Raw genomic sequence first — 110,976 nt, 5'->3', positions numbered from 1 at the left:
AAAACGTGTGAAATCGAACATTTGTTGTGCAATCACCTTGCAAATATCAAAGAAACGGTATGAAATTTTGAATATAGATTAACCAATCTGATTGGTTTTATTGAACCAATCGTGGAGTACAAAAATTGACCAATGACAAATTGACCTGTGTACAGAAATAACCAATCAAGTTGTCTTAATTTTGCTGAATTATGCAAGAGCCTACAGGCTTTAAAACAGAGCCGTCTGCGACCGTTTTTCTCAGGTAAGTGAGTTCTTTCTTTAGGTAGGATCAAGGTATGTATAATTAATTTTTAAATAGAAGTAGACCCCGTGGCCCCACTGTTAGCTAAGAATCTCTGTCCCCGTATCTGGAAACACGGCTCACTGCTTGTCTAACTGTGTTTTGCTTTTCGTTTCTAGGGAGCTACTAATAATTTTTTTTGTGTTTTTCAGACAAAGACGATCGTAGTTTAGTTTCAGTATCCAACCCTAAGAAGCCACCCCATATCCATGCCGTCAGTTAAACCCCAGCCAGCAATTGCCTTCATGCTAATTGTGATGCTTCATAGGAACAACTCACCATATTTTTCGTTTCAGCTACAGAGTTAGTGGGTTGTGGGTTGTTGGATGTTGTGTCGTCGGTTGTGTGTGTGTTGTGTTGTGTTGTACTGTCTTGTCCTCTACGTTTCGTATTGTCTGCCAGTCGGTTTGGGAGAAGCCCTGTAGCTCTCTCTTTTTCCTGGCCACACAAAGAACACATTTTGCGGATACTCCTTTTAGGAGTTCATGGGTTCGAATCCCATGAATGTGTCAATTTTGCGCTGATATCTAATGTGGTCCGTCTCAAATACAAAAGCACAACATCCAACGGACAATCTGCATCCTTTCATCACACCAACTACAAGTGTTGTCCTCATACAACAGAATGGAACTTCCAACGGAGCAAAGAGTAACCAATACCCAAGATGAAGTTCTTGTACCTTCTCAAACAGGACAGAATGCGGCACTTGTTAATGAAGTATTCTCGATGTTTAAGGGATCCTCTCAGTTTGACGTCCGATCAGAGGATATTTCAAAGTGGTAAGCTCATTTAAACTTGTGATTACTCTGCGAATACTTCACCCATTTTAATAAATGAGACCACTAAACTCATTGCTGTCGGTCGTAAACGGCGCACACAGATAATTTCGGTTTTATCTGGAAGTGTTTTATCAATTCAACTAGAAATTGTATTATCTTAAAGAAAAAACATTTACCTATTTGTATAACTTTAGTTCATTTCAAAAGCTTTCCTATAAGCCAAGATATTTATTGCAGAACTTGTACTTTTTAAATTGAATGTTAGAGAAGCAAAAATACGCAAAGCCTTCCAAAAATCTCGCCTAAAAACCTCCAAATATTTGTAGCTTACATTGGGATCAATATTTTCATATATTTTACTCGAAATACAGTTGCTTTGGCGATTTGTAGTGATATTTCCAACAAATGTGTTTACAAACGGAAACCCGAAAATGGGCATATAATTATCACCATTATTAGCAAAATTTGACAATTATGACCTCTAGGGACAATTTTAACCAGAAATCGATTTCTGGGCTTATTTTACCCCCACGGGGTAGGCAACATTACGTTTTTGACACCTCTAACCTCACGCGACAACCACTTGTGCATGCGGCTTAGCAACGCCTCGCTATACACATAACAAATAAAAAATCTATATTTTTCGAGTTTTTCTGCCAATCCTGACTTAAATCCTATCAGAAAAGATAACTAATGCCTTTACAGTTTATATGTAACGGTTAAAAGACGACAGGATAAAAATAACGAAGAAAATAACGAAATTCCAAAGGCGAGTTATATTTCCATTTTGTAATCCTGTGTAATTTGATATGATTTTTAGAGCTGCACTGCAGTGTCAGGTTAACAGCAATATTGATTAATTTCTTGATTAGAAATTTTCGAGCTATATTTTGGTGGTATTTTTGTGCTTTTTAAATTAAACGGATTAATTTCAACATTAAAAAACCAAGATGATTTCATGATATCTGGTGATGGAAGCATGACAGCATGGGTCATAGCGCTAAGTATTATGCGTACACAATATTTCACTGGTGTTATAAAAATAGATTTTTTTTCTCCCTTTCCTATTATGTAATTGCATTTACCATATATATGTAACTGTCAGGGGTTGGGGGTATTATGTGAATATGAAAGAAAACAACCTGCATTTTGTTCTGTATATTCTTGTGTTATAGAAGTCAAAAATACATGCTGTTACTATACTGTATAGGCCCTTGTGATTCATATACAATTATAGTTTCAATTGTGTGATAGTTATGTTCTTGTAATCTCAATTGTAGATTCTATGGCATATAGAGTCGAATTGGTACGGCAAAATATCTTTGAGAATTGAAGTTTATGGCGGTTCTTCAGGTATGTTCTGGCAATTCACTGAAATACTATTTGTTCGCTAAGGAATGTTGTCCCATGGTAGCGGTACGCATGAACCTGGGATATCACAATGCTGATAGCCTCACAACCCTGGACAATAATATAATAATTTACTTGTTCCTTGTGTTTCAATTTTAGATCAAATAAAATATGGCAACCCAGAAGTTGCTAACAATTATTACCTTTCTCTTATCACTGACTACACCTCCATCCATCGCTGTGCCATACATGGATTTGATGGACTGACATACCAAGCAAGGTAAATATTGCAGGCTACATGGTATATGTTCAGTTTTTATTATGTCATATTAGGACTGTTGGACATTATTTATTTATTCAGTAATTCCCCTATATGGGAATGTGATAAAATTCGATGTTAACCCCCAAGTAAAGATTTCACAAAATCAATGGAAATAACGCTGTACCTCGACTGGTTTCAATTCTGGAGGAGCCGTGTATAGCAAAATTATATGCATTATCATTTCATTTTTGTTGATGATTGTTCGATGGTGTTTTCGTGCCAGAAGATAATTGATACTAATTATTGGCCCACGTACTGAAGACACATAACATCCCAGATAATAGCAACAAGTGTTGGGAATGCGGATAAGTCGACAGGACATGGTCGCTTAAATGAGGCAGCTTCCTGGTCTGGGAAAAATAACCAGGACCAAATGCATTCGGCAAGAAAGATGTTTGTCGGAGCGATTTCACTCAAAGTCGTCGTGATTATAATTAGTGGGTGAAGACCTATTCTGTGTCCTGTAGTTCCGACGGGCAAAAATTCGATCATTACAAAATAAATGGACTAGTCAGGGTTAGCTGGATTAATAAGCAAGGCTTCTATAGATTACCCTGTCACGTTATATGCATCACATCATTACGATGCGGTCATATATAACTTTTAATGTGTGATTAAGATTAATTGTTTAACAAATTATTCATTTCATTAGAGACTCGCCGGTGGAAAATGTCCTATCACCAACTGTAACCGCGCTTTACATCCGCATTCATCCAAAGACATGGTATGCAACATATCTTTGAGAATTGAAGTTTATAGCTGTTTTTCAGGTATGTTCTAGCAATTCACTGAAATACTATTTGTTCACTAAGGAATGAGAAATGACTGAGAGATCCATCTGACTAAAATATATAGCGAAAATTTTTCAATAAGTGGCTTATGTAAGAGCGAGTTTTTGATTTAGAAATAAATTCTTTACACCCTACCAGCGGGTTTGTCAGGTTTTTTACTAACTTAGGTGCATTGGAATACAAGTAAAAATAAGGCGTGTTTTAAAAGTTATACCTGGACGAGGAATCCAGCATATCATTATGAGGAACAAAGCTATTATAGCGGTATATACTCAGGGCTATCACAATCAAGTTTAGTGTTATCGCTTTATTTCAATGTTTGCTGCACGGTCGGATTCTCACAATTAAAAGAAAATCAAGCGAAAAGTTTCACACGTACAAAAGTATAGGTATGGAACTGGGGCCGGTTGTTCGAAAGATGGATAACTTATCCAACGGATAAGTCCTATCCAACGGATAAATCTGGATAGTTATCCATTGGATAAAAACGCGTTGCAGGAAGCGTGGATAGTGAAGTGGATAGCTATCCAATAGATAAGTTAAAATTTACCAGAAGAAAACAGGATTATTCTGAAATTTCGTACCACAACGTCAGCTGTTGCTAAGCATTTACAACATTGAATTCATAATCATTACGAATTCTCGAGTATAGTTACTGAATGGAAAAGACTTGAACAAGTGATTTGCTCGAACTTTGCACTTCACATCATAGTGATTTTTTTAATTAAACACATTGCAATTTTATTCCTTGACCTTGCAACGCTTTGCCTTTCGGTCCCATAGCAAATTTAGAAACACTGTTTTAATGTTCGTGAATGAAATTACTTAGATATTAGCAAGTTTCCTTGGAATAGGTTGAATCTTTCTTTGCATATTCGCGTTTATAAACTGATTAGAAGCGTATAGTAAATTTACCACCTGTTAAATGCGAGGATGTCCAAAAAATCGCCGGTCGAACGGAATGTGTAGGCAACGTGAAACGCTGCTGCGACAAATTGCACTTCGAAAACATTTTTAATATATAGTGAATACAATCATGATGTGTATTAGTTTGTTGAAACACAGTAAGAGGAATATTGCATTTTTGTCATATTTTATATAAATGTTTACAGTGTTACCTTGTATCTTTGAATTTATCCACTGGATAGTGGATTTAAACCACCTCCGGACCTTGGATAAATTTATCCGGTAGATAGCGATTTTTATCCTCTGGTTAAAGTTATACAAGCTTCGTGCAACCCAAATCACACGCTGGATAAAACTTATCCGTTGGATAGTGAGTTATCCGTTGGATAGCGACTTATCCACCTTTCGAACAACCGGCCCCTGTTCTTTTATTTATCGGAATAACTAGTGATGTGATCTTACATGAAGCATTTTCAGTCATGCTGCTAAACTGTCGTGCTGGCTTCGTTACTGAGTATTTTATTTGCTCGCAGAGCCTCGTCTGCCGAACGTGACCGTCGGCCAGTCTTCACCATGTATGGTGACAGTTATTTTCTGCCTTTTAACTTGCCGACATGCAATGTTTCATTGCACGGTGAGTTTTCAACTTTACTGAAGGCGCTACTATACAATATGCAATTTTCCTTACAACTTGCAATGCAATTATAATTCCGAAGGATGTTAATTTGTAAAGAGTGTTCGAAATACTAAGGAAACGTTAGCAGATCGTAATAGATGTTCGTATTTGACAACTTTAGATGCCTCAGGAGTAGAATGGTTTTGCAATTTGCAAGGAAAGTTGCGTAGTGTAACAGCGCCTTGAGATTGTTTCGGAAAACTGGTTAAATTTCGATGTAACTTGCAAACATGTAATGTTTCATTGCAATTGCGAGTTGAAAATAAGGGTCATTGGACGGAAGAACGGGACAAGTATCGTAGTTTTCAACATACCTTTTATAAGGGCGGAGACATTGATCTTCCATCCACGGTCGGTTTTATCATTTTTTCTGCTTTTTCTATCATTTCTTTATCCTACAAAAGACAAAAAAAACTTGTTAAATCGTGGATCAATCTAACACTTTTAAAAGCTTTCTCTCCTAACTGAACTAATTTTATTTCATACCGTATAGTTCTATCAGTTCTAAATTGTCCTTCATGGAGGTCCAGTAGGGGTCATCCCGTATTGATGCAGTGTTACTACAGGAGGAAACCTGAACTAAACTGACTTTATTTATGCTGGATAGCTGTATCAGTTCTAAACTTCAACCAAACTAATTCTAACAATTCGAAAAAGCTGGGACTTCAGACGAAAAAGGTCAGCCGATTTTGAAAAATCTTAGATGCGGGGTGTTATAAGGCGGTTAGTAATTTCATCATCACCTTCATCCAAGGATGTTCCAGAGCTTCTGAAACCGTGATGCATTTTCTGTGACCAACAGTAAGCAGTTTTGTTATAAGATCCTTAGCTTCACTGCTAACATTCTTCCAGAGGTTGTTCGGAAATTTATACGACCCTTTTTTGACTTGTTTCTCCAATGGGTTATTTGCCTGCTTTGAAAATAAAGAAGATCCGGAAAGTCTAAAAGACGTTAACTTTTCATTGACGTACTCCAATTTTGAAATGAGGTTAAGCTACCTCCAGCTTCATTACAAATCGTGTTCACTACGTGAATTTGAGTAAACTGAAGTATATGGCATACCAAACATATAGTATAACTCCCAGGCTCCAGCAGTCACACGATTTCTTGTAGGATCGTTAGGGCGTGCTTACCTTCCAATCCCTGTTAGTGATGCCATTTTCATGTAAATGCTAAAAATACGAAACAGTATGAATAAAGTTAGTTTAGTTCAGGCTCCTGCAGTAACACTGGATCAATAACAGATGATCCTTAGCTTGGTGTCATTAAAAGCTCCAAACTCTTCGTGATATTTTCCATAAACTTTAGTCATCGCCTGTGAATGAAATATTCCAATTTGTTTAATTCATTCTTCGAAGGCTACACATGGCTACATTCCCGCTAAACGACATCCTCACCTGAAGGCACATTGCTTTCATAGTTGGTTTAGTTGTCAATAGGAATCAGTGATACAGATCGTTAGACAACTCGAGCCTGAAAACAAAATAGAAAAGTCGATCGAATCTTGAATGGTTTCATCCATGATTCTATACTTCTCTACTACATTCTGCAGGACAAATAACATTGCGTGAACTGTGCAGCAATATAGAGAATAGGGGGAAGCCAGACAGAAAAGCACATGGAAAGTAGTTTGAATATTTGCAAACCCTGATATATAAATGTCGTGGACTCACACATTTGTTATCGGCGTCTCCTCGTCGTTTTGTTCCAACAAGACTCTCAAATAATAGTCACCTGATAGCAGAGATACGTTACTGAGTTTGATTCCTATCGAGGAATAAGGGGGGGACGCTTTATGAAGAACTGTTAAAAAGCTAGAGCAGTTAGGCTTATCACTAACCTATTTCAGTTCATCAGCTAAACATTCATACAGGACTTCAAACTAAAGGTGATTCCAAAAGACAACGTAGTTTCCACTCAGATCTTTTTCCATTGCAAATGCGTGCAAATCAGATTCGAGTGCCCCAGAAGTTCCTCTCGCGTCTGTCACATTGAAAACATAAGAAATTGTTTCATACTCTTTTACGAGAACAGTTTAGAGAAAGAAGTCAGGACTATTGAATTTGTCTTGTTATACTCATAGCGACAGGAAACCCTCCATTACATTTCCATATCCTATATTTTCAACGGAAACTAACCTTAACTTCGAGACTCACCTTGTAATTCCAAATCAGGTTGTACGCTGTCAGATCTTGACTGAATCTGTAAAAAGATCCGCTTAAATATCATTGTTTTTTCATCTTTCAAACGACTAGAACATTTTCCCATTTTCTTAATATGAACACTTACTTGTAAAAAAACTGGATTTAAATTCTCACATCTTTCCTGGATTTGAATCCTATTTTTGTCCTCCAATGCGAGAGATATCCTTCAAGTTGATTCCTCAACGTTCCCCTCGTTTTTCCAGAGCTCTAAGACACAAGTATAGCACGTGAAATAACAGGCTTATACGTACATGCAAGCATGCATTATGAAATTTTGGAACACGATTGTTGATTTAAAACGTACTTCTGCAAGCTTTACATTGTCACGAATTGATAAACGATCTTCTTCAGTCTCTGGTGGCTGAAGGAAAGATAAAAACTTTCCAACAAAATTGTTTCTTTACAAAAAGGTTTTACACTTCTGAATGAATTACCATTTAATTATTTCGTCAGTGGGGCAGTTGGCACAGTTTAAGGATGAATGATGGAGTTTAGTTACCAAAGCAGTTGATATCACTTAGTCATGAACACGATTGTTTAGTCAGAATCACCTCAATGGGTTTATGTAAATAATGGCCCTCGCAAAAAAGTTTTCAAAGATTTCTTACTTCGTCAGGGCTTTCAAGGTGACAGAGCAAACCAGCAGGCTGTGAAAATCGTATTCAAATTTATTACATAATTGTTTATGAACCAAAAATTATGAACAGGAAATCTCGCATTTAAACTTTCTTGTATATTTTAGACATTAAAAACTATAACTACTTTAATACGAACATTATTCTCGCAAGTAATGCCATTGCTGTTGGATGATGCTATGCCAACAATAATGATTATAAATTACTTATGGAGTATGCTTGTTAGTCTCAATTGAACTATTTACAGATGGCTAGTATATAGAGGATTATGAAATCACAAGTTTTAAGATGAATCTGAGAATGTTGCTAAAATACAACTCAGGTCCTGCGGATGGAATAGAGGCTATACCTCTGCAACAATTTGTTAATTTATCACACTAATTCGCACCTGTTCAATAGCGAACGTCTATCAGTGCTTTGCGTAAACATGGCCATGCGTAAGCGTTTTGGTAGAGCGCCCTCGGCAAGCGCCAGAACTTGTATTTTTGCCGCGGTTTCTTCATCAGCTTCCTAAAGTGAAGTTCTAACTAAATATTAACAGATGATTTTAGGCACTTCACACGATGCAGGAATATTCTTGAGGTTTTAAAGGGTCTTAATTTCGAGTGGTATTATACGCACTTCAAATTCAAGCAGGGAACAGTTGATGGAAAAATGAGTCAACTGTACGTCCTCAGTGACAAGAGCATTGCACCGGCATCGCAAAAGCGTAGGTTCGATTCCTGCCGGAGGATCTATAGTTCACTCATTTTTCCGTCATCTGTTCCTGGCTTGATTTGAAGTGTGTATAATACCTCTCAAAATTAAGACCCTTTAAAACCTCTTAAATATCAACTGAACTAATATGTACATTCATCACGGCTAAAAAAATGCAGAGCGTTATAAATGACGTTCGTCAAAGGCAGAAAATTCTCAATGGATGAATGAATGAATAAAACGTACCTCGATTATCGCCTTCAGAACCATGCCAGCACCTTTCACAATTGTTGTCGACGGATGCTGAAATTGTTGAGGAACGAATTCAAAACCACGATTGGTAAGAACCATTAGCGGGGCAATAGTAAGACATACATAAGCGAAGAAATGGTAAAATTGGTACTATTATTTAGTTTTGTCGTAAACCTACCTGGAACAATCGATAAATGCAATGACCCATTTCTAGACAAACAAATAACAGACTTCATGAGTTGCTCCTATGCATGGGTCAAGCTAGTGGACGTGGTAAACTTCACCAAAAAGGTAAAGAGAGAAAGGCTATTTAATCAACTCTCAACCTCAGTCAAAGAGCCATAAACTACCAAGAAGACAAGTTGAATGAAAAGCTCCTGAAATTTCTTTGTAGCATACCTGCAACTTTCTCCAGTAATTTCCCAAACTGTTCATCATCTGTTGTCTCACTAAGAGGAATATGCAATAGTCGATTTATTGTAACAGACTACATGAGTTGATTCAAAATATTGGAAGCACACCTTACTATTAGTTTAACATGAATGTCCAACTTCACCCCCGTATTATTTTAATATATTGCAAAGCAACTAGAACAAACCTGTAAGGAGGACACAGAGCAAACGTCAGAAAATCAAGCAATCCACTTATAACTAAAACCCCAGTAGAACGAATATAGAAAAGTTTTCATGGTTAATCTATTTCTTGTGTTTAGTTAGAAAGGTAGTTCAAATTAGAAAGGCAGTTGCTACGAATCACTTGCTGGGTTTTGCAAGGGAATTTCTCTTCCAAAACAAAGCTATATACATACAAGAGGGATGGAAAAATAAAATGCAAGGGTTCAGCATAGATTATAGGCAACCAACACCGCACATCTTACAACATTTATCGTGAGAATTTCCAACAAACTGCTTAGAAATTTTTCAGAGGATAACAAGAGCTTTTGTTTATCTGTTCTTGTCGAATGTCATAGTTATCGTGCGTTGGCTATATAAAAAAACAGAATCGGTTTCGATAAAATTGGATCCTGTTAACATTCAGATTTCAAAGTTGGCTGAGTTTATGTGGATTGCAAGTTAAAGGGTAACACTAATGACAGTGACAGATTTGGCAACATATTACCAGGAAATTCATCGTTAAAGTGTTGGCGCTTTCCTTTATACGGAAAAAAACGGCCAGACCGGTCCTATTGTTGATCTCGGTACAGACAGATTACTGGTATTTTAGAGTGTTTCAAGAACTCTGCGTTCAAGTATATCGTTACTTGCATCTGTCTAGCTCGGAAATTTCGCAACTATATTCTTAACGAAATACTCTATTTTAAATTTAAATATGACCGGTCTGACCATTTTGGCCGCTTAAAGGAAAGCCCTCTCTTTACCTGCATCAGAGCACACAGCATGTCGACAGCGGCGTGAGTCGCGGCTTCATTATTCCTCTTCAAAGCTTTCACAGTTTTCACACCAACCTTCTCATAGAAGCTGTAAAAACAAAACAGAAACACGGTCTAGAGAAAGTGAGCTGGTTGAGTAAACAGCGTGTGTTATGGTTAAAGATAAAACTTTTCTCACCTAGTGAGCGTTGTGAAACCTGCTTTGGATCCAACCTAATGTCTCAAAGCGTGAAACAGTGCTTCGAGATCTTTATCTGATATTTTGTTTTGGTCTCCTGCAAATAGACGAGGCATTTTAACTATTTTATGTATATAATGAACACCTGTGAAGGTAATAGCAGTCAGAATATGTATATTTTAGGGTTGAACACTAAATATATTTATTGGCAAAGATATACCTTCGTGAGCAATGAGCATTGTGATGGCATTAATGATAAGTCTTTCTTTATTCTCCGGGAAAAGTCCTTAAAAAATATTTAAAATCGTTTGAAATATATATTGGAGTTTAAAAGACTTAATATTCCAGCCGTACTTCTGGCGAGAAAATTTCAAATCTACCATTTCATGGATTCGGACCCAGTCAACTCAGCAACCAGAGTTACCGCAGCGTAGTCCCTAGGCTTCTTAACGTTCCTTATACGCGGCGAGGCGGGATCTGAGAGGCCTAGAACAAAATGTTTTGTATTTTGGCTAAAGTGGGGACTTTTTGTCCCCAGTTTCTGTATTGAGGTCAGTTTACGATCCACGACGCGGTTAACTGTCCTTGTTCGACGTCGCTAGTCAAATATTTGCTTGAAATAACCTACGGGATATTAATTATACTGTCAGGACTTCGAAATATTCATACAAACGTTTCAATGTCATTTGCTGTCGACGCTATCGACTATCAAGTAAACTCGAGTCCGTACGTACATGGTTATGATTATAATAAGCTTCAATCTGCCAATTTAAATTATTCTCGCTTCCTTTGTAACGATTATTGTTGTAAAGCTAGGTCAACTAATGCATACTAAAATATGCAGAAAACTAACGTGCGTATGAAAAACACGTGAGTGGAAAACAGCCTTAATCCAGATTTTGACAGAACATTAAAACTCAGTAAAAATGCAATAATATTCTTTACACAGGATTTTGTCTGCAGAAAAGTACAAAATAAGAAATTGTCAACTTACGTCTTTGGTGACTGCATGAAGTAGACCGCTGTAGGAAATATTGCAGTTAAATCTCTACACATCTTCGGTTAAATTTCCTGCAAGGAACCAGTAATAAGACAATATAAGCTTTTGGAGATGTTTCAAAAATTTAAAGTGAAATAAAAAGAGAAATATTTCACCTGGAGACGCAGCGAGGAATTTTAAATGACTGCTTTCTACTTCTTCGTCAACAACGTTATACAATGAACCCCAACGATAACCTTAAAAAATATATCATCTTAAAAAATAATCTAATTTTTCTTTTGCTGTATGTGATGTATTGGACTGAATAATAGGAATACCTGACAAGAAGTGTAATTGTTTGTGTGTTATATAAGATCCCATACGTCAGGAGGAGAATGAAATGAGGGTATTACGGCAATCATAGCAGTGCGAGATTTTCATCAGGAAAATTTTGACCATTATTTCGCTCAATCATCTATGAAAAAGCGTACAGTACCGTCTCTTCGTTGGGGTCGTTTTTACACAAACATCTCCATTTCCACTGCCTCTAACCCCGTGTAGCTAACCAGCCAATAATATGTCCCTAGATTGAGTGAAATACAAACATTCAGAACAAGAAATATTTTATATAGCTTCATACAAAATCTGCTTTTTTAAACTACCTGTCGGAAGACGAGTAATTTCTTAGCTGACCGCTTGTGTATTCCAGCCCGAACAACTGAGGATGGTCTCGATAGCTAATTATTAAAAATATCTGACAGAAAAAGAAGTTTTATAACTATGATAAACTATAATACACAAGTCTTAACCAAACGGTATATTCTGGAAAGTAACTGCAAAAATAAAACTATTTTAAGTCGGCTGGATACTTTTTTGCAATTGGACATGTTCAAAATGGAAAAGTGAAATAAAAAAGATGATAAAAGCAGTAAACTTGAATCCAGGTCAGAAGACATGGAGTGTTTGGAGTGTTTGGAGTGTTTGGAGTGTTTGGAGTGTTTGGAGTGTTTGGAGTGTTTGGAGTGTTTGGAGTGTTTGGAGTGTTTGGAGTGTTTGGAGTGTTTGTTTTTTTTTCTTTTAAGGTCTGAGATGAACAATTACTGGAACTGACATGGAATGTCGCATGACTTACTGAGCTAAGGGGATGAAGGCTGACGATGTTGAACATATATTATAGTAATAATAGTTTATAGTTTATTATATATTATAGTAATAGAGTTGATGTTCGCGGGCATGTTCCTCGCGGAACACATTTTAACCCTCGCTACGCTCGGGCTAAAATGAGTTCGAAGTCGGGCCAAAAACACATTTATGACCGCGAACATCAACTCTATTGTTATATTATTATCATTATAACATACACATGAGTATATACAAAATTAGTAAAATACAATAATTAGTAAATACAATAATTAGTAAATACAAAATTAGTAAAATACAATAATTAGTAAATAGATTTGAATAAATATAGTTCACCTGGTGCAAGGCATATTTTAATGATAACTCCAAGCTTATACTTTCTGGATAATTTAATACATTCTATAGGGTTTAATGATCAATATAGGGATAAGTATCATAAAATTGTTTGGCTGTTGGGGTGTATAAACTATCAAAACTACAAAATTATATCCTGTCAAAATTTCGAATTTCTAAAATAATGCCGGGTTTATGGTCATTTGAATTTGCTTGCTACTTTTATAATACGCAAAAAAGTAGACGGTAGACACTGATTTTAAGTTCAAATTTATAATATTTCGAAAATATATTATGCATTATTAATTATATAACATACCTTGAATAAATTTGAAGTTTTACATGATTCAAGAACATTTTCATTTGTATACCGAACTGTTTCGCCTTTGGATTTGATTCCGTTCATTAGTCAAAGTACACTTCAAGATGTTGGGCTTCCCTTCAAAATTGTCGAGGCCAGGGATATGACGGTGCTAGTGCTGTGTCCAGCCAGGTAAAAGGTATTTCTGTTATAATATTAGAGAAAAACCCGAAGGCTTGCATGTTCATTACTCCAGTCATCGTTTAAACCTTATTGTTGCCAAAGCGTGTTCAATTCTTCCAGTGAAAAATATGTTGAGTCAGGCACAAAATATCGCCAGCTTTTTTATCAGTTTCCCTATCCGCTCACAGTATCTAAGTAAAAAGATGAAAGAGTTTGGTTTAACCCGTAACAAGCTCGCAAAGCCTTCCACGACACGATGGGTAGAACGAATAAGATCCCGCGATGGTTGTTTGGATGCATTCAAAGTTATCTACGAAACACTCAATTTTATGCAGTTTGGAGGATCGCAGGAAGGGCCATTTCCTAGATTAGCTAGTGACGCACAGTCTCATTTTCGCAACGTGGAGAAATTTGAATTTATGGCTGCTCTCATTATCACCCAACATGTTCTGGATCATACTTTGTCATTGACGGTCCAATTAAAGAAGAAAAAAAAATCGATATTGCGGAATCAATAAAACAGATTAATCTTTTAAAGGATGAAATGGCAAAACTACGTGCCTCTGTAGATTTATTCCACAATGAATACTACGACAAGCTGTTGGAATTAGCTAATAACCTCGACGTGGCTGAGTGTTTTCCCCGGGTATGTAAAGCTCAAACAAAATGTGATAATCATCGTACCAGTACAGCAGGTGGTTACAACAGATTAACAGTAACCATTAAGAGTCGTGCATAGGCCGTGATAACGAAACATTCTGAGCTCATCAATGAACAATTGTAAAGGTTTTATTGTAACTCATAGGAAAACCTAAGGATATATTTTGTAAAATCTATTATATTACGAGTGTCTTTCCCTAAGTCTACCGACCCCTGAATTCCCCACGCTATCGTCACCCTGTAATAAATAAGTAACGTTGCAAGTCCTCACCTTCAACCACAAGGATTAAATTACGTAATTCGAAGTGCAAAATTGAGATTACCGGTTTCTGAGTTTACCGGTTTATAATGCTCAGTATTTAATAATCCGTAAGACCAATTTATCATTATTATTACTTGACTTACGGATTCATTAAGTTTATCCTCGTCTTAACTCAAAAAAGTTTTCAAAGGACTTGCATCCAGAAGGGATTTACCAGGAACAGGCTAAAATTAAACAGATGTTGAGATTAATGCACGATGATGATTCGTGATCTTAAAATTGCTACCTTTTGAAACTCTTCACGAGTTAATAAGCCTTGACTGTTCCCTGTGAAAGAAAAATTGGTAAATATAGTCATATTAATATATATTTCCTCCATATTGCAAAGGTAATTTCGCTTGCCTTCAGTTTCTTCCTTGTGTAAAACAGTGTCTTTGGAACCTGGTACGACATCAATCTGAAACGATTGTAAAATGAAAAAGCTAGTCTAAATCAAAGATCTCTTTCTTTTCTGCTTCCCCTGCCAGTCATGTTAGTAGCAATGTAAGGGATGGATAGTGAATGTTCTTGCACGAAATAAATTTCATGCAAAGCGAGTTTGAAGAGAAATTCTTACCATAAAAGCGCTTGGTCCATATCTCGGACTACGACTCAAATATCGAGTTCGTTGAACAAATGCCGAACCAAGATTCAACTTTTGACCGGAATCTTGTAATAAAATCGACGAGGGTGAAGATCTGCCGTGTTCTGTAAGCAGCATCTTTTGTTCTGCGCTGTCTAAAATGCAGGCAGATAATTTGTTCATTTCGTAAATGCGCGAACAATGGCCGATCTGTTTTAACATTACAAACCTGACTCCTTGAGTTCGGTTTCTTCATTTCAACATCATCCCGGGTATCTTCAATATTAGTTTCCTCATCTTCTCTACACGATGCGAGGCGATCTTTGACAAGATCTACAATCAATGTACGCTGTCTGTGCTCTTGCTAAGAAGTTCTGTTGTAGTTTCAAGGCGTTGTCTGGCTCCTTCTTTAATGAGTTCGGCCGATAAATCATCTGAAATACAACAATATCAATTTGACATTCCGCCAACGGAATGCCCAACCGAAACATTGAACAGGTTTGACCCATCGTTGACAAGTTGTGGGCGAAAACATTCAGAGCACAATTTGACTGAGAAAATAAATGGGCTTACCAAAGAGTTGTTTTGGAATTAAACTTTCATAAATCTCAGTCTTTCCCACCGCTGGTCGTCACAAGATGTTTGAGTCACAAGATTTCTGTACTGAGCATACGGTACCAGTGGCCTTTAAATCGCGGGTAAGAAGGTCAGATGCTTTGGTATCGAATTTTGTGTTTGGCACCTGGCTAGAATCATCTGCACGAGTTTTTCTATCAGTTGAAAAGCCTGGAAATGACAAATACGTTCCTAAGAGCTTTCACTAGAAGAATATTAAAACTTGGTCGCTCTTGCAAATATATCTATTGAAAATTCAGCAAGCAATCCCCGTGGCAATAGAATGACATGTGGACTTACTTTCGTAATAAATGGCACGAATTGTTTTCTTAACAATAGCGGACAGTTGACAAACCAGGATGGAATGACATTATCAGCAAGAGCTACAGTGTATTGAGAGTATCTAAGGTGAAACATATCAGTTCGTTTATATTTTAATCATTTTGACAAAACCAATAATAAAAAGTTTCAGATGTTATGCGTTGAGCCAACTTCGATGATTCTGTGTAAGGCAAACATATTCCAAAGACTTGTTTCAACTGGATCGCTGTGAAGTTTTTGTACAAAGCACAAAGCTGTTACAATGCGATTTAAACGATTTAAAAGAATGCTACCAACTTTTCGCCGAATACGATTGTGTGTTTACACAACCTAGCTCTCTTTAGGGGGTACATTGATATTTTGTAACAGATTTCATAATTTACGTAACTTCAAGAAACATACCAGAGGGAAATTCTAGCAGTGGTATGGCAACTTGAGTCGTTGGCGAAAGTTTAGTAAACTTTTCCAGATATTGTGGGAGCAGTCTAAGGACAGAAAATTTAGTAATTATTACTTAAAAAATCATATATTTGTGAAGGAGTATCTCGCATCACAAGAGACGTTACGTTTAGGCTGGAGTTTATTGAAAAACGTTTCTGTAAATTCACTGAGCACATTATCAGGCACGATTTCAAATATCTCCAAAGAAATAAACTTCTAAAACGCTGCAACTACTTAAATCAACTTCATTCTTACAAAGTGCTAATGGACATAAAAAACGTCTCAAATTCCAGACTATTTTAAGTAGCCATACCTTGCCATAACTGAAGGCATTTCTAACATACATATGGTGAGACAAGATACGCTTAACGTCGCGAAATGAGCAACCAAGTACGCATTAGACAACACTAGACGAAATATACAACAACGTTTAAGCAAGAACAGACAACCGCTGAAAATAAAGTCCCGCAGATTCTTACCTGTTCATCTTGACCAATAAAAATGTGGTACGTACACAGCTCCGTTATTACCTGCACGTGTTACAATAAAATATCCAATTAAATCATTAGTATGGTATGATATAATTATGGTATAAATTGGTTATGGTATGGTGTGATATAATTATGGTATGATATGCATGGTTATGGTATGGTATGATTTCGTTATGGTATGGTATGGTGTGATATTATTATGGTAAGATATGGTTATCGTATGGTATGATTTAGTTATGGTTAGTTATGGTATGATATGATTATATGATATGATTATATGATATGATTATATGATGATTATATGATATGATTATATGATATGATATGGTATGGTTATGGTATGGTATGTTTTGGTATATTTATGGTAAAGATATTATGATATATGCAAAAAACTGATTGATAAGAACCGTACTGGAAAAATTCTAGCGTACAAATGAGGTCGGCGCATATCATTAGGAACACGAAATAATCCAGGAAGAAAATCGTAATTTGAAACCTGAATGCAAAGTAAAATTTTTAGTTCATGATTTTGGTGTGAAAGTACACAACTTCACTTCCCTTCCCATTTTAGAGAAGACTGTAGATATTGAACGTAAATATTGCTTTCCAGAAAGTATCAAGTTTTTATCTTGCAGTGCCTCTGGAAAGTTCCTCAGAACAACATCCAACACCTCCCATTCCAATTCCTAGAAAATGAAGAAAGTTGAACTTCAATCGAAACTTAATGCCAGATGATATATTATGATAGAAAAGTTTACCTGTTGTAAGCACACAAGAATAACATTCATCGCCTCGCTTTAAGGCAGTGAAACAATCCCGTTTGTCTTATCTTCTGCAGAACTAAAACAAAAATGAGAATGTATTAAGAAAACAAGAAAAGGATTTTGGAAGCAGAATACCTGACATACGTGGCACTATCGTCATTAACCAACCTTTGCTTTCAGAACAAACAAAATACGAAGTGAATTAAACTTTTCTACTTTTGTCTTGCACAAGGCCTAGACGTTGTCAGCTCGCAGACTGAGGAAACATTGAAGAATCTTTAAGAAAACACAATGTGAGACATCATAGAAAAATCGCGAGGAATAAAATTGAATTTGCCTTACCGAAAGCCGTATTTCCGATGCACTACGTCGTCGATAGCCATTGTCATAATGAGTTTTTATGTGGTACACTAATATATTGAATATTCGTTCGGCTCGTTCTTGAGGTTTACGAAACAAATTCATCTGCAAAAATAGAATGAAATTACTGAAAGAGAAGCAAGTGTGGCATTAAATTACACTTATTTTTGTTCACGAAAATAACTTCATCACAATGAACGAATATGTGTGGACAATCTCTCCATGTCCTTCATTACCTTGAACAAGCGTACTAATCCTAATACAGCCTCCTTGATGTCTTTCTACGCTGTTTCATCATGAGGCTGCAGAAACAAAGACAAATTACAGTGATTAGATGTAATTTTATGTCTCTAGATGCTCCTACATATACCTTGCAGTCTCTATAATTACCTTACATGTTCTTTACATGACGGCTTTACGTATCGCTTGAGAGGATCAACTGGACAGTGGCAATCTGGAATTGATAAATAAAATATATATCCTTTTACTTCACTGATGCGTTTGCATTCACGACCCCCGTGTAAAACGATCCAATTTGCGGATATATAGTTAGGTTTCAGGTCAGGAAGCTTTCACTGAAAGAAAGAGTTTTCTATTGAAGTACAGTATCAGCTCATCACGAATGAAGAGGGAAATTGGAGTGGAGAATTGAAACCGTCTGAAAATGATTGTATTGAGTACCTTCTCGATTATATGCAAAACATCGCAAACTTTCGGTGAATCAGAGGATTCAATAACATCGACCAGAAGCTGGACAGCTCGGATCCGCACAGAAATATCCCGATCTTTGACAATGTGGTCTAAATGTGGCAACACTGAATTCTCAAGTATTTTCTTCCTGTAAAAACAAGGAGTTATAAAACTAGAAAAAGATTCATAATATGGCTAATGTCTAGAAAAATGGACTAAAATTTATTCAAAGTACTAAAATTTTATACCTCATATAGTGGAGATAACGTTCCTAATATGTTACAAAGCACATTTAGAGCTTTAATTCGGTTGGCCGTCCTCTCTTCACATCTAAAAAAAATTCCCATTAGGATAAGACTGAGGCTACATTAAGGTACACCACGAACTTAAACAAAAATCAATATACCAAAATATTACATTTTTACATAACAAAATATAAAGAAAAAAGAAGACCACACACTTGAAGTTATTCTCCACCAAATCTTTAATATTTTCAAACCAGTTTTCGCAGTAAGGATGAAGAGACTAGGAACGATGAGAAACCAGGAGAATAACTGAGGATTACTGCAAACAACGACATTTCATTTAGCTGCAAACAACGACATTTTATTTAGCTAAGTGGATTCCGTTAGATTTCATATATTTTATTAATTTTGTCCTCAAAGAAAGTCATAAAATTGTTAGCTAGATTCTCATCAGATTGGCACACAGAATATTGAGAATCAGGGGTATAATGTAGTAACTTTCCAACGGTTTTAAATAATTTCTTTTGGTCACTCCCATTATCTCTACAATTTCAGAATAATAACGAGTACGACTTTCCTATAATAGCTCACTGACACGGCGACATTGCTGACTGTATTTTAGACGATCACAGGATTGTCTTGACTTACGCCATACCCGCTCGAGTTTCCTTTTGATACGTTTTTCGTTTTTAATTTGTTCAGTGTACCAAGGTGCAGCTGGACGAATAATTATCTCTCTGGAAATAAGTGGTACATGATGATCCAGAATTTTGGGCAGCTCCGAGTTGTATTGGTTGACTTTCGCACTTATATCAGCCGTGTTCCCTGTGTTAATCGGAGATAGCCTAAATTCATTAAGGAACGAGTCCATATTGATTGCTTTAATTTTACGTGACTCCACGACCCTTCTCTGAAACAATGGTTTTTTAAAATTGAGTTCATATGTAACCGTGTAATGGTCAGATATAGATGGATCATGAACGTCAATAGATTGAACAATATTTTCCTCATGGCGAGACAAGATAAGGTCTAACGTGTGACCAGCAAAGTGTGTTGGTTGTTGTACACGTTGTTCCAGATTAAAAGAATCAACAAGATTGAGAATTTTTTTTGTTGTTAATTCTGACTTATCGTCTACATGGAGGTCGATATAATACGATTATATTTGGAATTTGAGATGACACATTGATTTGCATACCCATCACTTCGAAAGACTTAATGTGTGAGAACATTTTCGCCGAGTCCAGCTTGACTTTTAAAGTGTTCTTGTATAGTATACCAATGCCTCCCCCTCTACCTTGTTGTCTCGAGATATTGTTAAAGGAGTAGCCCTTCGGGGTGAAATTCCCAAAAGATATATGATCAAATTTGTCAGGGTGAAGCCAGGTTTCTGTAATCGCAAATATATAATTCATTCTCAACCACATAGTCTTTGACTAAATTCGCTTTGTTCCGAATAGACCGGCAGTTGAGAAGACCAAAAAAACAAAGGTGGTGAGTAACAGCTGTATCAAGAGTGTTGGCAATGCCTGATAAAGGAATATTGATGAGATTGATTCTCTTAATATAATTTCTGCCATATATATTTACAGGCTTTGGGACACGGTCCGTGATTCTAACAGGGATAGCTTCCTGATGATTTGCAGGATGATAGTGATTGTATAGTGTGGCGGTGGTGTTTGCGAAGTAGGTATTATAGCAAATATTCCTATAGGTCATATGGAACAACCAACCTTTCTGTAGATTCAACTGCCCAAGCATTGAACTAAGCTCCTCAGGATTATTAGCGGGTCGAAACGTGTTCATCAAACGTAACTGCTTTCGATGTTGAGACATCTCATCCGACTGATTATTATCAAAAGATTGAGGACCAGGATTAGGCGAAACATCCACACACATTGTTAGATCCTGCTTGAAGGCTTCGTACACAGGACTAGACTAACAAATCCATGTTTCGTTTCTTTAGCAATCGCAAATGAGACTTTGTATTTAGATTCAAAACCAACTCGTTGTATGTTGACCCGACATCGAAAAGCAATATCTCCACAAATACTCAAGGTTATGCCATCCGCAGCCAATCCATCCAAATCCGTGCAATTAGTACTCTTAAATGCCATATTAATTGGTCGAGATGTACGAAACTCGTTAGATGAGATAAATATCATAAAATATATAGAGCTGCCGACCAACCGACATATTGGTCGTGAATTAAGCAGTACGAAACACAATATTCATTTCCATACACCAAAGATGGTGATTCAATGATAACATCACGTTATCAGCTTTAGAGAATTTCTTTAAAAACTTGTTTAACGAATCGGATAGAAGCAAACGGGAACGAGAAGAAGAAGAAGTTGTGAAATCATTGTAAGTGTGTTTATTTCTATTTAAACCCGACAACTTTACTTGTTCAGGGAAAGACATATTAGAGTTGTTTACAAGTAAAAGCTATGTACACACACCTTGGGTGGTGGTGGACAAAATATTGAATCATTGGTTATTTTTATTCTAGATCACTAGCTGCCTGTGAAGGAACATACAAAATTTTACTAGAATGCTACAAAAACAGCTGGATTGAAGGTTGTCAAACTGAAATGGTCTCCCAAGTGGCAAATCGATTGCTCGAATCCTACCATAACCGTGTTTCATTATAAATCTGTGAAAAGGATAAAGTAAATTAAATGAACATGGATGTTCAGCACAAGAACTTGTAGTCGATTGGAGAAGACAATTGTCTCCCAAGCGGTAAATCGATGGTTCGAATCATACCATAACCGTTTTTTCATTATGATCTTCGTGAAAACGATAAAGTAGATCAAATAAACATAGCCGTTCCCCGAAGAACTTGTGGTCTAGTGGCAAGACAATTTTCTCCCAAGTGTTAAATCGATGTTTCGAATCCTGCCAAAACTATTTTTTATTGTGAACTTCGTAAAAGGATAAAGTAAACTAAATAACCATGGCCATCCAGCACAAGATCTTGCAGTCTAGTGGCGAGGACAATGGTCTCAGAAGTAGTAAATCGATGGTTCGAATCCTACCATAACCGTTTTTCATTATGAACTTCGTACAAAGGGTATCGCTTCAAGAAACTTCGGTTCTATATGATGTTTTGCCTCCCTACCTTTTAGCAGATGCTTTTAATAAAGCCTTAATTTTTGGGTACAGTTAACAAGAAACGCGATACGACTTTAATTGTGACAAGTATACTCAGTTCAACACTTGGTTTATTATGGAATAAGGTCATAGCCTCGACGGCAGACAAACTGAAAGACGGCGAAATTCGTAAGATTGTCGTACGCGAGTTAAATGATATCAAGTCTAAAATCGATGGCCTTTCTAGATCAACTTCACTCGCAAGTTATAATTTTCTAGAAGAAGGAGTAGAGTTATTCAGTGTTTCTCTCGATAAATCAAATCTTGAGCAGAAAGAGAGCGAAACTCAGGACGAACCAGGTGAACTTTCGAGCCTTATTCTGTCTGGTATCTTAAACCAAGCAATAGAGCTTCTTCCAGCCAGGAAAAAGCTTAAAATCAACTCGGACAGAGAGTTAGAAACTGCGAGAAAAAGATTCGAGGAAGCGCGCAAGGCAGCAACCACTGCTTTCTGGAATGAGGCATTTAGTATCGAAGATCGAATTTTTGCAGCGAAGCTACGAATAGTTTCAAAAATAGTGGAACACTCGATTGTCCTGAGACCGCAATCACCGAATGTTTATCGTTTTGGAAGAAGCTGCATAGCTTACAAGCCATTCAACTGATTCAAGAGATATTCTCAGTGTCTTTGAACGATGGAGTCAAATCGTTGTTGAATAAAACTCAACGGGTGGAGAACGTCTGTCGGTTATGTTAATCAACTATGTGTTGTTTCAATATGTTTGCAAATTCAGTAATAAATGTTCATTTGAAGTGTCCGCCTGCATGCCAACGATTGAACTTCCCACTCGCAGTTTTCATCCAATAATAAGCTGGCACGAAATTTCAGCAAGAAATTCTATAAAAGAGGAATTGCCTCATCCTCCAAACGAACAGACCCTTCATGAAAAAAAAGAGCTTCTCCATATGCTGTGAAAAGTCAGGGGGTGTTCTTACTTTCCCTCGTACTCCGCCTTATGAGAAAATCATGATTATCCAGGAGGAAGGAAAAATTAAACGGATTGAATTACCTGAATTTACAGGCAATATTTTAATGGCCCTTTCTGTTGATATCAATAACAATGTTTACGTGCTAAAAACATACTGGTGAAGGATTCCTGTTGACGATATTGAACGAGAATTACAATGTAAAAGCAAAGACAAATTAGATTTGCTCGAGGACAAAATATCTTCTGTAGTTAGAATCGCAATATGCAAAGACGATGATATCATCATCATCCAACACAGAGGCCTGATGTGTATGTTTGTAACAAGATGTGTCAATTGAAATACAAATTTGACAACGACTCAAGTGAGGCATTTTCATTGAGTATTTCCCAGCAGAATGAAATCATGATACCAACAAACGATCATACCGCAGTTCAAATATACACCAAGGAAGGAAATCTGAAGACAACAATAAAAGTCCCAGACCATCATAAAGTTGTCAGAGTGGCATTTCACTAGGTTATTTGTAAAATATTGGTCTAACCGTGGTAGGGGAAAAAATTCCTATTTCTTTCTGCGCTACCCTGAAGCAGGCGGGAAGCTGGAAACTCTTACCTTCTTTTGTAAAGTTGTCGATGTGCAGTATCCATATGTGGTATCCCATAATGGCCCTATTGTTGTTGTAAGAGAAGGAAACTTCACTTACCTATGATGAGACTCAATTTTTATAAACAACCATTTTCTGCCTAAAACACAGTAAATATACTACCGCTACTTTGCTGAAACAGTAACAGGAACCTTTCAATAAACTAAAGTAAAGCAAACAATAGATGTTGCTAGATTTATAAAATTTGTGAGCTGTTTCATTCACGTGGTCTTGTTTCCGTTGTAAGGAACACAAGCGTAACTTATATTTAAATATTGATCCAAAAAACGTTCTTTGATCTTGAAATTAAATTAAAGATAATCATGTTTTTGTCTATCGTTTTATGCCAAATTTTTCCAGGCTTATTTTTTCGGTGAAGCCAAAAAACGACTTAATAATTATGACGAAGTTTCTATCCCATGTGCATGATGATACGATTTTAATTCAACGCCAATGTTTCTTCATATGAATTGATTTTTGTATCAAATAACCGAAGACATGCGGATCTCGTTCAAGTAAACTTTCCTATTCATAATGGAATATTGAGGGTACGTGACATTTTACTAAACCTTTGTGACGATTTGCTGACAAGTGCAATTTTCGTAATTCGGGTGTGTGTGTACATTGACATATTCCAACTTCGCAGGCCAGGCTATTCTACCTACGCTCCACGACCCACGCTGCGGCGAAAACCCTGGTTAAGGCTGGTCATGTGACAGCGCAAAAATTTTTAATTAGCGGTTAGTTCATATGCAAGGGAGGGGCGGAAAAGGGCTATCTTTAAAGGCTAGTTTCCACTCAGGAAAATTCTCCTTTGGATCGGAGGGGACGGAAAAGTTTCTTTTGTATAAACGCCGCCTGAGAACTCAGCGACAAAAGAAATTTTACTGTCCATTCCGATCCAAAGGAGATTTTTCCTGAGTGGAAACTAGCCTTAAAACCAGTTACGGGGAATCGAGGAAGGGAACGGGGGACGATAAAACAAGGAATAGGAAAAGCCAGAATCTTTAAAACAAGGAAAGGGAAAAGCCGGAATCTTTAAATCAAGGAATGAGAAAAGCCGGAATCTTAAAAACAAAGAATGGGAAGAGCCGAAATTTTTATAACAGGGAATGAGAAAAGCCGGGATCTTTAAAACAAGGATAGAGAAAAGCCGGAATCTTACGGCTGGAAGTTTGTAACTAAATTAGTTACTCAATTTCCGCGCGAAATACAAAATATGGCAATTTGGCATGGCTATATTTCCGTATTTTACCAATTAAAGTTGTCAAAGATCTTTTCCGTCAGTTCACTCAATTGCTTTCAAAGAAGATGCTCGAAAATTTTGTCAACGGTTATCAGTATGGTAACCGGTGCTCTAATTGGTTTTGGAAAGGCGATCGCCCTTTTTGTGCACTGAAATCCATTCATCCCGTTTCCAGTCCAACGGTCACACTCCATGTCGGATTACTTTATTGTATAATGCATTAAGCTTGCCTTTCCGCAGGCATCTCTTATGTATTTATTAGGCATTTATAATTGGCTTTGGTTAGCTTTGTCGGGGAGCGAGAAAAAAATTGCTGATCTCTCCCACTTTTTCCTCGCCTTCCCCGACACAGCTAACCCAAGCGAAATATAAATGCCTAATATTAATACATAAGATATGCTTGCGGAGGAGGCTAGCATTAAGCATAGTAGAGACTTCTTCTGCTATCTTTCGTTAAGCAATAGGAGGTATAATATCGGGTCCTGTAGCCTTGTTGGGATTTAGCTCTCGTAATGAACCCAAAACGTCAGAACATGTAATCTCTCTAAAGCTGAATAAATTATCGTACCATTTATCTTGAATTTTACTACGCTACTAGTTGTGTGTAGGGTATTGAGCGTTGCATTTCAATACATGAAATCGGTGCTGTTATCAGAAAAATCCATAACTTATCTACTCGTTCACATATATCAAAAGAAGATGGCAGCAGCAATTGAAAATGTAAACATGTCTTAATATGTACCTCTCCAATACCGACATCTCTCTGATATATCAAGTCAAGTCCGGAATTGCAAAGTTAACCCATCCCCTGCTAATGATGTGATTTATTGCAAGTGCGTGAAGAGATAAACAATTGTGATATCAACAGCCCGTGTAACTCAGGTATATTTACTAGTCAAGGCCCTGTAAAGGAGTTTGTGTGCATTTCATGCAAAACAGGTTATCTCAATTGTTTTCGGGTAAAATGACCATGGCGGTCATAACCGCCATAGCTCTAAATCCTGAATTATCAAAGCTACAGTCTTTCTGAATTGCTTATATGGTTCAGAATGGTTGCTTTTAGGGGTGGTCACTGGAGGGTGAAATTATCATCAGTTTTATATTTTACAAGCAAATTATGTTTACCATTCCAGGTCAACTGCTAATTAGGCATAAAATTACTGATTCACCCGGAAAAGTCTAATTTTTTCTATTTTCTAAAAATGTTCGCCATATATGAAAAAAATGCTTTTAATATATTTATTATAAATTTCCAAAGAAATAACGATGTTTTGTTGCGATACGACATATTTCATTTCACTTAACCCCCACTAAAACACAATTTCAGCCATATTTTGCAAATTTAATCGCTGTTTTTCGTCGTCCGTCGCAAGCGCCTTCTAAACATGGTACTCTAACACGACTCTAGTTGACTAAAGAATTCTTTTCGCCATTGATTTCATCAATTATGTCGCCATTGCAATGGCATAATCCTCAACAACTCCACCAAGTCCACCTTCGTCATCAAGCCATTTTCAATATTGTAGTAAATCACATCTGTAAGTCAAAAGCAATTGCTTGTCAATACAAAACAACTTTATACTGAAATATGTAAAGTAGAATGGATATTAGAATAAAAACAAATTAAAAAAAAATGTTCGTGATATTTGTAGCAATACAATCGACTTGCAAACTTCAACAAATGTTTTAATTCCCATCGACAACTCTGGTGACGGGTTGCAAATTTTAAGGTTGGGAAGGTTTGACTTGGCTTTCTTTGATAATTTTCCACTTGGTGAGTTTTTCTCTCCAAATGTTGCACTTTCTCTTCATGTCATAGATGTTTCAAAATATAAAGTGATTTTTTTATAGAGATGAATGAAAGAGTGCAATGGAATAATGGTTTTCAGTCGAGGCCTAAAGAGAAGTCTTTCAGCACTTTTTGTAAATAGTATAGCTAGTAATTTTCAATAAGTGACCGTAAGTAAGAACGGGTTCAAACGGCTCACTCCTTTCACTTACTTGCGAATGCCACTACAGAGAGAAAGATACATAAATATATGCGAGTGAATAATACTGATTATTACTGAAAATGAAAAAAATGAGGAATGATCTAGCAACGGCTTCAGCCAGTGCTTCTTCTCTCAGCAATAAAAAACTCCATAATTCGAAACTCGCTAAAGTGCAAAATTAATGTTTCGAAGTTTTCTGAGCGTCATTTAGTAATACCAGCAAAGTGGTGTTGAAGGTTTTGAGGTATACGATACTTCATCAAATTTAAATTAAAATTTAAATTACAATTAATGTATCCTACCTTTCATTTTGCTATCGGAAACTGCAGTAGAACGAGATTGAAGCTATAAACACAAATTGAAAATACCAGTTACGGATTTTTGTTAAGCGTTGCAAAGTATTCTACAAACATCGTGCTTATAAAATGTCTCAATATTTTGAACCATGTTTCATGGTATTTGTTTTCAAGAAATAATAGATGGACAGAAGAAACAAAAATGAGGCTCACATCAAATCTCATAGTTGGAGAAAGAATAAAATTAGACCTCTAGATGTCACCCAACCAGGTTGATCTTTTTTGTTATTTTCGGAATAATTTTATTCATAAAAATTTTATCATGTTCGCTCTCTGTTGTCATTTCCTACCATCTGTTGAGACCTCTGTGCCGCTAGGCAAGCTACAGCGAAAGAGCACTGGCTTCCACTGTGATATCTTATCTGTGAAGTCTTATCAGTGCCCGTTTCGTTGAAGAAACGATGAACCAAGATTCAACTTCGCGTCATAAAATCTTTGAAACATCAGCCCGACTTTCTTCATATTTCAACTGAAGGCATTTCCGTGAAGTACTTTAGATAAAAAAGTCATTTATATCCGGATTGGGTTCCTCCTCCAGGGCAAGAGTCGTGCATTGACCACGTGATAACGAAACATTCTGAGCTCATCAGTGAAGGATGAACAATTGTAAAGGTTTTATTGCAACTCATAAGAATTACCAAAGGATATTTTGTAAAATCTATTATATTACGAGCGTCTTTCCTTAAGTCTAGCGACCTACATTGTTCCGGTACCGCATGAGAAACTCTAGCTCGAATCCTCTTGATCTGACGTATTCTTTGTAACCAATTACAGCCTAGGTATCTGTAGTTTTCTTCTGATTTTGGTGAATAACTGACGCAATCTTAAAAAGAAAAACATTCGTATACCGTCAATATCACATCCGGACATTTAAATTACCCTAAGTTACTGACCAAATTTATTTAACATGCATTGCAATATGACGAACCAACTTCGACAGGTTTTTATCGGAAATAACTCTAGGGCCATAATTTGTATTGTTTAGAATATCCCTGAGTTCATCTTTAACGTTCAAACACACGATATTACTGTCGTTATCAATGGAAATGTCAAATACGTTCCTAAGAGCTTTCACTAGAAGAATATTAAAACTTGGTCGCTCTTGCAAATATATTTTGTTGTTTAAGCATGAATACGCTGGGCAGACAGTGTATGCCAATTTAAACAATGATACTGAAAGAATTTTCCTTACCTGACTAATTGAGGCCTCGTTTTTGTTTCTCTTAAGCTCAACTTTTAAAACCTCAGGCTCCGTGCCCTTCTGCAGTGAATCATCTCACACAAACACTTTTCCTGCCGAACAATATGCGCATGACATGTTCGAAGTTGCCTGCTTGTTGACTGTAACCGTGATCAACACATTGCCAAGCAACCAACTTCTTGACGCTCCATTGCGCAGGAGTCGTTCAACAACTGCAGTTCTATAAAAACAACAAAATAGTCATCTTCCCTGAAACACAGTGCAGAAAAATACGAAACCAACATACAGACCTTTTTGGTTGGGTCAAATAAGAAGAAAATGTATATTTGACCATCATATCACCCACGATTTCCATCATCTCTGAACTAAGTGTGTTGCTTGAGTCTTCCTTTGATTTCTCAAGGGAGTTTGGGAGTGAATGGAATTTGGTGGGGGGATTAGTGACTAAGGGTATGGGTTTGCAGCATCTGAAGATATATCTGCGTTGTTAAGACTCTAAAGGAATACAAGGACAAATGATTGAAAACGAGCTTGCATATAAGCAAAATTATGTAACATGAAATGGACAAGTTTATGTAACAACACTGCCTAAGCTGTATAAAGTTTAAACACCACTTCTTAATATCTATTGAAAATTTAGCAAGCAATCTCCGTGGCCATAGAATGACATGTGGACTTACTTTTGTAATCAATGGCACGAATTGTTTTCTTAACAACAGTGGACAGTTGACAAACCAGGATGAAATGACATTATCAGCAAGAGTTACCGTGTATTGAGAGTATCTAAGGTGAAACATATCAGTTCGTTTATATTTTATTCAATTTCACAAAGCCAATAATAAAAAGTTTGAGATGTTATCGCGTTAAACAAACCTCGATGATGCTGTGTGAGGCAAACATATTCCAATGACTTGTTTCAAATGGATCGCTGTGAAGTTTTTGTACTAATCACGAAGCTTTGACAATGCTATTTAAACGTTTTAAAAGAATGTTAGCAACTTTTCGTCGAATACGATTGAGTGTTTATACAACCTAGCTCTCCTTAGGGGGTACATTGATATTTCATAAAAGATTTCTTAATTTACGTAACTTCAAGAAACATACCAGAGAGAAATTCTAACAGTGGTATGACAACTTGAGGCGTTGGCGAAAGTTTAGTAAACTTTTCCAGATATGTTGGGAGCAGCCTAAGGACAGAAAATTTAGAAATTATTACCCAAATAATCTTGTGAAGGAGTATCTCGCATAACAAGAGACGTTACATTTAGGCTGGAGTTTATTGAAAAACATTTCTGTAAATTCACTGAGCACATTATCAAGGCACGATTTCAAATATCTCCAAAGTAATAAACTTCTAAAACGCTGCAATTACTTAAATCAACTTCATTCTTTACAAAGTGCTAATGGACATAAAAAACGTCTCAAATTCCAGACAATCTTAAGTAGCCATACCTTGCCATAACTGAAGACATTCCTAACATACATATGGTGAGACAAGATACGCTTAACGTCGTGGAATGAGCAACCAAACCAATCTCCAAAGTACGCATCAGACAAAACTAGACGAAATATACAACAACGTTTAAGCGAGAACAGACAACCGCTGAAAATAAAGTGAAGCAGGTTCTTACCTGTTCATCTTGCCCAATAAAAATGTGGTACGTACACAGCTCTGTTAATACCTGCACATGTTACAATAAAATATCCAATTAAATCATTAGTATAGTATGATATAATTATGGTATAAATTGGTTATGCTATGGTATGGTGTGATATAATTATGGTATGATATGGTTATCGTATGGTATGATTTGGTCATGGTATGGTATGGTGTGATATAATTTTGGGATTATATGGTTATCGTATGGTATGATATGGTTATCGTATGGTATGATTTGGTTATGGTTAGTTATGGTATGATATGATTATATGATATGATTATATGATATGATTATATGATATGATTATATGATATGATGTGGTATGGTTATGGTTATGGTATGGTATGGTTTTGGTATAGTTATGGTAAGATATTATGATAGATGCAAAAAACTGAATGATAAGAACCGTACTGGAAAAATTCTAGCGTACAAATGAGGTCGGCGCATATCATGAGGAACACGAAATAATCCAGGAAGAAAATCATAATTTCAAACCTGAATGCAAAGTAAAATTTTTAGTTCATGATTTTGGTGTGAAAAGTGCACAACTTTACATCCCTTACCATTTTAGATAACACTGTACATATTGAACGTAAGTAGTGCTTTCGAGAATGTATCAAGTTTTTATCTTGCAGTGCCTCCGGAAAGTTTCTCAGAACAACATCCAACACCTCCCATTCCAATTTCTAGAAAATGAAGAAAGTTGAACTTCAATCGAAACTTAATGCCAGATGATATATTATGATAGAAAAGTTTACCTGTTGTAAGCACACAGGAATAACATTCATCGCCTCGCTGTAAGGCAGTGAAACAATCCCGGTTGTCTTATCTTCTGCAGAACTAAAAAAAAAATGAGAATGTATTACACTAACAAGAAAAGGAATTTTGGAAGCAGAATAGCTGACATGCCTTGCACTATCATCATTAACCAACGTTTTCCTTTCAGAACAATTAACATACGAAGTGAATTTGACTTTTCCACTTTTGTCTTGCACAAGGCCTTGACGTTGTCAGCTCGCAGACTGAGAAAACATTGAAGAATCTTTACAAAAAAACAATGTAAGACATCATAGAAAAATCGCAAGAAATAACATTGAATTTGGCTTACCACAAGTCGTATCTCCGATGCAATAGACGTCCGATAGCCATTGTCATAATGAGTTTTTATGTGGTACACTAATATATTGAATATTCGTTCTGCAATTACATAATAGGAAAGGGAGAATAAAAAAAAATATTTATAACATCAGTGTAAAATGAATGATGGAACTGTACAGCAAAATATGGTGTAGGCATAACACGTGGCCCTGCGAAGTAGTTGGCACTAAGAACCATGCTGTCATGCCTGCCATCACCAGATATCATCAGATAATCTTGGTTTTTTAATGTTGAAAATAATCCGTTTTGATACTTTTTCCTATGAAGATATATCACAGGGAATATTTTTTTTCCTACAATTATTATATACAAGTACTATAATATGTAATTCCCGTCTGGTCCCTATTAGGCTATTACTCCTGACAATATTGTCGCACAGAAGAAAAACATTAAATATCTCAGCAAGTATTTGGGCTAAAGACCCCGGAATACCAGTAAACGATAGCGGTTAAAACGATTCTTTGAATAGTATATTCCAACCAGCATATAGTTATAACCTGCATTTGTATTATACGTGAAAATAAGAATTAAAATAATAGCTTGCTTTGTTATCTGAAATTACTCACCCATTGCAAGATATATTTTGGAAATTCCATATTTTTTCGCTTTTTTGGTCTCTGTTGTCTTCAAAATGTCTAGAATTTGACATGTTATCATTCTGTTTTAATTCTGAGTAATTCTTGGTGTAGTATGTGCAAAATAATCAAAGAAAGAGCATTTTATAAGTTCTAAGCGATAATCATTGCTAATCACGTGCTTAAGGCAAGCTCGAATCGGACCTAGGTCAGATTTTCGGCTTTTGGCCCGAAATTTTTATTATTGTGAAATATTATTGCCGGTGATGCGATAATTCATATCATCAGGTATGTTTATATAAAAAATGGGCAAAAATCTTCTAAAGGCTTGATTTTGACGCTAAAGATATCAAAATAATCCTGAATATGTGAGCTAAACCACTGCAACCGGTTTTCGTTTGCATTTGGGCAATATCCAAAGAATTAGGCCGCTTTGATGTGTAATATTGAATATATACAACACGTGAATATCGTAGCTGTGAATAGCTATGTATGCATGGCGGTAAAACGCCGTATTTCCACTGGAATTTGCAATATTTAGCCTTGAAATTTACTACATTTGCGAATTTGTCAGTTTGCTATATTTACTATTATTCCATGCCATGCCCAATTCTACAATATTCTGAAAGGTTCAGTAGTTAAATGTACCACAGAATTCAAGTGCTACAACAGTTTGAAAGATTTACTTGCCTTTTAAATTCCGACTTTCCTGTTCGATGGGGTTCTAAAGCTGGTAGGGGAATAAAGCCTTTTAATAATGATTGAACTGTAATTTCTTGTGAACTTCATGAGAGAAATAATCGAACAAATACACTCATACTGTGATACATTGGCTTGGAATATGCTCCAAAACGTGTGAAATCGAACATTTGTTGTGCAATCACCTTGCAAATATCAAAGAAACGGTATCAAATTTTGAATATAGATTAACCAATCTGATTGGTTTTTATTGAACCAATCGTGGAGTACAAAAATTGACCAATGACAAATTGACCTGTGTACAGAAATAACCAATCAAGTTGTCTTAATTTTGCTGAATTATGCAAGAGCCTACAGGCTATAAAACAGAGCCGTCTGCGACCGTTTTTCTCAGGTAAGTGAGTTCTTTCTTTAGGTAGGATCAAGGTATGTATAATTAATTTTTTAAATAGAAGTAGACCCCGTGGCCCCGCTGTTAGCTAAGAATCTCTGTCCCCGTATCTGGAAACACGGCTCACTGCTTGTCTAACTGTGTTTTGCTTTTCGTTTTCTAGGGAGCTACTAATAATTTTTTTTTGTGTTTTTCAGACAAAGACGATCGTAGTTTAGTTTCAGTATCCAACCCTAAGAAGCCACCCCATATCCATGCCGTCAGTTAAACCCCAGCCAGCAATTGCCTTCATGCTAATTGTGATGCTTCATTTTCTAGGAACAACTCACCATATTTTTTGTCGTTTCAGCTACAGAGTTAGTGGGTTGTGGGTTGTTGGATGTTGTGTCGTCGGTTGTGTGTTTTGTGTTGTGTTGTGTTGTACTGTCTTGTCCTCTACGTTTCGTATTGTCTGCCAGTCGGTTTGGGAGAAGCCCTGTAGCTCTCTCTTTTTCCTGGCCACACAAAGAACACATTTTGCGGATACTCCTTTTTAGGAGTTCATGGGTTCGAATCCCATGAATGTGTCAATTTCGCGCTGATATCTAATGTGGTCCGTCTCAAATACAAAAGCACAACATCCAACGGACAATCTGCATCCTTTCATCACACCAACTACAAGTGTTGTCCTCATACAACAGAATGGAACTTCCAACGGAGCAAAGAGTAACCAATACCCAAGATGAAGTTCTTGTACCTTCTCAAACAGGACAGAATGCGGCACTTGTTAATGAAGTATTCTCGATGTTTAAGGGATCCTCTCAGTTAGACGTCCGATCAGAGGATATTTCAAAGTGGTAAGCTCATTTAAACTTGTGATTACTCTGCGAATACTTCACCCATTTTAATAAATATGAGACCACTAAACTCATTGCTGTCCGGTCGTAAACGGCGCACACAGATAATTTCGGTTTTATCTGGAAGTGTTTTATCAATTCAACTAGAAATTGTATTATCTTAAAGAAAAAACATTTACCTATTTGTATAACTTTAGTTCATTTCAAAAGCTTTCCTATAAGCCAAGATATTTATTGCAGAACTTGTACTTTTTAAATTGAATGTTAGAGAAGCAAAAATACGCAAAGCCTTCCAAAAATCTCGCCTAAAAACCTCCAAATATTTGTAGCTTACATTGGGATCAATATTTTCATATATTTTACTCGAAATACAGTTGCTTTGGCGATTTGTAGTGATATTTCCAACAAATGTGTTTACAAACGGAAACCCGAAAATGTGCATATAATTATCACCATATTAGCGAAAATTTGACAATTATGACCTCTAGGGACAATTTTACCCAGAAATCGATTTCTGGGCTTATTTTACCCCCACGGGGTAGGCAACATTACGTTTTTGACACCTCTAACCTCACGCGACAACCACTTGTGCATGCGGCTGAGCAACGCCTCGCTATACACAATAACAAATAAAAAAATCTATATTTTTCGAGTTTTTCTGCCCATCCTGACTTAAATCCTATCAGAAAAGATAACTAATGCCTTTACAGTTTATATGTAACGGTTAAAAGACGACAGGATAAAAAATAACGAAGAAAATAACGAAATTCCAAAGGCGAGTTATATTTCCATTTTGTAATCCTGTGTAATTTGATATGATTTTTAGAGCTGCACTGCAGTGTCAGGTTAACAGCAATATTGATTAATTTCTTGATTAGAAATTTTCGAGCTATATTTTGGTGGTATTTTTGTGCTTTTTAAATTAAACGGATTAATTTCAACATTAAAAAACCAAGATGATTTCATGATATCTGGTGATGGAAGCATGACAGCATGGGTCATAGCGCTAAGTATTATGCGTACACAATATTTCACTGGTGTTATAAAAAATAGATTTTTTTTCTCCCTTTCCTATTATGTAATTGCATTTACCAATATATATGTAACTTCGGGTTGGGGGTAATATGTGAATATGAAGAAAAACAACCTGCATTTTGTTCTGTATATTCTTGTGTTTAGAAGTCAAAAATACATGCTGTTACTATACTGTATAGGCCCTTGTGATTCATATACAATTATAGTTTCAATTGTGTGATAGTTATGTTCTTGTAATCTCAATTGTAGATTCTATGGCATATAGAGTCGAATTGGTACGGCAAAATATCTTTGAGAATTGAAGTTTATGGCGGTTCTTCAGGTATGTTCTGGCAATTCACTGAAATACTATTTGTTCGCTAAGGAATGTTGTCCCATGGTAGCGGTACGCATGAACCTGGGATATCACAATGCTGATAGCCTCACAACCCTGGACAATAATATAATAATTTACTTGTTCCTTGTGTTTCAATTTTAGATCAAATAAAATATGGCAACCCAGAAGTTGCTAACAATTATTACCTTTCTCTTATCACTGACTACACCTCCATCCATCGCTGTGCCATACATGGATTTGATGGACTGACATACCAAGCAAGGTAAATATTGCAGGCTACATGGTATATGTTCAGTTTATTATTATGTCATATTAGGACTGTTGGACATTATTTATTCATTCAGTAATTCCCCTATATGGGAATGTGATAAAATTCGATGTTAACCCCCAAGTAAAGATTTCACAAAATCAATGGAAATAACGCTGTACCTCGACTGGTTTCAATTCTGGAGGAGCCGTGTATGGCAAAATTATATGCATTATCGTTTCATTTTTGTTGATGATTGTTCGATGGTGTTTTGGTGCCAGAAGATAATTGATACTAATTATTGGCCCACGTACTGAAGACACATAACATCCCAGAAAATAGCAACAAGTGTTGGGAATGCGGATAAGTCGACAGGACAGGGTCGCTTAAATGAGGCAGCTTCCTGGTCTGCACGGAAAAATAACCAGGACCAAATGCATTCGGCAAGAAAGATGTTTGTCGGAGCGATTTCACTCAAAGTCGTCGTGATTATAATTAGTGGGTGAAGACCTATTCTGTGTCCTGTAGTTCCGACGGGCAAAAATTCGATCATTACAAAATAAATGGACTAGTCAGGGTTAGCTGGATTAATAAGCAAGGCTTCTACAGATTACCCTGTCACGTTATATGCATCACATCATTTCCATGCGGTCATATATAACTTTTAATGTGTGATTAAGATTAATTGTTTAACAAATTATTCATTTCATTAGAGACTCGCTGGTGGAAAATGTCCTATCACCAACTGTAACCGCGCTTTACATCCGCATTCATCCAAAGACATGGTACGCAACATATCTTTGAGAATTGAAGTTTATAGCTGTTTTTCAGGTATGTTCTAGCAATTCACTGAAATACTATTTGTTCGCTAAGGAATGTTGTCCCATGGTAGCGGTACACATGAACATGAGATATCACAATGCTGATAGCCTCACAACCCTGGACAATAATATAATAATTTACTTGTTCCTTGTGTTTCAATTTTAGATCAAATAAAGTATTGCAACCCAGGAGTTGCTAACAATTATTACCTTTCTCTTATCACTGACTACACCTCCATCCATCGCTGTTCCATACATGGATTTGATGGACTGACATACCAAGCAAGGTAAATATTGCAGGCTACATGGTATATGTTCAGTTTATTATTATGTCATATTAGGACTGTTGGACATTATTTTTTTATTCAGTAATTCCCCTATATGGGAATGTGATAAAATTCGATGTTAACCCCCAAGTAAAGATTTCACAAAATCAATGGAAATAACGCTGTACCTCGACTGGTTTCAATTCTGGAGGAGCCGTGTATGGCAAAATTATATGCATTATCGTTTCATTTTTGTTGATGATTGTTCGATGGTGTTTTGGTGCCAGAAGATAATTGATACTAATTATTGGCCCACGTACTGAAGACACATAACATCCCAGATAATAGCAACAAGTGTTGGGAATGCGGATAAGTCGACAGGACAGGGTCGCTTAAATGAGGCAGCTTCCTGGTCTGCACGGAAAAATAACCAGGACCAAATGCATTCGGCAAGAAAGATGTTTGTCGGAGCGATTTCACTCAAAGTCGTCGTGATTATAATTAGTGGGTGAAGACCTATTCTGTGTCCTGTAGTTCCGACGGGCAAAAATTCGATCATTACAAAATAAATGGACTAGTCAGGGTTAGCTGGATTAATAAGCAAGGCTTCTACAGATTACCCTGTCACGTTATATGCATCACATCATTTCCATGCGGTCATATATAACTTTTAATGTGTGATTAAGATTAATTGTTTAACAAATTATTCATTTCATTAGAGACTCGCTGGTGGAAAATGTCCTATCACCAACTGTAACCGCGCTTTACAACCGCATTCATCCAAAGACATGGTACGCAACATATCTTTGAGAATTGAAGTTTATGGCGTTTTCAGGTATGTTCTGGCAATTCACTGAAATACTATTTGTTCGCTAAGGAATGTTGTCCCATGGTAGCGGTACGCATGAACCTGGGATATCACAATGCTGATAGCCTCACAACCCTGGACAATAATATAATAATTTACTTGTTCCTTGTGTTTCAATTTTAGATCAAATAAAGTATGGCAACCCAGGAGTTGCTAACAATTATTACCTTTCTCTTATCACTGACTACACCTCCATCCATCGCTGTGCCATACATGGATTTGATGGACTGACATACCAAGCAAGGTAAATATTGCAGGCTACATGGTATATGTTCAGTTTATTATTATGTCATATTAGGACTGTTGGACATTATTTTTTTATTCAGTAATTCCCCTATATGGGAATGTGATAAAATTCGATGTTAACCCCCAAGTAAAGATTTCACAAAATCAATGGAAATAACGCTGTACCTCGACTGGTTTCAATTCTGGAGGAGCCGTGTATGGCAAAATTATATGCATTATCATTTCATTTTTGTTGATGATTGTTCGATGGTGTTTTGGTGCCAGAAGATAATTGATACTAATTATTGGCCCACGTACTGAAGACACATAACATCCCAGATAATAGCAACAAGTGTTGGGAATGCGGATAAGTCGACAGGACATGGTCGCTTAAATGAGGCAGCTTCCTGGTCTGCACGGAAAAATAACCAGGACCAAATGCATTCGGCAAGAAAGATGTTTGTCGGAGCGATTTCACTCAAAGTCGTCGTGATTATAATTAGTGGGTGAAGACCTATTCTGTGTCCTGTAGTTCCGACGGGCAAAAATTCGATCATTACAAAATAAATGGACTAGTCAGGGTTAGCTGGATTAATAAGCAAGGCTTCTACAGATTACCCTGTCACGTTATATGCATCACATCATTTCCATGCGGTCATATATAACTTTTAATGTGTGATTAAGATTAATTGTTTAACAAATTATTCATTTCATTAGAGACTCGCCTGGTGGGAAAATGTCCTATCACCAACTGTAACCGCGCTTTACATCCGCATTCATCCAAAGACATGGTACGCAACATATCTTTGAGAATTGAAGTTTATAGCTGTTTTTCAGGTATGTTCTAGCAATTCACTGAAATACTATTTGTTCACTAAGGAATGAGAAATGACTGAGAGATCCATCTGACTGAAATATATAGCGAAAATTTTTCAATAAGTGGCTTATGTAAGAGCGAGTTTTTGATTTAGAAATAAATTCTTTACACCCTACCAGCGGGTTTGTCAGGTTTTTTACTAACTTAGGTGCATTGGAATACAAGTAAAAATAAGGCGTGTTTTAGAAGTTATACCTGGACGAGGAATCCAGCATATCATTATGAGGAACAAAGCTATTATAGCGGTATATACTCAGGGCTATCACAATCAAGTTTAGTGTTATCGCTTTATTTCAATGTTTGCTGCACGGTCGGATTCTCACAATTAAAAGAAAATCAAGCGAAAAGTTTCACACGTACAAAAGTATAGGTATGGAACTGGGGCCGGTTGTTCGAAAGATGGATAACTTATCCAACGGATAAGTCCTATCCAACGGATAAATCTGGATAGTTATCCATTGGATAAAAACGCGTTGCAGGAAGCGTGGATAGTGAAGTGGATAGCTACCCAATAGATAAGTTAAAATTTACCAGAAGAAAACAGTATTATTCTGAAATTTCGTACCACAACGTCAGCTGTTGCTAAGCATTTACAACATTGAATTCATAATCATTACGAATTCTCGAGTATAGTTACTGAATGGAAAAGCTTGAACAAGTGATTTGCTCGAACTTTGCACTTCACATCATAGTGATTTTATTAATTAAACACATTGCAATTTTATTCCTTGACCTTGCAACGCTTTGCCTTTCGGTCCAATAGCAAATTTAGAAACACTATTTTAATGTTCGTGAATGAAATTACTTAGATATTAGCAAGTTTCCTTGGAATAGGTTGAATCTTTCTTTGCATATTCGCGTTTATAAACTGATTAGAAGCGTATAGTAAATTTACCACCTGTTATAAATGCGAGGATGTCCAAAAAATCGCCGGTCGAACGGAATGTGTAGGCAACGTGAAACGCTGCTGCGACAAATTGCACTTCGAAAACATTTTTAATATATAGTGAATACAATCATGATGTGTATTAGTTTGTTGAAACACAGTAAGAGGAATATTGCATTTTTGTCCTATTTTATATAAATGTTTACAGTGTTACCTTGTATCTTTGAATTTATCCACTGGATAGTGGATTTAAACCACCTCCGGACCTTGGATAAATTTATCCGGTAGATAGCGATTTTTATCCTCTGGATAAAGTTATACAAGCTTCGTGCAACCCAAATCACACGCTGGATAAAACTTATCCGTTGGATAGTGAGTTATCCGTTGGATAGCGACTTATCCACCTTTCGAACAACCGGCCCCTGTTCTTTTATTTATCGGAATAACTAGTGATGTGATCTTACATGAAGCATTTTCAGTCATGCTGCTAAATTGTCGTGCTGGCTACGCCACTGAGTATTTATTTGCTCGCAGAGCCTCGTCTGCTGAACGTGACCGTCGGCCAGTCTTCACCATGTACGGTGACAGTTATTTTCTGCCTTTTAACTTGCCGACATGCAATGTTTCATTGCACGGTGAGTTTTCAACTTTACTGAAGGCGCTACTATACAATATGCAATTTTCCTTACAACTTGCAATGCAATTATAATTCCGAAGGATGTTAATTTTAAAGAGTGTTCGAAATACTAAGGAAACGTTAGCAGATCGTAATAGATGTTCGTATTTGACAACTTTAGATGCCTCAGGAGTAGAATGGTTTTGCAATTTGCAAGGAAAGTTGCGTAGTGTAACAGCGCCTTGAGATTGTTTCGGAAAGCTGGTTAAATTTCGATGTAACTTGCAAACATGTAATGTTTCATTGCAATTGCGAGTTGAAAATAAGGGTCATTGGACGGTAGAACGGGACAAGTATCGTAGTTTTCAACATACCTTTTATAAGGGCGGAGACATTGATCTTCCATCCACGGTCGGTTTTATCATTTTTTCTGCTTTTTCTATCATTTCTTTATCCTACAAAAGACAAAAACTTGTTAAATCGTGGATCAATCTAACACTTTTAAAAGCTTTCTCTCCTAACTGAACTAATTTTATTTATACCGTATAGTTCTATCAGTTCTAAATTGTCCTTCATGGAGGTCCAGTAGGGGTCATCCCGTATTGATCCAGTGTTACTACAGGAGGAAACCTGAACTAAACTGACTTTATTTATGCTGGATAGCTGTATCAGTTCTAAACTTCAACCAAACTAATTCTAACAATTCGAAAAAGCTGGGACTTCAGACGAAAAAGGTCAGCCGATTTTGAAAAATCTTAGATGCGGGGTGTTATAAGGCGGTTAGTAATTTCATCATCACCTTCATCCAAGGATGTTCCAGAGCTTCTGAAACCGTGATGCATTTTCTGTGACCAACAGTAAGCAGTTTTGTTATAAGATCCTTAGCTTCACTGCTAACATTCTTCCAGAGGTTGTTCGGAAATTTATACGACCCTTCTTTGACTTGTTTCTCCAATGGGTTATTTGCCTGCTTTGAAAATAAAGAAGATCCGGAAAGTCTAAAAGACGTTAACTTTTCATTGACGTACTCCAATTTTGAAATGAGGTTAAGCTACCTCCAGCTTCATTACAAATCGTGTTCACTACGTGAATTTGAGTAAACTGAAGTATATGGCATACCAAACATATACACACACGATTTCTTGTAGGATCGTTCTTCAGGCTACGGGATTAACATTTTGGTAGCGAGGTAACTTGGTGTACCACAGAGTGTTTCCATATAGGAATTCTGATCTAAAAAATTAATTGTTATCATTGAGAAATTGTAACAATGAGAAATAACTGAACCTAAAACGTTTGCAGAATGCGCTCTGCTTTCGTAAAACGAAATCACGGACAAAACTCGGAATTGAGATTATAGTGACTTCCAGGATTTGCTGGCAATGGTCACATCGAATGGTTTCTTCAAAGACAATTTAAAGGGCAATTTAAACACAAGTTCAATACACAACCGACACAAACCTTTATAAGCGTTTCGTCATACGAGGAACACAATAAAACATTTTCTGGCTAGAGAAGAAAAAGTTAAATTATGGTCGTTAAAGTTTAGGATATAAAGACAGTAGTGATAAATAAATTAGGGCGTGCTTACCTTCCAATCCCTGTTAGTGATGCCATTTTCATGTAAATGCTAAAAATACGAAACAGTATGAATAAAGTTAGTTTAGTTCAGGCTCCTGCAGTAACACTGGATCAATAACAGATGATCCTTAGCTTGGTGTCATTAAAAGCTCCAATCTCTTCGTGTTATTTTCCATAAACTTTAGTCATCGCCTGTGAATGAAATATTCCAATTTGTTTAATTCATTCTTCGAAGGCTACACATGGCTACATTCGCGCTAAACGACATCCTCACCTGAAGGCACATTGCTTTCATAGTTGGTTTAGTTGTCAATAGGAATCAGTGATACAGATCGTTAGACAACTCGAGCCTGAAAACAAAATAGAAAAGTCGATCGAATCTTGAATGGTTTCATCCATGATTCTATACTTCTCTACTACATTCTGCAGGGAAATAACATTGCGTGAACTGTGCAGCAATATAGAGAATAGGGGGAAGCCAGACAGAAAAGCACATGGAAAGTAGTTTGAATATTTGCAAACCCTGATAGATAAATGTCGTGGACTCACACATTTGTTATCGGCGTCTCCTCGTCGTTTTGTTCCAACAAGACTCTCAAATAATAGTCACCTGATAGCAGAGATACGTTACTGAGTTTGATTCCTATCGAGGAATAAGGGGGGACGCTTTATGAAGAACTGTTAAAAAGCTAGAGCAGTTAGGCTTATCACTAACCTATTTCAGTTCATCAGCTAAACATTCATACAGGACTTCAAACTAAAGGTGATTCCAAAAGACAACGTAGTTTCCACTCAGATCTTTTTCCATTGCAAATGCGTGTAAATCAGATTCGAGTGCCCCAGAAGTTCCTCTCGCGTCTGTCACATTGAAAACATAAGAAATTGTTTCATACTCTTTTACGAGAACAGTTTAGAGAAAGAGGTCAGGACTATTGAATTTGTCTTGTTATACTCATAGCGACAGGAAATCCTCCATTACATTTCCATTTCCTATATTTTCAACGGAAACTAACCTTAACTTCGAGACTCACCTTGTAATTCCAAATCAGGTTGTACGCTGTCAGATCTTGACTGAATCTGTAAAAAAGATCCGCTTAAATATCATTGCTTTTTCATCTTTCAAACGACTAGAACATTTTCCCATTTTCTTATATGAACACTTACTTGTAATAAAAAAACTGGATTTAAATTCTCACATCTTTCCTGGATTTGAATCCTATTTTTGTCCTCGAATGCGAGAGATATCCTTCAAGTTGATTCCTCAACGTTCCCCTCGTTTTTCCAGAGCTCTAAGACACAAGTATAGCACGTGAAATAACAGGCTTATACGTACATGTAAGCATGCATTATGAAATTTTGGAACACGATTGTTGATTTAAAACGTACTTCTGCAAGCTTTACATTGTCACGAATTGATAAACGATCTTCTTCAGTCTCTGGTGGCTGAAGGAAAGATAAAAACTTTCCAACAAAATTGTTTTTTTACAAAAAGGTTTTACACTTCTGAATGAATTACCATTTAATTATTTCCTCAGTGGGGCAGTTGGCACAGTTTAAGGATGAATGATGGAGTTTAGTTACCAAAGCAGTTGATACCACTTAGTCATGAATACGATTGGTTAGTCAGAATCACCTCAATGGGTTTATGTAAATAATGGCCCTCGCAAAAAAGTTTTCAAAGATTTCTTACTTCGTCAGGGCTTTCAAGGTAATAGAGCAAACCAGCAGGCTGTGAAAATCGTATTCAAATTTATTACATAATTGTTTATGAACAAAAAATTATGAACAGGAAATCTCGCATTTAAACTTTCTTGTATATTTTAGACATTAAAAACTATAACTACTTTAATACGAACATTATTCTCGCAAGTAATGCCATTGCTGTTGGATGATGCTATGCCAACAATAATGATTATAAATTACTTATGGAGTATGCTTGTTAGTCTCAATTGAACTATTTACAGATGGCTAGTATATAGAGGATTATAAAATCACAAGTTTAAAGATGAATCTGAGAATGTTGCTAAAATACAACTCAGGTCCTGCGGATGGAATAGAGGCTATACCTCTGCAACAATTTGTTAATTTATCACACTAATTCGCACCTGTTCAATAGCGAACGTCTATAATTGCTTTGCGTAAACATGGCCATGCGTAAGCGTTTTCGTAGAGCGCCCTCGGCAAGCGCCAGAACTTGTATTTTTGCTGCGGTTTCTTCATCAGCTTCCTAAAGTGAAGTTCTAACTAAATATTAACAGATGATTTTAGGCACTTCACACGATGCAGGAATATTCTTGAGGTTTTAAAGGGTCTTAATTTCGAGTGGTATTATACGCACTTCAAATTCAAGCAGGGAACAGTTGATGGAAAAATGAGTCAACTGTACGTCCTCAGTGACAAGAGCATTGCACCGGCATCGCAAAAGCGTAGGTTCGATTCCTGCCGGAGGATCTATAGTTCACTCATTTTTCCGTCATCTGTTTCTGGCTTGATTTGAAGTGTGTATAATACCTCTCAAAATTAAGACCCTTTAAAACCTCTTAAATATCAACTGAACTAATATGTACATTAATCACGGCTAAAAAAATGCAGAACGTTATAAATGACGTTCGTCAAAGGCAGAAAATTCTCAATGGATGAATGAATGAATAAAACGTACCTCGATTATCGCCTTCAGAACCATGCCAGCACCTTTCACAATTGTTGTCGACGGATGCTGAAATTGTTGAGGAACGAATTCAAAACCACGATTGGTAAGAACCATTAGCGGGGCAATAGTAAAACATACATAAGCGAAGAAATGGTAAAATTGGTACTATTATTTAGTTTTGTCGTAAACCTACCTGGAACAATCGATAAATGCAATGACCCATTTCTAGACAAACAAATAACAGACTTCATGAGTTGCTCCTATGCATGGGTCAAGCTAGTGGACGTGGTAAACTTCACCAAAAAGGTAAAGAGAGAAAGGCTATTTAATCAACTCTCAACCTCAGTCAAAGAGCCATAAACTACCAAGAAGACAAGTTGAATGAAAAGCTCCTCAAATTTCTTTGTAGCATACCTGCAACTTTCTCCAGTAATTTCCCAAACTGTTCATCATCTGTTGTCTCACTAAGAGGAATATGCAATAGTCGATTTATTGTAACAGACTACATGAGTTGATTCAAAATATTGGAAGCAATCACACCTTACTATTAGTTTAACATGAATGTCCAACTTCACCCCCGTGTTATTTTAATTTATTGCAAAGCAACTAGAACAAACCTGTAAGGAGGACACAGAGCAAACGTCAGAAAATCAAGCAATCCACTTATAACTAAAACCCCCGTAGAACGAATATAGAAGAAAAGTTTTCATGGTCAATCTATTTCTTGTGTTTAGTTAGAAAGGTAGTTCAAATTAGAAAGGCAGTTGCTACGAATCACTTGCTGGGTTTTGCAAGGGAATTTCTTTCCAAAACAAAGCTATATACATACAAGAGGGATGGAAAATAAAATGCAAGGGTTCAGCATAGATTATAGGCAACCAACACCGCACATCTTACCACATTTATCGTGAGAATTTCCAACAAACTGCTTAGAAATTTTTCAGAGGATAACAAAGACCTTTTGTTTATCTGTTCTTGTCGAATGTCATAGTTATCGTGCGTTGGCTATATAAAAAAACAGAATTGGTTTCGATAAATATGGATCCTGTTAACATTCAGATTTCAAAGTTGGCTGAGTTTATGTGGATTGCAAGTTAAAGGGGTAACACTAATGACAGTGACAGATTTGGCAACATATTACCAGGAAATTCATCGTTAAAGTGTTGGCGCTTTCCTTTATACGGAAAAAACGGCTAGACCGGTCCTATTGTTGATCTCGGTACAGACAGATTACTGGTATTTTAGAGTGTTTCAAGAACTCTGCGTTCAAGTATATCGTTACTTGCATCTGTCTAGCTCGGAAATTTCGCAACTATATTCTTAACGAAATACTCTATTTTAAATTTAAATATGACCGGTCTGACCATTTTGGCCGCTTAAAGGAAAGCCCTCTCTTTACCTGCATCAGAGCACACAGCATGTCGACAGCGTCGTGAGTCGCGGCTTCATTATTCCTCTTCAAAGCTTTCACAGTTTTCACACCAACCTTCTCATAGAAGCTGTAAAAACAAAACAGAAACACGGTCTAGAGAAAGTGAGCTGGTTGAGTAAACAGCGTGTGTTATGGTTAAAGATAAACTTTCTCACCTAGTGAGCGTTGTGAAACCTGCTTTGGATCCAACCTAATGTCTCAAAGCGTGAAACAGTGCTTCGAGATCTTTATCTGATATTTTGTTTTGGTCTCCTGCAAATAGACGAGACATTTTAACTATTTTATGTATATAATGAACACCTGTGAAGGTAATAGCAGTCAGAATATGTATATTTTAGGGTTGAACACTAAATATATTTATTGGCAAAGATATACCTTCGTGAGCAATGAGCATTGTGATGGCATTAATGATAAGTCTTTCTTTATTCTCCGGGAAAAGTCCTTACAAAATATTTAAAATCGTTTGAAATATATATTGGAGTTTAAAAGACTTAATATTCCAGCCGTACTTCTGCGAGAAAATTTCAAATCTACCATTTCATGGATTCGGACCCAGTCAACTCAGCAACCAGAGTTACCGCAGCGTAGTCCCTAGGCCTCTTAACGTTCCTTATACGCGGCGAGGCGGGAACTGAGAGGCCTAGAACGAAATGTTTTGTATTTTGGCTAAAGTGGGGACTTTTTGTCCCCACTTTCTGTATTGAGGTCAGTTTACGATCCACGACGCGGTTAACTGGCCTTGTTCGACGTCGCTAGTCAAATATTTGCTTGAAATAACCTACGGGATATTAATTATACTGTCAGGACTTCGAAATATTCATACAAACGTTTCAATGTCATTTGCTGTTGACGCTATCGACTATCAAGTAAACTCGAGTCCGTACGTACATGGTTATGATTATAATAAGCTTCTGCCAATTTAAATTATTCTCGCTTCCTTTATAACGATTATTTTTGTAAATCTAGGTCAACTAATGCATACTAAAATATGCAGAAAACTAACGTGCGTATGAAAAACACGTGAGTGGAAAACAGCCTTAATCCAGATTTTGACGGAACATTAAAACTCAGTAAAAATGCAATAATATTCTCTACACAGGATTTTGTCTGCAGAAAAGTACAAAATAAGAAATTGTCAACTTACGTCTTGGGTGACTGCATGAAGTAGACCGCTGTAGGAAATATTGCAGTTAAATCTCTACACATCTTCGGTTAAATTTCCTGCAAGGAACCAGTAATAAGACAATATAAGCTTTTGGAGATGTTTCAAAAATTTAAAGTGAAATAAAAAGAGAAATATTTCACCTGGAGACGCAGCGAGGAATTTTAAATGACTGCTATCTACTTCTTCGTCAACAACGTTATACAATGGAGCCCAACGATAACCTTGAAAAATATATCATCTTAAAAAAACAATTCTTCTTTTGCTGTATGTGATGTATTGGACTGAATAATAGGAATACCTGACGAGAAGTGTAATTGTTTGTGTGTTATATAAGATCCCATACGTCAGGAGAGGAGAATGAAATGAGGGTTCGTATTTACGGCAATCATAGCAGTGCGAGATTTTCATCAGGAAAATTTTGACCATTATTTTCGCTCAATCATCTATGAAAAAGCGTACAGTACCGTCTCTTCGTTGGGGTCGTTTTTACACAAACATCTCCATTTCCACTGCCTCTAACCCCGTGTAGCTAACCTGCTAATAATATGTCCCTAGATTGAGTGAAATACAAGCATTCAGAACAAGAAATATTTTATATAGCTTCATACAAAATCTGCTTTTTTAAACTACCTGTCGGGAGACGAGTAATTTTTTAGCTGACCGCTTGTATATTCCAGCCCGAACAACTGAGGATGGTCTCGATAGCTAATTATTGAAAATATCTGACAGAAAAAGAAGTTTTATAACTATGATATACTATAATACACAAGTCTTAACCAAACGGTATATTCTGGAAAGTAACTGCAAAAATAAAACTATTTTAAGTCGGCTGGATACTTTTTTGCAATTGGACATGTTCAAAATGGAAACGTGAAATAAAAAAGATGATAAAAGCAGTAAACTTGAATCCAGGTCAGAAGACATGGAGTGTTTGGAGTGTTTGGAGTGTTTGGAGTGTTTGGAGTGTTTGGAGTGTTTGGAGTGTTTGGAGTGTTTGGAGTGTTTGGAGTGTTTGGAGTGTTTGGAGTGTTTGGAGTGTTTGGAGTGTTTGGAGTGTTTGGAGTGTTTGGAGTGTTTGGAGTGTTTGGAGTGTTTGGACTGTTTGGAGTGTTTGGAGTGTTTGGAGTGTTTGGAGTGTTTGGAGTGTTTGTTTTTTTTCTTTCAAGGTCTGAGATGAACAATTACTGGAACTGACATGGAATGTCGCATGACTTACTGAGCTAAGGGGATGAAGGCTGACGATGTTGAACATATATTATAGTAATAATAGTTTATAGTTTATTATATATTATAGTAATAGAGTTGATGTTCGCGGGCATAAATGTGTTTTTGGCCCTCCTCGCGGAACACATTTTAACCCTCGCTACGCTCGGGCTAAAATGAGTTCGAAGTCGGGCCAAAAACACATTTATGACCGCGAACATCAACTCTATTGTTATATTATTATCATTATAACATACACATGAGTATATACAAAATTAGTAAAATACAATAATTAGTAAATACAATAATTAGTAAATACAAAATTAGTAAAATACAATAATTAGTAAATAGATTTGAATAAATATAGTTCACCTGGTGCAAGGCACTTTTTAATGATAACTCCAAGCTTATACTTTCTGGATAATTTAATACATTCTATAGGGTTTAATGATCAATATAGGGATAAGTATCATAAAATTGTTTGGCTGTTGGGGTTTATAAACTATCAAAACTACAAAATTATATCCTGTCAAAATTTCGAATTTCTAAAATAATGCCGGGTTTATGGTCATTTGCATTTGCTTGCTACTTTTATAATACGCAAAAAAGTAGACGGTAGACACTGATTTTAAGTTCAAATTTATAATATTTCGAAAATATATTATGCATTATTAATTATATAACATACCTTGAATAAATTTGAAGTTTTACATGATTCAAGAACATTTTCATTTGTATACCGAATTGTTTCGCCTTTGGATTTGATTCCGTTCATTAGTCAAAGTACACTTCAAGATGTCGGGCTTCCCTTCAAAATTGTCGAGGCCAGGGATATGACGGTGCTAGTGCTGTGTCCAGCCAGGTAAAAGGTATTTCTGGGAGAATATTAGAGAAAAACCCGAAGGCGTTGCATGTTCATTACTCCAGTCATCGTTTAAACCTTATTGTTGCCAAAGCGTGTTCAATTCTTCCAGTGAAAAATATTTTGAGTCAGGCACAAAATATCGCCAGCTTTTTTATCAGTTTCCCTATCCGCTCACAGTATCTAAGTAAAAAGATGAAAGAGTTTGGTTTAACCCGTAACAAGCTCGCAAAGCCTTCCACGACACGATGGGTAGAACGAATAAGATCCCGCGATGGTTGTTTGGATGCATTCAAAGTTATCTACGAAACACTCAATTTTATGCAGTTTGGAGGATCGCAGGAAGGGCCATTTCCTAGATTAGCTAGTGACGCAACGTGGAGAAATTTGAATTTATGGCTGCTCTCATTATCACCCAACATGTTCTGGATCATACTTTGTCATTGACGGTCCAATTAAAGAAGAAAAAAAAATCGATATTGCGGAATCAATAAAACAGATTAATCTTTTAAAGGATGAAATGGCAAAACTACGTGCCTCTGTAGATTTATTCCACAATGAATACTACGACAAGCTGTTGGAATTAGCTAATAACCTCGACGTGGCTGAGTGTTTTCCCCGGGTATGTAAAGCTCAAACAAAATGTGATAATAATCGTACCAGTACAGCAGGTGGTTACAACAGATTAACAGTAACCATTAAGAGTCGTGCATAGGCCACGTGATAACGAAACATTCTGAGCTCATCAATGAACAATTGTAAAGGTTTTATTGTAACTCATAGGAAAACCTAAGGATATATTTTGTAAAATCTATTATATTACGAGTGTCTTTCCCTAAGTCTACCGACCCCTGAATTCCCCACGCTATCGTAACCCTGTAATAAATAAGTAACGTTGCAAGTCCTCACCTTCAACAACAAGGATTAAATTACGTAATTCGAAGTGCAAAATTGAGATTACCGGTTTCTGAGTTTACCGGTTTATAATGCTCAGTATTTAATAATCCGTAAGACCAATTTATCTTTATTATTACTTGACTTACGGATTCATTAAGTTTATCCTCGTCTTAACTCAAAAAAGTTTTCAAAGGACTTGCATCCAGAAGGGATTTACCAGGAACAGGCTAAAATTAAACAGATGTTGAGATTAATGCACGATGATGATTCGTGATCTTAAAATTGCTACCTTTTGAAACTCTTCACGAGTTAATAAGCCTTGACTGTTCCCTGTGAAAGAAAAATTGGTAAATATAGTCATATTATAATATATATTTCCTCCATATTGCAAAGGTAATGTCGCTTGCCTTCAGTTTCTTCCTTGTGTAAAACAGTGTGTTTGGAACCTGGTACGACATCAATCTGAAACGATTGTAAAATGAAAAAGCTAGTCTAAATCAAAGATCTCTTTCTTTTCTGCTTCCCCTGCCAGTCATGTTAGTAGCAATGTAAGGGATGGATAGTGAATGTTCTTGCACGAAATAAATTTCATGCAAAGCGAGTTTGAATAGAAATTCTTACCATAAAAGCGCTTGGTCCATATCTCGGACTACGACTCAAATATCGAGTTCGTTGAACAAATGCCGAACCAAGATTCAACTTTTGACCGGAATCTTGTAATAAAATCGACGAGGGTGAAGATCTGCCGTGTTCTGTAAGCAGCATCTTTTGTTCTGCGCTGTCTAAAATGCAGGCAGATAATTTGTTCATTTCGTAAATGCGCGAACAATGGCCGATCTGTTTTAGCATTACAAACCTGACTCCTTGAGTTCGGTTTTCTTCATTTCAACATCATCCCGGGTATCTTCAATATTAGTTTCCTCATCTTCTCTACACGATGCGAGGCGATCTTTGACAAGATTTACAATCAATGTACGCTGTCTGTGCTCTTGCTAAGAAGTTCTGTTGTAGTTTCAAGGCGTTGTCTGGCTCCTTCTTTAATGAGTTCGGCCGATAAATCATCTGAAATACAACAATATCAATTTGACATTCCGCCAACGGAATGCCCAACCGAAACATTGAACAGGTTTGACCCATCGTTGACAAGTTGTGGGCGAAAACATTCAGAGCACAATTTGACTGAGAAAATAAATGGGCTTACCAAAGAGTTGTTTTGGAATTAAACTTTCATAAATCTCAGTCTTTCCCACCGCTGGTCGTCACAAGATGTTTGAGTCACAAGATTTCTGTACTGAGCCTACTGTACCAGTGGGCTTTAAATCGCGGGTAAGAAGGTCAGATGCTTTGGTATCAAATTTTGTGTTTGGCACCTGGCTAGAATCATCTGAACGAGTTTTTCTATCAATTGAAGAAGCCTGGAAATGACAAATACGTTCCTAAGAGCTTTCACTAGAAGAATATTAAAACTTGGTCGCTCTTGCAAATATATCTATTGAAAATTCAGCAAGCAATCCCCCTGGCAATAGAATGACATGTGGACTTACTTTCGTAATAAATGGCACGAATTGTTTTCTTAACAATAGCGGACAGTTGACAAACCAGGATGAAATGACATTATCAGCAAGAGCTACAGTGTATTGAGAGTATCTAAGGTGAAACATATCAGTTCGTTTATATTTTAATCATTTTGACAAAACCAATAATAAAAAGTTTCAGATGTTATCGCGTTGAGCCAACTTCGATGATTCTGTGTAAGGCAAACATATTCCAAAGACTTGTTTCAACTGGATCGCTGTGAAGTTTTTGTACAAAGCACAAAGCTGTTACAATGCGATTTAAACGATTTAAAAGAATGTTACCAACTTTTCGCCGAATACGATTGTGTGTTTACACAACCTAGCTCTCTTTAGGGGGTACATTGATATTTTGTAACAGATTTGATAATTTACGTAACTTCAAGAAACATACCAGAGGGAAATTCTAGCAGTGGTATGGCAACTTGAGACGTTGGCGAAAGTTTAGTAAACTTTTCCAGATATTGTGGGAGCAGTCTAAGGACAGAAAATGTAGTAATTATTACTTAAAAAATCATATATTTGTGAAGGACTATCTCGCATCACAAGAGACGTTACGTTTAGGCTGGAGTTTATTGAAAAACGTTTCTGTAAATTCACTGAGCACATTATCAAGGCACGATTTCAAATATCTCCAAAGAAATACACTTCTAAAACGCTGCAACTACTTAAATCAACTTCATTCTTACAAAGTGCTAATGGAAATAAAAAAACGTCTCAAATTCCAGACTATTTTAAGTAGCCATACCTTGCCATAACTGAAGGCATTTCTAACATACATACGGTGAGACAAGATACGCTTAACGTCGCGAAATGAGCAACCAAGTACGCATCAGACAACACTAGACGAAATATACAACAACGTTTAAGCAAGAACAGACAACCGCTGAAAAAAAATTAACGCAGATTCTTACCTGCTCATCTTGACCAATAAAAATGTGGTACGTACACAGCTCCGTTAATACCTGCACGTGTTACAATAAAATATCCAATTAAATCATTAGTATGGTATGATATAATTATGGTATGATATGCATGGTTATGGTATGGTATGATTTCGTTATGGTATGGTATGGTGTGATATTATTATGGTAAGATATGGTTATCGTATGGTATGATTTAGTTATGGTTAGTTATGGTATGATATGATTATATGATATGATTATATGATATGATTATATGATATGATTATATGATATGATTATATGATATGATTATATGATATGGTATGGTTATGGTATGGAATGGTTTTGGTATAATTATGGTAAGATATTATGATATATGCAAAAAACTGATTGATAAGAACCGTACTGGAAAAATTCTAGCGTACAAATGAGGTCGGCGCATATCGTTAGGAACACGAAATAATCCAGGAAGAAAATCGTAATTTGAAACCTGAATGCAAAGTAAAATTTTTAGTTCATGATTTTGGTGTGAAAAGTACACAACTTCACTTCCCTTCCCATTTTAGAGAAGACTGTAGATATTGAACGTAAATATTGCTTTCCAGAAAGTATCAAGTTTTTATCTTGCAGTGCCTCTGGAAAGTTCCTCAGAACAACATCCAACACCTCCCATTCCAATTCCTAGAAAATGAAGAAAGTTGAACTTCAATCGAAACTTAATGCAGATGATATAATGATAGAAAAGTTTACCTGTTGTAAGCACACAAGAATAACATTCATCGCCTCGCTGTAAGGCAGTGAAACAATCCCGTTTGTCTTATCTTCTGCAGAACTAAAACAAAAATGAGAATGTATTACGCAAACAAGAAAAGGATTTTGGAAGCAGAATACCTGACATACGTGGCACTATCGTCATTAACCAACTTTCAGAACAAACAAAATACGAAGTGAATTAAACTTTTCTACTTTTGTCTTGCACAAGGCCTAGACGTTGTCAGCTCGCAGACTGAGGAAACATTGAAGAATCTTTAAGAAAACACAATGTGAGACATCATAGAAAAATCGCGAGAAATAAATTGAATTTGCCTTACCGAAAGCCGTATTTCCGATGCACTATACGTCCGATAGCCATTGTCATAATGAGTTTTTATGTGGTACACTAATATATTGAATATTCGTTCGGCTCGTTCTTGAGGTTTACGAAACAATTTCATCTGCAAAAATAGAATGAAATTACTGAAAGAGAAGCAAGTGTGGCATTAAATTACACTTATTTTTGTTCACGAAAATAACTTCATCACAATGAACGAATATGTGTGGACAATCTCTGCATGTCCTTCATTACCTTGAACAAGCGTACTAATCCTAATACAGCCTCCTTGATGTCTTTCTACGCTGTTTCATCCTGAGGCTGCAGCAACAAAGACAAATTACAGTGATTAGATGTAATTTTATGTCTCTAGATGTTCCTACATATACCTTGCAGTCTCTATAATTACCTTACATGTTCTTTACATGACGGCTTAACGTATCGCTTGAGAGGATCAACTGGACAGTGGCAATCTGGAATTGATAAATGAAATATATATCCTTTTACTTCACTGATGCGTTTGCATTCACGACCCCCCGTGTAAAACGATCCAATTTGCGGATATATAGTTAGGTTCAGGTCAGGAAGCTTTCACTGATAAGAAAGAGTTTTCTATTGAAGTACAGTATCAGCTCATCACGAATGAAGAGGGAAATTGGAGTGGAGAAATGAAACCGTCTGAAAATGATTGTATTGAGTACCTTCTCGATTATATGCAAAACATCGCAAACTTTCGGTGAATCAGAGGATTCAATAACATCGACCAGAAGCTGGACAGCTCGGATCCGCACAGAAATATCCCGATCTTTGACAATGTGGTCTAAATGTGGCAACACTGAATTCTCAAGTATTTCTTCCTGTAAAAACAAGGAGTTATAAAACTAGAAAAAGATTCATAATATCGCTAATGTCTAGAAAAATGGACTAAAATTTATTCAAAGTACTAAAATTTATACCTCATATAGTGGAGATAACGTTCCTTTTTTTTTTTTTTCCTCTCTTCACATCTAAAAAAAAATTCCCATTAGGATAAGACTGAGGCTACATAGAAATACATCACGAACTTAAACAAAAATCAACATACCAAAATATTACATTTTTACATAACAAAATATAAAGAAAAAAGAAGACCACACACTTGAAGTATTTCTCCACCAAATCTTTAATATTTTCAAACCAGTTTTTGCAGTAAGGATGAAGAGACTGGGAACGATGAGAAACCAGGAGAATAACTGAGGATTACTGCAAACAACGACATTTCATTTAGCTGCAAACAACGACATTTTATTTAGCTAAGTGGATTCCGTTAGATCTTCCTATATTTTATTAATTTTGTCCTCAAAGAAAGTCATAAAATTGTTAGCTAGATTCTCATCAGATTGGCACACAGGATATTGAGAATCAGGGCTATAATGTAGTAACTTTCCAACGGTTTTAAATAATTTCTTTTGGTCACTCCCATTATCTCTAACAATTTCAGAATAATAACGAGTACGACTTTCCTATAATAGCTCACTGACACGGCGACATTGCTGACTGTATTTTAGACGATCACAGGATTGTCTTGACTTACGCCATACCCGCTCGAGTTTCCTTCTGATACGTTTTTCGTTTTTAATTCGTTCAGTGTACCAAGGTGCAGCTGGACGAATAATTATCTCTCTGGAAATAAGTGGTGCATGATGATCCAGAATTTTGGGCAGCTCCGAGTTGTATTGGTTGACTTTCGCACTTATATCAGCCGTGTTCCCAGTGTTAATCGGAGATAGCCTAATTTCATTAAGGAACGAGTCCATATTGATTGCTTTAATTTTACGTGACTCCACGACCCTTCTCTGAAACAATGGTTTTTTAAAATTGAGTTCATATGTAACCGTGTAATGGTCAGATATAGATGGATCATGAACGTCAATAGATTGAACAATATTTTCCTCATGGCGAGACAAGTAAGGTCTAACGTGTGACCCGCAAAGTGTGTTGGTTGTTGTACACGTTGTTCCAGATTAAAAGAATCAACAAGATTGAGAATTTTTTTTTTGTTAATTCCGACTTATCGTCTACATGGAGGTCGATATAATACGATTATATTTAGAATTTGAGATGACACATTGATTTGCATACCCATCACTTCGAAAGACTTAATATGTGAGAACATTTTCGCCGAGTCCAGCTTGACTTTTAAAGTGTTGTTGTATAGTATACCAATGCCTCCCCCTCTACCTTGTTGTCTCGAGATATTGTTAAAGGAGTAGCCCTTCGGGGTGAAATTCCCAAAAGATATATGATCAAATTTGTCAGGGTGAAGCCAGGTTTCTGTAATCGCAAATATATCAAATTCATTCTCAACCACATAGTCTTTGACTAAATTCGCTTTGTTCCGAATAGACCGTCAGTTGAGAAGACCAAAAGAACAAAGCTGAGTAACAGCTGTATCAGGAGTGTTGGCAATGCCTGATAAAGGAATATTGATGAGATTGATTCTCTTAATATAATTTCTGCCATATATATTTACAGGCTTTGGGACACGGTCCGTGATTCTAACAGGGATAGCTTCCTGATGATTTGCAGGATGATAGTGATTGTAATAGTGTGGCGTGGTGTTTGCGAAGTAGGTATTATAGCAAATATTCCTATAGGTCACATGGAACAACCAACCTTTCTGTAGATTCAACTGCCCAAGCATTGAACTAAGCTCCTCAGGATTATTAGCGGGTCGAAACGTGTTCATCAAACGTAACTGCTTTCGATGTTGAGACATCTCATCCGACTGATTATTATCAAAAGATTGAGGACCAGGATTAGGCGAAACATCCACACACATTGTTAGATCCTGCTTGAAGGCTTCGTACACAGGACTAGACTAACAAATCCATGTTTCGTTTCTTTAGCAATCGCAAATGAGACTTTGTATTTAGTTTCAAAACCAACTCGTTGTATGTTGACCCGACATCGAAAAGCAATATCTCCACAAATACTCAAGGTTATGCCATCCGCAGCCAATCCATCCAAATCCGTGCAATTAGTACTCTTAAATGCCATATTAATTGGTCGAGATGTACGAAACTCGTTAGATGAAATAAATATCATAAAAAATATATAGAGCTGCCGACAAACCGACATATTGGTCGTGAATTAAGCAGTACGAAAACACAATATTCATTTCCATACACCAAAAGATGGTGATTCAATGATAACATCACGTTATCAGCTTTAGAGAATTTCTTTAAATACTTGTTTAACGAATCGGATAGAAGCAAACAGGAACGAGAAGAAGAAGAAGTTGTGAAATCATTGTAAGTGTGTTTAGTTCTATTTAAACCCGACAACTTTACTTGTTCAGGGAAAGACATATTAGAGTTGTTTACTAGTAAAAGCTATGTACACACACCTTGGGTGGTGGTGGACAAAATATTGAATCATTGGTATTTTTATTCTAGATCACTAGCTGCCTGTGAAGGAACATACAAAATTTTACTAGAATGCTACAAAAACAGCTGGATTGAAGGTTGTCAAACTGAAATGGTCTCCCAAGTGGCAAATCGATTGCTCGAATCCTACCATAACCGTGTTTCATTATAAATCTGTGAAAAGGATAAAGTAAATTAAATGAACATGGCCGTTCAGCACAAGTACTTGTAGTCGATTGGAGAAGACAATTGTCTCCCATGCGGTAAATCGATGGTTCGAATCCTACCATAACCGATTTTCATTATAAACTTCGTCAAAAGAAATACAGTAATTAAATAACAATGGCCATTCCCCATAAGATCTTGTAGTCTAGTGGCTAATGCAATTGTCTCACAAGTGTTAAATCGATGGTTCGAATCCTGCCATGACCTTTTTTCATTATGAACTTCGTGAAAAGAATAAAGTAAACTAAATAACCATGGCCGTTCAGCAAAAGACCTTGCAGAATAGTGGCTAAGACAACTGTCTCCTAAGTAGTAAATCGATGTTTCGAATCCTGCCAAAACCATTTTTCATTATGAACTTCATGAAAAGAATGAATAAAACTAAATAACCATGGGCATCCAGCACAAGACCTTTTGGTCTAGTGGCGAAGACGATGGTCTCCCATGTGTTAAATCGATGGTTCGAATCCTACCATAACCGTTTTTTCATTATGATCTTCGTGAAAACGATAAAGTAGATCAAAAAACAAAGCCGTTCCCCGAAGAACTTGTGGTCTAGTGGCCAAGACAATTTTCTCCAAAGTTTTAAATCGATGTTTGGAATCCTGCCAAAACTATTTTTTATTGTGAACTTCGTAAAAGGATAAAGTAAACTAAATAATCATGGCCATCCAGCACAAGATCTTGCAGTCTAGTGGCGAGGACAATGGTCTCAGAAGTTGTAAATCGATGGTTCGAATCCTACCACAACCGTTTTTCATTATGAACTTCGTACAAAGGGTAAAGTAAACTAAATAACCATAGCCATCCAGCACAAGACCTTTTGGTCTAGTGGCGAAGGCGATGGTCTCCCAACTGTTAAATCGATGGTTCGAATCCTACCATAACCTTTTTTCATTATGAATTTCGTTAAAGCGATAAAGTAGATCAAATAAACATAGCCGTTCACGCAAAGAACTTGTGGTCTGGTGGCTAAGACAATTTTCTCCCAAGTGCATGTTAAATCGATGTTTCGAATCCTGCCAAAACATTTTTTTATTATGAACTTCGTGAAAGGATAAAGCAGACTAAATAACCAGGGTCATCCAGCACAAGACCTTACGGTCTAGTGGCGAAGACGATGGTCTCCCAAGTGTTAAATCGATGGGTCGAATCCTGCCAAAAGCTTTTTTTATTATGAACTTCGTAAAAGGATAAAGAAAACTAAATAACCATGGCCATCCAGCACAAGACCTTGTAGTCGATGGTCTCCCAAGTGGTAAATCGATGGTGCGAATCCTACCATAACCGTTTTTCATTATGAACTTCGTGAAAAGGATAAAGTAAATTAAATAACCATAATCGTGCAGCACAAGACCTTGTGGCCTAGTGGTGAAGACGATTTTCTCCAAAGTGTTAAATCGATTGTTCGAATCCTACCATAACCGTTTTTCATTATGAACTTCGTAAGAACGGTAAAATAGATCAAATAAACATAGCCGTTCACCCGAAGAACTTGTGGTCTTGTGGCAAAGACAATTTTCTCCCAAGTGTTAAATCGATGTTTCGAATCCCGCCAAAATTATTTTTTATTATGAACTTCGTGAAAGGATAAAGTAGACTAAACAACCAGGGTCATCCAGCACAAGACCTTGCGGTCTAGTGGCGAAGACGATGGTCTCCCAAGTGTTAAATCGATGGTTCGAATCCTACCATAATGAACTTCGTAAAAGGATAAAGTAAACTAAATAACCATGGCCATCCAGCACAAGATCTTGCGTCTAGTGGCGAGGACAATGGTCTCATAAGTGGTAAATCGATGGTTCGAATCCTACCATAACCGTTTTTCATTATGAACTTCGTAAGAACGGTAAAATAGATCAAATAAACATAGCCGTTCACCCGAAGAACTTGTGGTCTTGTGGCAAAGACAATTTTCTCCCAAGTGTTAAATCGATGTTTCGAATCCCGCCAAAACTATTTTTTATTATGAACTTCGTGAAAGGATAAAGTAGACTAAATAACCAGGGTCATCCAGCAAAAGATCTGGTGGTCTAGTGGCAAAGACGATGGTCTCCCAAGTGTTAAATCGATGATTCGAATCGTGCCATGACCTTTTTCATTATGAACTTCGTGAAAAGAATAAAGTAGATTAAATAACCATGGCCATTCAGCACAAGATCTTGCGTCTAGTGGCGAGGACAATGGTCTCATAAGTGGTAAATCGATGGTTCGAATCCTACCATAACCGTTTTTCATTATGAACTTCGTGGAAAGGGTAAAGTAAACTAAATAACCATAGCCATCCAGCACAAGACCTTGTGGTCTAGTGGCGAAGACGATGGTCTCCCAAGTGTTAAATCGATGGTTCAAACCCTACCATAACCGTTTTCATTATGAACTTCCTGAAAAGGATAAAGTAAATTAAATAACCATAACTGTTCAGCAGAAGACCTTGTGGTCTAGTGGCGAAAACAATGGTCTCCCAAGTGTTAAATCGATGGTTCGAATCCTACGATAACAGTTTTTCATTATGAACTTCTTGAAAACGATAAAGTAGATAAAATAAACATAGCCGTTCTCCCGAAGAACTTGTGGTCTAGTGACTAAGAAAATTTTCTCCCAAGTGTTAAATCGATGTTTCGGATCCTGCCAAAACCATTTTTTATTATGAACATCGTGAAACGATAAAGTAAACTAAATAACCATGGTCATCCAGCACAAGACCTTGCGGTCTAGTGGTGAAGACGATGGTCTCCGAAGTGTTAAATCGATGGGACGAATCCTACCATAACCGTTTTTCATTATGAACTTCGTGAAAAGGATAAAGTAAATTAAATAACCATAACCGTGCAGCACAAGACCTTGTGGCCTAGTGGCGAAGACAATGGTCTCCCAAGTGTTAAATCGATGTTTCGAATCCTGCCAAAAGCTTTCTTTTTTTTATTATGAACTTCGTAAAAGGAGAAAGTAAACTAAATAACCATGGCCATCCAGCACATGACCTTGTAGTCGAGTGGCGAGGAGGATGGTCTCCCAAGTGGTAAATCGATGGTTCGAATCCTAACATAACTGTTTTTCATTATGAACTTCGTGAAAGGAATAAAGTAAATTAAATAACCATGGCTGTTCAGCACAAGATCTTGCATTCTAGTGGCTAAGTGAATTGTCTCCCAAGTGTTAAATCGATGATTCGAATCCTACCATAACCTTTTTTCATTATGAACTTCGTGAAAAGGATAAAGCAAATTAAATAACCATAACCGCTCAGCAAAAGATCTTGCAGCCTACTGGCGAAGACAATCGTCTCCAAAGTAGTAAATCGATGGTTAGAATCCTGCCATGACTTTTTCATTATGAACTTCGTGAAAAGAATAAAGTAAATTAAATAACCATCGCCGTTCAGCAAAAGACCTTGCAGTCTAATGGCTAATACAACTGTCTTTTAAGTGGTAAATCGATGTTTCGAATCCTGCCAAAACCATTTTTTATTATGAACTTCGAAAAAGGGTAAAGTAAACTAAATTACCATGGCCGTCAAGTACAAGACCTTGTGGTCTAGTGGCGAAGACGATGGTCTCCCAAGTGTTAAATAAATGGCTCGAATCCTACCATAACCGTTTTCATTATGAACTTCGTGAAAAGGATAAATAAATTAAATAACCATAACCGTTCAGCATAAGACCTTGCAGTCTAATGGTTAAGACAACTGTCTCTTAAGTGGTAAATCGATGTAGTGAAAGGATAAAGTAGACTAAATAACCCGGGTCATCCAGCACAAGACCTTGCGGTCTAGTGGCGAAGACGATGGTCTCCCAAGTGTTAAGTCGATGGTTCGAATCGTACCATAACCGTTTTCATTATGAACTTCTTAAAAGGATAAAGTAAACTAAATAACCATGGCCATCCAGCACAAGATCTTGCGTCTAGTGGCGAGGACAATGGTCTCATAAGTGGCAAATCGATGGTCGAATCCTACCATAACCGTTTTTCATTATGAACTTCGTGAGAACGGTAAAATAGATCAAATAAACATAGCCGTTCACCCGAAGAACTTGTGGTCTTGTGGCAAAGACAATTTTCTCCCAACTGTTAAATCGATGTTTCGAATCCCGCCAAAACTATTTTTTATTATGAACTTCGTGAAAGGATAAAGTAGACTAAATAACCAGGGTCATCCAGCACAAGATCTGGTGGTCTAATGGCGAAAACAATGGTCTCCCAAGTGTTAAATCGATGGTTCGAACCCTACCTTAACCTTTTCTCATTATGAACTTCGTGAAAACGATAAAGTAGATCAAATAAACATAGCCGTTCCCCCGAAGAACTTGTGGTCTAGTGGCTAAGAAAATTTTCCCCCAAGTGTTAAATCGATGTTTCGGATCCTGCCAAAACCATTTTTTATTATGAACTTCGTGAAAGGATAAAGTAAACTAAATAACCATGGTCATCCAGCACAAGACCTTGCAGTCTAGAGGCGAAGATGATGGTCTCCCAAGTCTTAAATCGATGGTTCGAATTCTACCATAACCGTTTTCATTATGAACTTCGTTAAAAGGATAAAGTAAATTAAATAACCATAACCGTTCAGCACAAGATCTTGCGGTCTAGTGGCGAGGGCGATGGTCTCCCAAGTGGTAAATCGATGGTTCGAATCCTACCATAACCGTTTTTCATTATGAACTTCGTGGAAAGGGTAAAGTAAACTAAATAACCATGGTCATCCAGCACAAGACCTTGCGGTCTAGAGGCGAAAACGATGGTCTCCAAAGTGTTAAATCGATGGTTCGAATCGTACCATAACCGTTTTCATTATGAACTTCGTAAAAGGATAAAGTAAACTAAATAACCATGGCCATCCAGCACAAGATCTTGCAGTCTAGTGGCGAGGGCAATGGTCTCAGAAGTGGTAAATCGATGGTTCGAATCCTACCATAACCATTTTTTATTATGAGCTTCGTGAAAGGATAAAGTAAACTAAATAACCATGGTCATCCAGCACAAGACCTTGCGGTCTAGAGGCGAAGACGATGGTCTCCCAAGTGTTAAATCGATGGTTCGAATCCTACCATAACCCTTTTTCATTATGAACTTCGTTAAAACAGTAAAGTAGATCAAATAAACATAGCCGTTCACCCAAAGAACTTGTGGTCAAGTGGCTAAGACAATTTTCTCCCAAGTGTTAAATCGATGTTTCGAATCCTGCCAAAACTATTTTTTATTATGAACTTCGTGAAAGGATAAAGTAGACTAAATAACCAGGGTCATTCAGCACAAGACCTTGCGGTCTAGTGGCGAAGACGATGGTCTCCCAAGTGTTAAATCGATGGGTCGAATCCTGCCAAAAGCTTTTTTTATTATGAACTTCGTAAAAGGATAAAGAAAACTAAATAACCATGGCCATCCAGCACAAGACCTTGTAGTCGATGGTCTCCCAAGTGGTAAATCGATGGTGCGAATCCTACCATAACCGTTTTTCATTATGAACTTCGTGAAAAGGATAAAGTAAATTAAATAACCATAACCGTTCAGCACAAGACCTTGTGGTCTAGTGGCGAAAACAATGGTCTCCGAAGTGTTAAATCGATGGTTCGAATCCTACCATAACCGTTTTTCATTATGAACTTTGTGAAAAGGATAAAATAAATTAAATGACCATGGGCGTTCAGCTCCAGATCTTGTAGTCTATGTGATATATATATTGAATATTTAATTAGGCTGTAAGGTATAAATATGCATGCGTAATTAGCAGCGTTGTTGGCTTGCTGGATGATGCTGTAACATAGAATAAAACAGAGAATAAAACATTTTATGAAGACTAGATCAATCTGTATCAATCCGTATCAGAGACAAGGCATATACACTACAATTGGGCTCACTGAGGAGAAAGTCAGGGCTGTGGTGAATGCTACGGAGCCGAAAACAGCCTCTGAAGTTCGGAGTTTTATTGGTCTGGTAAATTTCTGTAGTCTGTTCATTCCAGATTTAGCTATAACGGCTGAACCCCTGCGGAAGTTAACCAGGACAACTACACCTTTTGTTTGTGGAAATGAACAGAATAAGGTGTTTCAAGAGCTTAAGAATACGATGTCTACCGCTGATTCATTGGCTTTTTTTGATAAAGATGCAGAAACGTCGATAATCTCAGATGCTAGTCCTGTTGGTCTTGGTGCAGTGCTTGTGCAAAAGCAACAAAATGTAATGAAGTTTGTGGCATATGCTAGTAGATGTCTTTCTGACATGGAAAGGCGGTATTCTCAGACGCAGAAAGAAGCATTAAGTATAGTATGGGCTTGTGAGCGTTTTCATGTGTATTTGTTCGGGATTCACTTTGAGGTTTTGAAAGACCATAAACCATTAGAAGTGATTTATTCCAAAACCCATAGGCCCTCTGCACGAGTCGAAACGTGGGTTCTGAGATTGCAGAATTATGATTTTACTGTTAAGTATCTTCCAGGTCCAGAAAACATCGCGGACACGTTGTCTCGGAAACAGTTGTTGAAGAAATCGAGTCCAGCGGTCGTGACTGTGAAGTTTCGCGTCAAAACGGATAGCTATTGCCTAAACCAAGAAGGCAGTGTTGGCCTCCTAAACGTTTTAGTGATTATTTACTATATAAGTAATTCGTAGTACTTTATGATACCTTATAGTATTATATATATATATATATATATATATATATATATATATATATATATATATATATATATATATATATATATATATATATATATATATATATATATATATATATATATATATATATATATATTGAAGTTTTAGAAACAGTAGAATTAAGCGAACATTATCATGTATACAAAGTGCGAAAACCTATGGAAAAATCATTTAAAATCTGTTTCTAAAAAGTGTTTGCAACATTTCTTCCATAGCATGTTACTAGCCTTATTGGTGCCACTGGGTTATATGTAAATGTTAAATATGATACTGATTTAATGAATATTTAAACAGTAAAGATATACTCTATAGATATGTAAATATATAATCTAGTACAATGTAATTAAAAAAAAACAACTTATCTCCAATATTAAACATCACAACGAGTAAATCCTCTTGGCATAAATTTTAAGTTCCAAAAACAACAATGGTATGTGCAGTTGCAAGCAAACTGCGTGTTTGCACCGACTATAACCATCATGTGAATGATTGTACAGTATAATATAAAACAAAATATTTACGAAGGAAATAAGAAATTTATGTAATGTGATTATATAAATAGACTATTAAGGCAAGGTGTTCCCCCAAGGGGATACGCCTTGCCGACGATAATTAAGAATCTTATATTATGGGCTTTGCGTCTTATCTAAAAGACCGACAGGTAATTGATGGCACGCAATATGGGAAAGGTGGTCAATGGCCAGCAGCAAATCGAAAACTAACAAAGACCGAATACCCAAACCATAAACGGTCAGTTTAAGCGTGACATCGCGAAAGACAGATCTCCTTTAAAGTTGAAAGGTATTTACAGAAGTGTTCTACTTGTTTTTCTATATATTTATATATTGATATACATATAGATAGTAGCTACGAATACACAATGGTACCCCCAAAAGTTTTGGTCCTGGGACACTCATTTGTTCGTCGCCTACAGTGCGACCTGAAACATAAACGGGATATTCGCATGTGCCCAACCTTTAAACTCAAGGGCACAGCGAGAGTTTCTCTACACGGTATAGGGGGTAGAACAGTGAAGAAAATTCGCAAATTTGATTTAGGCGTAGTTTCTCGGTGTGCCCCAGATATTGTTATTCTGGAGATAGGCACGAACGATTTGTCCTCCTTAAGGCCCGAAACAGTCGGGTCACGCATTGACGACTTGGTTGCTTTATTGCTGGATCAATATCACGTAAAATTGGTATGCGCATGCATGATTTCCCCGCGAAAGAACAACCCTCTTTTTGAAAAGCAGCGTTTAATGCTGAACAATTATCTACAGGTAGTTTTAGAGAAGGTCCCGAGAGTGTTTTTATGGACACACAATGGCTTTATACGACCTTCCGTGACACCATTTCTACCTGACGGGGTCCATTTTAATCGAATCGGGCAATATAAATTATACCGAAGTTATCGGGGGGCCATTCTTCAAGCAATTAAAATGTTATAAAATTCTCTATCTATATATATATATATATATATATATATATATATATATATATATATATATATATATATATATATATATAGATGATGATATTATATCCAATATAATATTTCGTTGTCCGTACTTGAACAAAGAGTGCTCAATATCGAGGTGTGATAGAGCAATATATTTATATTTATATTTAATCTTAAAATATTTTCATCGCTACACTGTGTTTCACGCTTAAAAGCGATCTTCAGGCGAATGGATACTATGATTTTCAATCTCAAACCTCAATCTCAAACCACAACCACCGTGTGTTACAAAGACGAAACGAACCATCCAGCGAAAGAAACTGCAACTGTCGAGTCAAAGAAGAATGTCCATTATCAGGAAAATGCTTGTCAGAGAGCGTGGTTTACAAAGCTGAAATTACGCCAACCGACGACGGCGATACGAAAGAATATGTTGGAATGACAGCAGGAAGCTTCAAGAACCGTTTCTCTAACCACAAAAAGTCATTCAACAACGCGCGCTACTCGACAGAAACGGAACTTTCGAAGTATGTTTGGATATTGAAAGAAAGCGAGAGACAATTCTCTATCAAGTGGTCCCTTTTAAAGCAAGTCCCGGCGTGTAGAGCTGGTGGAAAAAGATGTAATCTGTGTTTGGAGGAGAAACTTCATATCCTTGAATTGAGCAAAGACAGAGCGTTGAATAAACGATCGGAATTGTTTGCGAAGTGTAGACACCGCAATAAATTCAGCGCGCAAAAATTCAAAATCGCAAACGCACGCGCAAGTCATCTCAACGCGTCAGCAAACCGTTAGTTATAAAATCATAGTATCCATTCGCCTGAAGATCGCTTTTAAGCGTGAAACACAGTGTAGCGATGAAAATATTTTAAGATTAAATATAAATATAAATATATATATATATATATATATATATATATATATATATATATATATATAACAAGCTGTCGTACATTACATTTATTTTTATAATATAACCTTGACATTTGACAAAGTTTACTCGTGATTACTTCTTAAATACCGCTTTAGCGCCTTTATCTATTATATCTTTATCTTTTATCTATATGAGAGTTCTCACACTGTTTGTGAGTTTTGTTGGCCATATGATGAACGGTGCGGCGATCTTCTGATCTGCCATGTTCATCCTGCTGACGTTTGATTTTGTCTTTATCTCTCATCTATATGAGAGGTCTCACACTTTTTGTGAGTTTTTTGTTGGCCATAGGGTAAATGATGCGGCGATCTTCGGATCTGCCATGTTCATCCTGCTGACGTTTGATTTTGTCTTTATCTCTCATCTGTATGAGTGTTCTCACACTTTTTGTGAGTTTTGTTGGCCACAGGGTGAACGGTGCGGCGATCTTCGGATCTGCCATGTTCATCCTGCTGACGTTTGATTTTCTAATCATTCTTTCACAAGTTCCAATTTTCAATTACGACAAATAACGGACGAATCCTCACTATTGAATGTTCGCCATTACGGGGGAAAGTTTTATTTCTCTAAAAGCTTTACTATCTAAAAACTCATTACGCCATAAGTATCTATTTCTGCTTTTAAAGTTTTATTTCTTAGAATGCCACCCGTACGTCGTTCTAAGCGTGTCGCCGCTCCATCAGCCGTTTTTGCGAGAGTCTGTTCAGAACCAACCAACAACATCTCGTCGAACTCGAAGTTCGTCCAATGCTGTATCTGTTGGTGCCGCCCCGTCAACGTCAACTGTGCCCGTGAGTCAAGCGACTTTGCCCTCTCTTTCGAGTGAGCTTATCTCAACGCTGGTGTCTTCGGTTACCGAGGCAGTCACGCAAAATCTAGCTGGTTTCTTACCAACCTCTGCGTCTTCCACATCCACAATGGCGTCTGCCCCAACGGATTCTACCTCCGGAATCGAAATCTCAAACCAGGGTCCCAATGCAGATTCTCTGGTCAACGACGCGCTCACGTCCATACAAGAAAACCTTACAGGTCAGACCACTCCTTTTTCTCTTCAATGTTCAAGTGTCCCGGGTCCACGGGAATCGTTCCACTCTGCCGCTTTGCCTCTTGATTCGCGGATTCCGGATAAAATAAAGCTTAAAATATGGAATGAGGAGTTTGTCGATATAAGTACTTTGTCAGGTGGCCCAGACGCGGCCGCTAAATACGAGATTAGTGTACGTACCTCTGACAACGGTCAACCTGCTTCTCTTCTCCTTGAGCCGACTGCGAAATCCAAAAGGGTCAAAACTATTAGCGATTGGCTTCGTTCGTTTCATATTTTTGTTTCCATTTATACACAACGGTACCCCCATGAGTCCCCCGCGCTCATGAAATATTGTCAAATCATCCAGGATTTGGCCAATAGGGGTCATAATTGGTTTTACTACGATGAGAATTTTCGATTTTTGCGCCAAACACAGGCCACGCGCGTTCCCTGGGCGACTGTTCACTGGGAGTTATGGTTGAAATGTCAATATCCCACTACTTCTAAGCCGAACACGCAAGGCAGCAATCATACGCGCCACCCTTCAAAAGTGTTTGTTCCTCGGGGATATTGTTTTAAGTTTCATCGCGGAACGTTTTGTGCCGGTTGTGATTTCAAGCACATTTGTTTTAAATGCAACGGATCGCACCGTGCCGTGAATTGTAATTTTCATCTCCCACTGATCGATCGCCTAGGCCTATTTCAACAACGTCCGTTGCCAACACCCGTAAAACTTCATAATTTACAAATATTGTTAGAAGGTTATAATCCAAGTAGTGTTGATACACTAATTTCCGGATTTACTTCAGGTTTTCGCATTCATTTCTCTGCCACAGAACAGTCGTTTGAAGCAATAAATTTACGGTCTGCTCTTGACAAACCAGAAGCGGTTGACCAAAAATTAACGAAAGAGTTAGAGGCATCTCGCCTTGCTGGGCCATTTAATTATCCGCCCTTTCCAAATTTTCGTGTTTCGCCTTTGGGCCTGGTTCCTAAAAAACAACCGGGTGATTTTCGCATGATTCATCATTTATCGTTTCCAAAGGCAGCATCGGTTAATGATGGTATATCCGATTTCGAAACATCTGTGCGGTACGCTATCGTTGACGACGCTATTCAACTTATTAAAAAAGCGGGCCGGGGTTGTTTCCTTGCGAAAACAGATATAAAAAATGCTTTTCGAATCATTCCTATCAGCCCAGCGGATTATCACCTCTTTGGCATAAAATGGCGGTGTTTGTATTATTACGACCGGGCAATGCCAATGGGTTGCTCCAGTTCGTGTCGCACTTTTGAGATTTTTAGTACGGCTATCGAATGGATCGCTAGGGAAAGGCTTAACATCGGCAAACTCCTTCATTTGCTCAAAGACTTCCTGTTTGTTGCACCGGATTATTCTGCTTGTAAAACAAACTTACAAGTATTCATTGCTCTTTGTGATTTCATTGGCGTGCCTATAGCACCGGGAAAAACCATGGGTCCCTCAACAACCTTAACGTTCGCTGGGATTGAATTAGATACAATACAATTCCAGGCCCGATTGCCGATGGATAAAATCGAGAAATGTGTTCAATCTATCGCACGCTTTTTAATTCGTAAAAAGGTTACACTCAAAGAACTTCAGTCCTTAATTGGATTACTTAATTTCGCATGTTCCGTCATTATGCCAGGTCGCGCATTCCTGCGACGCTTAATTGATCTAACGCATGGCATTTCACACCCTCATTTCTTTATTCGCTTAACGCAAAGTGTGAAACATGATTTTCGTGTCTGGCAAACGGTTCTGTCGAATTTCAACGGCAAATCATTCTTTTTGCACAACCATTGGCGTAATAACTCCCATTTGAATTTATATACTGACGCTTCGGGTAGTATTGGTTTTGGGGCCCTGTTTGGTTGCGACTGGTGCTATGGCGCATGGCCAACTGACTGGCGGAGTTACAATATTGCCGTTCTAGAGCTATATCCGATTGTCCTCAGCCTGTGTTTATGGGGATCAAAAATGCACAATCATTGTATTTGGTTTCTCAGGGATAATGAAGCTTTGGTGTCTGTTATTAATAAGCAAACATCAAAGGATTCTTATATCATGACACTCGTTCGCCGGATGGTTTTAGTTTGTTTAGAATACAATATTTTATTCAAAGCAAAGCATATACCGGGTAAACAAAATGTCCTAGCTGATTGTTTGTCTCGTTTACAGCTCCAAAAATTTTCACAATTGGCGCCGGCCGACATGCATCGAGCTCCAACGCCTATTCCCTTTCACCTGCTGCCGGAAAATTGGCGACTATAGTTTCTCAATTAGCTCAAAGTAGCTTGCAACCTTCTTCAGTGCCGACTTATAAACGGGCATGGGCACTTTTTACGCAATTTCATGTGGCAATTTTTAATGAGGGATCGTTCACTTTGCCTTTGTCGCCCTCAGTCGGTGCGTTATTCATAGCGTACTTATTTGACCTCAAGTACGCCTCTTCAACAGTTAACACTTATGTATCTGCACTTGGTTATACTCATCGCATGTCCGATCTACCGGATCCAACGAGAGTTTTCTACGTAACGCAAATCTTAAAGGGGTATGGTAAGAAAGGCTTCCGCTTAGATAGTAGGTTGCCTATAACTTTACCAATTCTCAATCGTCTTATTGAGGCTGCGCCTCATATTGCTGGGTCACCGTACCAAATATGTCAATTCCGGGCAATGTGCTCTTTAGCATTTTTCGCGTTCCTGAGAATTGGAGAAATAACTAAGAAGTCAAATAACCAACCCCTTCAATTGCGACAACTCTCCAAAATATCTCCCGATGATGGCCGGGTTGCAGGCATAAGGTTGACTTTCGAGGACTTCAAGCACAATTATAACAGTAGACCTTTTAGTTTGGAAATTTACAGGCAAACGGCATGCTGTCCTGTTCGCTTATTAGAGGAGTACATGATTTTGCGAGGTACCCAGCCCGGAGCTATTTTTCTATCACAACTGGGCATTCCAGTCTGGTGTGACGAGTTTGCCAATCTTCTTAAAAAGGCTTTCCGCTTCTGTGGACTCGATACTTCCAAATATAAGTCTCATTCATTTCGAATAGGCGCCGCTTCCCACGCAGCTGAACACGGGCACTCTGATGCCCAAATTTGCCCATGTTCGTTTATACGGTCGCGCAGACCGCTGATCCTGTATTAATGTATTACGAAACTTTCTGAAACTTTCTGCATGCATCCCTTTCCTTGGGCTGCGGTCAACTTGCTTTGCTTCGTTGTTTTGGCGGTAATTTGCCTCCACCCTTTTCTGAGCGTAACTATTTGGAATTTTAATGCAATGTATTAATAAATATCGTTTTGTTTAACAGAAATAAAGCGGCTAGGAGAACCATTACTCCTAGCCAAAATTATCCCAAAACGGCGTAAAATTTAATGTGTCATTATTAATGCTCAGAAAACTGAGGTGCAGAAAGAGTATGCAAAATTCATGCCTGGCAATATATCTATGCGTAAATAAATCACATTACATAAAACAAAATATTTACGAAGGAAATAAGAAATTTATGTAATGTGATTTTATAAATAGACTATTAAGGCAAGGTGTACCCCCAAGGGGATACGCCTTGCCGACGATAATTAAAAATCTTATATTATGGGCTTTGCGTCCTATCTAAAAGACCGACAGGTAATGGATGGCACGCAATATGGGAAAGGTGGTCAATGGCCAGCAGCAAATCGAAAACTAACAAAGACCGAATACCTAAATTATAAACGGTCAGTTTAAGCGTGACATCGCGAAAGACAGATCTCCTTTAAAGTTGAACCCACCTCCTCCCCAAAGCCTCCGCTAACAATTATGTACATTGGACGATTTACCGTAGCTGATATATATAGAGAGAGGAACGTTATATCTCAATTAGTGATGGTCGTAGGCCGTATCTACAGGTGCTGGCGGTAATTTGCCTCCACCCTTTTCTGAGCGTAACTATTTGGAATTTTAATGCAATGTATTAATAAATATCGTTTTGTTTAACAGAAATAAAGCGGCTACGTGAACCATTACTCCTAGCCAAAATTATCCCAAACGGCGTAAAATTTAATGTGTCATTATTGATGCTCAGAAAACTGAGCTGCGGAAAGGGTATGCAAAATTCATGCCTGGCAATATATCTATGCGTAAATAAATCACATTACATAAAGGCCTAGAGTTGGAAGTGGAAGCACTGCATGTTTACGCTTTTCAGTCCCTGTATAATTTATAACCTAATTTCATGTAAATCAAGCCAAATCCATAATACATGCACACAGCAAAATCGTGAGTCTTATTTTAAGAAAAAAAATACAAACAAGTAAAATTGTTCTTGTCAGTATAGTAAGAATATTATTCTTGGCAAGAATCCAGGCAAGAATATTATTCTTACCTGGAATCTCATTTTAAGAAAAACAATTCTTGCAACAAGAATTTTCTAAAAAAAAATACTCGTTTTAAGTAACACATTGCTTGAAATAAGCAAAATTATTATTGTATATTAAGGAACCTACTCACACAATTCTTACCTAGAATGTTACAAATAAGAAAAAAACTACTTAAAACAAGAATAATTTTACTTATAATAAGTACAAAATTTTTAGACAAAAGAAAACATTTCTAGTAATTAAGTTTATTAGCTGGCTTTGAAACATCACAGATACATTATTCTTATACATTATTTTAGTTCAAAATATTAAAACTACTTATTTAGTGGCCATACTAAATATATAAATGCCATACGTTTACATCTGACAGAAATAGTTTTTTCAAAGTACTGCTAGGTTTGTGCAATACCTTGCTCAAATAAACAAGTCTTTCAAGGACTTAATTAAAAATTGCCAATTGGCAAGTTTAGGAAAGTATCCGATAGAGCTCAGATAATGAAATTAAGCCCTTGTATGAACCCAGAAGTAGTTGAATAAAAATATTCATGGAAGAAGACAAACACATCTATGCAAACTCACTGCATGTCTTCAATTATTACACATAAGCTAAAGTCATTCATTCCTGAGCAATGTTTCCCTTTGATTATTGACCAGCTGTTCTCACGCTTGGCATTTTTGCATGCGAAATCGCTAGTTTGCCATTCAATATGGCATGCGGTATACCCTCAAAATGTTTGCGCCACGTTCATTTGGGTCAGTGGTGTACCGCCCAAGAATATTTGATTAAGTAAACATGGCGGCTGTTTCAAATGTGAGATTTTCGTTGGAAGAAGTTTTAAGTCAACGAAAACGCCGTTGAACAGCCGTCAAACTCTTTGACAAAAGTTCAGGAGGCAATTGAGAGTTTGGCAGTTGAGCGTGAGTGTAGTAATGCGGAGGCTGTCACGGGGCATGTGTTAAGCAAGTTCAAGCTATGCACTTGCATGCATGGAGAATCTGCCAAGTAATTTTTTCACAACTGTTTCAAGTTTTCACAACTGTTAAGAACCATCTCAAAGCTCTATATTCCTTTTTAACTATAAGAAGGTAATAATCCTTATATAGCTGGATATTGCCTCCAAAATCATAGATTTACGTACTAATATTTTGAAGGCAAACACAGACAATATAGTGAATGTGAACTTCCCTCTAATGACTAGTTTGTCCAGTTGCTTTTCCAGTCAGAAAATCAAAATGCTGCCAGATAGTAAATCAAACAACTCAAATAATTTCAAGAACCAAACACAATTTTTTTTTTTTGCCACAGCCACCGCCAACAATTTGATGAAAAAAACAATTTTCTTCTGCCACCATTTTAAGATAAATAAACAATAATTAAATTTAAAATGTATTGATAGTCCTCTTTTTGATTTTCATGCATGAACAACTAAATGGTACTGCATGACATTGTCTATCATTAGGCTGCAATGGTCCTCTAAGATTCTACATTGAAAAGAAAAATCATCAGCACTTTTTCAGAAAAATATAACTAGAATGCACTAAGATTTTTAACCCTTGGATACTAGTGGATACTTGAATACTAGTGGAGTGCATGGAGCTTTGAAAGAGTTTATACAAATGAGTATGGGTTTACAACACAAGTTTCGTCTTAATATATCTATTTTAAAAATAGAAATCAAACATACATACTTCATGCAAAAATTACAAAACTAATACACTAATAATCAAGATGTGTGCAACATATGCATAGCATATTCCTGTGTGTTTAACATACACAGTTAAGTAAAGTGTTACTGTTCATATTCGTTGTTATATTGTAAATACATTTAGGTTAAGACATTGCAAGTAACCAGAACACTATTCAAAACTAATAGTACTGATCTCAATACTTTGTCAAACTATTATAGTAACCAGTGGCACGCTTTAAAAACGATCAGGTTGATGCAATATTCTATGAACAGGATTATTCAATGTTGTGCGGCCGACATTGTTCAGAGTTGTTATTAAGATGTATTAGCATATTCCAGTGTGCTTACATACACAGTTAGTATGTTACTGTATATTTTACATTTGTACATTATTGTTGGTTAAAGCCCACTTATATAGTGTTGTTATATTGTAAATACATTTGAGACATTGCAACTAATCAGAACAATAATCAAAACTAATAACAGTGCTAAATATTTCTACTTTATAGTAAAATTCTTCATATACACAATGGTGTATGTTTACATAGTCAAATATATTAATAAAATATATTGGACATTAATAAGAAACAATATCACAATCATGACAGGGTATTTGTTTTATGCATCAATTTGGAGTATGACACATGCCATAAATAGAATGAATCATGATAAACATTACTACCAGTCATTAAAACTTATATCAATTCTGCAATCAATCATCAATTATTAATTCACATGTAAAAGACATTAATTATAACACTATTTGAGCTATCCTTGCATATTTTGATTTTACAATCACAAGCTATAAGCATATTAATATATTTGTGAGACATTGTTATGTAGATTAGGTGTTGACAAAGACATGCCGAGATATTCATATGCTAAAAAGTTGCCACAAATCCTTTTTAAAATCCAAATTTGTAAACCCACTAAAGGCCCTTATCTACCCTTACGAAAAATTCCTATAGGATCCTATAAGAATTCGTATAGGAAATCATCAATTTTTATAGGAAATTTCTATAGGATATATTTATATTCCTATTAGATCCTATAGGATATTCATTTTCCTATTAGAATTCCTATAGGATATACATATCCTATGAGTGAATTCCTATAGGATATTATATATTCCTATTAGAATTCCTATAGGATATCATTTTCCTATTAGAATTCCTATAGGAACATATTCCTATGAGAATTCCTATAGGATATTCATTTTCCTATTAAAATTCCTATAGGATATTCATATTCCTAAAAATTCCTATGGACACTAATATTCCTGTTATAATTCCTGTGCATATTTCATAGTAATTCGATTTTAATCCACCCTTGTTTTCCGAAATTTCTGTTCGAAATTACTCATAATAGTAGTCTCACAGCATGTTTTTTGATTGGAATTTCCGGTTTTTCAGGGTAAATAGTGTCACCCATTTTTCTTATTTATAAATCCCCGATTTTGTTATTACTTCAGAGATATTATAAAACAAGTTACTAGTACAGCTAATGTCTGTTAAAAATGTGATGCAGGAAATTTATTAAGTGGATTAAAATCAACCCATCAGGTTTCAAAACATGTCCCGTCCATCTTTTTGACAATTTTATCTGCCTATATAGTGCTTGACGATCTTGTAATACTTACTTATCAAAGGTAATTAAAATAGGTAGAATAGTGGTAAACAACAAAAAACAAACCCAGGTTTGGAAATTTTAATTATCTACCATTCTTCAAAAGTGTTGTACATATATAACATACATAAAATGGAAAACGTGTCGCTAAAAATTACATTACGTACACTACAATATCTCTATTTACATATATTTACATCCTATCTATATCAATTGTCATTGATGTCATAAGGAAGTGGAAAAAAAGTATTTTTTCCCTTCCAATTTCATCAAAATACACTTCTTCCTAATTTGATTGGGATAAATTGCTATTTGTACAGCAGCAGGCTCTACTTCTCTCAGGAAAAAGCTTTCCACATTAAAATCGGGGTCTCTGTACAGCGCTCTACCATGCTCAATCTTTGGTTGAACCAACACAACATTATAAGTACTGCATTTGCAGTATTGCAACTCTTCCATAGTGCATAAACACTCTGGTTTAATTATTAGAAGACCTACAATATACCGTATCTATACTGGCCATGTTTCAAATGCTACATTTCTGTTCACATGTCTCTTTGCTCGAACATAATGTATACTTGAGTACAATTTCTTATCTGCAACAAATCTGGAATACATCAAGCCACAGCGCTTTTTCACTTCAACACCAATCAAATTTTGCACAGCGAGCACTTGTGATGCAGAGAGCTGGATAGCTCTTCCTTTGCCAACACCTCGAACACCTTCTGCTAGGGACACATCGTTGTCAAAAGACTTAACATCTCTCAACTTCTGAAACAGTTGGTAAACAGCGGGGCAACTTTCATCGTTGATGTATTGCTTAGCAAGTACAGGAATCCTTTTGGTAATCACGTATGTCTCTACAATTTGTCTCGGAATATGTTGCGTACCGTGAAACATTTTTTGCAATGTGTGATTGTTCGACTCAAAAATAAACGCTGCAGAAGACCAAAGAGGGCCACAATCTCGAACTGACTGAGCAAGATGGATCAACTGATGCACGTTGAATGTACAATATTCAAGCCATACAATTTCTTCAACTTCAATAACAAACTTTGTTAAACAACCTTCTGCAGAATTGATATCATTTTCCGTGATGGAATCACCAAGGAGAGAGTACACGCCGTAAAAACAACAAGAAGAAATGCTTTAGATGTGTTGATGGAAGTATGCCACGGAGTATAACGAGGACTGTAGAAAATGAAGCCTCTCCACTCTGATGCTTTCCAGTGATTTCTATCACTAATCGACCTCGGTGCACGGCTCATTTCCCCAGGAACTTCAATAGAATATAGTCGGGCATTTGATCTCTTCTTTCACTTCTACCAATGTAGAAACTTTTCTCATGCTGTCGACTATCCATCACATGTTTACAAACTGACGCGTGACACCCAAACAGACACAATGCATGAAGTCAACAGCAACCCCTGCAATACATATATTTTTAAAGAGTTAACAAAGTTTGTTCTGTGCTAGTCCACAAAACATAATGCTCAATGCATGCTTTATCGAGGCACCCGGGCAATACCCTACTTGGCAAGGGGTCCCTGAATTGGGCAAGACTATTGGGCAACAAAAGAACGCAATCAAAATCAATCTACCAAAAGAAGAAAAACATGTACAGTATATTTTTAATTTACCATTTAGCTATGGCGTAACTGACGCTTACTAGACGCACAGACCCCTGGAAGAACTTTTGGGAAATAATTAAGTATACTTTACCCCGAACTTGGTCGAAAGAAGGTAGAATTCCAACAACGGATGGTCCTTTGACTCCCTTGACATCCTCGCCTTTTGGATTGCTCGAAGACCATATTCAACTTGCTTTTCAGCTGTTCGCATCTTTGGAGGGCCTCTGTAAGGATAATATCTGGTTGGCGGACCACCATTATCAATAGTTTCACCGGAAACTCACACCAGTCACATCCATGTTTACCATTGAACTGTTTACAGTTTTGACAATGGCTCTTGCTGTGAATCGGCACTGAGAATGTGCGCAAAAACCTTTACTTGCTGTCCATCATTTCAAACTTAAGACCAACTGTCTCAAGGGATTTGCATTCTTCAATAAATGCTTAAGAAAAGTGTTCATAGCTGGTTTTGTTGTTCCAAACCAGAGGCCATGCAGAAGGATGTGCTTCTCTCGTAAGTGAGGAGGCAGCTCGTTAATTGCACTTTGCACTGGCCAAATTGCATAATTAGACGATTCAAAGACAGTCCGTCTGTGTTCCACGTTAGTGATAAATCATGACTGCCAGAAAAGTTATGATTCTCTGCTAACTTGCCATATAGTTCTGCAGATGTTATGTCAGAGATGACACCCGTGGAATTTTTGTTCCTAGTGAGACGGTTCATTAAATGTTGTCTTAATTTTTCCTCACCAAGCAAGTCTTCAATCTGACGTTTCATGGGTAGATATAAGAAATAGTTGCCGTTCTTGGTACACTCATCACATTAAATAGTTCCCCACAAGATTCACAATTTCTTTCCACTCTGCTTTCACCAAGGTAAAACAAACACATTGGACAATAGAAGTGAATCTGAAAAGTGAAAAGCAATTTGATCAGTGGTATTTTGGGAAAAGGCCATCTTAAATGAATCCTGATGTAGTGATTGTGAAGCAAAATGTTGAATAATTAACCAAAGACCGCCTCAGGTCCCCAAAAACCCATGTAGGTTAAACTAGAGTATTAGTATCTACTGCTATGTTAGTCCAGTTATCGGCAACAATTAGTTTAACTGAACCAGTACTATTTATGTGCCCTACTATATATTATTTCACTTTTATGTTTAACTCCAGTGATATTTTATTTTGAATAAAGCGTATAATCAGGCCCAGGTTCTTCAAAGGTGGATTAGGACTAACCCTCAGTTAAAATATGGGCTTCTGTTTTAGCTTGCGTATTTTAACACCTCTGTTTATTTTTTAAACAAAACTTCAGAGAAGTAAACTGCTATTTATAAACAGGCTGTCAGAAAGTTTACTTTTAATTTTCTAAGTTAACCTGGGGACAAGCTAACCCAGAGCTCCTTGAAAAACCGGCTTTAGGTATACATGGGGCAAAGATCTCATTGGAGGTATATACATGGGGCAAAGATCTCATTGAGATTCACTGTTACTACAAAATTTTATATCAGACTGAAATACAGTAATCCATATAGACATGCGTCAGAACCATATATATATACATGTAGATATTTTACCTGAAATAAACCACAATTAAATGCTTTGAAGAACTTATATTTCGTTGCTGGTATAGAATCTGGTAAAAGAACATTCAACAGAACCAACAGATCTTGTAGTGCCTCATGTGTAAGATGATGTCTGATTACATACGACATTACGAGAAGGAGACATTGTGCTGTAGTAACATTAGATCCTTGATAAAGAGGGTTTTCATTCAGTAAGCCTTCTTGCTAAATAAGGAAAAAGATAAACAAAGGCTATTTCAATTAAAGTTGTCTCACCAAACGCTTAAACCGAGAGATTAATAGACTAGCAGCCTAAATAGGCAAGAACTGATCAGCTCCTAATTATACTACTCATAATAAATCCCCACGGTATCAAAGTTTGGTATTGATACAAGTATCGAAGTGGTATGGTATCAATTCAAAAATGCTGATCATCACTAGCTTGTAACTAAACTGTGTGACAATATCATTTAGGGACATAAAAAAGACTTATATCAACATTTCAATGTGTATAAAACATCCCCAGGTCAATACATCTCAAGCCATGTCAAAACAAGCCAGAGTAAAAAAATGAACTCAAATAAGACTGGAATGCACACTCTCTGACTCAAGATGGCAGAACATGCTTGTAGGTATGTGAGGGTTTCCAGTCTTATTTGAGTTCACTGGAGTCGAAACATCCCCATGTGAAAATGCTCAGCCCCAGGCTCATTTCAAGACCAGGTCAAAAAATCCAAGAACAAACTGTTTAAATTTTAAGCTTGACTTCAGGAGTGGATACACCAGAGTACACCACAAGGTACACTGAAATATATAGCCAGCTATATGTCACCCAGGTTTAAAACTCAGTCAAAGTATATTCACACATAAATTTGACTTGCCTTAAAAATATCAATAAAACATTTTGACTAATAGAGGTGAAGTGATGTTTTGACAAGTGTAAAATTAGAACAGCCATACATATATGTACCTGCATATTTGTTCCAGTTTCTGCCTCATCAAATATATTATCAAGGTCCTCCCCCTGGGGTTCATGGGCCTCTGTCTCATTTAATTCAGGGTCAGGAGCATGGTTATCCTGTAAAAATTATAAAGGGTTTAAATTATTAGACTTTTATTAACCCTGTTCACAAAGTAAACTTGAACAAGAACATTCTTACATAAACGCTAAATATATATCAGCGAAGCTTGTACCTGCAAATCGTAATCATCGAAATATACTTGTTCATTATTCAAAGCCAAAGGATAAGGATGAGTTTCGACATGATGATCAATATTAACCTCTACTAAACGCCGTTTACGCCTGTCATGTAAAGTAGATTTTGGAACTGCAATACTTGAATCTACTTCGTATTGTTTGTATGGGCCCCTATGAGGCATTTTAAAGACTTTTAAGAAATAATTAAGGTTTCCGCCATACAAACATAAAATATCTTTCAGAGCAGTAGCAGTATTGTTGTGGAATTTTTCGTTGTGTTATTGTGGCAGTGTGGTCATTAACTAATCAGATCAGTATTTCTGATTGGATATTCCCATGGCAACGCGTCGATTGTGACCAATCAATGTCTTCAAGTATGACCTCATTTACATTTCCCAGCACTCCATGCATGCCACATGGCCCACATGCGTAATTTGCGTTGACACTTGACATTCAATACTTCAGCGTCTTTCGATTGCCTTTATATTTACGATAAAAAAGTTCAACTTTAAAGCAATATTTTTGCCAAATGACGATGAAATTTGCTATGTACGAGTTTTGTGAAGACAGTAGCTGTGATGTGGGGGAAAGTCATTGGATGATAAGCGAGGATGAGTCTTCCTTTAACAACAACGATTGGGTCATGAAGAAGGAAATCCTAGTACGTTGGCCAGTACAGCCGAAGGACTATTCAAAATGGGCTAACAAGCATGGAAAGTTCCCGCTGGATTTAGGATGCGCAACTAAAACCTACGCTGCTCGAGTACTAAAATTCCATGGTAAGTTTGACTTTATGTAGCTATGTAGGGTAAGCTTTAATTCCCTGGCAAGCTTGACTTTACACATTCTGTTATAGTCTTTGAAAGATTATTGAAAGTATGTTATGTATTCTTATGTTAATATTAACGCGATGAAATCTATAGATATATACAATTATTTGTTTGATAAGACGGAAAATAATTCAACTACAGCTGTATATTATGTTATTCTATATAGCTGGTCATGGCAATGGCGTCAGCCTGTCGTTTTACTACCGGTTTATTTATTTAAATTTGGCGCGCATTCCACGCACAGGATGTGTTATATATAGAAGCTTGCATAATGATCATAAATTTGCCATGTTTAGAAACTTTGTTTTCTACCGATCTAGAAGGTGCAGTGTATATGATCTGTTTTATAAAGTTTAATAAATTTATTTTATCCAAATTTCTCAATTAGGATATCTGAATGTAGCTCTATTATACTGCATCCCTAAAAAAATTATATTTTTTATAACAATACAATTGCCACCACACTTCCAGCTTTTATTACACTTGTAAACGTTCAAGGTTGCATAAGTTTTTTTTCAGCCAAAACAAAATTATTGTAGCATGATCCTCACATACTTGTTCCATCCAACAGATGATTATAATTGCCTTTGTGAGGTGATGAAAAATTATCTAAGCACTGGCACAACACAGACACCTTCAAGAGGAAGGGGGCAAAGAAATGGCAAGAGGAGTGATCGCTTAGATTATGGAGATGATAAACAACCATTAGAAGCAGTAAGTTTCTTGTTATTTTATTTAAATATACTTCGCGAACTTGTCTGACGATAACTTATTGACTATATATAAGAAAAATGCTATATTTGACTATCAAGTTGGTGCTGAACAATTTTGCATCCTTGCCAGTGGAAGAGTCCTATTAGTTAAGGAACTACTGTTTTTAACCTATTAATAGGCAGATTTGAGCATTGATGTGCCAAGTGTATATAGCAAGTTTACTCTGTAGTCTGTCTATATCAGTAGAGAATTTTACTGTTCATTATTTCAGTTGAAATGTCCTGTAAATTAATGGAATAATTTCTTTTTGTGAGTTTTTGATAAATAAAAGACAAATATTTGAATCAATTAAAAAGCAAACTTTGAGTTTTGGTAGAGCTATTCAATTTTACCCACTTTAAATATTTTATCTGATCTTGTATATTTAATGCCCTTATTCTGTGTTAAAACATATAGCCTTGTACTGTAGATTGAGGGTGTGTCTTACATGAACATGTATTTTCATGTTGTAATATAGCCTGCAAAGAAGCAAAAAACTGCCAAAAAGAAGGTGACAAATTCCATTATGTCACATGAACATATTGCCATGTTGAAGGAAAAAGTGAGGGGAAAGCAGCCTAATGTTTTTTTTGAGGTACCGATACATGTTATATGTTGTATATGTATATATTTATGAGCATTTGACAATAATTAACACCAGATCATTTACTGATCAAGTGAAGAGTTTTGCTACTTTATGGGTTAGCACCATTATATAAATAAATAAAATATTCCTATTCCTTTTAAAAAGATTACAATTTTATTTCCACCTTGCTTTTTATGACAACTACTTAAGAGGACTAATTTAAGAGCTCAGGTTAAATACCTGTAAGCCTGAATGCACCAGTTTAGTTGATTCTGGGTATAGGTTTGAAATGCTGATGGAATAATTATTTTTATTAATTTCATAAAGGGCAATTCTCCACAATCTTCTGATGATGAATCTGGGTCAGAGGTAGATAACATGAGAAGAGTAATTGATGCGAAAGACAGGGAAATCGAGTCATTGAAAAGACAAATTGCTGATATGAAGGGTACAATGATATCATATGTCAGTTTTTCAAAATTAATATTAATTTGATTATCTAAGTCAGAATGTGTTGAAACAGGATTATTATTTACTGAAATTTTATAAAGATAATATTAAATATATTATACCAAAATGTTTCAGCTGAAGTCTTTATAACAAGCTTTAAAAACTTAATAAGTAGCCTAACTATAATGATGGTTCTTTTTATATGTTTAAAACTTTAGCTTCAATTTTCTCTACTTAATTAAGATTGATTTATATTATAGATATGCAAAATTTACAAGATGTTGTTACCCAACTAAAGCATTCAGTGGGAATATTGGATCAGTTAGCTTCAGTTGGATTCAAATGCAAACAGCAGGGGATTGGTGCCCCTGACACAATTAAAGATGTTTCAAAACGTCCATCTTCACCAACTGTTACCATTGCTAACAAAGCTTCCAGTTCAGACAGTGAATCTGACAGTGTAAGTCATGTCCACATTTATACGCATAATAATTTACTGAGTGTTCAGTCAATTTAGCAGTAGAATGTTTCTGGTATTTCTTCAAATATAATTATGTGACAACAATAGACCAATTTTTATACCAGACAATATGGTTGGAGGTAATAGCATTTGTAATGGCACCACTGTTAGTGAAATTATATTTATCATTTATTGCTTTCATTTAGATCCTGCTTTGTCCGGGTGTAGAAATAAGCAAAGGGCAAAAGAGAGTCTTATCAAGTAAACTATCTGCCAAAGATTTTGTTTATTCAGCACTTCCAATAATTTGGTCAAGGGAGGTGCTGTGCACACATTCTGTGACTGGCCGGAAGTGCAATGCACATAAAGAAAGAGAAGCAAAGCCCCAACTTGATGCTGAGAAAGTGGATAGTCTTTGCAGTATGTACATAAGTATTTTAATCATTGTTCATTTTTACTATATTTTATGAACAAAATTTTATCAAATGTTAAACTATTTTTGTGATGTGATGTGATTTTCCAACTTTATGAAACTTCAACTACTATGAAACAGTTGCACAAGTTGAAATTAATTGGAATGTGTTATTTGTTTTAATTTATTAGGTTATGTGGAACAGAAATTTGGGGTCACTCAAAAAGAAGTGAGGAACCTGATGACAACGAAGATAAACAATATTATCAAGTGCTGCAAACAGCAAAAAATTGTTGAACAAAAAAATGATTAAGTATCATATATGAAACGTTTATTTATACGACCCATATATAGGTAATATATTATATGTACCAGTATTTATTTAAATCCTATTGCTTTATTTTAAATTATCTGTTGATTTAAATTAGCCCCTATTTACACTATACCGGATTCGCCTCGCATCACGAGATTTTCGTTTGCCGTTAAAGAAGCAATTAATGACTATAGTAGCAAATGCATATGTAAGCTTGACAGATTTGCCATAATTTTTTCAGTCTTTGACATTAAAAATCCTGACAGTCCATCAATATCTAGATGTAACCCACTCCTATAACATTCCAGTATAGTGTAAACGAGGCCTTATTAGGCTTATATATGTAATGTACACCCATGTCAGTATTGTAGAAAAAAGGACAGGCCCAACATTAAATTATTGTTAACATTAGAAGAAGGTATCCTCATTATTATTTATATTTGTGCCATTGGTAAACTCCAGACATTTGCAAAATATTTCTTTAGGATTCTATAGTAATTAACATAGGATTCCACAGGAATTCCTGTAGGATATACTTTAGAATTCAATAGTAATTCGTTTTGGGTTCTATAGGAACTTCTTTACGATTCCGTAGAAATTCCTTTAGCATTTAATAGGAATTCGTTTAGGATTCCGTAGAAATTCCTTTAGCATTTAATAGGAATTCGTTTAGGATTCCGTAGAAATTCCTTTAGCATTTAATAGGAATTCGTTTAGGATTCCGTATAAATACCTTTAGCATTTAATCGGAATTCCTTTAGGATCCTATAGGAATTCCTTTTAGATTCTATAGGAATTCCTTTCGGATTCTACAGGAATTCCTTTAGGATTCTATAAGAATTCCTTTAGGAAATCCTATCAAAATTCGTGTTACAATTCCTATTGGAAACGTCCGAAAATCCTATAGAATATCCTGTAGGAATTTCCTATAGGAATTCCTATAGGATTTTTTCGTAAGGGTAATCTTTCAGAAATGTTCGATTCTGTTATTTATAAATTAACTCCTATATTGTAGCTACAGAGTAACCTTACTGAGAAATATAATCATGTGGGATTTGTTTAGTATGTTGCACTTAGATGTTGCACTAGTAAGATTTTTTAGTTAACCACTAAGCTGAAAAAGAGCTTTCTCAGTAGAACAAGTACAATCATTCTGGCATTAGATAAGCCGGGTATACACTGCATGTGAGTGCATTTACTGCATTAAAGCCTAATGAGTTAAATATTGACAAATATGAAATATACAATAAATATTGACTAATTTTTAGCGAACCATTACACTGCAGGGCTTCCTAACTGACAACTAAAATCATCTGGGTTAAGCAGGTAATAAAAAACATATATTAGTAGCATTGAAGCTCAGTGAGTTAAAGATCATAAATTTAGGTTTTTGAGAGTTCATCTCACAATGTGGAGTAATGTCAAGTTTTCAACAAATTTTAGCAAACTAGGAAAAATATATGCATATACCAAATTTATCAATTGTATTAACATACAATAGGCTTAAGTTAAAAAGGCAAAATGGCCCAGAAATATAGAAAATCGGTATGGAAATTTAAGTCGATCAGGTTTATAGCCGCAAGTCCATATCATATACAAGAAAGATGGCAAGTCAAACACGAAATATACAAGTTAAATATATAAAAACAAACGCATAAACGTTTCTTATCTTATCATCTATACGTTTCAGCTTCTGGGATACGCATTTTGCTTTTTTTTTGCTTAGTCTCCACAGATTGCCATGCAAGTCTTTTGTTGCGCATATGTTCCCCAACATTGAATCTACGGGAATGAGATGCCTTTCTAAAATCCATTCTGAGTTTCCTAGCTCATTTTTGTCACAAAAAAAAACATACGATTTTAGATAGGTTCCTTGGCGTGTAAAATATACCAAAAACGTACAAAACTAAACTCACACAAAGAATGCTATACAAGCCGAATATGCGGTTGTTGAAACTTAATTTCCGCACGACGCCATTTGCGCCAAATGCCTCTGACAAGAAGCTCGCTTGAAGCAAAACATTTGCCGTTACCATAGCAATATTGATATCAAAATAAACCTCTTGTTACCCTCTATAACACTATTATACCCCCAAACACCTCACGAAGAAAGCGCTCCGGAAAAACATAGCCGAATATAAGGAATTCTCCGCTCGACAAATTCATTACCACTCTTCAGAAAATGTCGCGCGCTGCCAATAAAACCCGGCACATTCTAATTGTTCAATTTAGCGTGCAAAAATGCCAAGCGTGGAATTTAGCAATTTAAAGATATTTTTGCGGAAAAAAATCAAAATTCTGCAGAATTTAGCAAAATTTGGCTAATTTTGGCGGAATTTTAAAGTTTGGAAAATGACAAATTTCATTGGAAGGCGTTCTCTGTGATCCGTTAAAAATTTTATTTACTAATTAACCACTTAGTTTATTAAAATATAATTGTGCCCTTTAAATTAAATCCAATCATCATTCTAAATCTGTTGTTTTTTTTAGGTTGCTGACCAAAGTAACAGTCTGGATGAACTGAAATTAGTGTGCAAGGAGTGCAAAGTACTGAAGCCTGTCCAAAAAGTGATTTCTTCATTTCTTGGATGTAAATTGGAATTCCTTAGTGCAAAATTGGGAGAGAAATTCAGCGTTGACCAGTTAAGGAAATTTACAGTAAGTATACAGTATATGTATTATATCAGGCAGTTCGATATTTTGATCCAGGTTTGTACAATGGAAAATATCCGCTCTTCTCTCTATGCTGAGGTTGAGTATTTGAACTGACTTCTAAATTAATAATTCAAACTACTAGAAACATTTCAAACTACTAGTAGCTTGAAAATAAACATTAAATCAGCCCTGCTACATGTTCCTTGGGAGATTTCAATTTTCAATTCTGCTACCTATTCGATGACCATTTTAGTCTGCAAACATTTTCCTGTGTTTCGCACATTCAGTAGAGCTGTGTTTCTATTTACTAGGAAAAAGATGAAACCAACCTTATTTTCAGACAATACTTGGAATATCTGCAAAAGAGTCTGACCATCGAGGAATCAGACCAGCTACTAATTGTATCAACCAATGTATTTCTGATGGACCAGGGAACAAGGGGCGTTGTCCACATGTGTGTTGACCAACTGGGACTGCAGCAAGGGGTCATAAGGGCAAGAAAAAGGATTTTCATTAGCCTTATGTAAGCTTTCACCACATCAGGTACAGTATAGTGATGTAACATTGACCTAATGCACCAATAGTACTGTATATGTACAACTGTGATAATTGTGAAAAAGGTGTATGCTGAACAATACTTTCTTTTTCACAATGATTTTTTTATGAAAATGATGTGACAACATTTGCTGCAGTTTGCTGGACCTAGTGGACCGTTTAAATTTTGGTGTGTGCCACATTTTCAACGTAGCAATAATGGGGGATATCCATCAATTAATAGAAATAAAAAAATGGATCGAGGAACACCGTGGAATCTGCGAACTTGGTTTCGCATGTGTTAAAGGAGTTAAACCATCAGGTATATATTAGCATATTAACGGGCAATGTATTCATGTTTAAAATAGTAAGATTTTAATGTTCACGTTTACGGCAAAGGGATAACCGTGTCTGTCGTAGAGAATTTATGCCTCAATTTTAATTCGCAAACTGCCCGAAGCTCTATCATCTAATAATTGGCCCCAAAATACTATCTTCAATAGTTTGTCGATTGCAGCTAGCCGCATGTCTGGTGTAATTGTCAATCGTAAGGTCCTTAATCACTTTGTTTAATCCACCTTTTGGGTTTCTGCTCACCATAGATTATTTTGTTAAAATAGCATCTTGGTATTTTCTAGAGGTTCTTGCGATGCAATGTTTTTATATTTTTTTTTTGTAACAAAATTTAGTTAAACTTGTCTGCGTTTGTTATTTCTGCCATTCAACTGTAAAATTAGAAGTTCAAATTCACGTACACTCGAAAATACGTCAAATTTACACGCATAAAAGCATACCTACTGTAAACTGTAACCGTATTTTGGAATGCATACAACAAAATTAACTGACGCATTGTTCCTGCATTTTACAGGTCCTAGCCTTGGTATGGTACGGGCTGTAGAGGGGTTTCTCCTCTACCATGCGGCGCCTGGGCAACGGCTGCTGCAAGATCATTTTAATTTCACTGCCTGCACTGAGAATTTTATTATTGTAAGTCAAGAGCACAAGGAGTTGGAGGTGTGGCATTCTGTAGTTGAAATGTTCAGTAGACCAGGCGATTGGATTCTTGACGTGAATACGCCACAAGGTATGCAATTATACCAGTACTGATGAAATACTAATAATTTTTTTATGCACTGTTCACATTGTTGCTGCCGACTAGTTACAATGAATTATCTGGAAACAACAGGTGCAATCGTGTTGTTAATCGTTGATACAAAAAAATAATTTAACTTAACCGCTTTTACTGTGAAGTTTCACTTTACACTGTTCTGATGGGTGGCGGATTCAAAGGACATAGTCAATCATCTAGTCAGTGGTGAAGGTCATTTCTGTTCGTAGTGGTTTATTCAACTATCTCAGCGCTTTGAACTTTATTTAGACAATTTCTTTTGTCTTATTTAAATGTTAATTAGGCTTTTCGTCAAGTTGACAAAAATTTCGAGAAACTTTCTTGTTAATGCAAAATTGAAACCTTTCAATATGGGAGCTAAAATGATAAGGTTGATTAGCTGTGTCCCACTATGCAACTTTACACTATCATTGGATCACTAGCTTTCTTCCTTCAGTTTATTCACCTATTCGCGCAGTATATTTTAAAGTAGTTTCCCGTAAAAAACATAATTAAATGTTATGCAGTATAACATTCCAACTAAATTGATCTTTTTTATGACTGTTTCAGTTGCTGGAGCTGCTGCAGCCATGAAGGAAGGCAGGAATGTTTTATGCTTAACACCAAATGAAGAAGAAGCAAGAAACGTATTGCGCAAAATTTTGTGATTTGAAAAACTAATTATATATTCTATATACATGATTCTTTGCATTTGACTTTAGTATTTTGGTTGTGATGTGAAGGTCTGCAGGTAAACTAAATTTTGGCAGACTCAGTCAAGTCGCTTTAGGTTCTGGAATTCAGCTGCCCAATTTTTCACTGGTCGGTTTCGCTGCATGCATTGTCGGTTGATAAATAAGATTTTGACAGAATCAAGCCGTTTTAGGTGTCCGCTGTTGAAAACCCATAAAACGTTGATCGCGGACTAAAATTTGGCTCTAAAATCTCATCTCTGCTTAGATGTGTTTGATTTATGAATTATGCACATATGATTTAAACAAACAGTCAAACCAATATTTTTCTGAAATTGGGCTACACTCTGAAAAAGTGCTTTTTATTTCAGTACACGATCGGTGACAGTACAAACTGAAATTCAGCCTTTAATCTCGGTTCATTTAATTGTTTATATCAGATTTGTGAAAACTCACGCCGTTTATGGCGTCTGAAATTTAGCTTCTCAGTTTATCGCTTGTCGGTTAACATAAGATTTTGAATTTTTGGCAGGCTGAAACCATTTTAGGTGTCTGAAATTCAGATACCTTATTCATCTCAGGTCGGTTAAAATATACGATTTTGGCAGACTCAAACCGTTTAGGTGTCTGAAATTCAGATACCTTATTCATCTCAGGTCGGTTAAAATATACGATTTTGGCAGACTCAAACCGTTTAGGTGTCTGAAATTCAGATACCTTAATTTATCTCAGGTTGGTTAATATATAAGATTTTGGCAGACTCAAACCGTTTTAGGTGTCTGAAATTCAGATACCTTGTTTATCTCAGGTCGGTTAAAATATGCGATTTTAGCAGACTCAAACCGTTTTAGGTGTCTGAAATTCAGCTTCCAAATTTATCGCTTGTCGGTTAACATTAAAATATTTTGAATTTTGGCAGACTCAAACCGTTTTAGGTGTCTGAAATTCAAATACCTTGTTTATCTCAGGTCGGTTAAAATATGCGATTTTAGCAGACTCAAACCGTTTTAGGTGTCTGAAATTCAGCTTCCAAATTTATCGCTTGTCGGTTAACATTAAAATATTTTGAATTTTGGCAGACTCAAACCGTTTTAGGTGTCTGAAATTCAGACACCCTATTTATCTCAGGTCGGTTAATATACACGATCTTGGCAGATTAGAGCCGTTTTAGATGTCTGAAATTCAGCTTCCCCATTTATCATTTGTCGGTAATATATAAGATTTTGGCAAACTCAGATTTGTTTTAGGTGTCTGAAATTCAGATACCTTATTTATCTCAGGTCGCAGTTGATAGAATGATGTCTCGTTTAGTTTAATACGTTGTTTTTGGCAGAGTCCCTAAAAACTGTCTGCAAAAAACGCCAATTTGATTTCATAAATTAAAATCTTTGAATTTTTTGTTTTTTTTCATCAATTTTGCGGAAAAAAAATAGTTTGGAATTATTGAAAATAGTTTGGAACGCGTTAGTTGATTAAATAGCCTTTCTCTCTTTACCTTTTTTGGTGAATTTTACCACGTCCACTAGCTTGACCCATGCATAGGAGCAACTTATGAAGTCTGTTATTTGTTTGTCCAGAAATGGGTCATTGCATTTCTCGATTGTTCCAGGTAGGTTTACGATAAAACTGCAATAAATAGTACCAATTTTACCATTTCTTCGCTTATGTATGTTTTACTATTGCCCCGCTAATTGTTCTTACCAATCGTGGTTTCAAATTCGTTCCTTAACAATTTCAGCATCCGTCGACAACAATTGTGAAAGGTGCTGGCATGGTTCTGAAGGCGATAATCGAGGTACGTTTTATTCATTCATTCATCCATTCAGAATTTTCTGCTTTTGACGAACGTCATTTATAATGCTCTGCCCTTTTTTAGCTGTGATGAATGTACATATTAGTTCATTTGATATTTAAGAGGTTTTAAAGGGTCTTAATTTTGAGAGGTATTATACACACTTCAATTCAAGCCAGGAACAGTTAATGGAAAAATGAGTCAACTATAGATCCTCCGGCAGGAATCGCTTTTGCGATGCCGGTGCAATGCTCTTATCACTGAGAACGTATATAGTTGACTCATTTTTCCATCAACTGTTCCTGGCTTGAATTTGAAGTGTGTATAATACCACTCGAAATTAAGACCCTTTAAAACCTCTATAATATTCCTGCATCGTGTGAAGTGCCTAAAATCATCTGTTGATATTTATTTAGAACTACACTTTAGGAAGCTGATGAAGAAACTGCGGCAAAAATACAAGATCTAGCGCTTGTCGAGGGCGCTCTACCAAAACGCTTACCCATGGCCATGATTACACAAAGCACTGATACACGTTCGCTACTGAACATGTGCGAATTAGTGTGATAAATTAACAAATTGTTGCAGATGCATAGCCTCGATTCCATCCGGAGGACCTGAGTTATTTTTTAGCAACATTCTTAGATTCATCTTAAAACTTGTGATTTTATAATCCTCTATATACTAGCCATCTGTAAATAGTTCAATTGAGACTAACAAGCATACTCCACAAGTAATTTATAATCTTTATTGTTAGCATACAGGCAATTGAGTGGACATCTTGTGGCTCTCTGGACAACTGATCATATAACAGCAATGGCACTGCTTGTGAGAATAATGTTCGTATTAAAGTAGTTATAGTTTTTAATGTCTAAAATATACAAGAAAGTTTAAATGCGAGATTTCCTGTTTCTAACAATTATGTAATATATTTGAATGAGAATTTTTTTGCGAGGGCCATTATTTACATTAACCCATTGCAGTGATTCTGACTAACCAATCATAATAGTGACTAAATGGTATAAACTGCTTTGGTAACTAAACTCCATCATTCATCCTTAAACTATGCCAACTGCCCCACTGACGAAATAATTAAATGGTAATTCATTCAGAAGTGTAAAACCTTTTTGTAAAGAAACAATTTTGTTTGAAAGTTTTTATCTTTCCTTCAACCACCAGAGACTAAAGAAGATCATTTATCCATTCGTGACAATGTAAATCTTGCAGAAGTACGTTTTAAAGCAACAATCGTGTTCCAAAAGTTCATCATGCATGCTTGTATGTACGTATAAGCCTGTTATTTCAAGTGCTATACTTGTCTGTTAGAGCTCTGGAAAAGCGAGAGGAACGTCAAGGAATCAACTTGAAGGATATCTCTCGCATAGGAGGACAAAAATAGGATTCAAATCCAAGAAAGATGTGAGAATTTAAATCCAGTTGTTTTATTACAAGTAAGTGTTCATATTAAGAAAATAGGAAAATGTTCTAGTCGTTTAAAAGATGAAAAAGCAATGGTATTTAAACCGATCTTTTTTACAGATTAAGTCAAGATCTGACAGCGTACAACCTGATTTGGATTACAAGGTGAGTCTCGAAGTTAAGGTTAGTTTCCGTTGAAAATATAGGAAATGAAAATGTAATGAGGATTTCCTGTTGCTATGAGTATAACAAGACAAATTCAATAGTCCTGACTTCTTTCTCTAAACTGTTCTCGTAAAAGAGTTTGAAACAATTTCTTTTGTTTTCAATGTGACAGACGCGAGAGGAACTTCTGGGGCTCTCGAATCTGAGATGCGCGCAATTGCAATGGAAAAAGATCTGAGTGGAAACTACGTTGTTTTTTGGAATCACCTTTAGTTTGAAGTCCTGTACGAATGTTTAGCTGATCAACTGAAAATAGGTTAGTAATAATCCTTATACTGCTCTAGCTTTTTAACAGTTCTTCTTAAAGCGTCTCCCCCCTATCCTCGACAGCAATCAAACTCAGTAACGTATCTCTTTTATCAGGCGACTATTATTTGAGAGTCTTGTTGGAACAAAACGACGGGGAGACGCCGATAACAAATGTGTGAGTCCACGACATTTATCTATCAGGATTTAAAAATATTCAAACTACTGTCTTGCTTCCCGCTGCATAAAAAAGATTCCAGATACCTAATATATAATATACCTCAGCGTCGTATTCTCTATATTGCTGCACAGTTCACACAATGTTATTTTCCTGCAGTATGTAGTAGAAGTATAGAATCATGGATGAAACAATTCACGAATCGATCGACTTTTCTATTTTGTTTTCAGGCTCGAGTTGTTTAATAACGATCTGTACCACAGATTCCTGTTGACAACTAAACCAACTATAAAAGCAATGTGCCTTCAGGTGAGGATGTCGTGTAGTGAGAGCCTAGCCATGTGTAAACTTCGAAGAATGAATGAAACAAGCTGGAATATTTTATTCACAGGCGATGACTAAAGTTTATGGAAAATGTCAGGAAGAGATTGGCGCTTTTAATGATACCAAGCTAAGGATCATCTGTTATTGATCCAGTGTTACTACAGGAGCCTGAACTAAACTAACTTTATTCATACTGTTTCGTATTTTTAGCACTTACATGAAAATGGCATCACCCACAGGGATTGGAAGGTAAGCGCGCATTTATTTATTTATCATTACTGTCTTTATATCCTAATCTTTAACGACCATAATTTAACTTTTTCTTCTCTAGCCAGAAAATGTTTTATTGTGTTCCTCGGATGACGAAACTCTTATAAAGGTTTGTGTCAGTTGTGTATTGAACTTAATCTCAATTCCGAGTTTTGTCCGTGATTTCGTTTCAGGAAAGCAGAGCGCATTCTGCGAACGTTTTTTGCGTACATGGTGAAGACTAGCCGACGGTCACGTTCGACAGACGAGTCTCTGCGAGCAAATAAAATACTAAGTTGCGTAGCCAACACGACAATTTAGTCATGCTCTGCTAATATTTTGGAGCTCTTTCACTGTGAAAACAGTGAATTTCTAAAGAAATTAATATGATAATAACATAAAATTTGCATAGCATGACTGAAAATGCTTCATGTAAGATCACATCGAAGGAATATGCATCCTCATTGGGTGCATACTTATATGGTAGGTTAAAAACGCGCTAGTTCTTCTGATAAATTAAAGAACAGTTCCATACCTATACTTTTGTACGTGTGAAACTTTTCGCTTGATTTTCTTTTAATTGTGAGAATCCGACGGTGCAGCAAACATTAAAATCAAGCGATAACACTAAACTTGATTGTGATAGCCCTGAGTATATACCGCTAAAATAGCTTTGTTCCTCATAATTATATGCTGGATTTCCCGTCCAGGTATAACTTCTAATTAAAACACGCCTTATTTTTACTTGTATTCCAATGCACGTAAGTTAGTAAAAATCATGACAAACCCGCTGGAGGGGTAAGAATTGAAAAATAGAAAAAAAATTCATGGTGTAAACAATTTATTTCTTAGTCAAAAACTCACTCTTACATAACCCACTTATTGAAATATTTCCGCTATATATTTCAGTCAGATGGATCTCTCAGTCATTTCTCATTCCTTACTGAACAAAAAGTATTTCAGTGAATTGCTAGAACATACTTGAAGAACAGCTATAAACTTCAATTCTCAAAGATATGTTGCGTACCATGTCTTTTGATGAATGCGGATGTAAAGCGAGGTTACAGTTGGTGATAGGACATTTTCCACTAGTGAGTCTATAATGAAATGAGTAATTTGATAAGCAATTAATCTTAATCACCCATTAAAAGTTATATATGACCGCATGGAAATGATGTGATGCACATAAGGTGAGAGGGTAGTCTGTAGGAGCCTTGCTTAATAATCCAGATAACCCTGACTAATCCATTTATTTTGTAATGAGCGAATTTTTGCCCGTCGGAACTATAGGATACAGAGTAGGTCTTCACCCACTAATTATAATTACGGCGACTTGGAGTAAAATCGCTCCGAAAACACCTTTCTTGCCGAAGTCAATTTGAATGCATTGGTCCTGGTACTTTTCACGTGCAGATCAGGAAGCTGCCTCATTTAAGCGACCATGTCCTGTCGACTTATCCGCATTCCCAGCATTTGTTGCTAAAATCTGGGATGTTATGTGTCTTCAGTACGGGGTGCAATAATTAGTATCAATTATTCTATCTTCCAGCACCAAAACACCATCGAAACAATCATCAACAAAAATGAAACGACAATGCAGATAATTGTGCCATATATGGAGCCTCCAGAATTGAAACCAGTCGAGGTACAGCGTTATTTCAATTGATTTTGTTAAATCTTTACTGGGGGTTAACTTCGAATTTTATCACATTCCCATATAGGGGAATTACTGAATAAAAAAATAATGTCCAACAGTCGTCCTAATATGACATAATACTAAACTGAACATATACCATGTAGCCTGCAATATTTACCTTGCTTGGTATGTCAGTCCATCAAATCCATGTATGGCACAGCGATGGATGGAGGTGTAGTCAATGATAAGAGAAAGGTAATAATTGTTAGCGACTCCTGGGCTGCCATAATTTATTTGATCTAAAATTGAGAAACAAGGAACATGTGAATTAATACATTATTGTCCATAGTTATGAGGCTATCAACATTGTGATATCCCAGGTTCGTGCGTACCGCTACCGTGAGACAACATTTCTTAGCGAACAAATAGTACTTCAGTGAATTGCTAGAACATACCTGAAGAACCGCCATAAACTTCAATTCTCAAAGATATGTTGCCATACCAATTCGGCTCTATATGCAATAGAATCTACAATTGAGATTACAAGAACATCACTTTCACACAATTGAAACTATATGTAATTGTGTATGAATCACAAGGCCCTATACTGTATAGTAACAGCGTGTATTATGTGACTTCAATAAAAAAAAGCATATACAGAACAAAATGCAAGCTGTTTTCTTTCATATTCACATAATACCCCCAACCCCTGTATATTGGTAAGTGGCAATAAATATATTCTTGTTTTTACACGTTATATTTTTATCCTCTCGAAAAATAGCTTACATTCTTTACGCCGCCATCTTGTCCTCCCTCTATCCTACTTTATCCCACAGTATCCCTCAATGCCTCTACTGTCCGTGCCTAATCCTAAGTGTCCTTATTAATCCTAATTAAAACTGTTCAACATAATATAAATACTAATAATAAAGTATATCAGTTCATCATCCCCACGTTTATATCAGTTTCATGAATAGCTTCATGATACGTATCTAAATGTATCGTGGATTGGGGTTCCGGCTTTTCCGCTCGCTACGTCTCAGTGTTGGTGCAGTTTCTCCGCGTTTTTCAATCCCGAGATCTTCCGCCGCGTCTCCTTCATCTCCTACTGGCCATTGAACATCTTCGACTTCGATATAGTTTGGTTCTATAAATGGTTTGACGTCATCTGGGTGACGGCACAACGAAAACCCGTTTTCTTGATGTTCGACAATGAGTTTGTTCCCTTCGTCATTGATGTCGATGATCGTGAATGGTTCACCGAGGAAAACGGGATCAAACTTCCTCGATTTTCGGTAATTTCTAACACGAACTTTGTCACCAATGTTGAAATTTGATTTCTTCCTGTATTTAGAAGAGTTTATTTTTTCTTCGTTGTCAGTTTTCTTCTGTTTGTCTGCTTCCCGAGCTCTTCTCACGTCCTCTTCGGTTGCGTTAAGTTCTCGGAAAGTCGTGGCGCTGTCCATCTCGGAACATCATGGCTGCGGGAGGGATACCCGTTGCTGGGTGAGGTGTGTGTCTATAGTTGTTTAGTGTTGTCTCCAATGTTTCTTTTTCAGGAGCCCTGGTTTGATATGCAATTTTCATGGCCTTTCCCAAAGGACGCATAAACGTTTCGACTGGATTGGAGGATGGGTGAAGTGGTGGAGCCTTCTGCAATTTGATGGACTTACTCGTTGCGAAGTCGTGCATCTGAGCGCTATTGAAGGGAGGCCCGTTATCGGAAATTTGGACCTCGGGGTTGCCATACGTTGTATAAATTTCGCTGAGAGCTTGTAACACTTTATCTGCCTTTGTCGATGTAACCAGTTTTGCGGCTGGGAATCGTGATGCTAAGTCTTGTACGACGACCACGTGCTTAGATGTTGGCATCGGGCCAAATAGGTCGACTGATACAGTATCCCAGCATTTCTCGGGAACCCGGTGTGGTTTGATGGGTTCTTTTGTCTTTTTGTCAATGAACATACTGCAGTGGTTGCATGATTTGACGAATTCTTCTATTTTCTTACTCATATTATGGAAGAAAAAATGATATCTGAGTCGTCGTTCAAGTCCACTTTGGCCAGGGTGAGCTCCTCTGTGTGCCAGTCGGATGGCCGTATCTTGGAGGTTACTTGGAAGTACGATCTTTTCGCCTTTCAGAATAATACCATTTGCGGTCATCGTAAGCTTTGGAAGTATTTTCTGGAAACGTTGGATTTCTTTCGACTCTGTTTTTTCGATCCAGGTTAACCCCTGGTTGACGAGTGTTGCAATCTTTTTGAGGGTTGGATCGTTCTGAGTGGCTTGTGCAATAGTTCCAATACCCATGCAGTCGATGATCGGGGTAGTGTGAAGCATATACAGTAGGTTGTTGAGGTCGTCGGCCTCTTGCCGTTCCTGGCACGTCAGCTTCTCGATTGGTTTGGCATGTCGTGAGAGGTAGTCGGATTGGTTGATTTTCCCACGCTGGTATGTCACGGTAAAACGTATGTCTTGGTGGCGGAGCTTAATTCTGTCAGTTCGAATGGACCCTTGGCGCTTTCCATTGAAAATCGTGCAGAGAGGTTGGTGATCCGTTATCACCTGGATCTTGGTAGGGGAACCCACGAGATACTGTCGAAATCTTCTCAAGCAAAATCGATTGCGAGTGCCTCCAAGTCAATTTGCGGATATCTTCGCTCTGCTGCGTTAGTCGTTCGCGATGCTATCGCCACTGGTCGTGCGTTCTCAATGCTGTCGCCTATCGCTAACATCGCCCCGAGCCCTGTCTGGTGTGCATCCGTAAATAGAAACGTTTGTGCACTCATCTCGAAGTATTGGAGCAGCGTATTTTGCTTGAATCTCGCAATCAGGACTTCGTAGGCTGTTTAGTGTTCTGTGTTCCACTCGAATCTGACGTTTTTCTTCGTTAATACTCTCAGTTTAGCCGCTAATTGAGCGAAGTTGGGAATGAAATCTGAGTTGGACTGCATCATGCACAGGAAACTTGTCAACTCTTCCTTGGATTGTGGCGGTGTCATATGGTCAAGAGCTTCAACTTTGGCCGGATCGGGTCGTACGCCATCTGATCCAATACGTAGGCCCCAGAATTCGATTTCTGGTACTCCGAACGTGCACTCATCCGGGTTTAGTGTAATACCGGCGTTTGATATGGCGGTCATGACGGCTTCGATTGCTTCGTTGTGTTCTGCGTTTGTTGTGGTTGCCACGATTAGGTCATCATGGATAAGGTGGGCTTGGGGGATGTTTGCAAACAAGGGTTGAAGAGCCATGTTAAGTTCTCCTTGTGCAGGCTTTACTCCCATGGTGAGACGTTTATATCGGTATAGTTTGTCATTTGCGTGGAAGACTGTCAAATATCTCGAGTCCGGGTGCAGTTCTAGTTGCCAGAAAGCCGATTTAAAGTCCATCTTTGAGAACACATTTGCTCCACTGAGTTTGGCTTTGATGTCTTCTTGCCGGGGGATGGGTAAGTTGGACGATTGTATGGCTTTATTAACGTTACGAGCGTCAAGTGTCATACGTATTGCTCCGTTGGCTTTCGGCGCTATCACGGCATTGGAAATCCATGGGGCTGGTTCTGTGGCTGGGTGTTCCTCGATCACGTCTTGTTTAATCATCTTTTCGATTTCTTTCGTGACACGTTCCTTCAAGTGGTATGGCACTGGTCTGGCAGGTGTGGTGACTGGCTTATAATATGCTTGCATTTGGGCAACGAAAGACTCCCATGTCGCCTGTGCTCGTTTTGTTACATTGGGTTCGGCAACTTGCCAATCCGCGTACATTCGTCTCGAAGAAAACATTCCAAGAAATTTTGCAACTCGATCTTTTGATCTCCACTCATTCCTGAGCGTATCGTATTGTTCCAGAGTTGGTTTGGCGTCTTCGTTGGCTAATTTCCATCGTTCAATTGCAGCGTCAATAGACACTTTTGGTGGATCAGGGTATTGTGCTTCGTAACGTAGGTAGAATGATTGTATAAATTCATTAAAAGCTTTTAGCGTATCATCTGGGTGAAGATCTGGGTCGAAGTGAAGCGTATGGCCACTAGCCATTGACATTGTAATTTTGATGTTGTTGATATTTATATATATTAACCGCACGATATGTTCGCTTACGTGTCCGATGAATTTATCTTCTTACGAGGTGTATAGATGCCCGAGTTGTACGAGTTGGTTTTGTTTATTTTTTTATCCCATCCTCGTCGCCAAATATATTCTTGTTTTTACACGTTATATTTTTATCCTCTCGAAAAATAGCTTACATTCTTTACGCCGCCATCTTGTCCTCCCTCTATCCTACTTTATCCCACAGTATCCCTCAATGCCTCTACTGTCCGTGCCTAATCCTAAGTGTCCTTATTACACTGCATGAAAAGCGCCGTATTCCAAGGTATTCACATGTGAATACGGGTGTGAATAAAACACATATTGCAAGCGTATTCCGACATGGAATATTAGTGTGAATACGGCATCGTATTCTTCAGTATTCTAAGTGTGAATACGCCGTGAATATGCCGCGTATTCTGACCAATATTCACACTTGGAATATCTCACTTCTCACTTAATCCGTGTTTCCACAAAATAAATTCATCAGCTGACATTTTTAAACTTTATTTTGAATGCTGAAAAATTGAAGTGGAATTTTATAAATAATTTGGCGCAAAAACCAAAAAGCGCGCTTTCGAGTTTAATAAACATTGAACGAGGAGATCGTGCGTTTGTGGCTGTAAGAAATCTTTTTGGCGCTTATAAATAAGGGAAGAGAGTGAAGGATGCCAAGGGCTTGGTAAAGTCTGGAAACTCTGGTCGCAGTTAAAGAGCATGCCGGCGAGTATTTGTATGCTACGATTCCCACGAAGTCTGATGAAGAAAATGCGCGAAATAGAAATGAGATTGCATGGCGCGATTTCCACAGCACCTTATGTTCGCTAATACGTGTAAAATGATAACGAATATTAACCGTATTTCAAGGATTTTTTATTGTTCAAAACCGAAAACGCATATACTGTTTGTGCGTAAGGGACCTCTTCGGTGAGTGACTAAATATCGTGCAGTTGAATTCAATAGCCGGCCTATAGACTATACCCTATGACCATGTTGGGAGTAATCTCAACATTTTATTAACAAATTACCTGGTGATAAGAGGTTAATGGGTTATGCGAATGTTTAGGCATTTATTGTCCCTCAAGTCTGTCCATTAAGGAAAATATCAATATGAACAAACATGCATAATCTTTAGGTTGCCATGTTAATTTGCATAGCAGTCATACACATTGCAATGGTAGGTTTATCCACAGTTAATGTGTTTTATCAAGGTTGATCAAATGCAATACTAAGATTTCAGTCAATTATTTAAATTTTATACAGTCCTTAACAGATCATGTACATGTGATGGGTTACAACATTTCACATTTTATAAAATATTATTGGAACATCACAAATTGTTCAAAAATATGTAGCAAAAACACACCCTATCATGAACTTCTACTAAGCTGTTATGATTTTCAATCTTTCATCAGCTGATTGTTAATTTATAAGCAATGTTGTTTTAGTATATATGAAACATTGCTCCTGGAGTATGTCAGAAATTATACTTAATAGTAAATTGTTGAGCAAAGCAAGTGATGTTTTTTCACTTGGTAAGATATTAAAAACTATAGGTGAGCAGATAATGAATCAGGAACTTCTTTCACTGGGTGAAAAATCCTCTTCATCTTTAGCAAAGTTAAGGCCAACTCTTTTAGGAATTTTCTCAATATTGCAACCCCTGATGGCTAAAAACAATTAAAACCACCTTAAAGCAATTATTGAACAAAATACATAGCAAACTTTCTTAAGCTATAATAGATTATTATCCGAAAGGTTAATGATAATGGTAAAAGCTGATGTTGCATGCCATTTGTTTTTATTGTTGTGCATAGAATTTATGCAGTGTAATGAAATTATAATATTCCTAGGAGAATGTATATGTACAATGTACAATGTACACACCATTCATTTAATTTGGAAGCTAATCAATTAGGGTAAAAATGGAAACAAATTCTTCCATGAACTTAAAGCTGTATATACACATAGCTACTCCTAGTATGCAAACATAGAGAAGCTGTAGTAAACTCATCTACACTTTAATGGTATATTCTTTAAGTATTGTGATAATTTATGTACGGAAAAGTAATTGCAAACAAATCAGTAAACAGTTTCAGTTATAAATTATGATGAGGGCAATGTTAAAAGGCTTCACTTAAAAACACAGTCTAGCATGAACTTCTAAGCTGTTAAGATTTCTGTCTTTGGGCAGCTGGTTGTTAAGATTCCTATCTTTTGGCAACCAGTTCAATAGCTATTCTGTGGTAAATATTAGTGTAAATATAATTCATATATGCTAAAAGGAAAAATATAGGCCATTATTTTGTTAAAAAATATGTATTATATATAACTAAAAAACACAGTCTGGCTTTGATTTCTAAGCTGTTAAGATTTCTGTCTTTGGGCAGCTGATTGTTAAGATTTCAATCTTTTGGCAATCAATCATTAGCTATTCTGTGACAATTATATAACAATATATATCTATAATATATAAATTTTGCCCAAAATATAAAAAACCCTCATGAAATGCACCAATGCACCTCATTTCAATGCATCTTGAAACGTCTATCTAAGGGTTATGTTATGTTAAAGTTATGATTACAGCAGCTTTCTGAATATTTGTGGTAGGTAAGAAAGTAATGTCCCTTTTCAGTATTGGCAAACTTTTAAATTTTGTTTGTATTGAGTATGGCTTTGAAATGGCAAACATTTGTACCTACTATAATTAGTGTGTGATGGAGGTAGGATTGATGAAAACCATCATACAATTTATTTATTTACAAGCAGGTACAGTTAGCTGTGTACAAATTAGCTACAATAAACACAATCGTAATCTATTCATATTATTAAAAACAAAAAAAGTGATGAGCCCAGCCGTAAAAGCGTTGGCCTCGCACTATTGTTGTTGTGTTGTGTTGTTTCAGGACTATAGTATGACATAACTCTTGTTATTATTAAATAATTAACTTACCTGATTTAATTTAGCGCCGCCACAAGAATTATTTTGGGGCATCGCGAACATCTTTAACAATTCAAAGTTGAACAGCTTGAACTTCTGTTGAAACCACGCATTTATATATAAGCGCCCTGGTTGAAACCAATTGACATTTGTGCCATGTTATCGTTTTGTAAACAAAGGGAACTGGACAACTTTTGCGAGGAATCATTTAAAAATAAAGACATTTATTTGTTATTGTTATACGACCTCCGAATTTCGCCATTTATTCGCAATTTCGCCGCAATTCCTTGGCGCAAAAATTGTCACTAACATGTCGAAGAGGAAATTTCCCAAAGGAAATTTCCTACGATTTCCCAACACTGAACTGTATATATTACGGATGCTTTTGACGATACAGAATCATCAACTTTCTACCCATGTGTTTACGTATCCAAGCAAAAATAAAAGTATTTTTTTATATATAACTTCTTTTACACAGGTAATTAAAGAAATTGATGGATATTTCTCTTTTTATACAGCTTTTTTACGACTTACGAGGCTACTCAGCGCTCATCGACTGAGGATATAGGATACTCGACATCCCTGCGGCAGCAAAAAAATTAATCAAATAAAAATCATCGTGCGTTTGGTAACATTTATTGTCTTTATTGTCTGTCGCCTAAACAAATCAAGTGCAATTTCAATTTCTGACCGTGATGAGAAGAAATGCTGGATAACAGTTGACACCGGCATTGAACTGAAACAACCTTTGCCTATTCCGTGGTATATAAACGCATTTCCTGCAATATTTACACAATATAACTCGTTGATTATCCCGTATTCATGCGTACAATCACATTTTCTATGCCGAAGTGTGAATACTAGGTCTTGAAAAATATTCACAGAGTATTCGAAGGTATTCTAGGTCAGAATACGCGGTGTGTTTTATTCACAGGTATTCACATCGGAATACCCCCAATATTCCGAGGATATTCACAGTGAATATCTGTGAATACGTGTGAATATGGACCATATTCGAACTCATATTCGCACGTATTCACCTGTGAATACGCGGTTTTTCATGCAGTGTAATCCTAATTAAAACTGTTCAACATAATATAAATACTAATAATAAAGTATATCAGTTCATCAGAAATTACATAATAGGAAAGGGAGAAAAATAAATCTATTTTTAATAACACCAGTGTAAAATGAATGACATATGGAACTGTACAGCAAAATATTGTGTAGGCATAATTCTTGTCATGCCTTCCATCACCAGATATCATGGAACTATCTTGGTTTTTTAATGTTTAAATTAATCCGTTTAATTCAAAAAGCACAAAAATACCAACAAAATATAGCTGAAGAAAAATACTTTACCCCAATCGCTTCTGTTTTAATCCAGAAATTAATCAATATTCCTGTTTACCTGACACTGCAGTGCAGCTCTAAAAATCATATCAAATTACACGGGATTACAAACAGAAATATAACTCGCCTTTGGAATTTCGTTATTTTCTTCGTTATTTTTATCCTGTCATCTTTTAACCGTTACATGTAAACTGTAAAGGCTTTAGTTATCTTCTCTGATAGTTTTTAAGTCAGGATAGGCAGAAAAACTCGAAAAATAAAGCTTTTTTTATTTTTTATTTTGTATAGCGAGGCGTTGCTCAGCTGCATGCACATGTGGTTGTCACGTGAGGTTGGAGGTGTCAAAAATGTTAGGTTGCCTACCCCGTGGGGGTAAAATAAGCCCGGTAATCGATTTCCGGGGTAAAATTGTCCCTAGAAGTCATAATTGTCAAATTTTCGCCAATATGGTGATATGGAATTTTATATGCACATTTTCCAGTTTCCATTTGTAAACACGTTTGTTGGAAATATCACTACAAATCGCCAAAGCGACTGTATTTCAAGTAAAATAGATGAAAATATTGATCCCAATGTATACTACAAATATTTCGAGGTTTTTAGGTGAGATTTTTGGAAGGCTTTGCGTATTTTTGCTTCTCTAAAATTCAATTTAAAAAGTACAAGTTCGGCAATAAATATCTTGGCTTATAGGAAAGCTTTTGAAATGAACTGAATTTATACAAATAGGTAAATGTTTTTTCTTTGAGATAACACATTTTCTAGTTGATTTGATAAAATACTTCCAGATAAAATCAAATTATCTGTGTGCGCCATTTACGAGCAGACAGCAATGAGTTTAGTGATCTCATATTTATTAAAATGGGTGAAGTATTCGCACAGTAATCACAAGTTTAAATCAGCTTACCACTTTGAAATATCCTCTCATCAGAACAATTTAACGGTAGCATTATATTATTAGTGCCTTATAATTATGCATTACATATTTAATTAATTATTACAATATATTTCGTGACTTGTAACCCGGCCTTATAACCCTCATTAGTGATCTGCCACATAATATTTCATCAGTCCTTTCATCACGCGCCTGACGTCAAAATTCACGAATCGGGTATGCGCCAAAGATCATGGCGGAATTGCAATCGAATGTTTTCGATTTTGTGTGACTAATAATGTTCATATTTCAGTTGTGAGTGATCGAAACTTTAAAATGGCAAGCGACTACGATGACGACAATATCGCTTGTCATTTTACGATCAAACACTCGTGGTGGGAAAGTGATTTCCGTGTAACCATCGTGTACTTTTTTCGTAGTTTGTTTACCAGTGCGGGCTCGTGATGGGCATGGTTGGTTAACTGGACTTCGTTTCACATCGTTTCTAGGTATAAGAAAGTGTTCTCCATCGCATCGAAAGCGGTAAAAACTGACAATTTTTCTACCTTTGAAGTCACCAATCAAGTAAGTGTAATAGTTCTGGATACTTTTGTACTTTCACACTCAAGTACTGCTCTGGTATATTAAATAATACCAGGTAATTGTAATATTTTTGTTATAACAAATTACAAGTTTTCTAACCGAGTATGTGACTTTAATACAGGAGTGTCAATGTTTGTCAAAATCACTTTGATGTAAATTTTGATTAAGATGTCTTGTGCAACCTGGGCTTATCTGACATGATATGTATCCTGACTTCCAGTCTTCCATCATATTGATACAATATAATTGCTGCATGAATCTGGGGTTTCAAATTTGAATTTGCTTGCAAATGCCTAACATATATAATAGCTCTCTGTTATGATCAACAACTATTAGAAAGTTTTGAAAAATGTCAAGAATTCAGACCAACTCCGAAATAGAGGTTCATTTGCTGATTTTCCAAACAAATTATGTTGAAATCAATCCTATGTCCTTTTAGGATTTTATCATCATTTCCATATTTTCATGCAAATTATTGTATGTAGTATTTCAACACCTGACCACTATCATTCTGTCTTTGTATGTATTTTGGCAACTGGAATATAACTGCAGCCATAAAGTTCTCAATCTAATTTTGTCATTGCACATGTGAATGGCTGGTAACCACAAGGTGAAAGTTATTAACTGACAAATTTTCAAAAATATTTTAGTGGGCTTACAAAGATTTTCTAAACATCATGCCAAGCTTGAAGGCACCAACAGAAGTTATCATTGGTGTGAGAGTGTCAGTTGTCAATCTTGAGATAAAATAAAACTGACAACTGCTGGTAATTTGTAAAAAATCTGTCTTTCTTTAATTTATAGACAAAGCAGGCAAAAGACTAAGAATATTACATTTTCTACCGAGCGCAGAGAAGACCTTATCACAGAGACTTTAGTACGCAAGTGTAATTTTTTTTATTTCGTACCTTTGTTTTACTGTATTGTACAATCTGTCAATTAACCACTGATTATTATATTTTAAAAGTTCTACAAAGACTTTGCTGGTCATAAAAGTGGAAGTGAATTCGTATGTTCGGGTTAATTATACCTCATTCCTTAAAATGAAACTATTCGCAATAAATTCAAATTCGTAATTCATCATGGTATCAATGCCGCCCCCCTCTGTCTTCAAAAAATTAGGTCCATATTCCTTTTCTAATTTAATAAGTGGGTTCTTATTAATAAAGTGATAAGCTAACTGAAGCTAACGTTCCCAAACTATTTCAACATCAACATATGCCATATTTTTGTGTAGAATATTAGTGGTTATAAATTACATTGGAATGAACGAAAAGTTGCACTCACGTTACAATTACTTTTATTGTTTTAAAGTTTTTTGATAACTTACCTGTGTGTTTTTATATACATATATATATTCCTTGTTATTAGCCATTTTTGAAGCAATTTTGTTCAATTTAGGTGTCACCAGGTTCACTGGATCAGATTGATTAAAGAGATAATAAAAATTGGCTTCTTACAACTAGAAAGATATAGAACTGATTGCACTGGTATGATACTTGATATTGCCAGACATTTGAATATTTGTGATTTGCAATAATTTAACTCAGGCTTTCATTCCATTTCTATCTTAGGTCTCAAATTATCCTAAGGGATTTGTTGTTGTCTGTGGTGGTTATTAGCAGAACGGTATGTACCAGATGTTGCTAGTACCAGCCATATAATAACAAAAGGATAAGATACCGGTTATTTCTGCAAATTGAAGTTTTACATTTTGTGCCCAATTTTGTTTTTGTCTTCCAGCATCTTTTCACATCAAACACGAGAGAGGAATTGCTGAAAAAGATGATGGAATCTTCTTTCGATAACGTTGACGTTACGATAAAATATGTCAACATTTTAATAACCTATTTAACCTATTTCTATAGTGCGTGTGAGAAGACATATAGTATAAAATTTATTACAGCAATTAAATTCTATACACATACTAAGCAACATATCTGAGATGCAAATTTAATTCAACTAATTATAAAGAGAGATATCTGGTATTTGTTATGCAAATACTTATATAGATATAATAACCATAACCATAACCGTTTTTTCTTGATGAACTTCGTGAAAAAGATCAAGTAAATTAAATAATCATAGCCCTTCAGCACATGATCTTGTACTCTAGTGGTGAGAACAAGGGTTTCCCAATGGTAAATCGATGCTTCGAATCTTACCATAACCGTTTTTTCATTATGAACCTCTTGGAAAAGATAAAGTAAATCAAATATTCATAGCCCTTCAGCACATGATCTTGTAGTCTATTGGAAAAGACAATGGTCTCCCAAGTGGTAACTCGATGGTTCGAATCTTACCATAACCGTTTTTTCATTATTAACTTCGTGAAAAAGATGAAGTAAATTAAAATAATAATTGCCCTTCAGCACATGATATTGTAGTCTTTTGGAGAACACAATGGTCTCCCAAGTGGTAAGTCGATGGTTCGAAATCTTACCAAAACCGTTTTTTTATTATGAACTTCGTGAAAAAGATAAAGTAAATTAAATAATCCTAGCCGTTCAGCACATGATCTTGTAGTCTATTGGTGAACACAAAGGTCTCCCAATTGGTAAATCGATGATTCGAATCTTACCATAACTGTTTTTCATTATGTCCTTCGTAAAAACGTTATAGTAAATCAAATAATCTTAGCCGTATATCACATGATCTCGTATTCTAGTGGTGAAGACAGTGGTCAGCGAAATATTAAATTGATGGTCCAAATCTTATCATAACCGTTTTTTCATTATGAACTTCGTGAAAAAGATATAGTAAATTAAATAATCATAGTCGTTCAGCACATGATCTCGTAGTGTAGTGATGAAGACAATGATGATGGTCTCCTAAGTGGTAAGTCGATGGTTCGAATCTTACCATAACTCTTTTTCATTAAGTCCTTTGTCAAAAACGTTAAAATAAATCAAATAATCTTACCCGTTCAACACATGATCTCGTAGTCTAGTGGTGAACACAGTGGTCTCCCAAATGGTAAATCAATGGTTCAAATCTTACCATATCCGTTTTTTCATTATGAACTTTGTGAAAAAGATAAAGTAAATTAAATAATAATAACCGTTCAGCACATGATCTCGTTGTCTAGTGGTAAAGACCGTGGTCTCTTAAGTGGTAAGTCGATGGTTCGATTCTGACCATAACCTTTTTTTCATTATGAACTTCGTGAAAAAGATAAAGTAGATTATATAATCATAGCCCTTCTGCACATGATCTTATAGTCTAGTGATGAACACATTGGTCTGCCAAGTGGTATGTCGATGGTTCAAATCTTACCATTATCGTTTTTTCATTATGAACTTCGTGAAAAAGATAAAGTAAATTAAATAATCGTAGCCGCTAAGCATATGATCTCGTAGTCTAGTGGAAAAGACTATGGTCTCCCAAGTGGTAAATCCGTAGTTCGAATCTTACCATAACCATTTTTTCATTATGAACTTCGTGAAAAGGTTACAATAAATAAAAAATCATACCCGTTCAGCACATAATCTTGTAGTCCAGTGGAGGAGACAAGGGCTCCATAGTGGTAAATCGATGGTTCAAATCTTACCATACCCGTTTTTTCATTATGAAATTCGTGGAAAAGATAAAGTAAATTAAAAAATAATAGGCCTTCTGCACATGATCTTGTATTCTATTGGAGAACACATTGGTCTCCTAAGATGTAAGTCGATGGTTCGAATCTTACTATAACTGTTTTTTATTATGTCCTTCGTAAAAACGTTAAAGTGAATCAAATAATCTTAGCCGTTTAGCACATGATCTCGTAGTCTAGTGGTGAAAACAGTGGTCAGCCAAATGGTAGATCGATGGTCAGAATCTTATTATAACCGTTTTTTCATTATGAAATTCGTGAAAAAGATAAAGTAAATTAAATAATCTTAGTCGTTCTGCATATGATCTCGTAGTCTAGTGGTGAAGGCAAGAGTCTTCCAAATGGTAAATCGAAGGTTCGAATCTTACCATAAACTTTTTTTTTATTATGAACATCGTGGAAAGGTTAAAGTAAATCAAATATATATAGCCGCTCAGCACATGATCTCAAAGTCCAGTAGTGACGACAATGGTCCCTGAAGTGATAAATCGACAGTTGAAATCTTACCATTCCCGTTTTTTCATTATGAAATTCGTGGAAAAGATAAAGTAAATTAAAAAATAATAGCCCTTCTGCACATGATCTTGTAGTCTATTGGAGAACACATTGGTCTCCTAAGTGGTAAGTCGATGGTTCGAATCTTACTATGACTGTTTTTTATTATGTCCTTCGTAAAAACGTTAAAGTAAATCAAATAATCTTAGTGGTGAAAACAGTGGTCAGCCAAATGGTAAATCGAAGGTCAGAATCTTATCATAACCGTTTTTCATTATGAACTTCGTGAAAAAGATAAAGTAAATTAAATAATAATAATAGTCCTTCAGTACATGATCTTGTAGTCTATTGGAGAACACTATGGTGTCCGAAGTGGCAAGTCGATGGTTCGAATCTTACCAAAACCGTTTTTTCATTATGAACATCGTGAAAAGGTTAAAGTAAATCAAATATATACATCCGTTCAGCACATGATCTCGTAGTCTAGTGGTGAAGACTATGGTCTCCCAAGTGGTAAATCGATGATTCGAATCTTACCATAACCGTTTTTCATTATGTCTTTAGTAAATACGTTAAAGTAAATCAAATAATCTTACCCGTTCAGCACATGATCTCGTAGTCTAGTGGGGAAGACAGTGGCCTCCCAAATGTTAAATCGATTGTTCAAATCTTACTATATCCGTTTTTTTAATTATGAACTTCGTGAAAAAGATGAAGTAAATTAAATAATAATAACCGTTCAGCACATGATCTCGTTGTCTAGTGGTAAAGACAATGGTCTCCTAAGTGGTAAGTCGATGGTTCGATTCTTATCATAACCGTTTTTTCATTATAAACTTCGTGAAAAAGATAAAGTAAATTAAATATTCATAGCCCTTCAGCACATGATCTTGTAGTCTAGTGATGAAGACATTGGTCTTCCAAGTGGTAAGTCGATGGTTCAAATCTTACCATAATCGTGTTTTCATTATGAACTTCGTGAAAAAGATAAAGTAATCTAAATAATCGTATCTGCTAAGCACATGATCTCGTAGTATAGTAGAAAAAACAATGGTCTCCCAAGTGGTAAATCCGTAGTTCGAATCTTACAATAACCGTTTTTAATAATTAGTAAATCAAATAATCCTAGCCGTTCAGCGCATGATCTTGTTGTCCAGTGGAGAAGACAAAGGTCTCCCTTGTGGTAAATCGATGGTTCAAATCTTATTATAACCGTTTTTACATTATGAACTTCCTGAAAAAGATAAAGTAAATTAAATCATCAAAACCCTTCAGCACATGGGCTTGTAGTCTATTGGAGAACACAATGGTCTCTCAAAGAGGTAATTCGATGGTTCGAATCTTATCATAACCGTTTTTTCAATATTAACATCATGGAAATGTTAAAGTAAATCAAATAATCCTAGCCGTTCAGCACATGATCACGTAGTCTAGTGGTGAAGACACTGGTCTCCAAACTGGTAAATTGATGATTCAAATCTTACCGTAATCGTTTTTCATTATGTCCTTAGTAAAAACGTTAAAGTAAATCAAATAATCTTAGCCGTTCAGCACATGATCTCGTTGTCTAATGGTAAAGACAGCGGTCTCCCAAATGGTAAATCGATGGTTCGAATCTTACCATAACCCTTTTTTCATTATGAACTTCGTAAAAAAGATGAAGTAAATTAAATCATTATAGCCCTTCAGCACATGGTCTTGTAGTCTATTGCAGAACACAATGGTCTCCCAAGTGGTAAGTCGATGGTTCGAATCTTATCATAACCGTTTTTTCAATATGAACATCATAAAAAAGATAAAGTAAATCTAATATTCATAGCCCTTCAGCACATGATCTTGTAGTCTATTGGAAAGGACAATGGTCTCCCAAGTGTCAACTTCATGGTTCAAATCTTACAATAACCGTTTTTTTATTATGAATTTCGTTAAAAGGGTAAATAAATCAAAAAATCATAGCCGTTCAGCACATGATCTTGTAGTCCAGTGGAGAAGACAATTGTCTCCCTAGTGGTAAGTCGATGGTTCGAATCTTACCATAACCGTTTTTTATTATGAACATCGTAGAAAAGGTTAAAGTATATCAAATATTCATAGCAACTCAGCACATGATCTCGTAGTCTAGTGGTGAAAACAATGGTCTCCCAAGTGGTAAATCGATGGTTCGAATCTTATTTTAACCGTTTTTTCATCATGAACTTCGTGAAAAGGTTAAAGTAAATCAAATATTAAATAGCTGTTTAGCACATGATCTCTTGGTCTAGTGGTAAAGACAATGGCCTCCTAAGTGGTAAAACGATGGTTCGAATACTACGATAACCGTTTTTCAATATGAACTTTGTAAAAAGGTTAAAAAAAATTAGATAACCATAGCCTTTCAGACCAAGTTCTTGTAGTCTAGTGGTTAAGACTATGGTCTCCCATGTGGTAAATCGATGGTTCGAATCCTATCATAACCATTTTTCTTTATGAACTTGATCGTGAAAAGGATAAGGTAAATTAAATAAACGTAGCCTTTCAGCAGAAGAAATTGTAGTCTAATGGTGAAAATGTTGGTTTCATGTGTCGAAAGTTGGAGTTTTTAATCTCGTTTTTGATGGAAATTTTCGTTATAAATAATACATGGTAAGGTTATGGCGAATAAGTTTGTGTAGGCTTCCAACAATCGCCAGTTAGCCTTGTGGTAAAGTCGTGCACTGTCAAATACAAGATCGTGGTTTCACGAAAAGGATGGTACGTTTCTCATGACGAAAAGAAAGAAAAAGGGTTGGTATGTTGTTCGCGTTTATACTCGACTAATCTTTGGAAATAAAAGTTAATCTTTAGGGAAATCAGGGGATAAGTAGGGTGAATGAGGGGTATATGAGTACAAAAAGACTTAGTAATTGGGCGGCCTCGGCTCCCGGGAGCAGGGGGAGAGTATAGGTGAGAAAACAGTATATAAAACATTTAAGTCTTTTTGTACTCATTTAAACCTCTTTACCCCTATTTATCCTCCTATTTACTCTTATCTATCCCTACTCTTTCTTATTCTCAGACATCCCATATTATCCCCTTACACAATTAATTAATTGAAGAAAGCTTACATTGAAAGTGAGGAAAGACGGGGGAAAGACAA

The 110,976-nt window shown here is 36.4% G+C and overlaps 7 protein-coding genes and 8 long non-coding RNA genes across 23 annotated transcripts; 3 read left to right on the top strand and 12 right to left on the bottom strand.

Annotated features, from left to right (window-relative positions):
* Nucleotides 1-5,230: 5,230 nt before the first annotated feature.
* On the bottom strand, nucleotides 5,231-6,336 carry LOC114541934 (calcium/calmodulin-dependent protein kinase type II delta chain-like). 4 transcript variants are annotated; one of them, XR_003689411.1, is made up of 3 exons: nucleotides 6,242-6,336; nucleotides 5,851-6,021; nucleotides 5,231-5,502 (listed from the first exon to the last, which is right to left on the bottom strand). XR_003689411.1 is itself a non-coding variant. In XM_028561729.1 (3 exons), exons 1-3 carry the CDS (start codon nucleotides 6,116-6,118, stop codon nucleotides 5,425-5,427), a joined length of 261 nt encoding a protein of 86 aa, XP_028417530.1. In that variant the 5' UTR covers nucleotides 6,119-6,192; the 3' UTR covers nucleotides 5,231-5,424. The 4 variants fall into 4 exon arrangements, 2 of the variants coding, with proteins under 2 accessions (XP_028417530.1, XP_028417531.1); XR_003689412.1 differs by having other exon boundaries at nucleotides 5,851-6,018; XM_028561729.1 differs by lacking the exon at nucleotides 6,242-6,336 and adding an exon at nucleotides 6,107-6,192.
* A 49-nt stretch (nucleotides 6,337-6,385) lies between these two features.
* LOC114541941 lies at nucleotides 6,386-6,821 on the bottom strand. Its single transcript, XR_003689417.1, has 3 exons — nucleotides 6,782-6,821; nucleotides 6,506-6,581; nucleotides 6,386-6,423 (listed from the first exon to the last, which is right to left on the bottom strand). It is a non-coding gene; the product is annotated as an uncharacterized LOC114541941 (long non-coding RNA).
* Nucleotides 6,822-18,159: 11,338 nt separating this feature from the next.
* On the bottom strand, nucleotides 18,160-18,653 carry LOC114541942. The gene is made up of 3 exons (XR_003689418.1): nucleotides 18,617-18,653; nucleotides 18,326-18,389; nucleotides 18,160-18,237 (listed from the first exon to the last, which is right to left on the bottom strand). It is a non-coding gene; the product is annotated as an uncharacterized LOC114541942 (long non-coding RNA).
* Nucleotides 18,654-31,812: 13,159 nt separating this feature from the next.
* LOC114541933 (calcium/calmodulin-dependent protein kinase type II delta chain-like) lies at nucleotides 31,813-41,020 on the bottom strand. Of its 5 annotated transcripts, none has more exons than XR_003689410.1 (4): nucleotides 40,947-41,020; nucleotides 40,691-40,861; nucleotides 40,266-40,346; nucleotides 31,813-31,847 (listed from the first exon to the last, which is right to left on the bottom strand). XR_003689410.1 is itself a non-coding variant. In XM_028561727.1 (3 exons), the coding sequence occupies exons 1-3, from the start codon at nucleotides 40,956-40,958 to the stop codon at nucleotides 40,269-40,271; spliced, it is 261 nt and encodes an 86-aa protein (XP_028417528.1). In that variant the 5' UTR covers nucleotides 40,959-41,020; the 3' UTR covers nucleotides 40,240-40,268. The 5 variants fall into 5 exon arrangements, 2 of the variants coding, with proteins under 2 accessions (XP_028417528.1, XP_028417529.1); XR_003689408.1 differs by lacking the exon at nucleotides 31,813-31,847 and adding an exon at nucleotides 32,478-32,517; XR_003689409.1 differs by lacking the exon at nucleotides 31,813-31,847 and adding an exon at nucleotides 37,506-37,545.
* A 614-nt stretch (nucleotides 41,021-41,634) lies between these two features.
* Nucleotides 41,635-42,061, bottom strand: LOC114541932. Its single transcript, XR_003689407.1, has 3 exons — nucleotides 42,022-42,061; nucleotides 41,747-41,822; nucleotides 41,635-41,664 (listed from the first exon to the last, which is right to left on the bottom strand). It is a non-coding gene; the product is annotated as an uncharacterized LOC114541932 (long non-coding RNA).
* A 3,028-nt stretch (nucleotides 42,062-45,089) lies between these two features.
* LOC114541943 lies at nucleotides 45,090-45,725 on the bottom strand. Its single transcript, XR_003689419.1, has 3 exons — nucleotides 45,710-45,725; nucleotides 45,522-45,621; nucleotides 45,090-45,127 (listed from the first exon to the last, which is right to left on the bottom strand). It is a non-coding gene; the product is annotated as an uncharacterized LOC114541943 (long non-coding RNA).
* Nucleotides 45,726-47,382: 1,657 nt separating this feature from the next.
* On the bottom strand, nucleotides 47,383-48,652 carry LOC114541939. Its single transcript, XR_003689416.1, has 3 exons — nucleotides 48,611-48,652; nucleotides 48,295-48,357; nucleotides 47,383-47,441 (listed from the first exon to the last, which is right to left on the bottom strand). It is a non-coding gene; the product is annotated as an uncharacterized LOC114541939 (long non-coding RNA).
* A 21-nt stretch (nucleotides 48,653-48,673) lies between these two features.
* LOC114541938 lies at nucleotides 48,674-50,001 on the bottom strand. Its single transcript, XR_003689415.1, has 3 exons — nucleotides 49,971-50,001; nucleotides 49,828-49,908; nucleotides 48,674-48,967 (listed from the first exon to the last, which is right to left on the bottom strand). It is a non-coding gene; the product is annotated as an uncharacterized LOC114541938 (long non-coding RNA).
* A 16,950-nt stretch (nucleotides 50,002-66,951) lies between these two features.
* On the bottom strand, nucleotides 66,952-67,500 carry LOC114541931. The gene is made up of 2 exons (XM_028561726.1): nucleotides 67,154-67,500; nucleotides 66,952-67,064 (listed from the first exon to the last, which is right to left on the bottom strand). The coding sequence occupies exons 1-2, from the start codon at nucleotides 67,341-67,343 to the stop codon at nucleotides 66,952-66,954; spliced, it is 303 nt and encodes a 100-aa protein (XP_028417527.1). The 5' UTR covers nucleotides 67,344-67,500.
* Nucleotides 67,501-77,065: 9,565 nt separating this feature from the next.
* Nucleotides 77,066-79,240, bottom strand: LOC114541930. The gene is made up of 4 exons (XM_028561724.1): nucleotides 79,047-79,240; nucleotides 78,823-78,930; nucleotides 77,865-78,077; nucleotides 77,066-77,200 (listed from the first exon to the last, which is right to left on the bottom strand). The coding sequence occupies exons 1-4, from the start codon at nucleotides 79,230-79,232 to the stop codon at nucleotides 77,066-77,068; spliced, it is 642 nt and encodes a 213-aa protein (XP_028417525.1). The 5' UTR covers nucleotides 79,233-79,240.
* A 325-nt stretch (nucleotides 79,241-79,565) lies between these two features.
* LOC114541940 lies at nucleotides 79,566-83,268 on the top strand. Of its 2 annotated transcripts, none has more exons than XM_028561732.1 (7): nucleotides 79,566-79,829; nucleotides 80,452-80,594; nucleotides 81,112-81,228; nucleotides 81,547-81,667; nucleotides 81,930-82,129; nucleotides 82,336-82,549; nucleotides 82,733-83,268. In XM_028561732.1, exons 1-7 carry the CDS (start codon nucleotides 79,580-79,582, stop codon nucleotides 82,852-82,854), a joined length of 1,167 nt encoding a protein of 388 aa, XP_028417533.1. In that variant the 5' UTR covers nucleotides 79,566-79,579; the 3' UTR covers nucleotides 82,855-83,268. The 2 variants fall into 2 exon arrangements, with proteins under 2 accessions (XP_028417533.1, XP_028417534.1); XM_028561733.1 differs by having other exon boundaries at nucleotides 79,780-80,203.
* Nucleotides 83,269-86,262: 2,994 nt separating this feature from the next.
* Nucleotides 86,263-87,833, top strand: LOC114541929. The gene is made up of 3 exons (XM_028561723.1): nucleotides 86,263-86,365; nucleotides 86,912-87,127; nucleotides 87,722-87,833. Exons 1-3 carry the CDS (start codon nucleotides 86,263-86,265, stop codon nucleotides 87,817-87,819), a joined length of 417 nt encoding a protein of 138 aa, XP_028417524.1. The 3' UTR covers nucleotides 87,820-87,833.
* A 1,596-nt stretch (nucleotides 87,834-89,429) lies between these two features.
* On the bottom strand, nucleotides 89,430-92,281 carry LOC114541937. Its single transcript, XR_003689414.1, has 3 exons — nucleotides 92,245-92,281; nucleotides 89,545-89,719; nucleotides 89,430-89,469 (listed from the first exon to the last, which is right to left on the bottom strand). It is a non-coding gene; the product is annotated as an uncharacterized LOC114541937 (long non-coding RNA).
* On the top strand, nucleotides 90,118-91,065 carry LOC114541935. The gene is made up of 3 exons (XR_003689413.1): nucleotides 90,118-90,474; nucleotides 90,815-90,864; nucleotides 90,962-91,065. It is a non-coding gene; the product is annotated as an uncharacterized LOC114541935 (long non-coding RNA).
* A 3,160-nt stretch (nucleotides 92,282-95,441) lies between the features above and the next one.
* LOC114541928 (uncharacterized protein K02A2.6-like) lies at nucleotides 95,442-96,222 on the bottom strand. The gene is made up of 2 exons (XM_028561722.1): nucleotides 95,586-96,222; nucleotides 95,442-95,476 (listed from the first exon to the last, which is right to left on the bottom strand). Exons 1-2 carry the CDS (start codon nucleotides 96,220-96,222, stop codon nucleotides 95,442-95,444), a joined length of 672 nt encoding a protein of 223 aa, XP_028417523.1.
* Between the last annotated feature and the right edge of the window lie 14,754 nt (nucleotides 96,223-110,976).

Source organism: Dendronephthya gigantea, unplaced genomic scaffold (assembly GCF_004324835.1).
Source record: "Dendronephthya gigantea isolate DGI-Jeju-01 unplaced genomic scaffold, DenGig_1.0 000324F, whole genome shotgun sequence".
Classification (NCBI taxonomy): Eukaryota; Metazoa; Cnidaria; class Anthozoa; order Malacalcyonacea; family Nephtheidae; genus Dendronephthya; species Dendronephthya gigantea.
The sequence above is the reverse complement of the archived record's forward strand: the minus strand, read 5'-3'. Positions and strand labels throughout refer to the sequence as shown.

Coding starts and splice junctions, on each gene's coding strand:
- LOC114541934 (XM_028561729.1), bottom strand. Junction 5,503..5,850: donor TGGAACATCCTTGGATGAAG/GTGATGATGAAA, acceptor TGTCTTTTGTAG/GATAAAGAAATGATAGAAAA.
- LOC114541933 (XM_028561727.1), bottom strand. Junction 40,347..40,690: donor TGGAACATCCTTGGATGAAG/GTGATGATGAAA, acceptor TGTCTTTTGTAG/GATAAAGAAATGATAGAAAA.
- LOC114541931 (XM_028561726.1), bottom strand. CDS start 67,343: ATGACCCCTATTGGCCAAATCCTGGATGATTTGACAATATTTCATGAG. Junction 67,065..67,153: donor CAGGTTGACCGTTGTCAGAG/GTACGTACACTA, acceptor CCATATTTTAAG/CTTTATTTTATCCGGAATCC.
- LOC114541930 (XM_028561724.1), bottom strand. CDS start 79,232: ATGCCTCATAGGGGCCCATACAAACAATACGAAGTAGATTCAAGTATT. Junction 78,931..79,046: donor TCGATGATTACGATTTGCAG/GTACAAGCTTCG, acceptor TAATTTTTACAG/GATAACCATGCTCCTGACCC. Junction 78,078..78,822: donor AAACTGGAACAAATATGCAG/GTACATATATGT, acceptor TTCCTTATTTAG/CAAGAAGGCTTACTGAATGA.
- LOC114541940 (XM_028561732.1), top strand. CDS start 79,580: ATGACGATGAAATTTGCTATGTACGAGTTTTGTGAAGACAGTAGCTGT. Junction 81,229..81,546: donor AGCCTAATGTTTTTTTTGAG/GTACCGATACAT, acceptor AATTTCATAAAG/GGCAATTCTCCACAATCTTC. Junction 81,668..81,929: donor ACAAATTGCTGATATGAAGG/GTACAATGATAT, acceptor TTTATATTATAG/ATATGCAAAATTTACAAGAT.
- LOC114541929 (XM_028561723.1), top strand. CDS start 86,263: ATGGGGGATATCCATCAATTAATAGAAATAAAAAAATGGATCGAGGAA. Junction 86,366..86,911: donor TAAAGGAGTTAAACCATCAG/GTATATATTAGC, acceptor TGCATTTTACAG/GTCCTAGCCTTGGTATGGTA. Junction 87,128..87,721: donor TGACGTGAATACGCCACAAG/GTATGCAATTAT, acceptor TGACTGTTTCAG/TTGCTGGAGCTGCTGCAGCC.
- LOC114541928 (XM_028561722.1), bottom strand. CDS start 96,222: ATGGGTATTGGAACTATTGCACAAGCCACTCAGAACGATCCAACCCTC. Junction 95,477..95,585: donor GATGCACGACTTCGCAACGA/GTAAGTCCATCA, acceptor ATATCAAACCAG/GGCTCCTGAAAAAGAAACAT.